This window comes from Anabrus simplex, chromosome 1, assembly GCF_040414725.1.
Source record: "Anabrus simplex isolate iqAnaSimp1 chromosome 1, ASM4041472v1, whole genome shotgun sequence".
Taxonomy (NCBI): Eukaryota; Metazoa; Arthropoda; class Insecta; order Orthoptera; family Tettigoniidae; genus Anabrus; species Anabrus simplex.
The window spans coordinates 1,474,104,656-1,474,248,834 of record NC_090265.1 but is presented as its reverse complement, the minus strand read 5'-3'; the positions used below and the strand labels follow the sequence as shown (position 1 = coordinate 1,474,248,834).

At 39.2% G+C, this 144,179-nt stretch overlaps 1 pseudogene; it reads left to right on the top strand.

Annotated features, from left to right (window-relative positions):
- The first annotated feature begins 28,084 nt into the window (after positions 1–28,084).
- On the top strand, positions 28,085–103,933 carry LOC137498492 (uncharacterized; annotated as a pseudogene).
- The last annotated feature ends 40,246 nt before the right edge of the window (positions 103,934–144,179 follow it).

The following is a 144,179-nucleotide window of genomic DNA, read 5'->3' as shown; positions in this document are numbered from 1 at the left end:
CAACAGTAAAGGGCGGTGGTGACGCATTTATCTTTATTCAATACCTATAGATAAGTAATTAAGCAAGCAAGCAAGTAAGTAAGTAAGTAAGTAAGTAAGTAAGTAAGTAAGTAAGTAAGTAAGTAAGTAAGTAAGTAAGTAAGTAAGTAAGTAAGTAAGTAAGTAAGTAAATACGACGGTCGCATAATATATCCTTCCCTTCTACGATTTCGCCGCCGTCTGCTCATCCTAGGGTCGAAAACGGGTGATCGCAGGTGATATGTCCGAATAAAAAGTAAATAAAAGACAACTAGCCTCATCTTAATTAAATAGAGTTAAAATGGTTTAAATAATGATTAAGAACTCTCTTTCAGTACTAAGTACTGAGACAAATTTAATGGAATCTAAATAATATTAAAAACACTAGGTTATTTTGATTAATTCAAAATGATAAGTGATCCTTTAGTTGGTTCCACAATTCAGAAATATAATCATTAATTCATTACTTAATCCATTACACAAAAGATAAATTCCTATCTCAATTAAGTGCACTTAAGTGACCTTTAATACCCTAGGCATCATTGTTATTGTTATATGGTCACGACCTTACATTAACTTGAATACCATACCGTATCTTTACAAATTTTTCTTTACGATTTCATAATTATACAATCACTACCTTTTAAATGACCTATGTTTAGTAACTTGATTCAGCAATAAAAACATTGTTTGCCGCACCATTTCATCCCACTGATTACCTAGAACTGGACCGTAATCAACCGAGAACTTCAAATATAAAATCTCTCCCATGAGCAAGCATCACTGAAAAATCATAACCAAAAAAAACGCCATTAACCAGATGCCATATTAATCATAAATTAAAAGAAATAAACAAACTACAATACCCAAATACTATTAAATATCAGTATATAAAATATTATAATGAAATACATTAATATTAATATTAAATATTAATAAACGCACGTACGTGGCGAAGATTCTTAACTTAAGTGAACGGCAACAGCAATGCAAAGGAACCCCCAAAACTTATATACTACACTGCTTCTACGGCTGTGGGGTTAGAACCCACGCCCCAAGTATTACCAGGTGGAAAAAAAATACACGAAAACAGACTGGAAATAAACTAGAATCACATATATGAATCGGTGTTGTTCAAAGATGAGTCAAAATGAAATACAATAACACACCGACATATGAAAATCCATTGCTGTTACAATTTTCCATGAGATAACCATATCCAGCGACGTGGGTGAGGATTGAACCGATGTCCTGCTGGACCGAAAAAAACGGCTTTTCTGAAATCCCTACCTTCCGGAATCTGCGATAAGTTGTTAACAACGCTTGACTAAACTTACTCAGTGCTGTGTACCTGCTCCATCGAATAGGTAATATTATTATCAAACTGTATAACGAACCTTCAATGATCATCATTTATCAGACGGATACGACTGTATGGTTCAAGCATTGGGGACTCTCTCTTATCACTAACACATAAACACTTGTGTAATTTCACTTTATTTCCACACGTAGTATTTCTATACTAGAGTACGGGACGACTCTGTATCTATCTGCAATTACTGTGTCGTATTCATCTTAATCGACCAATGACTCCCCATGCACACACCGTTCTACTGACTACTGGAAGACGAAATTCTATGCAGTGTCCCTACGTATGTATCTCACAGAAAAACAGACATACATTCCTAAAACTGCACTATTACCTGGCTTTAAATTAAAACTCAGCGTACTCATGGAATTATATATAAATATTTCCCCTGGCTGTGGGTGATTACTGGTTCAAAACCCGTCACGTTATATCACGGTTATCTTGTATACAATAATCAAAAGCTATAAACGACCATGTTCATGCAGCTCACTAACGTACGTAATGCTCCCGATTTTACACTCCATTCTTAGATAACATACGCTTCTCACACAATAAATGACACTATTCCAACACACGCAGGGAGTCACAGAATCATCACAAATCTAATTATTTGCAAAAAACTTTTCCCCCATTGGCATCCGTACAACATAACTAATTCCTAACATCCCTCGCTACGCAGAAAAAGATAAATTATGACATGGATTACATATCTACATTATCTAAAACACACAATAGTTGATGAGGTTTGCAGGTCATAATAAGATAAAAATACTCAGTACCGGGCGAGGTGGCCGTGCGGTTAGGGGTGCGCAGCTGTGGGCTTGAAAGCGGGAGAATGTGGGTTCGAACCTAACAGTCGGTAGCCCTGAAGATGGTTTTCTGTGGTTTCCCATTTTCACACCAGGCAAATACTGGGGCACCTTAATTAAGGCCACGGCCAGTTCCTTCCCAGGCCTAGAACTTTTCCATCCCAACATCGCCATAAGACCCATCTGTGTCGCTGCGACGTAAAGCAAGTTGAAAAAGAAAATACTCAGCCGATTCCGGTAACTTTCATTGTTCTGCTAAGGAATGTTGTTCTACCAATGAGCCTCCGGAAAAGGGCCCAGCTGCGATGAAACCTTCACCATCACGAAACTGCTCCAGTTACCGCTGGCAAACTCCTTCATCACTGGTCGCTATTGATGACAGCCACTGGTCAATGTCTCTCTTTGAGACGATTTCCTGGCACAGTTTATTAACCGCGACCTGATAAAGTTCACCGAGCAATAAGATAAGATATCAGATATTAATCAGCACCAACACAGTTTATACATCAGTAATCATGCTAAGTTTCTATTGAATGCTAATTGAATCATAGTTATGTTCTACATAAATATATCCTGCCTCACAGGATCTTCACAAACTTCTCCCTCCCACAGTTTAATTTCTGCATTGCAGACTATTTGGTTAAAGAATGCTATCACAATAGTGAAATGAAATGAAACTCTCCATGTATATCGTATTTTGTAATCCTAGTTTGTAGATATGTCGCACAGTTTCAAAGCAGTAACTCTCGAACACATCTTCTCGTATCTCCTATATTTATGGGTTAGATTGTGTTATAATCATTGAATGGGGTGAAAGTTTGTATAGTCTTCACAAACTACTTTTTATTTTTGATATTTATGTGGCAGCTAGAATCATACAATTTGACCATCACAAGGCCACTGCCCATCTCAATGCGCGTGCCGAATGTCACGATTCCATCCTTCCTATAAGTGTGCCAAATGATAACATATACGTGTAAAAGTACAAAATTAACTTGAAATCGAGAAATAAAGCTCTATTTAGCGTATAAGGGAAATAAATACGACAAAAAGTCATAGGACCAAAGTAGTAGATCTCTCCAAAATGAAAGGCTATTTTGCTTTTTGATTTGTGATACGACTTACCGATTAGCTACCAATTATTTTGAAACGAAGGTATGCACAGTCGTTAAAATTGCATCCATACTTCGATATTTTCGGGGCCAATATTTATACATATGTATAGCTTAGAATAATTCCTCAATGAAAAGAGTGTCTAGCTTTCGTAATTAGCACTCGCATACATACGGAGTAGTTAAGGAATAAATAATACAGTTAATAAAGTTGAAATTCATACGAAACTGATTATAACTGAGGACAGCGGCATGACGACAAATATGTAAATACCAAGTTAATGTGCTGGAAAATCAAATGCCTCTCCATAAATTATGCTGGAGTGACTTGTGGATATAAGAAAGTGGTAACAGTTGAGAAAGGCGCAGGGATTCTTAGGTAAACAGATAAGAAGGTGACTAACAGTGTTATTACTTAAGCTATTCGAGGACGGTTATAACCTCCAACGATATTCCGCCAATATTCCGCAGAATGGCCTAATGACACTTCTCTTGCTTTCTACGCAAGGAACAACCACGAATTTAAAGAATGATGAGGAAAATGGCAATACGTTACTTGCCTGCTGGCACGCAGTCAGACACGTTGTCATGGTAACCTGTAGGTTCGTTGTCGGTCTGTGGGTCAATGCAGAGCATGATACCCGCAGAAAACAGTAAATTTCTCCGTCATTTGAAGTGTAAGGTAAATTATGAACTTAACGAAAGTTGTTTCACGTTTCACATACGGTCCATGGATTTTACCGAAAATCAATAGTATGAGAAGGATTAAGGAAAATCTTTCTGGTTTTCCCATAAACCCCCGTTTATTCAATTATTTTAAAATTATATGCATATCGAAACCTTTCTCGGGATGAATATACTCTATATATGATATTTGTTTGAGATTTATTCAGCCGTTTCGCTGTGATTTTGGAATAAAGGGGCAAACAGATGGACACGAAAAATAGAAACCACCTATTTGGTCTTGAGTTGACCTAAAACGGATAAATAACTGAAAAATTGGCAAAACAATCTAAATTACAGACAGCGGACCCCCTACATCTTTATTTATACAGATTAGGCAAATATCGAACTTATGGATTGACCTGGTCCACCTACAGATTTAAGTTCCAATGAACGTGGTCGCGATAATGTGGTGTAACACATGTGGTCAATTTTTCCGCAATCCTATCAAAGAACATCAAACTTCGTTGTGATCTTATATCGTCCGTGCTGTGCAAAAACCGTGAATGTTACAATGCTCCTCTTATACATTATTTTCCTTAAGAACGATCACACCTCCCAGCCACGTATTGATATGCAATCCATCAGAACAAAAATATTTTAGTTCAGATCATTTTTCTACGGGCATGTGTGACGGAAATTGAAGCCTACTGCACCGTACTGTAGGAATGTATGATTTAGTGACATACATACCCAATCCTAGAGTACTATTCACTTTCCTTTACACACGCGCATAGGAAAGTGAACGCAACGAAAATTGTTCTGATGGACTGTGGCTGGGAGACGTGACCAGTCTTAAGAGAAATTTCGTAGAAGTGCTTTTCACTGGATTGTGAAATACACTTCTGTAATTATGCTACTTTACTTCTGAGTCATAAATGTGTTCCGCTGCAGCTCGGTTCTGTCGGGCAGTTTTGAGGATGTTCGATGTTTGTAGTTATTTTGAATTTTGATGTAACATGGATATTGGTACCAATATTTTATGTTCTCAGGCTTCCTGAATGTGCTTCCTTAGTTCAGTTCTATTTTCATGACTGTATATTTATATTGTTCGTAAGTGGCAAATGAACGTTTCCACTTGTTTGTACTATTCGTTTCCCGGTGAAAAATATTTTTCTGCTGTACACTACCAAGACACAAATTACTCGTGTGATATTTTACTCTTGTCCAAACGCACATCTCACGAAAAGGACAATGTAGTGACTGAACACTTCTGAATCATTCGGTGAATTTGAAAATTATCGACTACATAAGTTTTCAACTTCCCGTATATATAAGTAGTAATGTATCAACGTGCAGAAAATTTAACTCCTCGTGCATTGCAATACCAGCGAGAAAATGCGGTTCCTGGATATTTTTCACAGCCCACCTGTTCCAGAGTATGTGACATGCCTTGCTATACACTTGTTCACTGAAGTGAACCCAGCCACCGAATTCCCATTTGGTTATGGAGATCTTACATGGAACGCACCTGAGCTCCACTTTTCAACACATTTCTTTAATGAGATTCTCGCACGTAGCCCTCAGGAATGATTACAGCATGTTCGCTAAACCCGTACATTTCGATTACGAAATGTTATATTATTCTTATATTTAAAGATGACCAATGAAATGTTACGGGGTAGCGAGTGAACGTTATCAACGATGAGCTTCCAAACATGACTAAGGTCATCTTTCATTGCAGGAAAGTACCTCTAACGTTGCCGACAGATCGTTTGGAAAAACTGATACAATACACCAACCTTGAAGAATTTCTTATGTTCTGTGCGTTGCATAATAAGTAATACGTATATGGTCACCAAAATTTGGATCCTACTTACTCTACACTAATATTTAAACGGAGAATGTACCGTATTGTTTTTATTCCAGATGGTTTAAAAGCGGTTATTCTTTAATAATTTAAACGAGTGTATAACTGAAGTATTGTTCATTCAAAACCAATAATATTACCAGGGAACATTATTTTTTTACGTTTTTATTTATTTATTTATTTATATATTTATTTATTTAATTGCTGTATTATTCTTTCAAGTCCACCTGGCGGCCATGTTTGTCAAGGGGTCAAGTCCGTACGGTGTGACACCGTAGTTAGCCGGTTCGAGGCCCGTTGTTGGGAAAAATTATCACCATCAGAATGTTGGCCGGCAGTTAGGGAAGCTGATGGTATAATATTTATCATCCACCGATTGCGCGACAAAAGCCTGGATTAAATTCTAATCGCCGACGGATGGAGATGTTAACCATTGAGCATACCCCTTGGTGCTATTCGACATGAGTAGGCTATGTGCGGGCACCGAGCTTCAACCTCCTCTTTCCTATATTATATCACGTCATTCACTTCATCTCATGAACTCCTCCGATAACGTTGGCGTCAGGAAGGAGACCTGGTCGTAAAATCTCGCTACGAAGTTTCATCTCATTTCATACCGGACCTGCAGAGGTACGGGACAAGTTTAGGCTATACATACTGTATTATCCTACCCGACTTCTTAGCAAAATGGTCTGTGTAGTGACATTCTCTACATAGGGTCCTGCTTTCCATTCACGGCAGAGCCTGTGATTTCACCAGTGTTTGGTTGATTCTTTTACCTCAGTGGTCGTGTATGTGTGATGGACTTAATAAACATCTTCTTAAACATACATTATATCACACTACGAATCGTGGCAGAAACACGGAGTAATGAAACATGCCTCCACAAAGGATTAAAAAAGTCGTCCATAAAACTCTGCTTAATTTGCGTTAATGTAAACCCTCAAAAATTGGAAAATGGAGAGAAAAAAGGGCAATTATTAAATAGTTTAAGTAATTTAATAATATATTTAATATCTAACAAGAAGATATTAATAATTTACGCTGAACGGAAAAGTAATTTATCTCAATTTAATACTCAAAAACTGTTTATAATATACAGAACACGGTAATTTACTGATTCACTATTATGCTACATGAATTCTAATTCTTTCCCGTCATATGCATAAACACACCTTGCCAGTAGAGATGACCACCAACATAAATTTGTAAGTGGTATACAGAATGCTTAGGCCTACTTCTAAAGTAGATGTATGCTTCAGCAATATGGGAACATTACTCCATTGTATTTAACAACAGAGTGGACATTGTATTCAGCGAAAACAGCGCGAACTTTCTCCACTCACAGAAGTTTACATTTTCTTGACTGGGATTTCGTACTACACCCACCATATCGTGCTTGGAACTCGACATAAGAGATAAACGTGCTTGTATATCCCGTTACTTCTTCTTTCTTTCCTTCTTAATCTGTTTACCCTCCAGGGTTGGTTTTTCCCTCGGACACAGCGAGGGATCCCACCTCTACCGCCTCAAGGGTAGTGTCCTGGAGCGTAAGACATTGGGTCGGTGGATAAAACTGGAAGGAGGACCAGTACCACGCCCAGACGCCCTCACCTGTTTTGCTGAACAGGTGCCTTGGGGGGTGATGGGAAGATTTGAAGGGATAGACAAGGAAGCGGCCGTGGCCTTAAGTTAGGTACTATCCCGGCATTCGCTTGGAGGGAAAGTGGGAAACCACGGAAAACCACTTCCAGAGTGGCTGAGGTGGGAATCGAATCCACTTCTACTTAGTTGACCTCCCGAGACTGAGTGGACTCCGTTCCAGCCCTCGTACCACTTTCCAACTTTCGTGGCAGAGCTGGGACACGAACGCGGACCTCCAGGTGGCATCTAATCACACAAACCACTACGCCACAGAGGCGGACTGGTTACTTCTTTTGGTACATTATTTCGTAATTTTAACACAGTCTAGACTCTACAGGGACTTCCGATATTTATATTTAATCTTTACGTGATCTAAATGTTTTTATCATCTGAAATGTAGAATAAACTGTTGGAAATCACGTGATAATTGGCTGGGCAATGAGAATATTTTAAATGCATAAAATTTATTTTATCATACAAATAAAATTTGACATCCAACCTAGCAAAAGCCGCTTCAAAAGTCATTTCTTCGAATTTCATTTCTGAACAATATTTTGGTCCTTTGATCTACATAATCCTTTTGATATGTCTTTCTATAGTCAAACATATAAACCTAATGGTTTAGAGGATATGTCCGTTCGGATCTTACGATATTTTTATTTTAGGATTCTATAAATCCACAGGTTCCTTAAAATGACTACTATTAGTTAGATTTGAATTTTCTTTCACTTTGGTGTTAGTTAAGTAGAGTATGTGTTTTGCTAGTTTATTTATGGTATATACTTTATGTGTTACTTATGATCTTCGAAGATTGTCACTGTTATTATCATGCCATGATAATAATAATACGAATAATAATTAATTTAATTTCGTGTGGCTATTTCCAGCCGGGTGCAGCCCTTGTAAGGCAGACCCTACGATGTGGGTGGGCGGCATCTGCCATCTGTAAGTAACTGCGTGTTATTGTGATGGAGGAGGGTGTTATGTGTGGTGTGTGAGTTGCAGGGATGTTGGGGACAACGCATACACCCAGTCCCCGAGCCATTGGAATTAACCAATGAAGGTTAAAATCCCCGATTTTTCCGGAAATCGAACCCGGGACCCTCTGAACCGAAGGCCAGTACGCTGACCATTCAACCAGCGAGTCGGACTAGAATAATAATAATGACGAGGTATTTTATTAATAATAAGAATCATAGTAATGTGTTTAGTAGTCGCCATTAAAGCAATGATTTAAATTATAATATTTATAGAAATTGAGACGTACTCTGACTATTTAAAGCTGATCGTAAAAAGTATTCGTTCCAAGACAACTACGGGATATTTATTTCTTCGGAATATTTCATGTGATCGAGAATAATAATCATGGAAATAAAAGTACAGACTGTAGGACGAGATAATTAAGCATGTTGTTGAGATATATATTTTGTTGAAGTGATTGTAGAAAAGCCGAATGTGCGCAATTCAGCTGTGGTGATGTGGAATTGAATCTATACGGTGAATGTTGGGCACAGTGGCTAACTGTATTGAAATGGAGTGAATCATAACCACGTGGTGGCTACACGTTGCTCATTTGTGGTAATAATCATGTGATTAAATAAACTCAACAAGAAATTAAAGATGCGCTTGCTATGATATAGGATTTGGTTTCATGCGTTTGTGCATGTATTATCTGAATTTATCCTTGATTTTACGTGGCTGTGGTTGATCATGTTTGCCTAATCGTGATCATTTGTCGTCCCATTCTGTGTCTACATTCATTGCTATGAGTCGAGTGTGTCACCATTGTAGGGTCATCTTCAAAATCTGAGGGCACATGATATACAATAAATTAATAATAATAATGAAAAACCCATACGGCAATATTTTATTTCCGTAAATGTTGCGGTGATTGTGTGGTGATGATGTATATTTGGATCTGTGAACTTTGATTTTGCTTTTATTCATGACGATTTTCAGGGCTCTGTGCGTATTCGTGTAGCGAGAAATTCTGATTATTGTCGAATTCAGGACTTTTGTTTCTGATAGTATGTTCTATAGTTCCAACTAAGGATTTATTATTATACGTAAAATTTAATTGATGATGAATTAATTTAATACAATCGAGCGAAATATCAGGAAAAAAGGAATAAACGAAAGAATCTAAACAAAAATATGAATCTGGAAAAGAAATGTAAGAATGAAGTGTAAGGCTTGAGAGTTAATCTGCTGAGAAATATAATAAAATAATGGATAATTGATTCAAGTGTAAAGTGTTGCAAAGAAATTGAAGGTCTCGTAATTAAAATTGAATACCACAATGAGGGTAGGGTTAAGTTATGACATCAAATTGAGAATAGGAGTATGCTCTGCCCATAATTAGTTATGAACTAGAGATGGTAACGTATGACTTAAATGAAACATAATAAAGTGACTTATAAATTCTAAAGCATTTGAGTTATTGCAGATGCTAAATCTAGACGTTGTGTAAATATACAGTAGTCTAGATATGATTTAGGACATGAATTAAATAATATTTCTAATTTATGAATGGATATAAATAAAATGATTAATAATAATGAGGAGATTGATATGATACTCTACATGGTTAAATGAACTACTTTGAAGGTAGAGTGCTCGATTTCTCAGGAGGAATATATCATTGGAAATGAATGGATTTAATTTGAATGCAATATTGTTAATTGAATATTACGCACATTCACTAATGTTGAAATTTTGATTTTACAGCTATTTCGATTCATCATCGATACCTGAAGTGGAGTAACTCATGATAATAAAATGTAATTTTGATTAAAATATAAAATCCAGAAAAGGAATTTAAAGAAGCATCTACTTGTGAACCTAACATGCATTATACAATAGGATTGGGTAAATACGTAATGCAAGCATACATTCATATAGTACGGTACAGTAAGGTTAATTTTCCTTTACATATGGGCATAGGAAAATTAACACAACAAAATTTGTTCTGATGGACTGCATAACCATATGTGGCTGAGAGGCGTGACCAGTCTTAAGGAGAATAATCGATAGGAAGAGCTTTGTGAATTACAAACTTTTACCGCTGAAGCGACGATATTGTTTCTAATAAGTAACCCTGTAATAGGAACTAATGGTTTCCTCAATGAAATACTAATATCGATGGCTTCCTTTTAAAACCTCGTATGTCCAAATGTTCTTCCTACCCATTATATTCCTTAAGACTCTTCACGCCTCCCGGTCATATATTTGTGTGCAGTCCATCAGAATAATTTTCTCTGTGTTCATTTTCCTTTGCTAACGTCTAAAGGAAAATGGACCTTATCGTACCGTATTGTAGGGATGTTGATTGCATGGCAAATTTATACACTCCTACAGTATAATGTGTTTAAGGTTCATTTACCTTTACAAATTGGCAGCGGAAAATGACCATAACGAATATTATTCTTTTGGACTGCATATAAATATGAGACTGGGAGGCAGGACCAGTCTGAAGGAATATAATGGTTAGGAAGTGTATTCGGACTTACGAGGTTTTTAAAGAAAACCATCGATATACTGCAGATACTTTGGGTAGAAGAAATCATCTGCTACGAGATATTCCGTTGGGCTGGGATATCACACGAAGCTTTAACCCTCGCAAAACACAAGGAAGTCACCCATTTTGGTCACTTGGAAAATGCGACCATACAAATTTTTAGAGATATCAAAATAAAAGGGAAACATGAAATTACTCTGGACGAGGAACCTCCAATACTAGTTCAAAAGCCATGAGGCGGCAACTCTGATATGGTAATTGGGAACTCCATGCTTGTTACACACATTCTATTAGGAGAAATTATCAGAATATGAAGAATTAAAGTTGTTAGTTATTTCGTAGAGTTATGCAGTTCATTATATCGAAAGGAATAATAAACAAGTCTGCCGATATTATCATCACATGATATCAATTGCAAAATAGATGTGACGTGTTACCTTTGTTCAATCAATCAATCAATCAATCAATCAATCAATCAATCAATCAATCAATCAATCAATCAATCAATCAATCAATCAATCAATCAATCAATCAATCAATCAATCAATCAATCAATCAATCAATCAATCAATCAATCAATCAATCAATGTTTGAGCTGTATTTAGTGTTTTCATCAAGGTGGCAGATTCTCTGTCAAACCTAGTCTTATAGAGCGAGTTGGCTGTGCCATTAAGAGCGCGCTGCTCTGAGCTTGTTTTTAGGAGATAGTGGGCACGAATTCCCTGGTCTCCCATTTTCACACCAGGTGAATGCCGGGGCTGTACCTTAATTAACGCCACGGCCGCTTCCTTCCCACTCCTAGCCGTTTCCTATCCCATCGTCGACATATGACCTATCAGTGTCGGTGCGACGTAAAGCCAATTGTAAAAAATCTAAGCTTTTCCTAATTGATTTCAAAGAACCTAGAAATTTAGCAAACATTTCCCTTGATAAATTATTCCATTACATAATTCCTTTTAATATAAATGTCTACCCAATTGTCCTGTTCAATTTCAATTTTTTTCATATTATGACCATGATGATGCCGATGCTCGGCTTCATTCTAAGATATTCCCGTTCTTCGAATCGATCATTGCATTACCAATCCTGATCTTAGTGCCCTGGTCACTGTCTATAACGAAGACAACGTATCATACGCATTTATCCTAAATTTACCTGTAGCAGGGTGACCAGTTGTTATATGTTACTCTTTTACAGCTGAGAACACATTATCACATTCCCCAGTACTGAACTTCTGGGATATTTCTGGATCGAATGTTTGAACACACCTACATCATTTATGATTTATATGACATGCCTGCTATAGGAATGAATTTCTTGTCCATAAATTTCTACGCATAATATAATACAAAATTTTTGAGTATTATCTTCAATAATACCGACATAATAAAACCTTTACTGAGCTCGATAGCTGCAGTCGCTTAAGCGCGGCCAGTATCCAGTATTCGGGAGATAGTAGGTTCGAACCCCACTGTCGGCAGCCCTGAAAATGGTTTTCCGTGGTTTCCCATTTTCACACCAGGCAAATGCTGGGGCTGTACCTTAATAAAGGCCACGGCCGCTCCCTTCCCACTCCTAGCCCTTTCCTGTCCCATCATCGCCGTAAGACCTATCTGTGTCGGTGCGACGTAAAACAACTAGCAAAAAAAAAAAAAAAACTTTCTGATAATAATTGAATTGTAACAGATTATGTAGTAGTAGTAATCAAACTGTGATATATAAGAAAACGTTTCATTCAGGGAAACTTGTACAGTAAATCTGAATTAATTAAAAAAAGACATTTTCTACTTAATTGGGATATTGTTGTATGTTTGTATGATGTACAAAACAGCAACGCATTTATAACGTGACATCAGAAAGTTATATTGAATCATATATCTACAAAACCAGTAGACTGATTTATTGTATGAGCTCATAATCTTTTAACTAATCTATATTACTTTGTTTGAGTGAATCAGTGATTCATTATTTGTTGTAATATTGAAGGAAATACTATCAGTATTCGAATTTAATAATGTTCCATTTATACCATTTATATTCAGTTTTGGCCGCATTAATTACACCTAATGAGCAAAAATCAGTCACGAAATTACATTTTATATAGATACAAATCACCACTGTTGTGGTCTTGTCGGTACTGGATAATAGTAGCTCTTGTTGTGCCAGCCGCTTAGCTGCAGATTTGAGCACTGCCAATTCGTTCCATTATCCTGGAACGACAGCCTCAAGCCACTATCTATACAGTAAAATTAACCGCAAACCTCGGCATTACCACCACCGTGGCAAATTAGCTTTAGTAATTCCTTTTTTAGTCCATTGTTCGTAATTTTGAGGTAAGCGATTTGATCAACGATAAAATGAGCTTAGTTTATATTTTCCTAGTCCATCGTCGCGGAAATTAATCTCGTGGTTTCATTGATGAGGTTTTGTTTACACTGTAGTCAATTCCCTGGCTTTATAATGCCCGAAGGTCAGTATTTTGGTGGTAAACTGCAGCTCGCTGTTAAATATTTGAGGACATGCAACAAAACACACGTTCCACTATATTACAGTATAAACTAAATTGCCACAGTCAATGTCAGCTGGGGATAATCTTCGCAAAACCAGAGCCCTTTCTCAGGCACACATATCTTAACTATGGAAAGTTGAATGCAAGGTTTGTTTAACAGTACTAATGCAAGATTTCAAACATGGCAGAAGTAGCTGGATCTTTTAAGGTCTGGAAAGTGTCCGTTCGACATTCTATGTCGCATTATATCGGCATGTAAAAGGTGTTTGGTGACATATTTGATGTTTACCCAAAAATACCATTACAACTGAGCTGTAGACGCCCAAGAGAGGTTCGGTTTACTCTGCCATAGTAGGCTTAAAGTAAAACGGGCGTCGCAAATGATTAGCACGCAGCCAGATGGCGCCAAATTAAAATGTATGCACACGGTTGCCGAGGCCATGCGATTATTATTATTATTGGTTTAATGCAAATATAAAACATTGATAAAATACTTAGTGCTTTTGAAGTCTGGAACAATGGATTACAACATGTCCTGGAAGAATGAAAATCGACAGCCTGTTTCCAGTCATTCGACCGGATCAGGAATGGAATGAATGAAGCCCCCAATCTAGCGGCGAAGATAGGAAATGTGCTGGCTGCCGAAGCCTGTCGCACTTCTCTGGGGCAATGATTAAGGAATGACAGATGAAATGAAATGATATTAGAGAGTGTTGCTGGAATGAATATGACAGGGAAAACAGGAGTGCCCGGAGGAAAACCTGTCTTGCCTCTGCTTTGTCTTGCACAAATCTCACATGGAGTGACCGGGTATCCAACGGTGAGAGGCCAGCGCGCTGCCACTTGAGCTACGGACGCTTATCCTGGAAGAATATTCCTGTTAAACTGTACACAGATATGCCTGGTTAATTATATATTTCGATGGCTTTCTTTAAAACCTGGTAAATACGAATACTCTTCCTTCCTGTTCCTTAAGACTGTTCACGCCTCCCAGTCTCATATTTATATGCAGTCCAAAAGTGTAATTTTCGTTATGGTCATTTTCCTATGCCAACTTGTAAAGGAAAATTAATCTTAAATACATTATACTGTAGGAGTGTGTAAATTTGCCATGCAATCAACATCCCTACAATACGGTACGGTAAGGTCCATTTTTCTTTAGACTTCAGCAAAGGAAAACGAACACAGAGAAAATTATTCTGATGGACTGCAAACATATATATATAACCGGGAGGCATGACCAGTCTTAAGGAGTATAATGGGTAGGAAGAACATTTGGACATACGAGGTTTTAAAAGAAAGCCATCGATTCTTAAATATGACAGATCAAAGGTAGGGATCTATAAATTGGTAGTAACATATTGTTTATATCGAATATTAACTAAGAAATGATAAGCAAGATATATTGTTAAGAAGGAAGTCACATTTTCCATTGTCAACTTCCTACCGATAATGTAGCTTTAAAGCTTTCCAGTCAGTCAGGAAACACTAACTATAACACATATGACACTATCATATTCCTGTAAAAAAATTACGCACTAATAAATAAAGAAGTACATGTTTCTTTCTATAAGAACATATTCACACTTTATCAAATCACTTTAATTTATGCGCATATATGTGCAACTAGCAAATGTTCCCGTGCTTCGCTGTGGTATTCTCACTTGCCTACTGCTATTCAAAATCTAGATGGGAAGTATTCACTATTACGATGGCTTTCTTTAAAAACCTCGTAAGTCCGAATACTCTTCCTATCCATTATATTCCTTAAGACTGGTCACGCCTCCCAGTCCCATATTTATATGCAGTCCAAAAGTGTAATTTTCGTTATGGTCATGTTCCTCTGCCAATTTGTAAAGGAAAATGAACCTTAAATACATTATACTGTAGGAGTGTGTAAATTTGCCATGCAATCAACATCCCTACAATACGGTACGGTAAGGTCCATTTTCCTGTAGACTTTAGCAAAGGAAAATGAACACAGTGAACATTATTCTGATGGACTGCATACAAATATATGACAGGGAGGCGTGACCATTCTTAAGGAATATAATGGGTAGGAAGAACATTTGGACATACGAGGTTTTAAAAAAAAGCCATCGACAAAGACTGGCCTCTTTCACCAATGCCAGTAACATTCGAGTTGGGGAGATTGGACTGTAATGGAGAAATGCAGTTCTATCTAACGTGAAAGTGATGGAGATACGACAAAACATCATAGCACCAAAGTTGTAGATCTCTCTCAGTTGTGCAGCGATAGAGCTATCCGTTTTGTGATACGACGTAACGTTTAGCCAACAGTTACCCCGAAACGAAGGCCTGTACTGTCATTAAAATTGCCTCCATATTTCGATACTTTTCGGGGCCAAAATGTTATGCATTTGAACATCTTGGGATGTTTCATCAAATCCCCCTGTGGGTGGGGGCGGTAGAGTGACACATATGGTATCCCCTGCCTGCCGTGAGAGGCGACTAAAAGAGACCCCACGGCCTCTCAACTTGGGAGCGTGGGTTGGCGACCGCGGGGCCCTTGGCTGATTCCTGGCACTGCTTTCACTTACTTGTGCCAGGCTCCTCACTTTCTAGCTTATCCGACCTCACTTGTTCAGCTCTTGTTCATTTCGACCCCGACGGTATTAGTTTGCTATTCCTAGGGTGTCTGTCATCTTCACGCCCTTCGTGGCCCTTGTCTTCCTTTGGCCTATATCTTCATTTTTCGAAGTGTCGGATCCCTTCCATACTTTCACTCTGATTAGTGTTATACACAGGAGTGTTGCCTAGTTGTACTTCCTCTTAAAACAAAAATCACCGCCACCACCATCAATGTTTCCTCAAAGGAAAGTGTCCAGGTTTCCGGATTAGCACTCGCATATATGCAGAAAAATTAAGTATGAAAGTTGATATTAATTGAAGATGGGAAATAACTGAGGACAGCCGAATAGGAAAACTATGTAAAATACCAAGTGGATGTATTGGAAAATGAAATGTCTCTCGCTGAATTGTGACGATATGATTACGGATTTAAGAAAGCGGTAACACAGGAGATAATAAACGCAGGGATTCTTAGGTAAACAGATAAGAAGGTGACTTATGGTGTTATTACTTAAGCTTAAAGAGGCAAGGCAAATGCAAGAAATGAAAGAAGAAAACGGAAGTAGAAAGGAAATAGATGAAAATTATAACAAATACCACGAAACACTTTACGGCTTGAAATAGTAGCTGTGACAAGGCTTGCCGTTTTATTACGTTCAGGTTTTACAAAATCAAACTTAGAATGGACATCGATGACTGTGAGGTAACGTTTAACATCGCTCTTCCTTTTTGTGTAGATGATCTTCGCTACAAGATCTGCTTTATAAAGATCATCTTTTCTTCGCATGATGACTCGTCTGCGGCAATAGTTTCGACGAGCTGTCTTGTACAACTTCCGCGCAATGCCTTCTTTGACACGATGGGATGATGAATTCTTCTACGGAGGTATTACACGATAATGTTGTCGCTGCGTGGTTCCTCTTCTACAGGAATCTCACTTCATGCCCTGTGTGTTCAGCACTTCGAGATGCATAGGGCAACAGCAATCGCTCAACTAACGTTTGAGCATCGTTCCAATACGTACGGTCTATACGGGAGAATCGAAGCTTCGTTCCCAACGCACCAGTCGAAAAATGACGAACACTTTCCAGCGTGGGAAACAATTTAGGAATAACTTCTCGATACTTGTAACATTTGTTAGCATTCACAGTAGCTGAAGATTTGTTATTACATGTGTAGATATTTCTTGCACGTAGTATTGCTTTATTCTTCACAAGATATGTATGTATTTCAAAGTTAGGAAGATATAAAATGAATAGCATGACAAGACCTTAACTTACCGCGTAACTAAACCATTTTGAAATGATTGTTTAACAGTCGAGTGTCACTTCGGTGCTGCCAAAGTAAAAGAGAGCATTTTCGTCACGAAACCCGTACGGTCGATTGGATATTCCCGTAAATAATCTCTCAATATACATGGTCGTCGTTTGACCCTACATCTTCTGAAGGAAGCTCTTGTACTCAGGTGTAGAATCAACAGTAGACATGTCAAACCGTTGTGACGTAGTTGATGATTCTGTAATAAATGCCGTAGGAAGAAACTGAAGTGTCATTTGTGTTTTCGACTTGACTGAAGTACACAACTGATTATCTTCTTCTTCAACGGTCTGCGTTCCAAGTGACTGGTGAGACACATTTTTTCCTAGAGGAGTCCGAGTTAGAAGCACGGTTTGAAGTGGTTCAGCGGTAGGTTTCTGCAAGAGTAGCACATTAGCGTTCAAGTTCTCTATATTTTAGACGTGTAATGTTTCTCGCAGCGTTAAATGTCTGGACATGATGTCGGCAGCGATTGTAGTGAACGATCGTGAAGTTAAATAGTGATGAAGTGATCAAACATATAAGATACCGTCCCTTCCTTCCGAGATCAATATTTATCGATGTTAATAAATAAAATTAGCAGTGGAACATACATTAATCTGTATTAATATAATTTAAAAAATTGCGGGGATGGCGTTGGTGTTCTGTTTCCTTCTCAAAGTAAAGCGATACGTTAAATAGCACACCAAAGTAACTTCAGTACTGGCATGATATTTCGTGATTTCTACTTCGTTAAATTGATCATAGGTATACTCCTACTTTACGGAGGCAATAGTGATAGGATTATTTAGTTACTTGATATTCCATGCTTCTAAAATTATAGAACTCCTACCATTACAAATTCAGCAGAGAGTATTTTACTACGCATATGATTTTTAAAATAATAAATAACTTCCGTTCTAAATGTGGCGTCCCTTCCACTCCCCTGAGTGACTCCTAAACTCATAAAATTACAAGGTGTCTGAAGTTTTCGTTGCCAAAATAAACTCATACATAAAACATAGGAATTGTAGTTTTCGTGTACATAAAAATTGCGGATATTATGTTGTTACAAAAGCACTTGAGAAGATGTTTGGCTAAATAACCTGGAAGGGATGGAAAGTGGCATATACTCACACACACATACACCATTTTAACGTGTTTAAAAATACATGAAATTCCCAAGATAACGTTACAGTGTGTTAGGGCCTGCAGTATAAAACCATTGTTACTACCAGCGTGCAATGCTGGGCATATAATGTACACCTATGTATTATGACTGTTGAATTTGGCCAGGGGATTACTCGGTAATTCTAAAATATTGTAATTGCTTTGGGTAAAACTGGAGTGCGTAAAAACACGGGAAGGTTGTAATACAAGTCACAAAGGCAGCATATACAGAGCTTAGTATGGGCAGTGCATGGCAACAAACAGGTGGTCTTCAGCAAGATATTGCTTCCGAAACTGCGACCAAAGCAATAAGCCGGTATCGCGCTGGGTAGGGCATTAATGCGGTCCTCATTCCCCTCTGCTCCACCTCTGTTGTTTTTATAGCAGCAAACACGACGTGGGGGAATAAATTATGATACAAGTACGGCTTTATGTGAGAGGCACGTTACTGGTTTCGTGATATCTATTTTCAAAACATGTTCTTCCGCACCCTGCAGCTATATCGGTTGTCGAATTGCTTGGAACGCAGGGAAATACATTAAACTGCAAACTATTATTTTAAACTAATATTTTCAACTATTAAAGTACTCCCACAGAAACTGAAGGGATTTAACCCTGACAATTACACCATACTACTTTCTGACGTGTCATGCGAATGAACGCCATCTAGCGCGTTGTTTCTCGTTTGCCTATATCAAATTCAGACTTTTTATTGTAGTCACTTCTTACAATGAAAGTTTTTAAATTGTTCAATATCAAATGGTAATATAGACATGCAAGCTGAAACAATTCTTTTACATTTTTAGTCGTTCCATTTCCTTGTAAATTAAAATAATTGAATTCAATAAAACTTGCAGTTGGTGCGAACTATTTCTAGAGCATTACGCCTAACGAAACGTAACTTTAAATAATAGGCTTTGAGTGGCACGTCTTCGAGACGTGCGCTGTAACTAAAGCGATATTTATAGACGTGTTAGTGTCAGGGTTAAGATTGGATTTAAGATCTATAGTATTTTCTACATTCAGGTTCAAATAAGAACAGAGAAGAAAAGTACAGAAGTTAATCACTCATTAACACTGTTATGATCTGTACAAATAACATTAGTCGAAGGAGTATGATCATAATCAAACATGTACTCCGAGTGATATGTAATTTCAGTATATAACCAAATCATTCATTTCAAATTAATCCTAAACTGAGTAAAAGGATACAGAGTTGTACAGATTTCTAGTTTATATCTGAATATAGCGGTACTGAATGACAGCGTTTTAGCTTCTATTTCATTATTGATTTATTACATCCGCAATTTTCTTTTGGAAAATGCTAGAGAAAACGGTAGCTTAGACCGTATTCTCAGTCTCGTTTATGACTGTAGTAGAATGGATGTCACCGGGGTATGAGTGGTGCTGAGGAAAATAATTCAAACACGACTAGTGCGTCTGTATGTCGTTAAAGTTGCTACTCATGATGCCACTTGTGCTGCAATGACAAATTCTAGCCCAGTGAGGATAGCAATTTCAGAGTACCTCACTACTCGTCCTACCTAGTATGCCTCATTTTGGCACCACCATCTGCTTGTATGCTTTCTTCATAGCTGCAAAATTTTTGGTGGTGCTATCTCAGGAACCAATCAGTTTTCAGACTGAGAACTTAACTGTCAGACTGGGAAGTTAACACTTGATTATATTTGTCTCGTCCGTATGCTCATGTAACGTAATGTTTTGTACAATAAATAGTATTTCCCTAAAATCTCGAAAGATTATTACCAGTAGGTATGATTTATGTTAAACATCACAGAGTATCCTAATCTATTGTCTTCCTTCAAAGATGAATGTTGCATAGACACAGAGTCAAGAGGGCTCCGTGGTCCGTGTGTCACTTCTTTGCCATACTGCTTGCCAACACGTTTCCCTAAAATCTTGAAAGATTATTACCAGTAGGTGTGGTTTATGTTAAACATCACAGAGTATCCTAATCTATTGTCTTCCTTCAAAGATGAATGTTGCATAGACACAGAGTCAAGTGGGTTCCATGGTCCGTGTGTCACTTCTTTGCCATAGTGCTTGCCAACATGTTTCCCTAAAATCTCGAAAGATTATTACCAGTAGGTGTGGTTTATGTTAAACATCACAGAGTATCCTAATCTATTGTCTTCCTTCAAAGATGAATGTTGCATAGACACAGAGTCAAGTGGGGTCCGTGGTCCGTGTGTCACTTCTTTGCCATACTGCTTGCCAACACACTCACACTTGCATGAAGATCGTGCACTAACGATAACAAGACAGGTAAAACATAAATCTGCTAGCCAGCTACCTGAAAGCAAAATAAGCGAACATTCTCGTAATAAGATAATGAGAAATTTAGACTTAATTTGCCTCGTTGTTTTTATTTTTAATACAGTCCTTATTAACTACTATTGCCTGAAAGAACATTATCATAAATATGTCGCCTAAACTCAACCAAATCAAAAATTAATGTAATTGTGATTTGTGGTATATTGTGACGCGATAATACTGTTCTGAACATAAAATTGAGAAAAATAATTTCAAGTAGTAACGTAAGATATACAACCAAGTAATAACAGTAAATTCTCATTTAAGCCAATTTTACTTAAGGAGAAGAATTTACGTTGTAGAAATAACTGAACACATGAAAACAAATGAAAGCAGGTACGGTTATAGAATCGTGTCAAGCAGAATAGGTCCACATTAAACGCCATAATCTGGAAGTTTGTACGTTATTATTGAGTTCAGTTTCAAAACTCAGTTTCAGTTTTATCTCAGTGTCCTTCTTTGTCCACTACTTATTGATACTGTACACTGTAGGATTCCCTGTAGTGTTCTATTATTCCTACAATTATGTTGTTGTTTGGTGGGGACTGTTTGCTTTTACACACTGTTGAATGGTCATAGTATGCAATCTGTCTATGCTGACTATTGATTTCTGTCTAACTGCGTTGGTATCAATATTTAGAAGCGATCAGTAAATATTATTGTAATTCTAAGGTGATTTGTGAAAATAAGTTTTCGACAAAATATAAATATGTCTCTACATCATTCCTTTGGAAAATGTCATACACGAAGTAAAACACAATTTTTTACCGTAGTACTTAATGCCCTTTTAGTAAGGTAGTGGGTTCGTAATTGGTTCCTAGTTCAGGGCTTATAAGTTACAACTATGTATTACTTTATGTTTGTTATCATAATTAATTATCCGAGGATAAGGTAAAAATTTATTATTGCATCTCCTAATCTGGAATTTATAACCTTACATTCACTTACTTTCAAACTGTAGTCGCTCGAAGGTATTCCCTTGTTATTTCTAAATTAATGTATAAAACACATTTTAAATGAGACTCCTCGCTGAACATTTTGACTTACCTTGTTAGAGCATCATTGCCATTGGTTCTTGTACCTATAGACCGCTTTCAGCCTTATACTGAAACTGACAATAAATTTGTCCATACTTTCTTTGTGTGATACATATCTCGGCCTAGCCATTAGTAAAGCTGCGTCGATATCCTCCTAACGGGTGATGAATACTGCTACCGTCTACGTGTAATTGCTGCTACATATCACCCTTAAAAACCACCAGGATTATCTCAAATGAATTATTTGAATAAACGTTTAAAGTTGACCTACAGTATCCAGGGAATTTGAAGGCTGTTGAGACCAATAAATCATTAATATCACTGAACAAGTTTATATGTAATTCGGTACTGGTGTTGGTTTAATTCTCAAAGACATAACAATAATAGTGTGTGGCCTCTAAAGAGGCCTGGTGGTATTCATTCGTGTTGACGCTGTATAGGCAACCTGCAAGTCTATGTGCACGGGGCTCTATGAAGACGGCACATATACCCAGTCCCCATAAGGTGGTACGGAATGCCCTATGTTCACAATGATAAAATCGGCTGTTTATATTGTACATTTTCTCTGAAACCACTGAAGGTGGACACTTCAAATATTTGCAGCTTATATTTGAATATCTTGGTCTTCTACTGAAACAAGCATAAATTTTTTAAGGACCTACTTAAGGAAGATATTTTAATTTTGAAACTAGATATTTTTTGGCATTTTTAGAAGATATATTTGTTAATAACATTTTTAATACACAAGAAAATAAAAGAACTGTTGTTTCTGCAGTAGAAGGAAGTATTTATAGGTATGTCCTACAAATTTCAAGTTCATGTAATCAAAACTGGCGGAGAAAATGCAACTTAAGTATTAACAAAGTAAACTTACGGGAAATGGGCTTCAAAGTTAACAACATCAATGCATGCCAGGTCGGTAGCTTGGATTATCTGTATCCTCTTCAAATTCCTCTTGTAGTCTCTTCTTGGCACCTCTCCTGTCCTTTATGGCTTGTAGGTGTATTTTAATGGCATTTTCAGCAGACCTTAGTCTTACCAGGTCACTACGCAGCATTGCATCAATAGTACGGCACCCAACATTCAACGCTAACACTTGCAGAAATAAGCACTTTATGATGTTTCCCTGGTTAAAACTTAAAAGAGCATCACATACACCAAAATGAAGTGTGCTGAAACCCACAAACACTGTTTGGGATAGGCGGTTCCAGATTGCACTATTGACACATTCGTTTGGGTTTTGTGTCCTTCCGTGCAGGTATTTTTTCAGGAGATTATTTTCAAAAATGACCTTGAAAATTTGTTTGATTTCATCCATAATGGCTGGTAGCGAACTATGAGGATGGTTATATTTCTCCCTTGTTACTTTGCTCCTGTTATATTTGCACCAGCTGTCTGTCCCTGAAGAACACAAGCCATGCGCAGAACTTTCATTACTGGAATAAATGTGGAAATATGATGCTTTGACAGCTTTCCTCGTTGCTTCCGCACTATCAGTATTTTGTCTGATGGCCAGACCATAGTAATTCTGGAGATTTTCAATGACTGAATCAGTCAATATGTTCTTACACTCTAATGTTCACCACTAAGTTTCTTTCCGTTCATGCTTAACTTTCGTCGTCTCAATCTTGTTCCCATACGTTTCTGAACGTGACCAACACATTCCACTTTGGTTATATTTACATCCTTTCCATAGGGTTTAGATTCTTGAACCACTTTGAAAGCCTGAGTCACCATCCCCTAAGTAATATAAATACCTAGCATTGTACCACTGAATAGAACGTTGGTCAATTGACTTGTAAGAGACCGTCATGTTTACTCACGGCAGAAATCTAGCCTGCATCATCATATATATTATTTTAAAAAAGCACACTTCTAGTTATCATATAATCATAATTCATACACCATTTTAAAGATATTTGACATATTAAGAAATAACAATAATATAAGAATGACAAATTTTTGGCAAAATACCCATTACGTATCCTCATACATCGAAATTAACTAATGAAGATTAAAGTCCCCGATCCGGTCCGGAAAAAACTCGGGGCCAAAAACCAAACTCCATGGCACTACAGTCATTGAAGCGCCTTGGTCTACCAAGTGACCGCTGCTCAGCCCGAAGCCCTGCGGACCACTTGGAACAAAGGCCAGTTCGCTGACCATTTGAAAATAAAGGCGGACTCCTATGATATGCGATTAGAGCGATAGATCGAATATGTATGTCCAGAAAAATAACGAAGAAACATTCAATTAATGAGCATATAGTAATCTCGTCACCGAAATACTGTAGCATTACCGTGACATAATTCTTCACGAGCTTACTCCAAGGTACATATTTCTGAGATGAGTTAAGTTTCTTTAGCAGATTCAAGGCAGCATCTAATTTCCTGTCTCGAATGCGTATAAAGTTGAACCCCTTTCATCCGAAATAAAGGGGGCGGAGCCACAACGGTTGACGCGTTTTTTTCGGATGACACATGGTAAATAATTTCGGGTGTTCAATGTCGAAATAATAATGCACAAACTCTGTTACGCAAAGGTGAATACTGTATGTTAACATTAACATGTTTACATAATGTCACTCATTGTATAAAATCAGTGATTTTCTTCTTTTTTGGTGCAGCGCAGTCGTGCAGCTATGTCGCGCCACCGTTTAGTCAACAATACATAGGCTGGTGCAGATTCATCGCTCTGTTCGACCTGCGTGTCTGTAAGAACAGGCAACTTCGTAACATTATTTTTAATAATAAAGCGGGAACACACACCCAGCACCCGAGCCAATGAAATTTTAAATACCCGACCAGGCCGTACAATCGGACCCGGGACCCCATGGACCAAAGTCCTGCATGCAAACCATCTAGAAGTGGAGCCAGATATCCGGAAGGGATTTGGTTGCTGTATGGCGCGGGAGTATTTACCATTACATTTTTCCTCCATTTTTGGTTTAGATGAGAGCTGCCTCATTGTTTTGAAAATTCACTGCCGATTGTAAACCCACACTGATATGGAATTTGTAAAGATAAATATTAAATTGTCCCTCATTGAAGTCAGATGCACAGTAAAGGGAAAGGAAACTGAATTCATAGTTGAAAAGAACGTGAAAACTGCACTGCAGAAGGGGAACATCCACATTAAAAATCAGTTAAACGATCAATTTTATGCATATAGAATATAAAAATTACACTGCACGTTGCAAAACGGCCGATAATATGATGCCTATAGCGTTTAGCAAAATTTTCATAAAACACTAAGGGGTGAATGTCATCGTAAAAACATTGTAAGAAACGGTATATTATCTGATTTACACTGGCATCCCTCTTTCAATCAACAATATGTAATTTGCTATTAATTTCCGGTGCGTGTACTGATTGTGTGCAAGAAAATGCAAACTTTACAAAATAAGCACTAATGGTCTGTTTTATATCGTCCCTGTTCTGCCAAAACGGCGAATGTTACAATGCTCTTGCTACCCATTATTTCCCTTAAGACTGGTCACGCCTTCCAGCCACATATTGATATGCGGTCCATCAGAACAATTTCTGTTGAGTTTATTTTCCTATGCGGGTGTGTAAAGGAAAATGAACCTCACTGTACCTTACTGAAGGAATGTATATTTGGATGACATTTACCCACTCCTAGAGTGTGATGTATTTAGGTGCATTTTCCTTTACACACGCGCATAGGAAAATGAACTGAACGGATATTGTTCTGATGGACCGCATGTCAATATATGGCTGGAAGGCGTGACCAGTCTTAAGGGAAATAATGGATAGGAAGAGCATTGTAACATTCGCCGTTTTGGCAGAACAGGGACGATATTATTAGCCTATTTCATGGAAATAGTTTAAATATTTCCAGTGGCCGAAGGAGTTTATTTTGGTCTGCATAACCGAAGCCATAAAGGCGTGTTTGCCTCGCCAGAAAGGACATGGCTTCGATTCTCCATTAGAAAGTGAAAAAACATTTAGAGACGAGTTTTCAGTTTCTGCAGGGGCACATTAATTCTGAAGTTCTCTGAGCTTATATCAAAAATGAGCACTAGGGGAGTTAGGAGGGAGTGCAATTGAAACGGATCCAATATCCCAGTGCACGTCGGTCAATAATTGTAAGCAATAACAACCCCCCAAAAAAAAACAGGGTCAACAAAATGTAGTAGAAAAGAGCCGGAGTACAAGTATAGGACGACGGATTTCACCAAAAGAATCTCACTCATATCCAGAAGCCACTTCACATAAAGAAAACATGCCTGTTGGCGAACCGTATAAGGAATTGAACTTGGTCTCTCAGTTCAAAGCGATACAGTATTGCGGCTGGCCCAATACTCAGAACATGTAACCAAATCTTCTCCGAAAACATGAATATAACCTAAACGTAGCATCGCAGATATTATCATTTAACACATCAAATCAATATATAATCTCCTATAATTAGCATTGAAAAGTACCATAATAGCTTCAATCAAGATACGCGACAGAGAGATTTAAGAGAGCGGATCTATACGCCTAATGTGCAAAAATATAAAAAGCCCCCAGGCTCAAAGAATGAAATAAGACAAAAGCAAATGTTCCAGCAGAAAACAGTTCAGAAAATGTCGCTAGCTCAACGTAAAAGTACATATATAAATATAAATGAAACGAGGCTGTTAATTCAAATGGCTCCAATCAAAACATGTCTGACAAGCTTTGATCGGCATGCACAAAGCCCAAATGCGACGAGAAGAGCAAAATTAATCATGATATGTCTCTACTTATGAAACCAATATGATAAGGATACAGGAAACTGGCGATCGATAGTGAGCCGCCCCATAACTTAAAATTTGAAGAGAAAAAGTTAGTAGCACAAGAATTCGATGGAAGTGATCAGGCCCTCCATCTTGTCCTCAAGCAGGCTAGAATAGTATCCCCCAAACAATACAAAAATATTATATCGATAAAGAAAATATAATTATTCGCAAGATTGGAAACTTGCTGCCACCCGGTGGACGAGATGAGATATTCAAAACAAAGAACATGAATACGCCATGAGTAAGATTACCTAAATTGGACATTTCCATATGTCCCATTGAATTCGAGGCCAGAACACTAACAACATACATTGAGACAGGAATCTTGCACAGTTTTATGGGATTGCATGACTCATGCGGATATGGCTATGCTTTTCTAAAGCTGCTTGGTGGTCCAGCTGTAAGATAATATCACAAAAATACCAATTAAATACGGGATCTGAAGTGTGAACTGATATCACTGCTCTGTAACGGTTGCGACATTCCCCGTTCCTGTAAATTTCTTGCCCATGTGCACTATTTCTATTTGATTAATGGACATTTTGTTCTATTTAAAGATATATATTTCATTATTGGTTCCATATTGAATTAAGATTACATATAATTTACAACCTCCTCTATGAACCATGTGACCTTGCCGCGGTGGGGAGGCTTGCGTGTCCCAATGACGCAGATAGCCGAGCCGCAGGTGCAACCATATCGGTTGGGTATCTGTTGAGAGACCAGACCAACGAATGGTTCATAGATAGGGGGTAGCAGCCTTTCGGAAGTTGCAAGGGCGGCAGTCTAGATGACTGATTGATATGGCTTTATAATAATACTGAACATGGCTTAGCTGTGTTGATACTGCTACACGGCGGAAAGCAACGGGAAACTATAGCCGTAACTAACTCCCAAGACATGCAGCTCTCTCTCTGTATAAATGATGTACTGATAATGGCTTCCTCCCGGGTAAAATTTTCCGGAGGGAAACTAGTCCCCCCTTCGGATCTCCGGGTGGGGACTACTCGAGAGGGGGCGATCATCAGGAAGATGGATACTGAGATTCTGTGAGTCGGAGGGTGGATGTTAGAAGTTTGAATCGTTGTGGTAGGTTAGAGAATCTGAAAAGGGAGATGGATAGACTAAAGTTAGATGTAGTTGGTATAAGTGAAGTACGTTGGCAGGAAGAACAAGATTTTCGGTCAGGCGACTACCGAATTGTCAACACGAAATCAAACAGGGGAAATGCAGGAGTTGGTTTAATAATGAATAAGAAAATAGGGCAGCGGGTAAGCTACTACGACCAGCATAGTGAAAGACTTATATTCTTCAAGATAGACACCCAACCAATGCCCACAACAATAGTGCAGGTCTATATGCTTACTAGTTCAGCGGATGAGGAGGAAATCGAAAGAACATATGAAGAGGCAGGAGATTTAATACAATATGTAAAAGGTTACGAGAATATAATTGTGATGGGGGACTGGAATGCAGTGGTAGGCCAAGGTGGAGAAGGTAATACAGTAGGAGAATTAGGACTGGGACAAAGGAGCGAAAGAAGAAGTCGGTTGATCGAATTCTGTACTGATCATAATTTAGTCCTTGACAATACTTGGTTCAAACACCAAAAACGACGGCTGTATACGTGTACGAGACCTGAAGATACTGGAAGGTATCAAATAGACTTCATTATGATTAGGCAGAGATTCAGAAACCAGGTGTTGGATTGCAAAACTTTCCCAGGAGCAGACGTGGACTCTAACCACAACATGTTGGTCACGAAATGCACTCTGAAGTTGATGAAATTGAAGAAAGGAAAGAATGCAAGAAGATGGGATCTAGACAAGTTGAAAGAAAAGAGAGTGAGGGATTGTTTCAAGGAACATGTAGCAAAAGGGATAAATTAAAAGGCTGAAGGAAACACAATAGAGAAAGAGTGGATAATGATGAAAAATGAAGTCAGTAGGGCTGCTGAAGAAATGTTAGGAAGGAAGAAAAGATCGACTAAGAATCAGTGGATAACTCAGGAGATACTAGACCTGATTGATGAACGACGTAAATACAAGAACGCCAGAAATGAAGAGGGTAGAAAAGAAAACAGGCGATTACAGAATCAAGTGGATAGAAAGTGCAAGGTAGCTAAGGAAGATTGGCTGAAGGAGAAGTGCAAGGATGTCGAAGGTTGTATGGTCCTGGGAAAGGCAGATGCTGCATACAGGAAAATCAAGGAAACCTTTGGAGGAAGGAAATCTAGGTGTGTGAATATTAAGAGCTGAGATGGAAAGCCACTTCTAGGGAAAGAAGACAAAGCAGAAAGATGGCAAGAGCATATCCAACAGTTGTATCAAGTTAAAGATGTAGATAATTTGGTTCTGGAACAGGAAGGGGCTGTTGATGCTGATAAAATGGGAGACCCAGTTTTGAGCTCAGTTTTTGACAGAGCTGTGTGAGATCTAAATTGGAACAAGGCACCTGGAATTGATGACATTCCTTCTGAATTACTGACTGTCTTAGGAGAAATCAGCATGGCAATATTATTCCATTTAGTATGTAAGATGTATGAGACAGGAGAAATCCCAGCCGATTTTCAGTAGAATGTTGTCATACCTATTCCCAAGAAAGCCGGTGCTGACAGGTGTGAAAAGTGCTTTTGGTCGGTCGCTGCAGACATTTAATTTCTTTCAGGAATTATCTCCAAATGAAGTAATCCCATCAGACGCTATATTTTCGGATGTTATTAAGAATAAACTGTGTATTTATTAGTGGAAGGAAACAGTGTTAATTGCTTGTTTCGTGGGAAGACACCACGCAAGTGTAGGGATTCAAATTTGATTTTCCCTTTGTGTGTGAGCAAACAACCACAATCTTTTCACAGAAGTACATGCTATTTTTCTAAACTAACATTTTTGTTCTAAGTCAGAGCATAACCAATTATTAAGTATTACGTCACGATTACGAAGTGCTGTGATTTACGCGAAACCATTCCATTACTCGGACTGTCAAATGTGGACACTCGCGTGACATAATCTGTGAGTGGTTACCTCGAACCAGGACCTTCTAGAATCAACGACGACCAGCTTACAACGGATCGTGTTCCATGGTTCGGTTGCTGAACACGAAGGATCGTGTTTCCATGGTTTGATTGCTGCCTTTGAGGGATCATGTTCCCATGGTTGGGTCTCCGTTCCACAAGGAGTATCTATGGAGACAACTAGAAGTACTCATAACTACTACACTGAGGTGATGTGGGAATCTGACTGTATTTTCATGAATATTTTTTTAATAAACAATCAGTGTCCCATTATACTTATCTGACTTCCCTCTCCTCTGTAACCATTCAGATAGTGACCGGTCACCACCCGGGCCGAGTATTCTGTTCGAGCTAGCTACCAAAATAAACTTTTACGGTTACAATATATAAACATTGCAATTATGGCACAGTATTGACTAGGTGGGATACACTTTGTAAATTATATGTGACATTTTGTTATAAACTAAAAATTGAATTCCTACAAAATTAATTCTGACATACTGTACCACATCTTTGCAGTGGGCTCTTTTTATAAACATAGAGTTTGTTACAAGAGTGTTTATATATTTGGTAACAAAAGTTTATGTAAGCTTATTTATATTTGTAAGTTTACCACCACTCGTGTACCTCAAAACCTTCCTGTCTGTCACAAACTAATTATATTACCTACAACACAATAATATACCTGTAACGAAACACTATTAAACAGCGCACATCTTACTTAAATGAAAACCATCAGATTCTGTCAAATTAAACTTTTATTCTTAATTGATGAAAATAGTTTAAAAATGTAGGAATATTTAAATTCTAGGTGTACCCGTTAATACTTGAAAGCTAGACATATCTTCATGAAGTTCTCCGGTTTTGCGTCATCTGTCCTTGTTATTACAACAACGAGTTTTGTTCTAGGACGTCTATTACTTGAAAAGTTCACCCTCCCCACCACTAATTCACATCGAGGATAGTAGATGGCCGAGAGACTCCACGGATGTAAGTAAACTGAGGAAATTTTCCTCATGTTTCAGTGAATTTCGGAGTTTTGCACACTAAATTCTTAAAAAATTAACGACTCGTATTTAAAAATAGAAAAATAATAAAGATATAAGTGAAATAAAAATCATGTACATCATACGTTATATTTTCGCGAGCGAAAAGTTGCATGATTAAATGCAATTTTCTCGCACACTATTTCATTTCAATAGTTGCTTATGATGTTGTTTAGTTGCTGGTAAAAGTATCCCTGGCAGGTGATTCTGAACCGATGTAAACTGATCGTGATTTATGCCTAGATCCTGAATTCCTAAGTCTGCTGAAAAGATTTAAATAAATATAAGATTATTTAACTGTGCCGCGACGTTGTCGGGGAGGCGCGGCCACTTTAATTACAGCGTTCCACTGCTATCGGAATTTGTATCTGTCAAATATATTACATTCTATTCTGTCATGAGAGTAAATACAATAAAATTGAAACTGTAATTAATCTCTGAAACAGTAAATCCTCCAAACAGAGCCTTTATTTTGAGACTGTAGTGCAGTATGAAAGGTATTTCTACTCATAAATTGTAGTTTCGATTAAAATTAGGAGGTTATTGGTATTTACAGAAGGCTGTTAACGAGAAACGTAAATATTGGCAGTACGCTGAAAATATAATCCTAACATGACACGTAATTATTAATTAAACCAAATTCCTGAAATATTGTTGCTTTTTGCCTGGGATATTTTCATATACTGGTCTTTCACTGAACATCGTCCAAGAGACTAATCACCTTGAAGATACACTTGGCTTCCTAAGAAAAACTTGTCGCTCCCAATGCTCTTCATAGCCATTATTTCCCTGAAGACTGGTCATGCCTCGCAGCCATATATGGATACGCAGACCAACAGAACAATTTTCGTTGTATTCATTTTCCTATGCGAATGTGTAAAGAAAAATAAACCTTAAATACATTATAGCCTACCATGGGACTCCGTAAATACGTCCCGAAGCACACATACTTAGAGTGCGGTACGGCAAGGTTCATTTTCCTTTAGACGTTCGCATAGGAAGATGAACACAACGAAAATTGTTCTGATGGACTGCATATCCGTATCTGGCTAGGAGGCGTGAACAGTCTTAAGGGAAATAATAGCTAGGAAAAGCATTGGGAGTTACACGTTTTTTCTTAGTAAACCAATGGTATGTTGAAGAGTAACGAACCTTCGTTTTGGCACAGTTTGTGCCCTATATTCCAGGCTCGTACAGCTGTAGTACAAATTAAAGGAATATATTTTTGCAGGTATTTACCACAATATACATAACTCTCAAAAATATTTTGCACATGTTATTCACAGTGAACATCGATTATATAATACTTGATCTAAATATGTGTACTGAACTTTTTCTCGCTCGCTGCATAGTTTCATAACATTTTCCTTTCGAATGCATTACCACCGGTCCCTGTCGTTTTAGTACGATGCCTTCTTTCAGATAAATGCTAGCACCGTGGCTGAGTGATCAGCGTCATGAATTTCTGCTCATGATCCTCTGGGTTCGAATCCCGACTGGGTCATGGATTTTAATCCACATAGGCCGACTAGAATGTGTTGGGGAAAGGCCTGGGAAAAGAATAGAAGAAGAGACTAATTGTTATTATACCATCGCATGAAAGAACTGTAAATATATATACATTCACGTTCTGGTAAATGACTGACTTTTCTGCAGTGTCTTCTGCTAAAAATTACAGAAAATACAGTTTTACAAGAATACCATGCAAATACGAATTACATCCAAATTAACTAAAGAATAATTTTGAGGAAAATCTTCAATATCTGCATGTCCCCTTCCAACAGTTCATACGGCATTCTCGTCACTCTTAGGTTGGATACCACTGACACACTAACGTCTCACAACTGGCCTGATGTGATGCAACGAGCAGTGTGGGTGACGTAACGAGTGGTACAGTATTGTCTTCAACGAAGAATCACACTTCAGTTTCGGCGAAAAAAAATGCTCGCAAAGTGTAAACATATATGATAAATTTCACCATAACCTGACGTGCTGGTCATGGGTGCAATAATTGGGTGCGGTAGTATAAATCACTGCCAGCACAACGTTGCGATAAGCATCTACACCAGTCTTACTAAACGGCGAATGCAATTCTGAGGAGTGGAGAGAGCGGATGTGTGAGCATTTTATTGGAATTCAGTCTGTGGTGACCAGTTACTGTATCGTAACATTAAACTAACCATTTTGTAATGGATTAATTATTTATTTTCTTTTTCTAAATACTTACATCTGTTGTTAAGTGTTCACGTTGTAATTCAATTTGTTACATAGCTTGGCAGATAAATTACTATGTATAAAAACATTACTCCATGAACCCGGATTAGGATGACGTCCTTCCGGAAGGATGTGAGCAGAGGTGTGAACATATTAATTTATTGTATGTGTTTTTTAAATATTGACTGAATTCGCACATGTTTACCTTGTCTGCACAACACATTCTCGACTCGGCTTTTGCAGAAGTAAATTAAAAGGAACGGGTTAATAAAAATGGATGATTTGACACTCCTTGGCCGTAAATGGGTTAGTAGCTTTGCATAATGTTTGCATTGTTTTTGGAAATTTTCAGTGTAATGGCATCTGAGGAGGTTCCTTGCTATACATACGGGATTACACAAAGATATCCGATAGTATAAGTTTGATTGTTTGAACAATCAAAGATAAGGGTAGGGTTTTCCACCTGTTCAATACTATATACTTTTATAGCATTGAACAGGTGGAAAACCCTACCCTTATCTTTGACTCTAAATCTCATTTGAATACGGACCAATAATGAAACTTTTGACTTTAAATGGTTGTTTGTAATCATCCTTCCAGATGGACGTTAGCCGTTAACCACAAAATTTAGATTGCAAAGCTTCTGTGAGCATAATTTTCTTCTATTCTTTATGTGAGCGAAATATAGGCCTATCATCTATAGCGCAATTATTCCAATGTAAGTCAAGTTTATACCCCCTGGTGTGAGGGACATGCAACGGACATGTGTCTTGGTTAGAGCCTTATCAGGGAGTTTGAACACTTCCGCAAGGATGTAGGATGTAGGCATGTAGGCTACAGTGCTGTTTTAATTTATGAAGAGCAGATTGAGAAATTTCATAAAGAATCTGTTTCGGTAATTATAACTTCAGTATTCCTTCTGAAACACTTATGAGGAAAACATATACAGGCCACTGGTACGATAAAGACTGAATGAATCAGCAAGAACTGTGACATAATGAAACGAGACGACGTGAAAACGAAACCTTGAGGATTCTTAAATTTCAGATTCGATATTTGTAACTACAAAAAAATGATAACAGTGTGGTTACGATGGCCACTAATTTCGGCACTATCACATGAACTCGTAATGTGACACGTTATTCAGAGCAGCGGAAGAAATGGACATACACAATTAACGAGCACATCAGTTATCACTGATCAAGCAGATCAGAATATTTCTCCCGATTGGTTGTCGATCAGAGGAAAGAAATGGTACTTCACCATAATTGCATTTTGCATTGATGTAGCAGAACCCAATGCTTGCTAGCTTTACCCAGCTGATGGAGGTTGGATAGAGTCTGTATACACTCACGTCCAAAAAAACAACAATTTGAATTGAATTGAATTGAATTGAATTGAATTTATTGATCATGATTTACATGCCACTGAGACTGAAAAGCCCCTTTATGCAGCGTCTTCTTATAATACAATGCAGATTTATGAAAACAGTAACTACATTTATATAATATTAAAGTATTAAACTAAACAAGAAACTTAAAAAAAATGAAAATACAGATACCAAATCCAGTAAGGTTAAGACATACATTATATAATAAGTAAGAAAGTAAATCATTAAGCCCTTCTGTTATTCTGGACTACATGGGTTTAAAGAATATAAAGCTAAAGCAGAGAAACAATTTTCTTCGAAATATACATATTCCTGATTGTTCGACACAAGAATGCCTGATCTCAGCCTCTTGCGTACTCCTCAAGAAAGATAGATGTTAAGAACTGCTTTAGTTGGGTACAGTTAGTGTTACTTGCGAAACGGTGAAGATTAAAGACATTAAAGATACGTGATGCAGTGGAAACAAAGGATTTGTTAAATTTAGTGGTACGATGAAGGGGAATTTGAAGGGTGGTTTTTGTAAACCTATTATCTCTGTTATGTACCGACTCCATAGGTTTAAATGCATTATAAAGGAAGGATGGTGTCTTCAGTTTGAGAATTTTCTGCGTAGCAACAGCTACTGAGATTTCCCGACGTTCATGGAGTTTCAACCATTGTAGCTGTATATAATAGGGTGTTATGTGTTCATCACGCCTGGCATTTGTAACGTAACGAACACATGCGTTTTGTACCCTCTGTAGTTTTATGTTCAAAGTTTCAGATAAGTCGTTGTATACGACTGAACCATAGTCAATTATTGGAAATATAAGACTTTGAACAAGAAAGACTAGAGATAGGAAATTCGTATTCACAGGGCATGTGAACCAGTATGTTCTTTATATTAGGATTTGAATCATGTCGGCCACTGAGGTTCAAGGTCCACATCGATAAATCGGCACACCACCACCGACTGGTAAAATGTGCCTGCTGATCTCGTTGTCGCTATTAACCGAAGGCCATGGATCAGTGTGACTTGAGAAGACATTCACGATGCCTGGCAAACAAATGCAAGAATCGTACCGTCAAATGATTGAGTTTGAAAGAGGGCTTATTATTGGCATGAGAGAACGTGATGCATCCACCCGGGATATTGCTGCTCGTGTGGGGCGAAGTGTGTCGGTAGTGCAGCGGGTGTGTACAGAATGGTTTAGAGAAGGCTGTAGAACACGACAAGATGTGTCTGGTTACATCACACAGACCATCTCCCGAGAACAACGACACCTCATCCGAGTAGCATTGCAGGACAGATCTGCGTCTTTCTCAGCTCTGGCGCAACAGTGGAACAGTGTAACACATCGTACACTCTCAGGAGAGGCAGTCCGACGCCGTTTCTTACGGCCTGGGTTAGCGGTGTGTCGCCCATTTCTCAGCCCACCTTCCACTAATGTGCATAAGCGTGCTAGACTGCAGTGGTGTATGAAAATACGTCACTGGGGACAGGAATGGCAGAAGATAATATATTCAAACGAATACAGGTTCTGTTTGTTTGAAAACGATGGCAGCATTTTGGTTCACAGCAGACAGGTTGAGAGGCATCGCATTCGCACAAGACACACAGAGCCAACTCATGACCTTATGGTATGGGGTGCCATTGGGTACAATCACAAATCACAGTCGGTGCGTGTGCTGGGCACTGTGACCAGTTTGACCTACATGAATGACATCCTGCGATCCGTAGCCATGCCCTTTGTGCACGACACACTAGACGCCATATTTCAACAGGAAAATGCGACCACATTTTGCTACACGAAGCCTTCTTGTTGTCAAAAGATGTCAGACACTTACCCTGGCGGGCCCGATGACCGGACTTGTCATCAGTCAAAAATGTGTGTGATATGGTGAAATGACGGTGGGGCGCTGTGACCCAATACTAACCACCAAATATGAACTGTGTAACCAGGCGAATGCAGCATGAATGGCTATACCCCAGGACGCCATCCGCGCCTTATTAGGCTTCGATGCCATCAAGCATGGAACAAGTTTTCAGTACCCATGGAGGACCCAGTGCCTATTGGGCAACAGCATACATGCTGTATCTAGGTGACTGAAATGCTAATCGCTTCTGCAGAACATAAAGATGAACATGTCCTGTGAATTTGAACCTCTACAGTCTAATGTACCATTTTCTGGTCCTCATGATGATTTTATACCTTCCAATCGAGCTGACTAACATGTCCATGCCACCCATATGTCGGTTATAAACAGTCGTCAGGAATGGACATTGTACTCGTACAGTTTTATTGGTCTTCCTGAAATACCTTTCGACAAAAGCCAAAGGAAAACTTTCAAGATGTTCCGTTTTTTATGAACATGAGTGTAATTTCGCCGACGGATTACAACAGCTATCCTAGAATCAAACCGCCAGGTTGGTTCGACTAGAGGAGAAAAATCTAAAGAAGTGTCTCCAGGTGTGATATGATGGGACATTTTGACGGAGAATTGTCTACAAATGCAGTTACGGCGAAAAAAGGAAACAGCTTCTCTGCTATCACTGTATGGAAAAACGGACGAAAGTGTGTGAGACCTGAGGTACCTCACCATGTTTCAAGTTTCATTCAGTACAAGACTAGAACCTGAGTCAGAGGTCACTTCTAAATACACAATTGCTGTTCTGCCAACAAACAGCTCAGATCATGTGTATTCGGCTGACGTTCTTCCCAGAAGGATCAGCTGGATTTTTAAACCCTTAGGGCAGAAACATGTGAAACCAAGTTCACTGTGTTCTTTTGAATTTATTTAAGTATTTCATTTAAAAAATACGGCCTAGATGCTAACAAAAAATAATTCAGCTTTATCTTGGTTAATGAGACAATTATATATTTCGTTGGCCTTTGTTGGCGGGACCTAGTGTTTGCAGTGCACTAAGTCTTAGGTAGAGGCTAGAGATATTTTGTTACTTTCATTGAAAGTGACTGAGGTGTGAGCGATGCTAGCAGTGCCATTCCTTATGCAGCCAGTACCTGTTATGAATAGTGTGAAAATGGTGCTCATAGGGTAGGGCTGTGGGCTCGGCATAATGATATAAAATAGCAACTTTTGGCTCTTCATTTCAATATTACGCCTCTTCAGTGATGCCTAAGCAATTTTTGACAGCTGATGGCGGAGCTGTTGAGGATCCAACCAGCCTTCGTGCTGAGGACTCAACATACACATATATATTTCGTTTCATTAATGTTTACCATAAATTAACCAATTGCAGGATTAAAATATACCACATAGCAGTAACTTCAGACATATTACCATACAAAGAACATATGGTATTATTAACAGTTAAGTTTATGATATATCTTGGGTATAAAGACAGACAAATGAAGTTGTGTTTATGAGCTGGTCTTAGGATTCTGGCAACTTTTACTCTTTAAAATGTACCCAACATTGGGAAGAGTTAATTTTCCTGTCGAATGCTGCACAAGAGCAACGATAACTGCAAGTTCACAGAGCATCAGATGATCATCGCTACCGTAGCGAGTGCCACTTAAGTTAGTATTCTTAAGGGACCATGCTTAACAGGACAGCATACTGTAGTGGCATCACTGCCTCGGAGATCGTCCAGGTTGTCACTCAATGGAATTATCTGGGGCATTCTCAAACGATGATTGCAGTGTTACGATCGTCCACCAGCAAATCTTGATGAACTAAGTATTAGGGTTGGCTGTATCACAAGGAACCGTCCGAACTACCCAACAATGCTCACTTCTTTATATTATGCTTAATCATTTATTTTACACTGAAGAAATGGTTGATATACACTAAAAATACTTTGTACAAAAACACCAAAAATATTTGCAGCATACTGATTCAATGCACATCAGTGGCACTTTTCACACATTACCAACCAGTTCAGTTTTGAAGTCACTGGGGCCTAATAGCTGTTACAACAAATACATTTCTTAAAACAGTCTTTTGGTTGAGACATAGGTGAACGCACATTTGGAACATTTGATGAAGGAAAAGCTCTTGTAGTTCGGCATTTGAAACCTCTGGCGGGTGTATTCGCATGATGGCCAGTGGGCAACATTATCAGTTCTGGCATCAGATGGAGAAACATGTGCTGCTGGACCCATTCTATCCTTCTGTCCAATTTCCACCTAAACCAGGGAACGACGACCCCTCTTCTGTCCACTAGATTGCCCGTAGTTGCAAAGGCAGAATGTAATTTCATCTTTGAAGTCAGGCATACGCAGCACTTAAGAAATATTTATCTCCTTGCACATTATTTTGTACAGGAGCCAGACATTGACAACAGTAAGATCAATTAAGCGGTAGTACAGTCTAATGTACCATTTTCTGGTCCTCATGATGATTTTATACCTTCCAATCGAGCTGACTAACATGTCCATGCCAACCATATGTCGGTTATAAACAGTCGTCAGGAATGGACATTGTACTCGTACAGTTTTATTGGTCTTCCTGTCATATCTTTCGACAAAAGCCAAGGGAAAACTGCCGAAAAATATTGATAAGATTAACATAGATTTATTGTCCTTCGATATCACTGATGTGAGTACAATATTCTTGACTTTGTCACATATACAGTGCTGAATTCACGTTCAAGTTTGTTGAGTTCTTTGTCGGTAGTCTGCAGTTCGGAACTCTGTTTCGTCTTGCTGTGCCAAGAGAATGAATTTCCTTCTTTGCCAGAAACAAAATCAGTGCAATGCTGGTATAGTAATTTACAAAACAGATTCTGCAATTCCCATCTGGAGGAACATCTCGTTTTAGTCGGACTACGACATTTCAACTTGCTCCAAGATCTAGTTCGATTTTGCAGGCGAATCTTTCGTTATTTACCTGACCGGAAAAAGTCAAACATATAGCAGTAACCAGACACATCACTTAGAGTATACATCTTATTACCACACTTTCAATGGGAGTTACTGCTTAATTTAATTTCTGGCCTTTGTTGCACAGAGTTGTTCATCCACGCACAATTCTCCCTCGAATGGAACAGAATTGTTCAATAAAAGGTGTCAGTTTATGTAAACGATTACACTTTGGACCATTTCATCATTATTGTTGAAATGTATGTATCTGCGAATTTTCTCAAACTGTTTCGGGCTCATGCAATTGCTAATTCTCTCGACGCCTATACGGCTGTTCCATGTACAAGTGATGAGAACAGGCAAATTCCTATGAATTTCGTAATGTCGTCTTGAGTCCTATTAGCTGGTTTGATGGGATCTCTCTGCATAGAATACAAATTTGATTCTGAAATAATCATCTCCACGATATCGTCTGAAATAAACTACCTAAAATCTGAAGTTGGTGTTTCGAGATTCATGAATTCCGAAGGTAATGGTTTGGTCTGAAATTTCATTGTATCGCCATCAACTTGTAAACTACCTTTCCTCCACTACATCTTTGAACGGTCTATGTGTTTGGATTTCTTCTTACTTTGACGCGTGTCATCTGAAGTCTCCTAAGGAGCAAGGTTATGCTCAGTTGAGCAGTTTCCATCAGGCGTGAAACTTCAGTCACACTGATGCACTACAGATCCCGGGTCAATCCTATCTATTGTATTTTCTTCAAAATCCCATGCTAATTATTTCCCATCCTGCACATTTACTCTCCCGGAAATGAACCGCTAGATGAACATGGTAGACTGTCCTCATTCTTTGTTCCTGCATTTACCGATGGCATGTGTTGAATATCGAACATCAACCAATACTTTTCTCAGTCCTAAATAATAATATTCATGTTCAATGTGTGAATTATCTATACCATCTTCACTTTAATCCTAGTTTGTTGGCAAAGTCACTAACTCATCCTTACTATACGTGCGATCCGTGTTATAATCCATTGTCTTTCAAGAGCATTGCCATGCCCCAAGTCTCAGACGCAGACCAAAGTTTGGTTCCGTTGAGGATTTTAGCCTATCGACCGATTAGGTCTTGAGAGCTATCTCCTTAACTGAGTATTACTAGACTGAATGGAGGAGGGTGGAGGAGAATCCGTTTTCACGAATCATAATTGGTCAGAATATGACCTGGGCCGGTTGTTTAGGGGGCGACGCACTTTGGGGACTCTGGGTTGTACCAGGATTTCATGAGTTCGTTGATGATGATTGGTGATTTGTTCAGAACTAGGTTAGAGAAGTAAGCAGATGTGACGTGGGTCACCCATCCGGATGGACGCCACGCCCAATGTTGCTTAACTATCGGTGATGTTAAGTTGTTACGGTTCCGGAAGAAGGGAGTATGATAGTTATTTCTGGGAGGGGGATGATTAGGGCAATTTGTCAGGGGATAACCACGGGTACTTGGCGGGATTTTTGGTACGTGGGCTAATGAACGATTAGCTGTCTACTTGGCATGAAGGGAAGTACGTGATTGGCTTGGGGGGAGAGTATATTGATCAGTAGACGGAGGAGATTGATGGTTCCTTGGCTGGGCTGAGTGTGAGGGGGGAGGATGGTACCATGGTAGGAGGGAGGAGTTTGGAGGTTTAGGTGAGGCGGGTGTTTAGTAGTATTAATGTGGCGTGAGCGTTTGTGGTGCGCTTTAACTGCTCGTTTGATGTAGGGGCATCCAGGATATGAGGCGGTGTGACAGAGCATTGTAGCAGATCTGATACAAACAAGTAATATCAATACTTCGAGACACTATTAGGGTGCAACTGATCCCGTCTGCAAAAATATACTTAAGAAGCGTCTGAAATTAAAATACGCAATATAGTGTTGAGTAAAATAAATTATTCACAACACCATAATGTTACAATTCGCAGGAGCAAAGCAGATTTCATTGTTTCCTTGGCAACTAACCCGTGAAGACACATATTGTATTCGACCTGCATTCTAGTGACAAAAAGCATGAACTATGTTGACATGAAGAATGTATCAGAGAATATACAATGCGCATTAACAGCAATAAGCATCTTAGACATTTAATTCTACGCAGATAAGGGTATGTATCATATCTGACACTTGATGCATTGTAGGGTTAATTAGTCGATGCCTTGGTGCCTACAAAATTGATAGATATTATACCGGTACGTGTTATATTAACAAGCACCTGAATCACTAGGTTCGGACACTGTAGTTCTAATTATTATTTTAATATTTACTAATGTACACATCCTCCAAATGAACATTTCACAGCGGCGTACTGCAGGTGTCTTCCTTTACTTGAACACTCGTACAATTTCTTTGATTATAAACCTTTGCGAAAATTGTTCAGGAAGTAAGTGGACGTGAGTTTTCAGATCTCCATTAAGGAAATTAACGTCCTCTTTGCTTTTGTTGAGGATAGGTTTGCCCTAATTCAAAACAAAAATCGAGGAAATACGACAACTATTATTTATTTGAACTACGGTTACATAATTACGCCTCTATCTGTTGTATAATTCACATTTATCCAAATGATTTTCTTGTTCAATGCAGGGTGCCTAAAATACATTACGGAAATTGTAAGAGGGCATAGTGTTCTGAAACAAAGATCGATCTCTATCGGATGTTATTTTCCTCAAGGGAAAGCTCTCCAGAAAGTCGAAAAAGAAATGTAAGTTCAAACGTGAGCTACTTTTGTGTCAGCCTATGCCTCATGTGGCCGGCCATGCTCTCTTGCTTGGTTAACTCGGACGGTGTGGTACCGTAGTACACTGTCGTGTTGCTTGCTCACATGCAACCCTTCCAGTAAAGGCGGCGTATCACAGAACAGCATCTGATCGTAATGCCTGGATAACGTAGCGTCTTTGTTCTCATTACCATGCGCTAAGGTATCCTCAACCGAGTGGCGTGAAAACTTTAATACTAACAATAAAACTCCTCCCGATTTCGGGTGAGCACAATGCACTTATTTTATTAAGCATTTTGGTTAAAAAAAAGTACATTTCGTGCATGGCGAACTTTGCCACACTGCAAAATAATTGCTGAAATTACAGAACAATGTAACATAATTTATGTAATAAAGATGAACATTACAAGCACGCTCTATGGTATTAACAAGTATTGAAGACTGAGTTTAGAACAGTGTTCTATGATATATGCTTATAAAACTAAGTCCAAAGTAGTTCCGTACATTATTATCGTATTTTGATAGGTGTTCTTCAGAAATGTATACCACTATTAATGCCAAACGTTTTCCATAGGCTAGTTCGATTTCCTGACGTAACAGACCGGGCCTTCAGAACTCTATCCAAAGTTCTTAGTCCATTGTTAATATATGTTTTGTGCTAACTGATTTCTGTTAATTGCTAATATCGAAAGTACTGTGAACATTAACACTTTTATTTCATATTTGTAGTGTGTTTCACCCGGCGCAGGGCACAAGCGCGGAAACCTACAGGAAATAGTACTTTAAAATTCTCCTTCCCGATGCTACGCTCGTCCACTCCCCTCACCTGCATGTGTTGAGTCACGCAATGTATTCTACTGCATTGCTTGCCAACTGCACAGCACATGTAAAGAGTGATATCGTGCGGTCTTCAGTCTGTACTCTTTTCATATCAAATATTAGCAATTTTTGGTCTGTAGAATTTAATCATATAAATTTAACAATCATAAACTATTTGATCTTATTCGTTTCCCGAAACAATAGTATATACTTACGCCATTTAATAAAGTATGCATTAATTCGATGTTATTCAATGTAGTATATGTCACTCCATTTAACCCTCTTTAAAATGTATTTCTAGAATTAATGCTGTAATAATATCTTTGTAGTTTATTCAGTGTTTGAACTTAGGTTAAGTCCACCAAAATGTACACTGGCACTGTTCACACCAAATGCAATACAGATCTCAGACATATTGTTTATGTCAATGTGTAACTAACAATAGTGTCTAAGGTTTAATTTGGAAGTTCCTTCGTGTGAAAAAGTTTGCAATAGTATGCATGATCCCATGACTAGAGAGAAGAATTAACCAGTACAGCGGAAAGTTTGATATATCCATGGTTGCTTGCATCAGTACTGATACTAAGAAAATTAACTGATTCAATTGGGTTTTTAACCGTTCTTGGAAATCGAGAGCTATAACATTACTGATTAAAGCTATCATTTTGTTTTGGCACAAGGAAAGTTTTCTGCAAAATTGTAATCACTGAAGTCCTTTGGAATAATTTTGCTGGTATATCTATCATAAACTCTAAGACGATAATTGTATCGCTACTAATTCAGCCAGTCGATACTGAATGGCAGTAACAATTTCCCTCCGATATATGAAAGTTATATACAGTGGGCGGGGATTTCGTCCTATTTTTTAAGTATGCAAGCGGGCAGGTAAAAATTGGCATTGAAAACCACGTAATACCCAGCTAATACCGAGAGATATAACAGCCCTAATTGAAGGCGAAAACCACCCGTCATTCGGAAATGTTTAAAATACGACAATGGCTACACTCAACTTAAGAGCGCCTGTAAGAACGGGATCATTACCACCACTGTCCTTTTCAATGTTCCACTATTCTTTATCGTTTAGTTACATGGATTACCACAGCTTCGTTTATTTCAGTACTGCTTGTCGCGCAAAATAATATAATAGTACCGAGTTTGTGAAAACTCTTTTTAGAAACTGCATTCCCTTTCTTCAGCCATACTCGACATGTTCCTCGAAGTGACCAGCAAGCTCATTACCGCTGTGAGCACTAAACTAGTTGCTTTTCCTAATATCAGCATTAATCAAAATCTGTGACCAGCTGAATCCTATGACGAATTATTCGACACAGTTGTTAGGCAGGTTTAATCCAAAATGTGCAAGATGGAATTTGCTCACGAAATTTTTCGTATTAAATTCTCGTCCAACATATAATCTATTTAATTCGTTTGTTAAGCATGAATTTGTATTTAGAAAGAAAAAATACTACTTATAATTATTCGGCCGATACGCCCTGACCTATTATCTCTGAATAGATTAAGTACACCAATGTAATTAATTTAATGGTCCCAATTGCATCCTTTTACGATGTGTGGAAGTGTATATACATAAATTTCTACCTCGGTCACTCAGCAGGTTACTTATCCTTTATCTGTTCTTCAGGATTGCGGGATCAGATATGAATGACACGAACTGAAGTATATGGCCAGAGATGTATAGGTATATCGTGCAATGACATGTCTATAAGACCAATGTTGAATAAGGGCGACATTTTTTCAACGATGACGTAAAAACACTGTACTTATACTAAAAATGGCGATTGTTAATATACTTATTCATACCTGGACAACAAGGAAATATCGGCAGACAGATAGGCCGTTAACAATGATTACAATGAAACTCCACATACTGATCCCGGAATTGATTCAAGTTGTCGAACAATGAGACCTTATATGTCCTAATGCATGCAAGCTGCACTAACAATTGCCTTGGCTGTCGAAACGACTGACCTGCGTTCCAAATAACATGTTCAAATGAAAATATTTAACTGAATTACTTTAAAATGTCGCCAATAAGAGATCAATACAACAAATTTCAAACTGGTTTGACGCAGTGTCGATTTGTAATTCTCCTCATTTCTGAATTTGCGTGTGAAATGTTATCCTATGTTTTGTTACTTAGCTTCGGCTTTATAGTCTCAATGTAGGTTTCGGATGTCCATTAATTTTCTGTACTTACTCTTTACAAGTTAAATACATAGATTAATTAAGCGTAAACAAATGAAAACTATTCATTTAATAATCTGAAAGATTCAATTCATAATGTAAACCAATCGACACCATGAACGTCGACGACGAACAATAACAAAAAAATGTTGAGTCCCAATGAAATAAATCAACGCTGTCAAAAAAGAAAATATTGATCCGATAGATATAATGGAAGTAAAATCCACATAATGGAACAGGGAATGTGGTCAACAGCATCCAAATCTGAAAAGAATATACATAGGCGAGAAATACCCAGGCGTACGAAAACGGACAATGCAAACTACACATGCATTCTGATTTCGCATAGAAGATTCACTTTCCATATTATCATCACAGGCTAGGAAAGCAACAAATAGGGATTCTGCCACCTGGGCGACTGCCCTAAATGCTGATCAGTAGTGATTGATTGATAAGGTAGATAATTTGGATTTGAGCTCGTATATCCACGTTTAGAGATCTGTTCTCCACATACTGGTATTTCTAGCTTTGTTTCAACTCGCAGAAAAATATCTTCATTAAGACATCTAACTCATACATGCAAACAATCGTAGTTTAGGGAGCATTCTATCCTCTTTCGAAGTATGCACTTATGAAGACATTAAAAGACAATTCGTCGATATCAATCGTATTAGGCTTATATAATTCGAGGACGTATCGATAATAATGACCATCGCGGGTTACTACACGCAGCATCACACTATGTAGTTCATTTCCGAATGCCCTGTACTGATCACACTTGTGAACTCTGTTCAATATTCCTCTATTCACATTTCATCGCAGATTCCATTTCATATGATTGTTCATTCATATATCGTCGAGGATTCAGTTAATAGCCTCTCGTTGAAGGCTATATTAAACACAGCAGAGTAAATATAAATTCCCATACAATCACGTCGTACCATAACATTTAAAAACCACAAATAATTGTAGAAGAGCTGCGTCCCAAATATAGGCTTCTCAACGTGTACCTCTCAATCCTGTCGTATACACAATCTACCATAGCTTCGAGGTGGCAATCTTGCTAAGAATAGCTATAAATTTCATATTACCTCGTCGATAATAAATTATTTCCGTCACACTCGATTCTAAATATAGCATTCCTCTCATAACATACATCCGGAAATGATGTTAGAGCTTTAGTTACATCATAGCTATTCTAATCTACTCCAGCCTAAAACTGATACCATTCTACATTTTCCCAAATTAAGTATTGGCAATCATTGTTCCGATATTGTTCAGAAGATCTATTACTTTCCAAATTACTCCAATAAGAATGTTCAGATGAAATTCTTACCATCTCAAATAATTAATCTGCTTTTCGTTCGGAAAATCGCATTGTCTCCTACGTATTTCATAAAAAAGCTTCAACATTCTAGCTATGGTGACTTTAAAAATACACACAAAAATTCATACTCCTGAATGGGGAACTACAACAATATCTGCTTCAAGGTAATCTACATATTTAATTAAATAACGGAGTTATACGTTATATGATTTCGCCCCACTCCATCGTAAGTTGATGGTGTTAACATGGAATCATCTTAAAGTTAGCTCCATGAGGATTCAGAACTCCTATCATCCTTGATTCCTGGTCTTGCACATATTCTCCTTCCATTGCGTCTTAATGGCATTCAAACTATAAAGATACAACCTTGCTGCACCCACAAATAAATTAACACTCACATTTACATTAGAGTATATTCAGTTAATTCTCCAACTTTACAGTTGTTCCGCATATACAAAGTAACTTTCCTGTGGGTATATCAGCATTCAGTTCGAAATTAATTAGTAAAATCTTTCAATATCAGACCATTGCAATTAGCTTGCAAATACACAGCAATTGCTCTGTTTCAAAACGTATGGTTCATCATCGGATAGGCCTAATGAGCATCGGTTTTATCATGCAAAGAGCGAGAATGTTTTAACACCAAAACTATCAGAATCAGATAGACGAATGGTAGTCTCACAAGTTGAACTCTATACTAGATATACGTTCCACGACGCCATGGTCCACATCTTTCCTTAAGATTTCTTCTATCCGCAATAACATAGTGATAATCTCTTGTAACCACTTACTCCTCCCCAGCAAGTTTTAGGATTTCTTTATTATGTTCGCTACTTTGAAATAAACCGCCTCAGATGTCAGATAACCATTAACCTCATTTATCTGATGGGTAAATTATCATGCACTTCGGAAGTATGATTAACTAGGTTGCTATTTTTTGTGAACGGAAACTTGTTTCCCGTATTGTACATTTCATGCAACCTCGGTTTTCCAATTCTCTACAAATTGTGTTTTACGAATGTGTCATCATGATCATTATCAGCAAAAATATTCCGCTATTATTTTTACTATTGTTATATATAAACCACGTTTTTCATTGCCTTTATTGTATCAATACCTTTCTAATTAGCTTACTGCTGTTGGACGATACAAGTTACCTTTTGTACAGAGAAAGGTCATTCATTAACTATCGTAAACAATTTAAGTTTTGACCAAACCGAGTGGCTGAGAAAATAGATATCTTGCTGTCTACATCCACGTTAATGGGTTCGATTCTGGTTCAGTCCTATGATATTTGAATATACTACCAGTCTCGTGTAGGTAGTTATTGGGACGTGAATTATTATTATTATTATTATTATTATTATTATTATTATTATTATTATTATTATTATTATTATTATTATTATTATAAACGTTAATGAAGTGATGTGCTACTTCAGCCACTCTATAATCAAGACTATACTTCTCCAAACTGTATTATCGATATAATACTACAGGTTGCGTTATCTTGCCTTCGATTGTGTAGCGGATTGCTACAGTCACAGCAAACTCTCGCTTAGGAGTGTTACTCATAATTCAGCTAGACCAAGTCAAGGAATATAAGACAGTCGAAATGGGCTTCGTAATTCTGACCATAGAGAGAAAGGGAGTTTGCTGAAAATCAGACTAGCGAAGTAGTGAACAGGACAAATCGCCTAAAACTTGCACTCCAAATATTTCTGCTTTCCAGAAATAAAGTTTAAACAAGATGCCATATATATAGCCCATACGCAGATTTTATAATTATTAGAATGTGCACAGTATATCGCAACTGGCCACACGTAGGTCTTAAAATGTTTTTCTCTTAAACTGAGGGGCATGTTGGTTTAAGTTATCAGAGACTGATTTTACGAAATTTCCGTTTCTCCATGGCTATATTACTCCCAATTTCAGTTTTGTAACGATAATCTTCTGTCTGAATATATTAAAGCTATTTGAAGTGTTGTAACGGTCAAAAATAAGGTATTGAAAAGGAAACATCAAACATAATATGAAGTAGGGGCTTTAGACACATGTCGGCCTCAGCGGAGGTTCCATGGTCATAACATTAGGCTTTACATGTATACATTCTGTTATCTATGTATCATGTAACGTTAATGGCAAACCAAGTAAATAAATAAATAAATAAATAAAGTACTAACTTGAGTACTTGAGATTTATTGACCAACTGCATTCATTATAGCACAATTGAGTAATAACAATGTCTAAATAGATTGGTAGTTTATTATCAGTATTTCAGTATACAAGGAATTATGTAAAATTGATTCCCAGAAATCAATTACGAGACAAACATAATTTCTGCCAGCTTGAACAGCATGAGTGCAAATATTTGCAAATCAAACCGTATTTCAATCCAAATAGGAATAATAGAAGAGTACATGATTCACGAAACTTAAAATTTAATCCTTTAATTTAATTAATGTTATTTGCTTTACGTCCCACTAACTACTCTTTAACGGTTTTAGGAGACGCCGAGGTGCCGGACTTTAGTCCCGCAGGAGTTCTTTTACGTGCCCGTAAATCTACCGACAGGAGGCTGACGTATTTGAGCACCTTCAAATACCAGCGGACTGAGCCGGGATCGAACCTGCCAGGTTGGGGTCAGAAGGCCAGCGCCTCAACCGCCTGCATCAAGGACGAATAATACATTCGAACATGCCGCTATTTCACTTAAACTTAAACATATGCATTTAGAAAATATACTTCAAAATGTGCCAGTAGCGTTATTCTCGATGTGACAATATAAATGTTGGAAGTTTTTCAACTCTACCCAAACCAAGTAAATAAATAAATAAATAAATAAATAAATAAATAAATAAATAAATAAACTCTACCAATATGGGATAAGTACAAGATGTTGCAATGTCTAGCAGAGTCCCTTCACACTGAAACATCCAGCCCGTGAAAAGACGTAAATCACTGTACAGTTTAAAATATCTCATGACATGATCCCTTAATTGAACCTTAGGCATCAGGAGCCAACAGTCAGACAAGGAACCGAGCATTTACATGATATGTGAATGAATGTTAGTAATTGTGTGGCTCTGAGGCTTCCACCTCGATACTAATGCTACCGTTAATCATGAAACAACCGTCGATGGTAAAGAATAAGTAACAATGGTAAGTAAGAATGGTAACAACAAGCCTCCTGCAACCAACCCATCGGTCTGTCGGGTCGCACCGTTATGATAGCTGAATTTTCAGTCGGAGACAGACATAACATAATTTGAGTATGCATTTGCTCAAGTTTACAAGTATTCGTTCCGCGTCCAGCTCGTTGGCTGAGTTGTCAGAAGTGGCCTTTGATTCAGACGGCCACGACTTCAATTCTTGACGGAATAGGTGACTTCAAATAGATATGGTTAATTTCTACAGGTGTTTTTTTCTTGGTTCGTGTCAATACACATTTACATACAACACATCAAATTACAAACCATCACGGAGACACGCAATGGTGAATACATATCGTCTCATAGAGTTAGAGTCAGGAAAGTCATCTGGCCTAAAACTGACCTAAATACATAAAAAGTGCCAACCCCACGTAACTTGGAGAATGCCAGAAAAAAAGACTGATATTCACTCGATGCTAATAACTGGCCGTGTTTGAACAAGTAGACGGAACAGGCCTACAGGTCTAATCACTTCAAGTGTAAGATGGTGATTAAATAACTTAATATTGATATAAGTAGGAGTGTAAGACAAGTCTTGACTAGTTTACTACATTTTAAATATATCAATTTGATTGCTATGATTGAATGCACAATACAACGACTTCAAATAATCTCACAATAGAAATCCTGTGGGACATTCAGTTCAGCCCATGTACTGTATTCCCATGACAATATTGTTGCCACGCCAGATGACCTGCAGGTATTTGAGTGCTACGTCATCGGAGTAATGATATATTCAACGTTATCGCTTGAGTGTCATGACCGAATAAAGCAATCCACTGCAGGTATTTCCTAAACATTTTTCATTCACATTTTCTTGATTTTGAAACTTGGTGATGATGATGCATGTTGTTTCAAGGGGCTAACATCGAAGGTCATCGGCCCCAGAAACTTGGTGAAAGCCTCAAGGCATAGAAGGATGCAAATAATATACCCACAGCTTGTTTCTGTTCCTATAAATATCTATCCGGGAATCATATGTGTCGTAGTAATATTTCATTTATATACATTTCTAAGGAAATAAAGTTTATGAACACTGATTCTGTTCTCGCGATGTGGGAAGAAATTAAGAATATTTACCTCAGTTGCTTATGTCTATAATTTGCTACTTCACTACATGTATTTTAAAAGGTATTTGGTGAGTCATACACAAATTTAAAGGGAGCAAAATGCGGAAATTTGATAGAGAACAGGATAAGCTGAACGTGAAGTATTACGGATGATTGCAATAAATATTATTTCTCTCAGTTTTAAAATTATGCATTGATCTTATAATCAACGGTATATTAGTTTTATTTTAAGCCAGCTTATATCGTAATCTGAGGCCTGATGTTGCGTCTCACGCAGGAAGATCCGTAAATCTGTGTGCGATCCCTGCAGGCCAAGGAACTTGCTAGCGCGTCGCATTCATTAGTCGTCTTACGGAAACGTGCCTCTGGAGTTGCCGTCTTCATTACCGCACTGCAGCCTCTCGTCAGCTCCTTTCCTTGTCAATTCGTGCTCATTGGATCCCATGCCTTTCCTTCCTGTTCCACCAAAATTATACTCATTCGACACTACACTGTAAGTTTCCATTTCTCAATACAACCTTTGAATACCACACCGTGGTCTGAGGAAACATGTATGCGATTACCACGCAAAACTTGTTCCTGCACATGTCAAGTTCCAGCTTAAATTACGCTGTTCCTAACAACGATCACAGCCATCCATAAAAATCTAAATGATAAAACAGTATAACCAAGTAAATACGAATGCCACAGAGGAACAAGGGTGTAGGCCGGATAAATCGTACCTGTAGCAACAACCATATTTTCTAACTTCGCTACTTGCTTTGTTGCGAGTGATAAAATAATCGAAGAAAAAGGGTGTTCCAGAGGACGTAAAAATTCCAGATTTTCTAATTGGTGATTATTGTTTCCATATGAGATCCAACTGGGCAACTATCATCTCTTAAAATTCATCATATGATAAAAGAAAGCGACCTTATCATTCTAAAAAAATTGAGACAGAAACAGAGGGCCCACGAAGGATATATAATGAGAGAAGCTCTAGACTTCGCAAAAACGTAATTCCTTCAGTTCGGAAGAGAACATGAATTGACAAAGGGAAGTCGGTTTGGAGAAATGAAAGTGAGTACAAGGCATTCCATTCTCAGGTAGGGGTTTTGTGGTTGCCAGCTGACGGCCCCATGCCGTGAGCCACCGCGTCTCACGTTTAATCATCTGGTGAGTTGACCGCGCGGTTAGGGGCATGCAGCTGTGACTTCCATCTGGGAGATAATGGGTTCAAGCTCCAGTGTCGCCAGCCCTGAAGATGGTTTTCTGTGGTTTCCCATCTTCACACTAGACAAATGCTGGGGCTAGGCCTTTCCACTCCTGGTGTCGCCGTAAGACGTATCCATGTCAATGAGACATAAAAATTAGTAATCACTTTTATTCAACTTTTACGCCAGGCAGGGGACACTATGTATATATTCTACCATTTCCACCCTGATAGAGAACAATGGGGTTTCAACCATCGCAGATATTGTCTTTGCCATATCTTTTTCCTTAGCATTGGTACCTCAGGGTAAAAAAAAGTAGAAGTATGAAGTCGCAGGAACTCCTGTGAGTTTGTTAAAAGATACAAGTTATATCTTAACCTTAATCTCTATAAAGTTGGAGATTTAATATTATCATCGTTTACTTTTTGCGATATCGATGAAAGAGTATTTTCAAGAGAAGAAAATCTAATTTATGACAAGAAAAAGCAATGAAACTTGAAACAACAATGAAAAAAACGTCGTTTCCCAAATAGTTATTTATCGTGCTTTCTTCTGATACACTAATAAAATTCAAGACCAGGTCCAGAATAAGGAATTTCAGATGTTTGTCGTGTTATTCCACGAACTTCTTTTGAGTCCGTTCCTAGGTCGATCTAACGATTAAAGTTACTGGTTTCATATCCCAATAACAGATTTATGCTGGGAATGTAGACGCTAAGGTGCCAGAATTTAACAGTAAAGAAGAAACTTTACGTGCCAGAAAATCTATAGAGACGAGGGTGGCGTATTCGAGCAGCTTCCAATACCACCGGTCTGAGGTGGGAGCGAACTAGCCTAATGTGGTTCAAAGAGCCAGGACTATACCGTACGAACCCCTCAGTGTGGCCTGCGCCGATCTATCAAACATGCACGCATGAGAACAAACGCAGTTTATTTCCTGAGGAGGAAAACCGAATTGTTTGGTGATACAGCAAGGTTGTAAGCAGCAGTGATATCTGGCTGAAGGAAAAAGACGACAACGTTTACAACCCTACAGATATTAACTGGAAAAGGAAGTGTTTCGACGCCTTGAATATAAATAAAAGTCATGGGGAAACGTAATATATGTCGAATAATGAAACTCTCCCAGTCTTAATATCGTAGACCGTAAGGTGTAAGAATTCTTGAAACGTCAGTTATTCGCACACCAAGAGCACAGTGGAGGCAATATCTCTCACAGTCATGCATGTGTGTTTTCTACGCGAAACGATTTTTGCCTGCTTCCTGAGTGCAATGTCTTTTTTGCACATACACATAAACAGCCCACGAGAACACAGGATTAACACACGTTGCTATTCAAAATACAAGCATTCGGAGAAGTTGAAATGGCACATCAACGCTATTTTACCCTATTATAGAAATAGCTTTGAGTGAGGTGAGGTAAATCAGGGGGGTGTACGTTGACACTGAACAGATAAGGCAAACTGTATATAGCAAAGAAATTGTGAATTTATTTGAGATTCATATATTATACAGGATAGATGTTAAAACGATCAAACAGGACCCAATTCAGGATTTATAATTTGGAAAAAGTAGTGGGGATAAGCATAACAGAGTGATTAGTAGGAGCGGAGTTTTATGGAATTACGTAACTTTTACGTAGGTTTTAACACAATTTAAACGTTTGTTATTCCTATTGCGTATCCCTAACCATTAAAACCTCCACTTATTTAATCTAAAACACATATTTTCACAATTCTTTTATGTAAATTCTTCTTCTTCTTCTTTTCTCGCGCTTTTTCCACATCTATGGGGTCGCGGGTGCGAACGGCGACGCACATGTTGATTTGGTCCTGTTTTACTGCCGGATGCCCTTCCTGACGCCAACCCTATATGGAGGGATGCAATCACTATTGCGTGTTTCTGTGATGGTTGGTAGTGTAGTGTGTTGTGTGAATGCGAAGAGGAGAGTGTTGTTACGGACATAAACACCCAGTCCCCGAGCCAGAAGAATTGATCAGAAATGATTAACATCCCCGACCCGGCAAGGAATCGTACCCGGGACCCTCTGAACCGAAGTGCAGTACGCTGACCATTCAGCCAACGCGTCGTACTCTTTTATGTTAATGCATATTTTAAGAAAATTGATAATAAGCACGTAAATCGGCGATATTTGTTACTCAGTAAAATTCAAAATGCTACTTTGTTATAAAATGGTGCTCATATTCTCATTTTATGATTACGATCTTGTTTTTCACAGTGTATCTTACGTCATATTCCTGATTGTGTAGCTATTCATGGTCTTCACCCGGAAGTTCGAAGACTTGCTGGTCACTGTCGAAATATACCTTAGGTGGCATTCTAACTCGCTCATATTGGTCAGCCAGCTCTGGTTTTGTTTATAGAATGTGAGCGAAAGACAATGACAGAGATAAGGTGAGGGGGAATACCGTAAATTAAACTGCGCACCGGGGACTGGGACGATGTTCTCAGTGGGATTCTGTCACTCCTAAGAGTAAGGTTATCGGTAGTTGTTCGCGTCCGTATATCATTCCTGTAGTCGTGTGACTTTTTCTGAATTTCTAAGAGAGAAAAGGTATGTATTTCAGTGTCTGCTGCTATTAATTTTATCGAAGCAGTGAATCACCGTAAATACGTGCGTAACCTACAAATCAATGCCGAAAGTGAAGCCGAGTTCAAGATCTCGCCTTCAACAATACGTAGAGGAATTTTAAAACATTTCCTGTGCCGATGGAAAAGTATTGTTTTGCCAACCATTTGACAAAATAGTAAGTGCAGATCAACGTTCTCAAGTAACCCAGCAATTGTCTGGAAATAAGCACATTGCGGCTGCTTCGCGTATGCGTTCGAGACAATTACTAATACAGGAACCAGCTACTTCAAATGTAGGCCCATCCAAATATTCCCAGTATTATCTAGATTTATGCAGAGCATTTGTTTGCGCCAACATTCCTATTGGCAAAATAAATAATCCGGGACTGACAAATTATCTAACAAATTATATTAATTTTGAGCCTCCAAACGAACCTACATTAACGAAAAAAATATCTTCCAAAATGTTACGTGGAAACGTTACAAAGTATTCGTGCAATATGTGATAGCGAGAAACTGTAGGTGAACATTGATTCAAGTGGCAGAAAAGTAGGAAATATTGTGGGTGGTGTGTTGAAGAACGACAAAACTGCTTGTGAACATTCGTATTTGCTAGCGAACAGGGTGGCGTGCCAGATGCGACCGTGTCGCATGCGACCCGTGCCACTAGCGACCGCATAATCTGTAACTGTGCCGGATGCGTCCGGCGTTGACAAGCAAATTGCCATTTGATAAGTAGTGTCATCACCCAAGATAAGGTAAGCTAAACGAAGTGCAATGCCATTTCAATAAGTCATATAAGCAGATACTGCCCCTACTTTACATAACACTTCTGGGGAAACTCGTTTTACAACACGAAACATGGTGATGCGTTTACGTCTTTTCCCACCGGGAGAGTTGGCCATGCGGTTACAGGCGCGCGGCTCTAACTTGCATCCGGGAGATATTGGGTTCGAATCCCACTGTCAGCAGCACTGAAAATGGTTTTCCGTGGTTTCCACTTTCAAACCAGGCAAGTGCTGGGGCTGTACTTTAATTGAGACCAGGGCCGCTTCCTTCCCATTCCTAGCCCTTTCCTATCCCATCGTCGCCTTAAGACCTGTCTGTGTCGGTGCGACGTAATGCCACTAGCAAAAAAAAAAAAAAAAACTGATCCTAATTCTCTGAAAGTATTTACGACTTAGGCCTACTTACTTATCGTGTCCTATTAGTACCTTTTTCTTGCTAGTTGCTTTACGTCCCACCGACACAGATAGGTCTTATGGCGACGATGGGACAGGAGAGGGCTAGGAGTGGGAAGGAAGAGTCCGTGGCCTTAATTAAGGTACAGCCCCAGCATTTGCCTGGTGTGAAAATGGGAAACCACAGAAAACCATCTTCAGGGCTGCCGACAATGGGGTTCGAACTCACTGTCTCCCGAATACTGGATACTGGCCACACTTAAGCGACTGCAGCTATCGAGCTCGGTCCTATTAGTACCAGGAGCATCGGAGGACGTGTTGGGCTTGCCTGGTGCAGGTCTTTCTACCTGACTCCCGTGGGCAGCCTGCGCGTCTGGATGTGAGATTATGATAATGAAGTAGGGAGAGATGAAACCCGGTTTCGGCACGTAGCCTACTCCTCTCGAATAATACCAGGGGTCTGCTCAATGCTTTACGTCGCTATCCAATGGCCGAATCACCATCAACAGCATCATGCCCCCTCACTCCATTTGAACACTGCGAACAGGTTTGGATTTGAATCCAGGCTTTTGGCATGCAATCTAGTGATTAGAAACTGTCAACCACCAACTTTCCTACCCTGCCAGCCAACATTCTGATGGTGATTTTCTTTTCATCCAGGCTAAGTGGCTCAGACTGCTCAGACGGTTGAGATGCTGGTCTTCCGACTCCAACTTTGCAGGTTCGATCCTGGCTCAGTCCGGTGGTATTTGAACGTGCTCAAATACGTCAGCTTTGTGTCGGTGGATTTATTGGCACGTAAAATAAGTCCTGCAGGACTAAATTCCGGCACCTCGGCGTCTCCTTAAACCATAAAAGTAGTTACTGGTACGTAAAGCCAGCAGCTTTATTATATTTTTCTTTCGACCAACGGCACTCGAACCTGCTAACCACAGTGTCAGACCTTTATTTTAGAAAAGACCAAGTTAGCTGCTTATAAGCAATCTACCACTTGGTTACAGCCCTTAATGCAGATCAATTGTAAGTGATTGATGGGTCGCATGCGGCACGATGCTTATCCGCTCGGTCGCTATTGGCATAATAATGGCCTGGTCGCATCCGGCACGGTCGCATCTGGCACGTTACCGCGAACAGGGTGCCTGCTGCCATTTCTTGATGGATACAGTACTTTTGTATCCATCTCTTGGCACAGGCCAGAGTAAAATGTAGCTTCCACCGAAGTCCCAGTCTCATCCATGGCTGTGACAATATGGAAGCTGCTGGGGTATGGGTGGTGCTGAGTAATGACGTTCAGAGCACGACTAGTGCATCTGAGTGCTATGAAAGGTGTTGCTCATAGGGTCAGTCGTGCTGCAATAGCACTTGCTGACCCAGTGAGGAAAGCAATGGCAAACTACCTCACTCCTCGTCTTGCCTAGTACGCCTCATTTTGGTGCTGCCATTGGTTTTTGCGGTTTCCTTATAACCGCATAACCTTTGGTGGTGCTATTTGAGGATCCAACCAGCCTCTGGGCTGATGACCTAACAGACAGACAGACACCGCGAACAGAGACAGCCCGCCTCAACAGTACCTTCCTGTTTCCCCCTCCATCTCCAGCCACTCACTTCACAGCCTTCGTGCAGTCACTTCGTACAGTCACACTACACTCTCAGCTGCTCAGGGCGTGATGCACGACAAGCTAAGTTACCTATAAAATACTGGAGTAACTTGTTTTCTGATGAAATGCGTCAGAGCATTGTTGAGCACACGGATCAGTATATTTGTTCGGAATGCATTGTCTGCTACAAATCGCGGAAATCCAGACTGACCAAGACTATGTGTAAGTCCTGAAAACGGTATGTCTGCTGGGAACATACGACAGCAGCATGCACAAACTGATACTCTGGATTTCAAAACACGCAGGACTGCTTGAGAGAAGAGTGCAACAAACAGAATAGGCAAATTCAGCAAATACTGTACCAACTGGACTGAATACACAAAAAATTTAATCTCTTTGCAGCATTATTTTGATGTATGGGGTTTACTCCAAATTCAATGTATGATTTAGTTGTGTTGGAGATTTAGTCTGTAGTTACGTTTTTTCGTTACTTGTGATTATTTTTTACTCTCATTGTATGAAGTTTACAGAAAACTGTGTTTTAGAAATAAATAATTAATTACATTGAAGTAGGCCTATACGGAAAATAAACTACAATAACAGAAATGAAAATGCATATAGTGGGTTCAACTACCCTATTACAAAACCTGTATATCAGACTGATTTATTGCGACCGATGCCGTCACTCAACCTTTCACAAAATGTGTTATGATAATGTGTATTATACAAGTCCAAATTAACAGGTAGTATCACTGAGCGAGTTGGCCGTGCGGTTAGAGGCGCGCAGCTGTCAGCTTGCATCCGGGAGATAGTGGGTTCGAGCCCCACTGTCGGCAGCCCTGAAGATGTTTTCCCGTGATTTCCCATTTTCTCACCAGGTAAATGCTAGGGCTGTACCTTAATTAAGGCCACGGTCACTTCCTTCTCTCTCCTAGGCCTTTCCTATCCCATTGTCGCCATAAGACCTGTCTGTGCCAGTGCGATTTAAATCAAATTGTACAAGTTGTATCGATATGTAGTGGGTAAGTGAAAGGACGCATGATATGCCATATCTCCAGAATAGCTGCCACAAGAAGATGAAAGTGCTTAAGCCGTAGCTGGGATTCATGATTGAATGTATAATTCTGATACACTTGGACCGTTTCGTGAAACATTAACGTTGCGACTGATGGAAGGTTAAAGACCAAATATCAAAAATTTGTTCTGTAAACCAGAGGGTTGAACAATGTGGGAAGTTGCTCACGTATTGGTGTGTGCTCATTTTGGTGAAATTGTAGGTGTTATTGTTGGTGACATTCCTCTCTTTACCTATGCACGTCTGACATCTTGTGTTGTGGAGCGATCCTTTTCGCAGTATAAATCGTTATTCAGAGATAATCGGCATGTATTTGTGATGGTTAATTTGGTGATTGTTGTTAATTCTGAGATTACTTCTAGAAACTAATATTCCAGCGTGTCATTGGAGAGTACGAATTGGTACAAAGATTTTAAAAAAATGTTTTTGCTATATGTATACAAAACATTACCGGTTTTGAAAATACCGTAATATCTAATTGGGCACATCAAGAGATAATATACCGTATGGTACTTTTCCACATATAGACATCCATTTGCCTCGAGGAGCAAGTTTGGTAGTGGCATATTTTATTATAAAACTTTATATTTATTTACCTCTTGAACGCGAGTGGTTGTGTGTTATTTAAAGCAGAATATTTTTTAATGTTTTTCAAATATGTTTAATTTTTAACACATAAAACTAAATATTTTTCACTTTTTTATCGCATAACATTATGCTCCCTAGTGATGAATTAAAGAAAGTGAACTGTAGCACTTCCTTGGAAGGGAGATATCGATGGCTTTCTTTAAAAACCTCGTAAGTCCGAATACTCTTGTAAAGGAAAATGAACCTTAAATACATTATACTGTAGGAGTGTGTAAATTTGCCATGCAATCAACGTCCCTACAATACGGTACGGTAAGGTCCATTTTCCTTTAGACGTTAGGAGAGGAAAATGAACAAAGCGAAAATTATTCTGATGGACTGCATACAAATATATGACCGGGAGGCGTGACCAGTCTTAAGGAATATAATGGGTAGGAAAAACATTTGGACATACGAGGTTTTAAAAGAAAGCCATCGATATGTCATTACATTAATCCTTCTGGAACCAGTACGATATTAAGACATCTTGCAGAGCAGGATATCATTTTACTGTACCGAGTCGTATAGTTTATGACAGAGCAATAGTACTCCCTATAGCCTACACGGAATGTTTTCAATTCTATGTAGGTCATATTCATAAACAAGCAAAAGCGACCGCTGCATATCCCGAAGGACGGTAGACTACGAGGTGATATGTCGTAAGCCAATTCGTTTGGCCGTTATTCTTGATTTTCTAGGCCGGGAACGCTAACTAAACGTCAGATAGCTCCACTATTATTCTCAAATAGGTTGAGCAAACCTCGAACTAGCCCTCAAATCTAAGTAAGAAAATGATTGACATGGCCAGAAATTGAGCAAGGGTCATCTACGTAATGGGTAGGCTCACTACCAATAGACTCTAGGGAGGGCTTGCTTGCTAGGTCATGTCCACAGAGTTACTTTAACCAGATTGTAAAGCTTGGCATTGTTGTGCCACTAACAATCAGTAGGAAATTAAATAAGGTTCCTGTCCGGTGCACATACATAAACAGTTAATAAACCATCTGCATTTATATTTTAAAATGTTTTATACTTTTTCACAACATAGTGTTGCGTTTCTTTCAGCTCTCCAATCCTGTCCTATTTGTATGCATATTTAGGCCACGTAAAATGTAGAAGTAACCATGTAGTTTTACGTAACTGATGATATTATGAAAATAGACATATATTGCTATGTATGTGTCTTTTACTTTCATAGAGCTTGGCGTGATGATTTTCGAATATTTGGCCGATGACGTGTTGTACGGATTTCTATATAAATAACAGTACGCGCAGTGAGTAAGGTTATATTAAATTGCATGTCTCTTTGCCCTATCCGAGAAACCAAACAGGGAGGACGCCATACGTTGTTTCCGATGTATGGTGCGCACTGGGTAGTTTTGATGATAATGGCATGCAACATTTCCTACTGCCATTAAAAATCGAGTTCGGGAGTTCCTACTATAACGGCAGGCTCACTTGCAAACTGTCATTCACAATAGAGATAGGGAGTTTTCGTTACAAATTGAGAACCCCTTTCCTAATGCCAGTCACAATCGAGTTGGAGAGATGTCGTTATAATCGGGCAATGCATCTCCATATAACGTTAAGGAATCGAAAATACAACCAAAGGTCATAGGAAGAAGTTTGTAGATCTCTCCAAATTCAGTGTCAGTTGTATAATCTGTTCTGTGATGTGACTTACCGCTTAGCCAGCAGTTACCCTGAATCGAAGGTCTGCACAGTCATTAAAATTCCCACCATTTTCGATATTTTTCCGGGGAAAAAGCCTATACATATTAAAATCTTGGAATGTTATCACAGGGAAGAGTGTCCATGTTTCGGTATCAGCATTCACATATATTCGGGAAAATAAGGAATAAAGTAATAAATACACTTAAGAATGTTGTCGTAAATAGAAATAGGATTATAACTGACGACAAACCGATTGCTCAAATATGCAAAAACCAAGTGGATATATTGAAAAATGAAATGTCCCTCACTAAATTATGATGATATTAGCTACGGATTTAAGATAGACGTAGCAGAGGATAAATCTAGTCCCACGGAACATACGGTAAACAGATGAAAAGATGCCTTTTGGTGTTATTACTTAATCCAAATGAGGAGGGACAGAGGCAAGACATTATAACAGAAAACCGAAATAGAATAGAAATACAGTAAAAATTATGGCAAATGCCATAAAACACCTTACGATGTGAAATAATGGGCTAAAAACCGTGGTACTGTTGAAATATTAACAGCCCCCCTCCCCCCAACAGTGCTATTCGAAGACGATTTTAACCTCCAACGGTATTAAGCAAATATCCTGCAGAGCGGCATCCCTAGCCTCTTTCAGGACTGCAGGAATGATTATGAAACCGGCATTACATTATTTCTCTGCTGACATGTAGCCAGAGACGTTGCCACGGTAACCGATAGGTTCGTTGTCTGTCTGTCTTTCACTCAATGCAGAGCATGAAAGCCGAGGAAGATCAATTATCTCCGTCATTTGAAGTGCAAGAGAAATTATGTTGGCCTTACGTAACAAAAGTTGTTTAAATTGAAGGAACGTTTCACATGTATAGTCCATAAGTAGTATAAGAGAAAATTGACAAAAATGTTCTTATTTTCCTATAAAAGACCAGTCTATTCACAGATTGTAAATCATTTACATATCTTATTTTACAAGCTGCTTTATGGTGCATCGTCACCGATGGGTCTTATGGTGACGATGGGATAGGAAAGGGCTAGGAATGGGAAGAAAACGGCAGTAGCAATAATTACGGAACAGCCCCAGAATTTGTCTGGTGTGAAAATGGGAAACCACGGGAAAATATATTCAGGGCTGCCGACAGTGGGGTTCGAACCCATGACGTATTTACGGACTCATGTAGTGTAATGTATTCATGGTTAATTTCCCTTTACATATTACCATAAGAAAATGAACCCAACGAAAACTGTACTAATGGACTGCATATTCATATGTGGCTGGGAGGCGTGATCAGCCTTAGAGAGAATAATGGATAGCAAGTGCATTGTCAGATACGAGGTATTGCATCGACGCCGTCCATATGGTTTATTGATTTCTGCAAAATGTTTGGCCTAAGACACACTTTGATTGATGAAGTGAAAGGTTTTATAAGTATGCTTATGCAACTTTAATGCAATTAAGGTAGTCGACAAACGGTATTTAAAGGAATTCATTGGAGTTTTAATATGATTTTGGTATCACATAAATTTATCTATCTAAATTTATCTATATACTGTAATAACGCTACCAATACTGTCGGGGCGACTACATGATTAAATTTATATTTTGATATACCATAATGAAATAAAATATACCATAATTGATAGGACAACGTTAGGTGATCAAACGTGCTTAATAAAATATAATAAGAAGTAGGCTATGATGAGGAAAATCGCGCAGTAGGAAGGAACTAGGCCCAAAAGAAGATGACCAGAATAACGGTGCAAAATATTATATAAATGTATTTTAACAACCAGATAAAAATTTGAAAATGGAAGAAAAATCTAAAAAAAAAGGATTTGCCACATTTACAAAAGTATACAATAAGCATCAAAACCAGAACCCTGAAAAGAAAAGGTACGCATGGGAAGGGAAAGGGGACTAGGATGAGAATGGATCTTCTTCACCGGGTAATTGAATTGTTAGCAGTAGCAATAGATCATAAATGAGAACTGATGAAGCTTTCATTTTGCAAATAGTCCGTAGCGCAGTTCATAAGTAGAAAAAGTCTATGTGAAAGTTTTTAAAGCGAAGCATAGCCACTCGACTGAATAAAGTATTTGTAAAAGGCAAATGCCAGAATGAAGGTAAAGTCCAAATGTAAACAAATGCGTTATAAGCCTTGCTCACCGAGTTGCAGCAGATAATGTCCAGCTGAAGTTGACATAATAACACAGCACAGTTGTTAGCGTGTGTAATCCACCACTCCGCCACTAAGCCCGACTCAAGGATGGATGGGCGGAGAGGGCAATATAAAGAGGAAAGGAACTTTCCAGAAACGAAGCGAAGGCATACACACTAGCGAGTTCTAGAAAGAACAAAGTCACGTGGTGCACAGTAGACAAGCACGGCAAAGTGTAGCACAGCTGACGTAATCAGTCGAGTTGACAGTAGATGAGCAGTGTACATCATGCGGCGAGCGTGGAATAGAAGCAAGCAGCGCCAGGCAAGGTAGGGAAACGTAGAGTATATACGGAGATCGTAATAATATTCCCCACATGCCGGCGAAAGCGAAGCGTCGAAAGATGAAGAAGCGTGCAGATGAAGTAGGGAGAGTAGCAGAGCATCCAAGAAGCAAACGGAGCATGCAGATGAAGTAGCAGCGTGTAGGTGACGGAGCGACGAAAGCGTAGCGGTCTTCGCGAGTGGCGCCAACTCGAAAGAGCGAAGTTCGTACGCTAGAAGCAGAAAGCAGACGGCGAAAGACAGAGTAACCAATGAAGAAAAGAGGCAATGGAAAAAGAAACTGGAAGAGATGGGAAGGACTAGAACAAAGGATGATGGCGGGGAGGATGGAGAGGGAGATGAGGATGAGAAAAATGAATACGAGGATGACAAGAAACTGGACCGGTCCAAAAAAGGGTTAGTAAGTTAACACAGTTTTTAGATATAGATACACATATTACAAAAAGGTACAATATAAAAAATACAGCAAATATATATATAAATATGTATATATGTGGCACAAAGATATATAACAATTTAGTGGCAAATACATGAAAGGAATTCCATGAGAGCAAAAAAAGAAAAAGTTTATCAAACCTCTCATGGGGAGTGCGGGTCGTGACGGAGTGACGGACCACAGCATCGAGGAGCAAGAATATAACAAAAAGAAAAAAAAGGTCAAAATTCAAAGGACCCAAAAATAATATATTAACTGAACAGCGCTAGGAAAGAGAGACCCGAACAAAGATTGGTATAAAACAAGAAGTATCAATCCGGGAAGAAAATCAATTCCCAAGAAAGGGAAAAGGCAAAAGGGTGGGGAAAGAAAGAAAAAGGAGAAAACTTATCGGAAAAACAAGCCATCATAAAAAGACGCAAAAGGCAAAGAAAAAGAAAAGACAGGAATCGAACCCGAGTTGATCTGCTACCAATACTGTAATAACGTTACCAATACTGTCGGGGCGACGACATGATTAAATTTATATTTTGATATACCATAATGAAATAAAATATACCATAATTGATAAGACAACGTTAGATGATCAAACGTGCTTAATAAAATATAATAAGAAGTAGGCTATGATGAGGAAAATCGCGCAGTAAGGAAGGAACTAGGCCCAAAAGAAGATGAGCAGAATATCGGTGGGACTAGGATGAGAATGGATCTTCTTCACCAGGTAATTGAATTGTTAGCAGTAGCAGTAGCAATAGATCATAAATGAGAACTGAAGAAGCTTTCATTTTGCAAATAGTCCGTAGCGCAGTTCATAAGTAGAAAAAGTCTATGTGAAAGTTTTTAAAGCGAAGCATAGCCACTCGACTGAATAAAGTATTTGTAACAGGCAAATGCCAGAATGAAGGTAAAGTCCAAATGTAAACAAATGCGTTATAAGCCTTGCTCACCGAGTTGCAGCAGATAATGTCCAGCTGAAGTTGACATAATAGCACAGCACAGTTACACGTTGGCAGAGGAAAATGACCATAACGAAAATTATTCTTTTGGACTGAATATAAATATGAAACTGGGAGGCGTGACCAGTCTTAAAGAATGTACTGGATAGGAAGAGTATACGGACATACGAGGTTTTTAAAGAAAACCATCGATATATATCATATATCAATTTTATTGTGAGATCTGTCAACCTATAATTACCTTGAAATCAAAATGAAGCTTATTCAACAAAGCATACTGCAATTTTCAGCTCTCATTTAGAAAGATACAGTGTTAAAATCAATCAGTCACAGCCTCATTAGTACAGCCCCTCAAAATCAGTTTGCTATGCCATGCAAATGAGTGGCAAGAACAGCGAATAGAACTACTTGACCAATGTCAAGGATAGCTCCTCACCATTACACATTCTCTTCAGATGGAAGTTTGGTAATTTTGATGTTTGTTGTAGTCCGTTACCAAAAGAAGAACAAAAACCCCTAATAATACAATTTTCATCCAGAATTTGAGAAATGACAGGGGTCTATAAACTACTTGTTTATTTATGATACTGTACATGTCTTGTATTCAAAAGTGTTATTCAGTTATCTACATGCTTCCAGGTAGTAGGTAGAATAGAGGCTGCTGTTTGTATAAAAGCTCTCTTTCATTAAATCCCTATTTCTGGAAAATAGTTTTTTACATTGTTATATATATATTTGAATTCTTCGCTCGCAGGTTGTGAATTCTGCTCTTCTGGCTAATTTTCACCCGCAGAAATGGACGGTCCACAGGAAAACCGTTCATGTCCACCAGTCCCATCGCATGTTTTATCTATCACTTTTATTATGGCTACTTCGATTCACAATCCATTTCTCCTTTTCAGTATTAATTTATCAGGCATTAATAAACTCATCAGGTAAAATTTCATAGATATTTACAATCGTCATCTGTTCCCAGTGTTAATGACGTTTTCTGGAGCTAGTTTTCTTCTTTAACGTCGCATTATTGCCACTTGAGTAACCGACAGTAATGCCATACGTTATGACTCCTGGAACTATTTGGTTAAAAAAGAATGAATGAATGAATGAATGAATTAATACTCTTCACTCCCAGTCACGGATGAGCAACAATAGAGGAGAGAGTACTCGTTTATTGTAATCGAAACTATTACGTGGTGTTATATTTTTATAATGCTAAAAATAGCAAAGTTATTCCAGTTAGAGAAATGTTAAAAGAAATGTTTAAAAGATATCACAAGTACCCAATAAATATTATTTTGATAAAAAATGCTATTTGTTCAGGGCGTCGACCTCTAGAGATCATTTGCCACTACTTGCACCATATGACATGAACCTGCATGTAATTGGAATTGCGGAAGTGTAGAGTGTTGAATGTGAGGAAAGGAACGTTAAGGACCACACAAACACCCAGTCTACAGACCTGGGATCATAATCATTTACAATTAAAACACTCTGACACAGCCGGGAATTGAACCCGGAGCCGTCGTGTGACAGGTGGACGTGTTGCCCCCTACACCGGGGGGCCAGACACCCAATAAATATTAGTTAGACTTATGTTAAAAGTTAGAAAATTAGACAATATTAGCCTCCTTAGTTATTTCTTAGAATCTAACCATGTTATAAAGTCCAGGATACTTCCTCCTGAATGTTCAAACTGCATATGAATGTACGAAGACAATTAAGCCAGTCTGTTTTACATTTGACTCTGTAAATTATTTCTTTCCCTGGTCCCTATTAGTAACCTAATATTGTTGGTTTGAAACATACGTAACTTTCCTAAAGTAAAGTATCTATGTTCCTTTTGTTAAATATGTCACATCCACCTCACCAGAAGGTAACAAATATCTATCTCGCTGTTATTATATCTTACTCCTTTATTGGATATGGATGGTTTTCTTTAAAAACCTCGTAAGTACAAATACTCTTCCTATCCATTATATTCCTTAAGACTGGTCACGCCTCCCAGTCTCATATTTATATGCAGTCCAAAAGAATAATTTTCGTTATGCTTATTTTCCTCTGCCGAATTGTAAAGTAAAATGAAACTTAAACACATTATACTGTAAGAGTGTGTAAATTTGCCATGCAATCAACATCCCTACAATACGGTATGGTAAGGTACATTTTCCTTTAGACGTTAGCAAAGGAAAATGAACACAGCGAAAATTATTCTGATAGACTGCATACAAATATATGACCGGGAGGTGTGACCAGTCTTAAGGAATACAATGGGTAGGAAGAACATTTGGGCATACGAGGTTTTAAAAGAAAGCCATCGATATCTTTTTCGTCTTCTCTGGTTTTCTGTACACGTCCTGAATGAGGAAAATGGAGGCTTCAATTTATCGAGTAGCATTTGTGTGCTATTATCAAACGTTTTCACGTTTCAGCTCCTTGTAAAAGATGGTGGCACACTAATGGTACCTTGTAATCTTTCTTTAGATATAGATTTATTTATCATGAACAGGTTATTTACTCATTTATATATGATTCAATAAAGTATTATGTGCAACACATACACTTTAAATAAATACACCTTTCTAAAATAATTACCAAGTTTGAAATAAATATAAGATACGTATTTAAATACGACACCTTAAATAAATAAGAACGAATATCCTAAAATACTTGCTGTGGTAAAAACAAATCTAAAGACATTTATATACACAGTTTTACATATGTATACAGCGAGATCTTACATTTCTGAGGTCGTTTTGGCTCGTTCAATTTTGGATGGGGATGAGGGTAAATGCTCCACTGATTCACCCACCTCATTCAATGATTTTAGTGCCCTGAGCAGCCATGAGTTTGCCCGAACCACATTTCTCACTTTAGGCAGATGGAAAATATACCTTTGCCTAGTATTGCGGCGAAGAACAAGTAATGGAATAAAACCCAACACTGTTGAGCAATCCACCCTATTCGTCAGACACTTATAAGGAAAGAGGTCATTGGCACATCTGTGGCGCGAGTGCATTGTCCTCACACTCATAGACTCAAGAAAAGACTCGTGATCGAACAATGGTAGAGAAAGACCCAAACCGTTTCAGCGAATCCATTTCATGAACGTTATTTGGACTCATTCCATGTTTTGTATTAAATACTGCTGAGATGGTACCACATCTTGCAACAGTAATGTAACGCATATGCTGATTAGAGTGCTAAACAAAGTTTTCAGAGTTCTAGGAGAAACAAATTCCGTACGGTTTCTTTTCAGAAAGCCAAGTAATTTAACATTCCTAGAAAACTTGTCTAAATGTTTCTCAAAGAAAAGACCGTAACAGTTTGAAAGTGTCACACGAAGATAATTAATTTTATTCACACTTGCTATTTGAAAATTGCATAAATGATAAGAGTAATTTATGAGGTTCCAATTAGCGCAAAAATGTAATTACATCGCATTTTGAAGTATTCAAATTAAGTAGCCACTTTTGACACTAGTTACTTAGCAGTTCTAAGTCAGACTGTAGCAACTTAGAGTCCAACTTACTATTTACCACCTTAAAGATGTTCAGATCTTCAGCATTGAGGAAGAAATTAGTAGAAACATCCGTGGGGTAAACGACCAAATATGTTTGCGTTTGAGAATATCTGTCAAGCTGCGTTAATATTGGTAAGTCGAAATCCATAATTATAGTTCCAGGGAGCTGTATTCACAACACGTTCATACATCAGTCGCTACCTCTTCTCTTGTTTCCGTGGAGTGGTGGGTATAAGAATGGAAGGATATGTCCTCGGAGAATACAATGTGAGAAAAATAGTTGCCCAAATTGATTTGGTGCCATTTAAAATGTCTGAGATTCTCCGTTATTTCAAAAATAAGATACCTTCCCTCATCTTCAGGATAGGAATCGTGCAAAAGAAACTATTCTTCAGCGCAGGTAAGACAATCTTAATGGAAAATGTCAATCTTTTCCAAGTAAGCGGAGTTGGTTGATCGTTCTTTGTTTTGATTCCGATTGAGCTGTCCTTGAGGTCTTTGGGTGATATTAAAGAAATCACGCGACAATATATGGAAGACCTGGTAGAGTACTTTGACAAGATATACTTTGGAGGAAGAGCCAGAAACGTAAGGTCGTCTCCCGAAATGTGGATCGTCTATGACCTCGTGGTTAGTGGCCAGCATTCAACAAACATTGTAGTGGAGGAATGGCATAATAAATTCCAGAAGTGTTGGCAATCCCCCTTCCCCAAGCGGAGGTACTTAGACGTAATGACAGATGAACAGGAGCAAAATGAACCAGATATCATCACGGTTCTAGGAAAACACACTAACAAAGACCATCAGCGAATTAAGCATATCTGTTAAACCAAACACACAACGCTGAAACAGTGCAATGATATCAAGAATGTAAGGACGATCTACGCATTAAGGTTTACCTTATAGACTGAAAATAAATCTTGCCACGACATAGATTAGAATGTCTAACATTTATAGCAAAAATTATAAAATAAGGTATAATTATTGTTTCAAGCGGTACATTTAATGGCATTTATATGTGGAATATCTAATAGACATCACGGTTTATTGACATCCAAAGCGGACATGTAGTCGACGACACCTGTACTGGAGGTATGTCCAATGGATATGAATGTATTGTGGACAAACGTATAGTGAATATTGGTCATCAAGTGGATATCACGATAAGTTGACGTTTCGGAGTAGACTGCACGCCCTGAAATCTGTTTTTGGTAACTTACTCTGTTAAAAGATACTTACAGTAAGCTACATTTAGTCACACTAATCTTGAATTACCAAATTACTATGTATGGGTGATCGGTGTTTAATGAAATTTAAGCGACACTGGGTTTAGTGCTCACATCCATTGCCTTCTTCATAGTGGTTAGAATAATAGACATTTCAAGAAGCTTTAAGAAGTTGTTTTCCAAAACAGATTCTCTTAATTCTGCGAACACTTCTGGAATTTATTATGCCATTCCTCCACGACAATGTTTGTTGAATGCTGGCCACTAACCACGAGGTCATAGACGATCCACATTTCGGGAGAAGACCTTACGTTTCTGGCTCTTCCTCGTTGTAACGATTCCTCAAAATATGTAAAAATAACGTATAATGCCACTAAAAAGCGCTCGTTGCCGCAGGAACTTTTTAATAAGCACTGATATATCATCACTCTTAACATCTAACCACAAGAATTCGAGTGAGTGCTGCTGCCTATTAGACACTGAACTGTGCGTCCTATCATTGTTTATCTTATGAAAACCGATGAACAGGATACGAATGGATAGGATAATGTTTACTATTGCATTATAAATACAGATTGATTGGATAAGTTAATATTAATAATAATGTTACTGGTTTTTACGTCCCACTAACTACTTATAAGGTTTTTGGAGACGCAGAAATTTAGTCCCGCTGGAGTTCATTCATGTGCCAGTAAATCTACCGACCCGAGGCTGACGTATTTGAGCACTTTCGAACGCCACCGGACTAAGTCTGGATCGAACCTTCCAAGTTGGGTCCAATCAATCAATAAATCAGTCAATACTGATCTGCCTTTAGCACAGTCGCCCAGGTGACAGATTCCCTATATGTTGTTTTCCCAGCCTTCCTTTAAATGATTTCAAAGAAATTGAAAATTTATTGAAATCTCCGTTGGTAATTTATTCCAACCCCTAACTCCCCTTCCTATAAACGCATATTTGTCCCAATTTGTATTATTGAATTCCAACTTTATCTTCATATTTTGATCTTTTGTACTTTTAAAGACACCACTCTAACTTATTCCTTTACTAATGTCATTCCACGCCATCTCTCTGCTGACAGCTCTGAACATAGCACATAGTCGAGCAGCTCGTCCTCTTTGTTCCAAGTCTTCCCAGCTCAGAATTCTTCCCAGAAGGCCAGCGCCTCCACCGTCTTCGCCACTCAGCCCGGGATGTTAATATTATTGTAGATTTTGGAGATTGTATTTTTATTTGTGGGTTAAGAATTTCTTTCAACCCTCCATCCTTTAGCGTAAATTAAAAAAGTGTGAGTAGAATTATTTTCGTCCTTATCTTTAAGTATCATGAAATTATTAGTCGTTTTACGGTAATGCTGTGGCAGAAGGAATGAAAGGCAAACATTAAACCGAGCGCATTACTTGTTGACATACCTGATATGAAAACAAGTCTCTCTCTTCCTGGTACTTTTCCAAAATTAGTTGAGATGAGCACTTGATGTAAATTTTGCTTAATTTTACAGCTAGATGCCCTTGCTGACACAAGCAAATTTTTGAGGGATGTATTTCATTATTGCGTGTTTCTATTGTGGTGTGTTGTATGTAAATGTAGAGAAGTGTATTAACACAAACACCCATTTTTCAATCCAGAAGAATCAACAACACGCAGTTAAAATCTCCGGCCTGGACTGAATTGAAACCGGCATCCTCTGAACTGAAGAGCAATACGCCGACCATTCGGCCCAGGAGCTGGACGAGATATGAAAACATTAAAAATGTACAGAGGGGAAGGATGATTACATAATATACACTTTATATGTGTGTGTACACGATATTAACAGTACGCACATATATGTGGTGGAGCGCTGGATGTCTTATCCCAATTTTGCGGGCTCGATCCCTGTTCAGTCTGGTGATATTTGAAGTGTTCAAATAATTCTACCTCATGTCCGACTCGTTGTCTGAACGGTTAGCGTACTGGCCTTCGGTTCAGAGGGTCCCGGGTTCGATTCCCGGCCGGGTCGGGGAATTTAACCTTAATTGGTTAATTCCTACGGCACGGGGGCTGGGTGTATGTCTTGTCTTCATCACCATTTCATCCTCATCACGACGCGCAGGTCGCCTGCGGAAGTCAAATAGAAAACCTGCACCTGGCGAGCCGAACCGTCCTGGGATATCCCGGCACTAAAAGCCATACGACATTTCATTTCATTCTACCTCATGTCAGTAGATTTACCAGCATGCAAAATAACACCTATGAGACAAAATTCTGATATCTCGGTGTGTCTTAAAACTGCTGAATCAATATCTAGGTAGTAACATTAATGATATATTTTATCTGTTTAGTAACAGTCAATTAAAGACTCCGTTATGCGTGATGATTTAAGAGTTTGACTTCCAGGTATTCACAATACGCAACTAAAATTAGTTGTATTTCTCATACAGCACATGTACATGTTTATCACGGTGTTAACGCTGTAGTTCCAAGTTATGACACGGTGAAAGAATATCCCCTCCTAGAAGTGAACAACGCAGTTCTGCAGGAGTAATTCGTACCCACGCACGAGGTATATATTGTATGTAAGCCCCTGGGTAATGTGAGTGTTGTACATAAAACACGTTGTGTGTCACGGGGAGACGCGTCCCACTCCCATTCATTTCTCAGCGGGATCGTGTTATACTAAACCCTTGTTAAGGAACGCAGTGAGATTAGTACACTGCCAAGCTGCACTGCGGAGTGCAGGATGATGCGTACATGTCACTGTATTTTCATTAACACTGATTTACGGCACATGATCAACATTCATTCTAAGCGGGGAGAAATCATTGTTTCTTCTTAGGTCAGCACTGTACTTGTGAGCACAACGTGGTAAATATATGTTGCCTTACATGTGATGATATTATGCCAGACATTTGAGCCCATGAATCAGTGACCAGTTTGGTGTAAGTATGTGAGGAATTTCAACGGATAACAAGTGCCTATCACCACATTTTTATTGTTTTCGTATTATCAGTTACGTGCACTTGTGTTTGTATGTTCCCTACGGCATCGGATATGAAGTGAGATGAAACTTCGTAGCGGGTTTCTATGACCGGATGTCATTCGTGACGACAACCTCATCGAAGGAGTTAATGAAATGAAATGAATGACGTGATATTATATAATAATAGGGAGGGAGGGCGTGAAATCCGGTGACGGAACATAGCCTACTCCTGATGAATAGCACTAAGGGATGTGATCATGGCTTAAGTCTCCATCCGACGGACGAATCACCATCAACAGTGCCATGTACTCTTTTATTTATTTATTTATTTATTTATTTATTTATTTATTTATTTATTTATTTATTTATTTATTTATTTATTTATTTATTTATTTATTTATTTATTTATTTATCTTATGGTAAATTACACAATATATATATAAAACATAAAGTAACAGTTTGGGTTGTGACAATCTATAAAGAATAACAATTAACTGGGCACCAGAAATATTCAAAGTTTTATATGTAAATTGTCCAGCCACTCTGTAGCCATTCTAAAGGCTTGAGCAAAATCTTCCAGCGAAATCAATTACGCCATGTTACGACACTCGGTAACAATATTTAACCCTTGAACTTACCGTTCCATCGTTGCTCGTCTGCCTCGGCTGCTTCAGTAAAGCAATACCGTACTCTTGAATCTTGGGATCTTCGCGAGATGTTTTTCTGTCACTTCATGGACCAAACGATAAGGTTCAGAGGAGAGCATAACTACTTCAAATGAGGAGCAAGAATGTGCTTACTAAAATATTTATTCAATGTAAATCACGATTATTTGTTTAGTAAATATGCAAGAAAAGTCAGTAACATTTTTTACAACATGTTATAATGCAGTCACAATGCATAACGTGAGTGGTAAAGTTATAGTGAAATTGTTTTTAATTATCCTCCAAAGAATGGAAACGCAATGAAAAATTCTTGTACAGCAAAAACTAGAAAAATAATAGAAAACATGAAAATAGGGCAACATTGATCCAAGCGTTAACGGAAATTAAACCCACACGATCCGTGGAAAATTCTGACGTTCAAAAAGTAGAATTCCATTTAAATATTTAAATAAGGTTATCCACCAGTCGACTATCCTATCGGATATTGGAATATCCCACGAATGGATCCTTAATCGAACCAAATAGGCTATCAGTTGCTTTGGATAGGTTGCGAAATATTATTTGAAACATGGTTTTCATTACAAGTTAACAGCAAGTGTCACAATCAAAAGTGAATTCCCACCTTGTATTGTCATCTCGTGACATCCTTAAGTTACAGAGGAACCTGGATGCTGAAACATGCATCAACACAAACAGATGTTCACAAGGAACCAACAACATTTGATCATACGGGATCTTACGTTACATTGTTTTGAAGGAATAAAACTGTGAAATGCAGGAAAACATTAATTCATTATACAGATAGAAGAAACGCCAAACACTGAAGTTAATGAAAAGTGATAATTCACTTGAAAATGTTCTTACTAATCCAACTTTCAGGTTATGAAACAGTTACGCCGTTAAATTCGTTAAAATAAAAGTCCACAAATAAAGCGAACAACAAGAAGTGTTTCAAATTCTATATGACTACGACTACAATTAAAAAAATCTGTCTACCTATACTTGTCCCATTAAACCAAACTACAAGTGAGCGGCAGATCAACATCTCACATAAATAACGTGAATGAAGAAAAATGAAAATAAAATATATTTACAGTTGAGGAATCGAAACCGTATTCGTAGAGTAAATGCCACATAAATCAGCTGTCAACACACGGCACTATCATAAATACCGGATGCTCGAACAATAAATCTTAAAATAAGAAAAGAAACATCTATAAGGGAAAGTCAATCGAACTTGAACATACGCGGCTAAGCAGTAGTGATCAGTTTCTATTAGCCAGGGTTCCACGTGGGACAATCCTTAGATTGATGCCGCTACTGATGCAACGCTACTTTGGGGCACCTTGCAGCTAGTAAGAATTACGCCGAAACATGGCCTAAATTGTACCTGCTAATATATTTCACACTCGTATCCACTACTGCAAGCACTAACATCGTTCAAGTCGATTCACGAAAATGCCTAACCTATGACCTGGCTATGTACAGACGACGTCATAATCCTGTCGTTGAGTCAATGTTACAATGTCTATTTATCCTTAAGTTATATATTCTACTCGCGCCATCCTAAAACTACCGTTGAGCCAACGTTACGGTATCTACGTATCATTCATACTGCCAGGCGAAATCCGAAATTTAACACAAGGTCCGGATGTTTAAATCGCCACAAAAATGAACTCAGACCTGGAAATATTACTGTTTCTATTTCCTACAATAAAAAGTGAAATCGAAATTAAACATCATGTTCGAATAGTTTAATCTATTCCTTATTGCAATATGAACACATGCGGCGAAGTTCTCTAGATAAATATAAACTAAAATCTAGTTTCATGTTGCGTAACATCACTGAAAACTATAACCGCTACCATCATGATATTCACGGCATAACTCCAGTGTGAGGCTCCAGCTGACCTGCCATGTCAACACTCCAAACAGGTATCACCGTGAACTGTCCGATGAAATAACTTGTCATCAACCTAAGCAACCTAAACTCTCATTGCATTAAAATTCATTTTTACACCCGCATGTTTTCCAGTCAGGGATATTTTCGTCTAGCTAAGATACAGAATGAAATTCAATTTACGATAATTAAGTATTATCTTAAACATGTGTCATAATGTATTATGTTAATGAGGTTGTTATCACGCAATGCACTTCGAACCGTAACTTATACTTAACTGCCGTTACCTACGGTCTTACATAAAATAGTGATCATAGAAGAACATCAATTTGTACTTAAAATAGGCGTTAACAAGCGTTCATTTGGGTTTGGCAACCCTTCCATTCTTCAATCGTTCCGGATATCTACAGGACAATGCTCCTGTTATACAGCCTGTCTCTGAAATATTACACTTCAACCTACACACCATGTCACAGAAGTTCCTCTCCCTCGAACCAGAGGGCCTCTTGTCCTCGGTGCCCTGCTTATTATACATCACTCATAAAATGCAGGCTTACTCTGCCTTTAACATCTTCATAATTGTCCTCATAATGCTTAATTTCCATTGCAATCCATTTTTTCTTGCTTCAAAGTTTTAAACAAGCGATCCCATGACCAAAACAACTTTATGATGACCTGACAATTACCTTCTGGAAATTTTTCCAGACCTTAGCTGCAAAATAGCATGCCATGATTTTCTATGCCATAAATACACGGTGAAACAAAATTTAAATTTCCCATAAATGACAAATATTATCATACTTCACTGGATTTCGATATAAACTGCAAATCTCGTTTACCTAACTGCTGAACGCATTATTATCTCAATTTTTATCCTGACGTGGATATTATTATTGTTATTATAATTTTGGGATATGTCGTTATTTGACTTCATCACACTCAAAACGGTTACTTTATCGTTATTATTATTGTAACTTTTACCGAACCGAGCATTAATTCATTGATTTTTATTGCAATATTTTACTCACTTTCGTTTTAATTTATTTTTTAAGAAATATAAACACAGTTTAAATTCACGCGCGCTGACCTAAATAACCTAAATAACAATGGAATAACGACAAGACACATCATCATTATCGCACCATACTTAACTTTACACACGCCAGATATACAACGCAATGTTGTAATTTATTAATCAATTAATTTAAAAGGACAAGCATTTACATCTCTAACTACAAGAACATGGTATTTAATTTAGACCGACCTGTAATTATGCCGTTTGGCGTGGCATTATCTCGGCTTCATCTTACCCCATCCACCTCTGGTCTTAGCCCCTCATAATTGCAGGACACATTCTTCGCTTAAATACTACCCTATAAATACTGTGATTCTGCACTCGTCTTGAAGCAACACACATTAAGTTTTATGAGACTTTACAACAAATTTTATTCTGTAAACGTATACAACAATTAAACCGCCCAGCCTCGTGTCGAGAATTCAACTGATGCAGGTAGCGGAAATTTCCAACTGCTTTCCTCCAGGTGTTTCACAGATGTGAATGATCGTGAATGAAAAGCTCATCTCTGCCAGACTACAACAATCCTCCCATACCGATTGTCAAAATGTCCATTTCCGCAATCATTCAAAGAACTATCTATGAAGCTGCTCACTCTTCCTATGCAGAAGTTCAAGAATCCTACAATTATTTAACTTGTGATTTTTTCTCCGACCGGGATAGATGTCGTAACTACAATGTTTCAATATCTATGTTGGTTTCGCTCACCATTACCACTAAACAGCCGTTCATTACCAAGCAACATATCCACGGAAAACCTCAACGGTTCGGCCATAAACTGTGGCCAACTGCTACGCGATTTGGTTACCTCTAGCCTTTGAGTCTTGCCAAGGATCTAAATTAGGACATCAACTGGACGATCCGAATATTCGTTAGGGGCGGAAGTAATGCTCGCACATGAAAGTAGACTACCAGAAAGCTGCAAACTGTAACTATACTGACCGATGTCACCTACAGGTGACACCTCTGTATATTGTTTGCGGAACACGTTTTCTGTAGATTTTTAGTTTTGCATTGTTTCTCATAATGTACCTAACATAATCTGAAAGGAAAGATATAGGTTTATTTCGTACGGGATAATGTCGCCTTGCCTAGGTTCACCTTCTTGGAACATAGAATTATGCATTGTCTATGGACACATTGATTAGCATTATCGACTGTAGTGCAATCATTCCATTTGGTGACGTCTGGACCAATTTATTTGAGACTCACCGCAGAGATTCCCCGTATTTTTCAAGTCATGATGGTGTCGTTCGCTGATTTTTACTGTTTCCTTAACGGACGTAATTAATTAATTTCGTGCATGAGGTTTCCCACGCATTTTGACTGTATGTCCTTGACACCTGTCTTCCACTCTGCTAGGATGGATGCTACCTTCTCTCCAAGCCTAATTAAATTACACTTCCATCCTGTGGACTTAGCTCATCATATTTTCCCAATATTCTTAATTACTTATTTCTTTGTTAATGACAGTGCCAAAATATCTCATAATGAGGGTTATTAACCATAATTTCATTATTAATTACTCGAGGTCTTCGAAATGTTCCCACCACGTTCGATGATTTGTTTGGTCGCCTCCCACTGTGAGTTGACATGCCACGGAACAGAAGATGAACTTTCAATAAAAATATGAATGTATTCAATCTTCTAGCTGCCATATCAGCAATGTAGTATTATGGGAGCAATATGCCGGATACTCTGTTTTTCCGCACAACAGTCACAGTTATCTGAAATTCTCATGCCTCACTTATACAGCAGCAAGCCGTATCTCTCTTGGTTTGTCCCAACCCTGTTAAGGGCAACCCACGTTTTACGTGGAGGATCGAAACCTGCTGGTGAATGTTGGGCACTAAACAGAGACTGCCACCTCTTCAATGCTACATATTTCCATTCCTGTCTCCATTCTACTGAAGCTTTTTGATCAGTTCTTTCGTTTTGGGTATAGGACGGGAACATGATTTCAAATGGCCAAAACTATGAAGCATGTCTTCATGTATGGGAAGACTGACGTTCGCTGATATTCTTCTAAACTCAAGGATCAGTTTATTAAATCTCCTTATGCTTGGAGAGTCGATATGGTTCGATACGCGTAACCAGAAGAGAGGAATAGACTTAACTGTACCACTAATGATGGTCATTGTTTGGTACAGAACTGTGTCGATCTGCGTAACATGTGGACTGTTCAGCCATACACAAGAACAGTACTAGGATGTCGAGTAGACTAAATCCACTGCTGATAATCGAAGAGTGAACCCAGCAGCTCCCCATGTTGAAACCGCAAGTCTCTGGATGATGTTATTCCTTACCCTAAGTTTAGCAGCACTCATAGTCAAGTGTGTCCTGAAGGGCTATGTGCAGTCCAAAGTAACTCCAAGATACTTTGGGTTTGGGTTGTCTGATAGAGGCACGCCATTGAGTGAGACGTTCAAAGCAACATTGACTTGTCTGTTGTTGTGGTGGAAGAAGCAGATTTCTGTTTTGATGATGCTTGTTATCAGACACCACTTTTGGAAGTATCCACACAAATTATTAAGGTCTGCATTTAGGATTAGTTTTATGACATTCATAGTGGAGCGATAAATAATAATAGTAAGGTCATCAGCATAAGGAAATTAACGAGAGGTAGTAGAAGGGATATCGGCAATATACAGGTTGAATAACAAAGGAGAAAGCCCAGATCCGTGAGGCAGCCTATTAATGAGCACTTCAAGTTTACTATGCTTATTATCCATCACAACCTGGATCACCCTGTTCGATAGCATGTTGTTTATGAGCTCCGAGATTGCTTTACAGTATGTATGTTTGATGAACTTGTACATTACACTTTCTCTCCGCACTGTATCGTATGCAGCTGTGTGGTCTATAAACACAGCTCCACTCTTCAATTTATTTTCAAAAACTGCCTCATTATGGTTTGTTAAAGCAAGAACCTTAGTTTCACAACTATGCTTGGGCCTAAAATATGCATGGTCGACTGGATAGATGCCTAAAATCTGAGGGGTAATCCTGTTGTATATAAGCCTCTCCGGGAGTTTATAGCGAACACTCATCAAAACAAACGGACGATAGCTTTCAGGACAACCTGCCTCTTTCCCTGGTTTTATTGTGGCTACGGTCTTAGTCGCTTTGAACACCGACGTAAGCTTTCCAGTGTGCAAGACATTTGTGGAAAACTGCTACAAACATTTCCTCACATTTTTACCAAAGTTTGAGGAATTCAGGATGGATACCATCAAAACCAGGAGCTTTCCTGTTCTTCATCTCTTTCAGGGCTGTCACTAGCTCCTCCTCAGTAAAAGTCAGAGATATCTGATTAAGCACCAAACTATCTTTTCTCATGGGTTAATTGTTCTTTTAATAACCTCTTATGATCTTTGTCAGGTTCGATTTTTGACAAACTAGCAATGCGGCTCACAGCTTGATTGGGTTTCACAACTGATTTAAGTTGAGGTGTGCCAGATGTTCTCGCTCCATATGAATACTGTGTACTGGTTAGAAATTTATTTCAGCCTTTATGGCACCCAGTCTAGTGATACACTCGTCAACCCTGCCGGCCAGCATACTGGAGGTGAAAAGTTTTTCGACCAGCGAGACCCGAACAGGCTAACCATGGTGTCAAACCGTATAGACTTCAACGCCTCAACGATCATGGCCACGAGGCAGGCTTAGTTACATACACTTGTATTTATGTAAATTCATCAGAACAGCCCTGTTAAACATCTTCATGGCTTCACTGAGTCCGGCTGCGGCACACAGGGCTTAAAAGGGAAAATAAAATCATTACTTTCCCGCGCTGAAAGTTTTTTCCCTGTGCAGGGTACAAATAGAAAATGGCATAACAATATCAAATACCTACGCATTTAATTCATTTGGTATATTTTCAGTATGATTATCATTAATTGTTTGTAGTTCGTTCGTAATCTGTTTACCCTCCAGGGTCGGTTTTTCCCTCGGACTCAGCGAGGGATCCCACCTCTACCGCCTCAAGGGCAGTGTCCTAGAGCTTCAGACCCTGGGTCAGGGGATACAACTGGGAGGATGACCAGTACCTCTCCCACGCGGCCTGACCTGCTATGCTGAACAGGGGCCTTGTGGAGGGGATGGGAAGTTTGGAAGGGATTAACAAGGATGAGGGAAGGAAGCTGCCGTGGCCTTAAGTTAGGTACCATCCCGGCATTTGCCTGGAGGAGAAGTGGGAAACCACGGAAAACCACTTCCAGGATGGCTGACGAGGGAATCGAACACCCCTCTACTCAGTTGACCTCCTGAGGCTGAGTGGACCCCGTTCCAGCCCTCGTACCACTTTTCAAATTTCGTGGCAGTGCCGGGAATCGAAGCCGGGCCACTCGGAGTGGCAGCTAATCATACTAACCACTACACCGCAGAGGCGGACTAGGATATACATTCTTTATTTTATAATTTGTGTTACGTCATTCCGACACATATAGGACTTTTGGCGACTATGGGTTAGCAGAAGGAAGGGAGCGACCATGGCCTAAATTAAGGTACAGCCCCAGCATTTGCCTGGTGTGAAAATGGGAAACCACGGAAAACCATTTTCAGGACTGCCGATAGTGGGATTCGAACCTACTATCTCCCGGATGCAAGCTCACAGCCGCGCGCCTCTAACCGCACGGCCAACTCGCCCGGTCCATTAAGGATCAAAGCAGCCTTCGGGCTGAGTCTCAACATATATTACCTCCCCAGCATTTTCCGCGTGTGAAAATGGAAGGCCACTGAAAACCAACTTCAGGGCTGCCGACAGTGTGGTTCGAACCCACTATATCCCGAATGCAAGATGATAGTTACGTGACCCAAACCGGTATTTGACAATCTGAAAGTAACTGACTGAGTTATGAGCGATACTAGTGATGTGCTTCCTTATGAAACTAGGCCCTGTGATGAACGGTGTGAAAACCTTGCTCATTGAACCAGTTGGTACATAAGCCCTACATTTCAGTGGACTTGTTTGTTTGATACTTAATAAAAATTTCCAGCTTAGTGAAGAAAGCAATGAGAAACCATATCACTACTCAAGTCCTTTGTACGCCACATCAGTTGCACCTAGGTCATCTCTAAGCCATGGTGGTGGTGCCATTAAGGATTTTTTTATGCTAGGGGCTTTACGTCGCACCGACACAGATAGGTCTTATGGCGACGATGGGATAGGAAAGGCCTAGGAGTTGGAAGGAAGTGGCCGTGGCCTTAATTAAGGTACAGCCCCAGCATTTGCCTGGTGTGAAAATGGGAAACCACGGAAAACCATTTTCAGGACTGCCGATAGTGGGATTCGAACCTACTATCTCCCGGATGCAAGCTCACAGCCGCGCGCCTCTAACCGCACGGCCAACTCGCCCGGTCCATTAAGGATCAAAGCAGCCTTCGGGCTGAGTCTCAACATATATTACCCTTCTTTCTTTCTTGTCCCGTTTATGTTACTCTCCAGGGTTGGTCATTCCCTCGGTCTCAGCGAGGGGTCCCACCTCTACCGTCTCAAGTGCAGTGTCCTGAAGCGTGACACATTGGGTCGTGGATACAACTGGATAGGAAGACAAGTACTTCGCACAGGTGGCCTCACCTCCTGTGTTGGAGAAAGACCATGAGGGAGATGGTAAGATTGGAAGTGATACACAAGGAATAGGGAAAGAAATGGCCGTAGCCTTAATAAAGTAGCAGGCAGAGCATTGAACTGGTGTGAAAATGGGAAACAAGTGAAAACCATTTTCAGGGCTGCCACCAACCAGGCTGGAATCCACCGTCTCCAGAATTCAAATTAACTCGGAAGGAAAGAAGAATTGACCGAGGAAGAACGAATAGAAAACATGAAAGAGGAAAACCTGGCGGAAGAATGGTGATGCAATGTAAGATTTGGCTGCGAACCTGAGGTCACCATTCAATGCTCCCAAATCGAACACCTAGGGATGGTTTAGGGACGAATTTATGAAGTTTTCTCTACATACCATTTCAATATTCACGTTGAGCACATACTCTTTAAATCAGTGTAGAGGCTTCCTAGCCAAAGAGGTAAGAGGTGCGCGGTTTACCCGGAAAGATGTAGGTTCGATTCCCGGTCAAGAAGCCAAAATATTTCGAAACGTGATTTCGACTTCCGGAGAGGTATAGGTACTTGAGATTCACTCATCCCACTACAATAATGAGTGCCAGATTAATTTCTGTGACAAAAGGTGACCAGGTATGCCTCTTAATACCGATTGTTGAGATAGTTGAAGCATTTGTCTTCCGCTCCCCCAAGGGTCTTAATTGTCTGTTTGGAAATTGTGTTGCTTTGTTTAATTCTGTGAACTATAATTCTCATAGGTTTCCGGATTCTATCTTCTATCGTCTACCCTTAACCAGGCCGTTCATTATCCATCGCGAAGTATCCTCTCTCACATCGGGAATCAAATGCCTCTGCTGAACGTAACGTCCATTCTTGTCAGTATAGGAAGCCTGTAAAGTTTCCATATTGTGACGTGTTGGCGGGTTAAATAAATGAATAAATGAGTACAGCACCTGGTAGCGTACTAGTTCTAAGATTTATTAACTAAGCACTACAACTACAGATTTACACACATACAGACGATAGCCGAGCTTACAACTTACACACGTACACGGCCACACACTTACAGACGGTTCGCGCGCTCTCTCTCTTAGTTTCTCTTATGTTCCTTCTACAATGACACACACACATACACACAGAGTCATCGATTATTTGCAGTACAGACTCTCAGCTACTCAGTCACACTCGTTAGCGCTGTCACGGTCCACAGCCTACACGTCAGCCTAGCAGGTCGGGAGAGTATCCGCTGTTCACTGTCCGTCGAACCCCGTTCGCAGTCTACACACGTCGTCTCCTAGTGTTCCCTTCGCGCTACTCCAGAACACTCCAGGTTCTCCTCCAGCAGCCAGCCTCAAGGGACACACACACACACACACGACGTCAGGGGAACAAGCACGAGTCCTCGGCTCCAACAGGCTGACATCTCAGCACAGGCTACCTCTGACTGAGCTCTCCGCTCACTCACTCTCTAACTCTCACTCACCAATTCTCACTGACTCCCACTGCAGGCAATTAACGTCTCTTAATTACCTGCGCCAGCCCTTCTGGAATAGTCCGGATGTTCGATGGATCGAGGAACCTCGCGAAATAGAAGACTCCAGATTAATCTTCCAGTCGTTTCCGTAGTCCTCTGCGGCGCGACCACGGGTAGAAGTGAGAAGGGCCGGCCCAGCGCTTGAGTGTTGCTCGCGGATTGGCGGGCTCGAGCGTAAGGGGGATGGGGCGATGGGTGACGCCCCCGGCGCGTAGCAAGTTAACATAGCGGACACTACAACCATTACAATATACACTTATGACCAGCGCATTCGCGTATATATAATGCTTAAACGTAGATAACCGGGCGAGTTGGCCGTGCGCGTAGAGGCGCGCGGATGTGAGCTTGCATCCTGGAGATAGTAGGTTCGAATCCCACTATCGGCAGCCCTGAAAATGGTTTTCCGTGGTTTCCCATTTTCACTCCAGGCAAAAGCTGGAGCTGTACCTTAATTAAGGCCACGGCCGCTTCCATACAACTCCCAGGCCTTTCCTATCCCATCGTCGCCATAAGACCTATCTGTGTCGGAGCGACGTAAAGTCCCTAGCAAAGAAAACTTAGATACGAATAAATTAATATAGGTCTCGTTGACCATCAAATTGTGGTACAAATGAGACGTTGCAATTGGCTCATTTGTTAATGGGAACGATATTAACTTAATGAGGCATCACAAGTCGCTCATGTGGATTGTGTCTCGGAGGCATGCGGGATATAGCAGGTGACGTAGTAATTGGTCTCAATGCTCGCTAATGGTTCTCTCCAGTACCAGCCATGAGATTACAGGTTCCATTGTAACATGCTCACAATAACGCTGGAACAAAGTTGAATACAATGGTGATTTGCAAACCCAAACGTGTGCTCTACTTGACCTTTTGTTTCCTCTTCTGTGCGGATTTTGAACTCCCTCGTCGTATTAGGTCTTTAATTACACACTTCTGTTATACGATATCTCAAATCTATGATTTCCCATACGAAATCAATTTTAGGCCTCGATATGGTTATATCACTTTAGAAATGTATTTTAGTAGCTGGATTCGTAGACAATTTATTCGATATCAACTTAATCTGATCCCGATAAAACTTCTTAAGCTCTCAGTAATGATTTAGTTTGTACGATTCATAATTCAGAATCACAAATATAACCCACATGAAACACGCTCAGTAATTTCTATGATCAATTCAAAGAAATTAACTCTTCTTCATTTTGACTCCACAGTTAACTCTAAATTATTGTTCTTTGCTTGGTCGAAAGCTTTCTTCTCCAACCGAAACCAGTTCCACAGGGACACATCTTTTTTGCTGTTTAGTAAGAAATAGCGAGTTGACACATATATTTCTTTCCACAGCAGGTATTAATAGTCCAAAGTCAACACTAGCAAACGCCGCAAGAAGGGAAGTTATTCTAAATTCCTTCATAACTTTATAAATGTTTATTCCACTCGGATTATGACACCTCACTCATTTCATTCGCTTCATCCTACGCTGTTACATCCCAAATATCTGCTCCATATTGCCTACGTTCAACACGCACTAGTACAGTTATCTGGAAACATTAGTACCCCAACACTCATCATCATTGCCAGTGCATTTAACATCGTTCAAAAAGGTAAGGTAAGGGTTATTCTGCCCGAAGGCAGGTCCGAACCTCCGCAGAGGCGTTCCTGAGCCGGAGTTTACGTGCGGTAGGGTGGCCAGTTCCTTTCCGCTCCTCCATTCCCTTACCCCCCACCAACAGCGCGTGGCAACCCATCCAACTCCTGACCACGCCCAATGTCGCTTAACGTCGGAGATATCACGGGATCCGGTGTTTCAACACGGCTACGGCCGTTGGTTAGGTCAAAAAAATAATGAATAAATATTGAAGTGTTAACGTATTTATTGCACTTTGTTACTTTAAAGTACGAAACCGCCGTCTTGATGACTTCCAGCTCAATTACCGGCACTGACATTACTACGGCTAACAGTTTGGTCTGTTCTTAATTTGAAATGTTTATCAGAGAGTTGTTTTGTTTCGTCATCAATTTTTCAATATCCGTTGGCTCGTGTGTTTGCACGATAATTGTTATTGTAATCCTGGTTTGTTACCAAGTAGTTTTCACATGTTTATTACCACCCAACACCACCCTATGGCACTGCAGCCCTTGATGGGCCTTGGACTACCAAGCGACCGCTGCTCAGCTCGAAGGCCTGCAGATTACGAGGTGTCGTGAGGTCAGCACGACGAATCCTCTCGGCCGTTATTCTTGGCTTTCTAGACCGGGGCCGCTATCTCACCGTCAGATAGCTTCTCAATTCTAATCACGTAGGCTGAGTGGACCTGGAACCAACCCTCAGGTCCAGGTAAAAATCCCTGGCCTGGCCTGGCCGGGAATCGAACCCGTGGCCTCCGGATAAGAGGCAAGTACGCTACCCCTACACCACGGACATATTAATTACTGAAGTTTTATTAGATCACCTTACCTGAGTCCATTACTTTCGTAAGTAACCTATCGACCTTATTTGTGGCATAATCCGTCCATAAACATAGCTTCATCTTATCGTGTTCACTTTTCACGACTAGCACATCTGTCCACTTTTAATGAAAATAATTATCTATATTTGCTTATCTGTTATTTCTAGCTTATGCGAAAGCATAAGATGTCATGATTTCACATTATTTTCTATTTGCTCACCGCAAAGTCATTATTAGAACAGTACGTTTCAGGATTGCATCTCCCATTCATCCTCCGAACTCGCATGGTCACATTGAAACAGTGTTGGAATCTTTATACAGTTACGATGTTACATCGCCTACAGAAACTCAATACCACAGTATAACTTCTCTGAATTTCATTACGTCATGACAACTTCAACCAACCCACAAAACAGATTCCTATCTCGCTCCGTGTTTGGTACACCGATTCAGTGATCGTCAGTCTACAGTATAAGTAATTTGCTGCCTCCGCAAGCCACACTAGGAATTCCCACGGGGTTGAAATTAGGAGCATGTCAAATATACTGAATTTCAGACGCATTGCCGAAACTTTGTGTTGGAAAATTTCGTGACTAGAAATGTAATAGGTGTGTAGTAACAATTAAGTAGTCAAAAAAGGAATCGTTATTTTAAAATCTACCCGATATCCTCAGTTAAAATCAATTAGTTATGAGGTCACTATATGTTATAAATCCTAGCTCTAAAGTTTAATTTTAAGTTATATAATAGTAGCATGTTGTAAACACAAGAAATATAATGTTAAATAAAATATCAATATCCATAGCCTGACAACCACCATGAAAACTCATCATGAATAATTAAGAATATTCCACCCGCGGATTCACTTACTTCACTGGAAATACCGATGATACAACTGTCAGCTCCATATTGAATCTTATCCTTGCCTTCATTTAATTTATATCACTATGATACTCTCCCCAAGTGCATATATTCCGATTACTCGAAACGATCCAACCGCTCTAATTTCGTAGGTACTTTTAAAAACTGGAATTCGATTTTCTTAAATAACGAAAAACAAAACAAAAAGCCATGGCACTACAGTCCCGAAGGGCCATATCCTACCAAGAAACCGCTGCTCATCCCAAAGGCATGCAGGTGCCGTGTGGTCACCACGACGAAACCTCTCGGCAGCTTTTCTTAGCTTTCTAGACCGGGACCGCCATGTCATCATGAAATAGCTCCTCAATTGTAATCACGTAGGCTGAGTGGACCTCGAGAATTCCCTCACATCAAGGTAAAAATCCTTGACCTGGCCGGGAATCGAACCCGGGTCCTTCGGATAAGGGGCAGGCATGCTATCCTTACACCATGCGGCCGGCTCCTAAATATTTAACCGATCTATTTTTTAAATGCTATTTATTCGGGGCGTCGACCTAAGAAGATATTTTGCTCCTAGTTTGCAACATATGCTATGAACCTACGTGCATTTGTAAATTGCGGAAGTGTTAAGTGTTGGATGTGAGGAAAGGAACATTAAGGACGACATAAACACCCAGTCCCCAGGCCAGGGATATTAATCATGTATAATTAAAATCCCCTGGCACGGCCGTAAATCGAACCCGGGCCCGCGGGGTGACAGGCGGACGCGTTTTACCCTACACAGCAGGGCTGGACAAATATATACACAATCTATTTTATAATTATAGGTGTGCATGCCGTTCTCAAGGTATTCATTCGGAAGTTGTACGGTATATATTGCACTGAAAATTACCAACATCATCCGTCATTGCGTATAAGATTTAACCGTTATCCAAAATAACCGACATGCTTAATGCATGTCCTAACCAGATGAACGCCTAAGTACACAAGGATCGCTAGGGAAGTAATAATACACCATTATACAATTCCTACAATTGCCTTGAGTACCTGTTGCAACAATTAACATCAAATCTCATGCAGGCACATGATACAATTCCGAGAGTGTAATTTATGTTCGTCTTCAACCTAGGAACGAATGAATATTTAAGTAAATTTTCATATGTGGCAGGTAATGTACCTAAGGCTATCCTTTTAACATGGCTGAATACTCAGTGCGTACAGCATTTGCATGTTACTTATGTGTCTTTGAAAATCTATATAAATGAAGTTGTAGCGTGTCCGCTGTATGTTTGCTTTGCCAATTTTTCAGATATTTATTCTTTTCAAGTCAGCTCAAGACCGTATCTGTTGTTTTAATGTTTCGTTTCTGCTTGTCTGTTCCACCATAACGGTGAGACGCCTGGAACAGTTTTCTTCCAGTTTCTATTATACTATTGATTTTCTGTAATAACCATGGACTATATGCGAAACGTCCCTTCAGTATAAACGACTTTTGTTACGTATATCATTTCGCTTACTCTTCAAATAACTGATAAAATTACTATTAACTGCGGGTCTCATGCTCTGCTTTGAGTGACCGACAGACCGACAACGATCCTGCAGGTTACCATGACAACGTCTCTGCTTGCCAGCAAGGAAGTAACGTATTGCCATTTTCGTCAGCATTCCTGCAAACTCGTGGTTGTTCCATTGGTAGATAGCAAGAGAGACATCAATCGGCAATTCTGCGGGATATTGGCGGAATACGTTGAAGGTTACAATCGTCCTCAAATAGCACTAAGGGGCGTTGGTAATATTTGAACAGTAACGCGGAGTGTAGCTTATTATTTCACACCGTAAGGTGTTTTTGTTTTCTGGCATTAGCTAAAATTGTTACTGTGTTTCTATTCTACTTCTGTTTTCCGATTTAATTTCTTGCTCCTGCCTTGCCTCTTTAGGCTTAAATAATAATACCAGCAAGATTTTCTTACCTGTTTAGCTAAGGATCCCCGCGCCTAAATTTCTCCTCTCTTACCGCCTTCTTATATCTGTAACTCATATCATCTCAATTTATTGAGGGACATCTTATTTTCCAATAGATCCACTTGGTATTTACATATCTGTACTATACGGCTGTCCTCAATTATAATCCTATTTTCTATTAATTTCAGCTTCCTTAACTGTATTACTTTCTTCCTTAATTACACCGCATGTATGCCAATGCTAATTCTGAAACATGGATATTCTTTCCTTTGAGAAAAAATTCCAAGCTGTTCAAAGGTATAACATTTGGCCCCGGAAAATATCGAAATATGTATGCAATTTTAATGATGGTGCATGCCTTCCTTTTGGGATAATTTGTGGCTAAAGGGTAAGTCGCATCACAACAATTGCCGTTCAATTTGTAGAGATCTACATCTTTTGTCCAATAACTTGTTATCATGTCTCGATTATTGATACGATAGATAGCGCTGCATTTCTCGAATATATTCAAGTCTCTCCAGCTCGATTTTGACTGGCATTAGGAAATAGGGTCTGTTTTTATAATGAAAACTCTCCATCTCTAATGTTAATTTCAGTTGCCAAGTGAACCTGCCGTTATAGCGGAAACTCCGGAACTCGATTATGTTTGGCAGTAGGAAATGTGGCCTGCCATTGTCAACAAAACTTCCGCATGGGCCTACCTTACATCGGAAACAAAGTATGGTATCTCCCCTGCTTTGCATCTCGGATAGCGCTAAGATAAATGCAATTTAATATAATCTTACTCACTGCCTTCACAGTAATTTACGGAGGAATCCGTATACAATGTAGAATACCGTAGCGAAGCACTGGTAAGTTTGCTAGTACAATAATATTTTCACTTTGCAGGTACAATTCCATCATAATTGTTAACACTCTGTTAATTGGAACAACACAATACATACATGCACTTCCTCTTATTACCAAATAACATAATTATTAACGCTATACCTTTTATTATTTTCTATTTTCAGTGTTTTTCCTGGTACTCATCTTGACTCTTTAGCCATTTAGCAATCCTCAATGTTCACGTAGAATGGAGATATCCCACTTGTAGGATATGTAGCTATAAAACCGGATTACTATTTTGTGGTTGCTGAAAAAAGCAGCAGAGAGGCTTTATGTCATCAATAATTACTATTGCCATCCTTTTGCGGATAGCCTTTACTCAATATTTCTTTTATTCCACGGAATTACATTTAGGAAGCAGGTTATTTAATGTATGTAGGCAATTGGTCCTCCAGTGAACACACGATCTTCTAGGAGCTGTAGGTATGATGTATAGTCAGATTATTGTTATATCACATACAGAGTAATGCCTTCTTTGTTACTACAGTCTGCGTCATTTCGACGCAGATATTAAACACACTGTTTTAGTGGCGGATTATTTGTCTGCCTGTCCAAGGGAATGAGAAGATATTTGCTTCATCTCGAATGGAGTCGAATTAAATTCCTCGTCGGGAACTCGACCTATTCAAGTACGGGACTTGAAATCAAGGAAACGTGCTGAATGACCAGATAGTAGATTGTTGGGTTTCGAATTACAAGCTAGCATGATCGATTCGGCTCAGTTTGGTGGTATTTGAAGGTTTTCAAATACTTCAGCGTCGTCTTGGTAGATTTATCGGTGGATATAAGAACCCCCGTGGGAAAGCATTCCGGGACTTTCACGTCTCCGAACACTTTGGAATTAGTTACTGGGACGTAAACTAATAACATCATAATTATTTAAATTCTGAAGAAACACATGGAACTGGTTTCCCTCATCCAGGTATGGAAGTGAATACCAAGTTGACTTCTGAGGACAAAACCGGCCAATTTTACACATATCACAGAGGTTGCAGAAAACACAATACTGCCCCTTTTAATTCGCCAGTGGTCTGCATGGCTGTGACATTAAAATTTCACACTAATCTCGTAAGTGGCTTCACCTACGCTGAATATGTCAGCATTCTAATATACGAAATACGATTTTATATAAGTCTTCTTCGTCTTTTGAAATATTTCCGTCGGGCTGTGGAGTCAACTCTCCTGCATCTAATCATGCATTTCACCAGATCTGCAGAGTGGGAAGGTGGAGTCTAGCGTGTAACCTCTCCGACGATCCATTCTCTTTTTCCTTGGTCGTCCTCTTGGTTGTCGCCGGTACGAACGACTTTCCAGATTCTAGGTAGACTCTCCATCAGCTCTGAATACATGTTCATAGAAGTGCAGCATGAACTGGTATTAGGCTAAACTTAAGGATCTCTCTAACGTTTTCATTCCCAACATGACCTATCCCCGTGACATTCATCTTTAACCATCTTTTTCGTTTCTCAACTTCTGACTTCAACAAGGGAAATCTATTTCTGGATGAATAAATCTGGGATGAACATTACTGTCGTGTCTGTTAGTAAGAATTTTACTATAGATTATCGTGTCTCTAATCTAGCTGCAAACTCTTGATTGGATATGTTTTATTTTGTTATGAAAATATATTATTCCACTTTCTTCATAATTTTTTGCCTAGATTGATATCGGCTACAATAAAATTGTTTTAAGATACGCAGTTTTATTGGAAATATAGAGCTGAAATAGTAAAGCAGTTGCAAAAAACTATAACAAGCTTAAACATCAGATTGGAGACCCCAAAATTAGGCTTATATTAAAACTAAAAAGAGTTCTAATGAGCTCCCTTTGAGAATATAATTTTCATGATTTACGTATCAGCGATATAGATGGATCCTCCGTAACAAAGTACCGTACATCTTACAGATAGTATATAAAATGTAAAATATAGCCTAATTTAAATAAAACCCATTCAGTGAGTGTTAGTTTTACCTATAAACAATATGTTGTTATTTATTCGTCGGATGTAACGTGATACACAGTATTTTCATTCGTAGTTATTCAAAGGGACCTGTAGATCAGGCATGCTCGTTTGCGGATTTTGGTCCTCAGCCATCCCCAATTTCTTACGCTGGTCTATAAGGACTGTTAATTTATTTGCTCGGGTAAACACCAAATGTTTTCACATTACAAACAACCGGTTAATACGTTATAATGAATACATCCCTCGACATGGGGATGACATCATAAATCTGGCCATAAATCTGGTCTAATTCCATACAAAGATGCTAATTCCAGCTAATTGGTAAAATACCAAGAAGCAAAAAAGAGATTATTGAGAAGATTAACTGAATGTGTCGCAATATATATTTTACATGCCGACATCTTACCACATTATGTACAGAACTTTCTTCCACCCTTCACAAATTCGACAATGCCTGGTTTCAACCGTTATCTGCGGATGCAGAGGATGACTAGACCATTGACCCACAGAAGGGGTGAGGGTTGATAATCCTTGTGCACAATCATTTTTAGTAAAACATACAAATCATAACTGGACCATTAGACGGCTTTTGGAATCTAAATACAATAACAATAAGGATGGGGTAGTACACAGTATTTCTCTGATAAATGTTATCGTCAATACACATTTGGCTGCGAAAGCAATTTGAAATTGAATCTGAATGAATACATCATTTGTAAATCGACGATTTCCTGTTGTAGTACTTTGTTATGCTTTATGAGAAAGCTCGTGGGGATCCGACAAAAAACACGGCTATGAGAAGTAACAACACGACAATAACAAGGTATTTACAGCATTTGAACTAATGAGAATGTATGTTTTCAATGGACACTGAAGTCATAATCTGTTTGGTTGTTCGCTTACAACGTGGTGAAGTGGTTCGTCCCGATCGCTATTACGATAAACTGATTATTCGTTAAATGGATTATTTGATCAATTCATTTATTGCAGATTACTTCCACTCGCTTGTTGATCTCATTAACATTGACAATATCTTCCTCTAAATACTCTGCTTAATGGATTCGTGGTCCACAACGACTGCTGCATCCAGTTTCCTCACATTTCACAGACTATGCTGAAAATAAAGGAGAGAGGGACTCACACTTCGGTTTTTCCACACACCGATGACAAAGAGTGAATCAAAACTTAATTTTTCGATATATACTTCCACTTGACTATCAAAAAATCAAAGGCTTTATACTGCCACAATTTTGTCCCTTCCCTGTTATCAATGCCATGTTATCCCATCTACCTAAAATACCTTCAATAATACATTTAACCATACAATCCAAAATAAATAGGTCGTAACTATGTTATTATTGATGAAGCCGGCTGCCTACATATTGAAAGACTTCAAAACAAAACCGTATATCAGCACCGAACGTTTTGTTGGTTTTGTTCTCTGTATAAGATATGAAAACTTATGAATTTTGTTTTATTGCATTTAAGCAGTTTTATCATAATTAAATTATTTAAAAATAAACTGTAACTATCCACTAAGTAAATAATCAAAGTAAATACGCATTACTACTTGTGCTCCAGATTCCCTGCAGATAAATTCAGTCGGAACTATCAATGTAATGTGGAGCATTCGTCATACTACTAGAGTATATTCACTCCTAGTTTTACAGTTTATATCTAGAAAATTCGGTCATTCTACGCGTTATATTTCAGCGTTCCTAACTTAATGTGGTATATCTACACTCTGTGTTCTCTTTATTCTTCCGTGTTTCCCTCCGATAATTTCTTCGTTCTACTCTTAGACAAAACAAGCAGTTTACAATGTCCATTATTACTACGTAATGTTTTGTCAAAAGTTGAGAATAAATCTTTGTAGTAATATTAATTTTTCGTTACAATTTACAACTTTACATGTAGTTTAATAAAAGATGCGTAGTAACGTATACAACAACAAAGGAATAAAAACGTGGTAATGTGTTCCAATATTAGTTTATGTGTTGCAAGGCTTTACGATTGTGTGGTGCATTCAAAATAGGAATAAGATATCGAAGGTTTACGAGTAAAATATATTGTCAGATTTGAGTTTCTGACATTTTCTAACATATTTTCTTGTCAATTCTCAAGTGGGAAAGAGAGCGGATATTCGCTATGAAATACTGCAACCTTTCCCCGTAGGCTGAGTGGACCTTGAACCAGCCCTAAGGTCGAGAGAAAAATCCCTGACCTGGCCGTGAATCGAAGCCGGAGCCTCCGGGCGAGAGGCAGGCACGCTATTCTTACACCACGGGGCCGGCTAATAGTAATAATCCCCCAACCCCATGGCACTACAACCCTTGAACGGTCTTGGCCTACAAAGCGACCGCTGCTCAGCCCGAAGGCCTGCAGAATACGAGGTGTCGTGTGGTCAGCACGACGACTCCTCTAGGCCGTTATTCTTGGCTTTCTAGACCGTAATAATAATAATAATAATAATAATAATAATAATAATAATAATAATAATAATATATAATTCGCTGGGACCATCAAGGACCACGTTAAGTCTTGTTGCATTTGACACTGAACTTGGCCTTCTTTAGAGCCCAAATTTCCCTCATTCTTTGGGAGTAGACCTGCTTACGCTCCTCTGTCCAAGGGGCACCGTGTCTTCTCTTCGGTTGCTCGTCTCGATTTAGCCCGTTCGTCAATATTTTCTTGCGGAAGAGATCTCTGTTAAGGGCGTCTTCAGCTGAGATATGTAGCATTTGAAGGTCTTCATTGGTATTTCTAAACCAGGGAATTGTGGTTTTGGGGTTTGAATCAAAAAGTGAATGATTTCTTTAGTTAACTTTCTTCCGTCCATTCTTTTCAGATGACCGTAAAATTGTGCCCGTCTTTTTCTGATTGTGTCGGTAATTTTCTCTATTTTGCTGTAGACTTCCTTGTTGGATCTCTTTTGATGGATTCCATTTCTGTACTTTGATCCCAAGATTCCTCTCACAATTTTGCGTTTTTTCTCCAGTTTTTCAAGGAGTCCTTTGTTGGCATTTAGAGACAGGGTTTCGGCTGCATATAGAACAACTGGCTACAGAAATGTTTCATAGTGACGTATCTTGGTGTTTTGGGAAAGGCATTTTTTGTTGTAGATTGTGCGGGATGTATGGTAGGCTATTTCCAGTTTTCGTACTCGCTCCTGAAGTGCTTCTTTGTCCAGTCCATTTTTCATGATGATCTCACCCAGGTATTTGAATTTGTCTACACGGGTGATGTCCCCGTATTTTGTATGGAGTTTTGGTGGAGCGTCTTTGATGTTAGTCATTACTTCTGTTTTCTCAAACGATATCTGCAAACCAGTTTGTTCGGCAATTTCCTTTGAAATTTCACCTAGCGGTTTCTATGTCGTTTGAGAGAACAGCAATATCATCGGCAAATGCTAAGCAGTCTGTTGCGATCCCCTTGGATTTGGTTCCTATTCTCAATGGACTGTAGTTGGTTTCCTGTAATCTCAGCCGCCAGGTTCTGATGATCTTTTCAAGAACACAGTTGAAGAGTATCGGTGATAGCCCATCATCTTGTCGGACACCTGTTTTGATGTCAAAGGAATGCGAGAGACATCCGTGGAACTTCACCTTGGATTTTGTATCGGTCAGGGTGGCTCTAATTAATGCCAGCAGTTTCAAATCAACTCCAAACTCATTTAAGATGTTTAGCAGGACTTCCCGGTCAATGGAGTCGTACGCTTTCTTAAAGTCCACAAAGGCAGACACATATTGCTTGGAACTTAGTGTACAATATCTGATGATCGTTTTGAGATTTTGGATCTGTTCAGCTGTTGAGCGACCTTTTCTGAACCCTCCTTGGTATTCACCTATTTGATGTTCGACTTTTGCTTCCAAACGCTCCAGGATGGCAAGTGATAGAATTTTGTAAGTCACGGGTAGCAAAGATATTCCTCTGTAGTTGTTGGTGTTCTTCATGCTGCCTTTTTTGTGTAATGGATGAATCAAAGCTATTTTCCAATCTTCGGGTAGGGTCTCCTTGTTCCAAATTTCTTCTCTTTGCTTTCGCAAGATATCAAGTGATTCCTCTGGGGCATATTTCCGTAGATCCGCTACTACTGAGTCTTCCCCCTGCGCTTTGTTATTTTTGAGACGGGCAATGTGGCGCTTGATTTCATCTCTGTCGGATGGTCTGGAATCTGGGTACCTGAGTAAGGGTTCCTTGGTCACAATGGCGCTTTGCGGTTTAGAGCAATTAAGTAAATTCTTGAAGTAATCTGCCAGAATGGTGCAATTTTCTTCATTTGACGTCGCCAGTGTGCCGTCCTTTCGCTCAAAGCATAGAGATGGTGGTTTATAGCCAGTGAGTTTGCGTTTGAAGGCTCTGTAGTACTCTATGCTTCCATTCTTCCTAAAGATTGTTCTATCTTTTCAATGAGAGATTTTTCGTATTTACCTTTCTCAGTTCTGAACACCCTAGCTGCTTGGGCACGTTGGGTTTTGTAGGTTTCACAATCATTTTCTGATTTCGTAGAGTAGTACTGTTTCCACGCATTGAGTCTTTCTTGGAGGACTGATTCGCAGGTACTATTCCACCAGGCATGATTTTTGCTTCTCTTGATTTCTGCAACGTCTTTGGCGGCCTCAACAAGGAGACTTTTGGCGTTGGTAAAGTCACAGTCATCTGGTCTAGCCTTCTCCTGGGACTCCTCGACCCTTTGCCGAAGTTCATCATTGTCGAAGCGTGTGATCTGTTTGGTTGTCTTTCTTGTGTTTGCGGGAATTGGTTTGAATTTGATAAGAGACATATAATGATCTGAGGCCACATTGATGCCTTTCTTTACCTTGACATTCATAATCTCAGGGCTGTTTCTCCTGGAGATTGCAACATGACAAATTTGGAACTCTCCGAGAGTTTGGACGGGAGAACGCCAAGTCATTTGCTTTCTGGGTAGAAGGCGAAAGTGGGTCGACATGACCTGCAGGTTGTGATTTTCGCAAATGGACACCAGTCTTTTGCCGTTGGGATTGGTTCTTTTGTGAGCAGGGTAATTTCCTATAACTTTCTTGTACTTCTGTTCACGACCTAGTTGGGCATTGAAGTCACCCAAAAGAAGCTTGACATGGTGTTTGGGGATTTTGTTTAATTTTTCATCCAGTAGGTCCCAGAAATTATCAACTTCATCTGGATCAGACTTGTTGTTATCGTTTGTAGGAGAATGTGTTTTAACTAGGGCGTAGGTTTTGTTCGCGCATTTAATTGTGAGTATAGACAATCTGTCATTAACAGGTTCGAAATTTGCAACCGATTTAAGGATCGTGGTTCTAACAGCAAACGCGGTTCCAAGCATCACAGCTCCATTGAGGATTCCTCTTTGCGCTTTGCTCTTGAAAAATCGGTAGCCTTCGGATTCAAAAATCTCTTCATGTGGGTACCTTGTTTCCTGTAGTGCCATTATGGATATCTGATTTTCGTGAAGAGCTTTGGTGAGGGTTTCCGGCTTGCCAGTTTGTGTAAGTGAATTTATGTTGAAAGTTGCTAGAAAAGTTTTAGATTTTGGCCTGAGTATTTGACTCTTCGGGGTACACAGAGACGCTCCGAGTCGTCTCTTGCATGATGTCGAGTCTCCCCGAGAATCCGAACGAGACTCGTGCGCCGTGGCGTTCACGACGAGGGATTTATCCGAAGATTTACGCCCTGGGATATGTTTCTTGAAATGTTGTGCCATCATGCTTCTTGACTTGACTTTGCTGTGGACGGGTACCCATAATAATAATAATAATAATAATAATAATAATAATAATAATAATAATAATAATAATAATAATAATAATAATAATAATAATAATAATAATAATAATAATATTAATAATAATAATAACAATAATAATAATCGTCCACCTCTGTGGTATAGTGTATTTTCTTTTAACGAGAAATGCATTTCTGTCTGACTCTGTTGTATTTTACCAATAGAATGTTGGGCGGCAGCGTAGGAGAGGTGGTGATATACAATTTCTAAACATTTAAGGGCTTCTAAAACTCGGAAACAGAGAAATATGCCAAAGGACACTGTCGATATTCAACAAAACCGGATTTCAAAAAATAATCTGCATTTTCACTTGGTTCTCCTTTTCATCCAAGTGACAATGTTTTCTAAAGTACCAGTTTGCCCAAGAAATAGACAAGTTAATGTTAACAACCAATAGGTTCTGTATAGTTTGAAACGTAGCCAAATAACGCACTTCAGCATTGACTTCACAGTGTGAGATGATGTTAATGAGTATAATAACGCTGTTTTATGCAATGGAACGAGATTGAATCTACGGAAGCTAGACAAAAATATATTTCATGCAGAAGTACAGACGGGCTCAACTTCAGGAAGAAAGTGTTTTATTTCATGAATAGATTTAGCACTTATGAATCCGGCTGTACTATTCGTTCTTAAATGTTGGCAATATCCTCTAAATTTAGCCTTCTCTGTCACAAAGAATAAGACACAAAAACAAACTTTAAAGTTGGGATGAATCTCCCCACTACGGTGATTTAGACTGTTGTACGTAGCATACTAGAATACCACTTTTGATTTCATTCAACTGTCCTATAAAACCGGGAAAAAGTAATTTTTATTCATAAGATATAACTTGTTAATGACCGCTTCTGTGATATAGTGGTTAGTGTGATTAAATGCCACTTCCGGTGTCCCGGGTTCAATTCCCGGCTCTGCCACTGAGTTTAGGGGATTCCGATTCCCATCTCAGACTTCTTCGAATTTGTTGCGGGGTTTCCCACTTCGCCAGGCAAATGCCGTGATGGTACCTAACTTAAAGACACAGCCGCTAGTTTCCATCTTCCTTGCCTATCCCTTCCAATCTTCCCATTCCCCCACAAGGCCCCTGTTCAGCCTAGCAGCTGAGACCACCTGAGTTTTTTGCCGGGCGAGTTGGCCGTGCGGTTAGGAGCGCGCAGCTGTGAGCTCGCATCCGGGAGATAGTGGGTTCGAACCCCACTGTCGGCAGCCCTGAAAATGGTTTTCCGTTGTTTTCCATTTTCACACCAGGCAAATGCTGGGGCTGTACATTAATTAAGGACACGGCCGCTTCCTTCCCATTCCTAGGCCTTTCCTGTCCTATCGTCGCCGCAAAACCAATCTGTGTCGGTGCGAAGTAAAGAAAAAAACAAGAGTCCACCTGAGTGAGGTACTGGTCGTTCTTTCCAGTTGTAACCTACCGACTCAAAGTCTCACGCTCCAGGACGCTTCCCTTGAGGTGGTAGAGGTAGGATTTATCGCTGATTGCGTGGGAAAAACGAGCCCTGAAGGGTAAACGGATTAAGAAGGGAAGAAATAGAGATATATTAATAGTATATTTAGAAATTTTAATTGCTTTGTAGGTAGTAATTTTAGGCTGTCGAAGACAGGCTTTCGTACTAATGATAAAAAAGATAATCGTATGAGGTGATTAAATCCCGAGTATTCCCCTGGAGTTTCAATGTCCCATTTGCTGTATTGCAGGATTAACCGGAGCTTCCTCGGGAGATGCATGGATGAAGTTTAATTTATTTTATCCGTTAAATACCAAATGTGTCCCCACATACAATTTTCATGCCATATCCTACGACATTGATGTGTCGGATGGACTTCTTTCCGCTCTTTGAATATCCGACTACATCTGCTGGATCTGCACCCGAGTCTGGAGGCCGATAATCTACAACTGATTCATAGAGAGGTCCATTACCTATCTAAGATGCATGATAAATATAAACGTCTCATTCATCAAAGTGTGGTCGAGAATTGAAAATCACTTGTTTGACTTCAGAATTCGACCATAGTGACTAAACCTCTTCTATGAACAGTGTGATGTAAATAACAATAACTAATAGATGCTTGAAAGTTTTCATACATTATATCATTCCTAAGGTAAATCTATTAGCCCGTATTTGGTTGGTCATGGAAGGTATTCTAAAGTAATGCTATTTTATACTGCACATATCAATTTTTTGAGTTCTTTACAAACTATTCCCTTTATAATTAACATTCACTCTATTGTGTATTTTTTGTCTTCAGGCAGCGTTTAGGTGGAGGCCTGAAGTACATTCACCAACTAACGACAGAGTTACATTTTCGTACCATTTATCACAGATCTTGACTGAATAGGGAATATTATTATCGGTATCGCCTGTTCTCCTTCAGTGTCATTTGATAATCTTGCTGTCCACAGTCTACTACTCCACCAAATGGGTCCAGAATGCATGTGATAATCAGAAGATTGGAGCAACGATCCTCCTTATAACACTATCAGAGAGAAAATACGGAAGGGATCCGACATTTTGATGATATAGGCCAAATAAAGACAAGGGCCACGAAGGGCGTGAAAATGAAAGACTCCCCAGACCTCACAAACTAATACCGTCGCGATCGGGAAAGAACAAGAATTGACCAAGGGAGGCAGAATAGGATAGATGAAATTGCTAGCGGCTAGGTCTTATGGCGACGATAGGATAGGAAAGGGCTAGGAGCTGGAAGGAGGCGGCCGTGATCTTAATTAAGGTACAGCCCCAGCATTTGCCTGGTGTGAAAATGAGAAACCACGGAAAACCATCTTCAGGGCTGCCGACAGTGTGATTCGAACCCACTATCTCCCAGACACAAGCTCACAGCTGCGCGCTGCTAACCGCACGGCCAACTCGCCCGGTGGATGAAACTGAAGAGCGTGACACAGTAAGTGGAAAAATGCCAGGAAACGGCTAACGGCCCGGTGGTCGCCAACCAACGCTCCACAGATGAGACACCCTGTGGCTCATTTTACTCATCTCTAATGACAAGCAGGGGATACCTTGGCGTTATTCTACCGTCGCCACTCACAAGGAGAATAATTAGAAGATTTTCCATGCCTGTTGTAATCTTTCATGGAACGTAATCATATTTGCAGTTTGTAGTAATGCCATGGCTAGCTCATCATCACAGAGGACGTTAAGCTCTACCGGTAACCTATTCATTTTTTAAGTTTTTAAAGTTCCTAAGCTGTGCCTCTGAGGCTGAATATATAACATGAATTATATCTAGCAGTTTCTCTTACTACACAGTGTTGACAGGGAGTCGCCCCCTAAAACACGGTACATCATTAAAGATATTTATCTTTAATCCCGGTCCACAGAGTAACAACCGCTCTAATCTACTGTCAGCTCTATTATTCCCCAGAGCCAATAAAGAGACTCTACTCGCAAAGCAGGGCAAGTTCATTTTTAAACAAGGCTCCTTATAACCGACAAACATCAGTAAAGTTGGAATAAATGTTTGATCACTGTGTCATTTTAAACTTATTTAGAAGTTCTTCAATAATATAAATCTGTACTTCTTTGTCGAGTCTCTGACCAAATACTTCTGCAATTATATCTTGAATGTTTTCATTACAACATCTTAAGCTTCCACGTCTGGCGCCACAATGAATATAAAACATTTTTCTATGCTTGTAGTCCGTCTTCTATTTGGTCTATAACCAAGCTCGATAGCTGCAATAGCTTAAGTGCGGCCAGTTTCCAGTAATCGGGAGATAGTGAGTTTGGACCGCATTTTTGGCAGCTCTGACAATGGTTTTCCGTGGTTTCCCACTTTCACACCAGGAATTTCCTGGGACTGCATCTTAATTAAAGCCATGGCCGCTTCCTCGGCACTCCTAGCTCGTTTCCGTCCCATCATCACCATAAGACCTATCTGTGTCGGTGGGACGTAAAGAAACATGCAAGAAAGGAAAAATGTATATACCGTATTTCTCCCTAAGTAACAGAGAGAAATATATTAACAGGAATTTAACAATTTATCGACTTATTATTCGGGTTTAATGTTTGTTTAGTCTGTGACTTTTTTAATGATAAACCATAATTAAGAAAAAAATATTAATGGGAGATGGGCAGGATTGGTTTCATAAACCTACTGAACCACGACCTACGGGTCCTGAGTTGGAATGTGTAATATGAATTATATCCATGTTGTCAAAGAAATCTTGGGTGTTTCCAAGGAGAAGTAAAGGGAAATAGAAGATGAGTAATATATGTTTCCTTTTCGCTCGAGATGAAGACCTAGCCTGCGATACTTTCACATCATTTAAAACGGGAACCAGCTGTGTTTGAAGTGGTGTTTCCAACAACGTTCATGCCTCACGCACTTCAATATTGTTGAAGCCAAGACTGAGACAGTTTGAATGAATAACAAGGTCGTTTTAGCTCATTCAAGGAGGTATTATTGAAGATTATATACGTGGACGTAAGTAAATAAACTACTCACGATAATCTCTCTGTTCAATAATCAGTCCGGAATATGGTGGGTTCCTCAACAATTCCGCTACCAGGTGTCATAGATATAACTGAAGGGGTTTAGTCTAGTACGAAACCCAGGAATTAGGAGCTGCCTCGTAGTTCTCACAGATTCAGAAGATCCTATTTTATATAACCGTAGCAAAACTAACAAAATGTATACGTCAACTGACTATGTAAGTCAGGCACTATCTCACCAGTTATCATATGGATAGGCTGGCACTAACAGTGTCACTGATACTGCATAATTTTCATATAAATCAATTTGAAGCTGTGAAAGACATAACTACGAACGTTGTGACTTGCCCCTTTTAGTAGAACAATAATTGAACGAGAAATGCTACTATGCAAGCTAAGGGCGCCAATCTTTAAGTTGATGACTTAAAGAAAAAAATTTATAATAAAGCTTGGACGGACTCTCATCACAGGGATGGGGTGATTGTGCACTAATCATTAAGCAGGAGAATTAGAAATCAAAAGGCTAATTAAGGCAGATTGATTAAAGTGAACTAGGAAAATACTATTTATTATATTGAATATAAATGACGACGGTTTAACGAGAACTGAATTTAAAATAGGAAATGAATTTAACAAAAAAAAATTGAATGACTCTACTTCGCGAAAACTTGCTCTTGTTCTGCTGGTGCTTGGAAAGCTTCCATCCTTGTAGCTGGAACATCACCGGTCGTCTTTGAGATATCTTCATCTGCAGCTAAGTACCATTCCTGCCTTGCAAATTGCATCTACCACTAATTGGATGATGGCTTTGAAACTATCACACTAGTCCACTATGGTACAACAACCATAAGACAAGTTATCAGACCTAAAGCGAAATACAAGATAGAAGAAGAATAATCATGCCAAGAGCTCCAACACGCCCTTTTATAACCTTCTCTGGCTCTAATTACAGGTCGCTACACGTGGTCCAATCAGTTGACACGTCTCTCCCCACTCCAGATATTAAAGTTGATGGGTCCCAACCATGATATCAACTGTTCTTCTATTAGTCCTTTCACTCAGTATCCATGGCAACATGACGCTCCTTTGAAAATATAGGTGGTGATCAGTTTGAATTATTCTGGTCGAAATACAGTAGCTGTCGTTACAACGCTTGAACACGTGCTCGCTTTTCCCAGAATTTGATGTCTAAATTTGTCCTTCCTTCTTCCTCGGTGATGTGGCAAGATAGAGGAAAATCTACTGCAAGCTAAATTTAAACGAATGTCGCAAGAATCTAAGTTAATATTAGGATATTCAGCCCTCGTTTACAAGTCGTAGTTACAAAGTAATGAAATGATAGTGAGCAAATGATCAAACATGAATTATAATAAAATTACATACCAAGATAAATATCATGACGTTAAATTCCTGAATTGATTACACATAATAAAATTAACATAATTACACTGTGACGTCTGGAACGTTACAGCGTAACGAACGTGTCCTTTTAAGAGGATATAGGGTAATGCAAACACTACGTTTTGCCCGAGATCGATCTGAAATCTATTTCTGCTTACATCAAGTGAGACTGGGAGACATTTCTTAAGAAAATGCATGGCCATTTTCCATGACTAAAATAAATAACTTAAGTGAATGAGGAGTTAGTTATCAATTCTTGCAAGAATAAGTGAAGAACAAGAAGAGGAACAGCTTGGATTCCTAGGGAAATGAGATTTGCACAGGTATAGTTGGGACGTTTATATGTAACACACTTCATGATAAAGAGCAAAGTGGCGATCCATCAAGACCAGACGAAATTGATGTCATTAATGGACTTCCTTGCAGCAGACGATTTTCCAGGTGCGACTTGAAAGATGACGTGTTTTGCTATTTTGCTTTACGTCGCACCGACACAGATAGGTCTTACGGCGACGATGGGATAGGGAAGGCCAAGGAAGTGGAAGGAAGCAGCCGTGGTCTTAGTTAAGGTACAGCCCCAGCATTTGCTTGGTGCGAAAATGGGAAACCACGTAAATCTTCAGGGCTGCCGACAGTGGGGCTCGAACCCACTATCTCCCGATTGAAAGATGACTTGTTGAAATGATTTAACGTGCACGATATCGCTTTATATCGTATAAGAATGGACAAACTTATTTTTCACTGTGACTAATGCTCATGTAACTTTGGTGATAAGTTCGAAGAAGGAATGCTCCCAGAATAAAAGTGCTCTCTAACTTGATTACCTGCATGTATTTGACCATAAAGAATTAGTAAAACTTAGATATGACTTTCTGTCGTGCAAATCCCATCATCTATACGACCAGAGATGAACAACGTACAGTAATACCACGGTGACAGGCAAAGTCACATTTATCACATATGTTTTCTTAGTGCTTCTTAAATGCATTCAGCCTTAGTAATATTACAAAATATTGTAGATATCTGACTTCTAGCAGAGGAATATTACTATATCATATCTTTGAATTTTACTCGTGTTGTGAAGTAAGATGAAGTGTACGTTTTTATTTGTCTGCAAATGGATGACCTATTATGCAAATAGTGGGTTATGAACCAAGCCAAGAGTAGATATCAAGTTTTCGGTATAATGATTTTTTCTGTGTTTGTGTTCACAGACATAACATTTTCATTAGACAGCCTCGTCGAGCTCCAAGCTTCAAATGGTGAAATTCTCATTGGTAAAACTTCCTAATAGATTACTATGTAGACTACAAATGCAGTGTCGTTTCGCATGGAAACCTATTATATAATAACATCCAAATACCGTCCACTGATCACTATAACTCCAGGTTCAAAAGACCTAGAAAGCTGAAATTAGGATCATAGATGCAGGTGCACTAAGAAGGAAGTTTTCAAACTATTGCTTCTGTCTTAGACTTCTACCCTTTGTCCAACAGCACAGGCTAATATAGGCAAATATCGATACAAAGCTTATTTTAAGTCTTAGGATTCGAGAGAAAATTCTACTTCGGACACCGAAAACCACGTTTTAAGGCCCTAAAACCAACCGTTTTCGTGATATTGCCACCACACTGCCACCGTTCGAAGTGCTGGAAGGACGTACGAACGAGACAATCGGAAATATTACAACTTCAGCCTGGGCATTTGCTTAAGACATGCAAGAAGGTTACAGAAAGAAGAACTGTGAGAGAATTCAGCGATCCCATTGGCAGCGATGTGCTCAGATGTGCTTCAGCGTGCTGCAGTCTCATGAACAGCTATAGGCCTACGATCAGAAATAATTCTGCGTTCTATCACAGAGCTTTTAATCGTCATGCACATATTCGTTTACTTTATATCTATATCTTATTCTTAATACTCTTCTCACCGTGGGTGGGGATGGCAGATTAACATCCACGGTGTCCCCTGCCTATCTTAGGAAGTGGCTTAAAGGTGTCCCAGAGACTGTTAACCCTCTACTGCATACTGTTGCCATTAGGCAACAAATAACTTTTCACCTGTGTAAATGGATAAATATTATGGACAGAGGTAGTTTTACGGCACACCTTCAACTGTACAGTCAATTAAACACATATCCGGGTGATGCCTTGTTTTACGTAACATAAGACAAAACAGCCCTACAACCAAAGGTACTCCTTCCACCCCGTCAACATCCACGCGAAACAACCACCGTTTATTTTACGTGGCCCTCCCCATCATATTAACACAGGCTTCAGGAGTACCTCTGGCTCAACCTCAAAGACATTACCAACCTACGGTCGTGCAAGTATACTTGCGCCCTGCAATACGTACCCATGGCCAGTAGGTAGTAATGTACGGTCTTTGAATGTTAAAAGCTTAGCGTAAAATCGTGAAGTTTCGAATATATATTCCAATATGGCAATCCACATCACATACGAGTGTTAAGCTATTAGCCCCAGTTAGGAATTGCTGGTACATATAAAACACTGAACGTATGTTGAACATTAAAGCTTGAAATTTTCTTCACCAAACGGAAATGAAGAATAACTCATGCAGTAGAGGGTTAACATGGAAGCGGTGATTGGCAAACTTTTTTGAAGTGTCGGAACCCTTCCATCTTTTCCCTTCTCTTCTTTCCTTTCTAACACTCTTTCCCACACCTGTGCGGTCGCGGGTGCGCACTCCGTCACACATGTGGACTTGGCTCTGTTTCTCGGCTGGATGCCCTTCCTGACGCCAACCTTTAACGGAGGGATGTAATCACTATTGCGAATTTCTGTGGTGGTTCGTAGTGCGGTGTTTGAACGTGAAGAGTAGAGTGTTTGAACATACACTAACACCCAGTCTCCGAGCCAGAAATATTAATCGGAAGCGATTAAAATCCCCGACCTGGCCGGGAATCGAACCTGGGACACTCTGAACCGAAGGTAAGTAGGCTGACAATTCATCCAACGAGTCGGACTACATGTTTTCACTCTCGTTTATACTAATAGAGGATGTTTACAAGCTGAACTTTCTGTTAAAATAGTAATCCTCACCACTACCACCTCATAATACTTTCCAGCTTTTCAATCTAATTTTGGTCACAACGCCATAGTTGTTCCATCAGGCTTTTCTAGAGATCCTGTATGCTGCAGTTTCTGTTTCTGTATACTTTGGATTCTGTTTTTCACAGCTGACTCTATTTTCCTTTTCTTTTCCATATGCATCTTTTACCTAGAGAAGCACAAACGATTCTGCTTGCAGCTGTCTCATTTACAGCAGTACGGTCAGGCATGCTTCTGCATGCTGTCATACAGATTGATACTTTTATTCGTGATACACATGATATCATACTTTCATTTATTACTTTCCACTTCTTCACACTCATTTTGGTCACAGGGATATAGTTGTTCTATCAGATTTTCCTTTCTATTTATCTATAGCTCCTGTAAACTATATTTCCTGTTTTTCATAGCTGACACCGCGATATAATTCGTTAGGCATGCAGCTCGTTTCTATAGGCGGCGTAATGGTACCTCACCGTGTGATACCTACGAAGGGAGACTGGTCCTGGTTTTCCTATTCTCTATCTTACCTAATGTACAGGACTGAATCGCTGGCACCTCATGTGTGGGTTAGTGTCGTACAACACATTTGTAACAACGGGCAATGGTTTCAAGTTTTTACTACGATACCGTTTGGAAAAAAGTACTGAACCATGGTTGAGTATCAGGTTTATATGCCCTTTCCAAACTCATACTCCAATCACTGTGGAGATGTGACTGATGACTGATGTTGAAATATACCCGCAACATATGATGGTGTATCGTGAAGAGAATGTGATGACACACCCTGAAAAGCCTGCTGAGGGAAGGGCTATTACGTTTTCAGAGTTCTGGTCCCTTAATGGCATCGTTTTTAAACCACTCGTACCTTATTCTGTCCCTACTGCTGTCTCTAACCCTGTTCCCACATCACTTAATCATAAGGTGCAACAGAAAGACACTTGTTTCATTGCCAGTTTTGTCATTGTCAGGGCACTGGACAAGAAAACGTGCAGTACTCCCACCACCAGCGCTAAGGTGTGACCAAAATGAGTGTGAAGAAGTGGAAAGTAATAAATGAAAGTATGATATCATGTGTATGCTAAGGTTCATATTTTACAGTCTCTCCTGTATGCAGTCTGACGTTGTCGTGGAGAAGAATGGCATTATTGGGAAGATCTGGGCATTTGTCCCTAATGGCGTGACATAACTGTCTCTGCAGGAAGATTCTACAGTACATTGTTCTTCTCGCTGCGCCATGTAGAACGAAGTGGCTTTCATTAAGGTACGGACCCAGAATTTGCCTCGTATGGAGATGGGAATCTAACGAATACATCTTCAGGGCTTGCATTTTTCTAATGCAAGCTCATAGCTACGTGATTCAAACCGCGCATCTAAGTCGCTCCATCGACAAAGTTTTCATCGCTCGCTTTATCATCAGTTGGTGATATATTCTGTACAACTAAGGGACGATTATATAAACCGTTTCATCATAGGTTACAGACGAAATTGATCTCGGTTCACGCAAAACTCGGACATTTGTATTGTATAAACGTTAATCCGAGATTAATTCGCACTGAGCTAAGATCAACTTTGACTGGATAAATTTCTCCGATCAGACCCGTTGATCTCAGATCAAGGAGTTGTTTTCTATTTGAGATAAAAGAGCAACAGATTGTTAACAATATGTTACCTGTGTTGTTAACGATAAATGGTAAGAAAGGTACACTGAAATCTAACCTCATACATTGGTAGCTATAGTTGTTGTCCGTATATATGCAATGTTACGCTCCCTACTGCAATGCAATGTAATAATTCTATAGCATAACCTCGATATATTGCTTACGTTATTACCTTATCTCGTTCATATTTTACAGATATCTGATTAGTCTGACTTCTCGGATATATCTTCAGATGATAAAAATGATGAATTACGTCGGGCTCCCCGTGTGTTCTGTGAAAAAGTTCCAATGGCGAATTGAATGATAATAAGTTAAACTGAGAGATAGCTTGGGGAAAGGTACAGTAGAACAGCTAGAACTCAGGTTACGTGATATTCTAGTTAAACCTACCAAGAGAAACAACTCTTTGTCTCCAATGCACGTGTTGTTACCAACTTTGAGATTCTTCCCCACGGGAAGTTTTCAATTAGTCGTTCATGATTTACTGCATGTAGACGCAGCAACAGCCTGCAGAGAAGTTCATCGTGTATCTAACCTTATTGCCGCACTGAAACACGGGTTTACGAAAATGCCTTCCGAACAAATTGACGTGAGGAAAATCATTCGAGATTTTTTCAATGTAAACACTTCCCTGGTGTTCTAGGCACAACTTTAATGTTTGCCACGATCGATTAAGCCGATTTATATTACTGGAATTGAAGTCTGAGGCAACATTTTTCCACGCATATTGCTTTTGCGCGGATGTTATCACCTCCGTAATTTTAGACTCTATACTTTCCTTATAATTTCCCAAGACAATTTCGAATTTTATTTTTAGTTTTAGAATGGGCTTTATGTCGCACCGACACAGATAGCAGGTCTTATGCCGACGATGGGATTGGAAAGGCCTAGGAGAGAATAGGAAGTGGCCATGGCCTTATGAAGTTACAGCCCCAGCATTTGCCTGGTGTGAAAATGGGAAACCACGGAAAAAAAGTCTTCTGCGCTGCCGACAGTGTGGCTCGAACCCACTATCTCCCAGATGCAAACTCACAGCTCCACGCCCCTAACCGCACGCCAACTCGCCCGGTGCGATTTCAACTAGAGCATCCTTATCCTTACAGGAAAAATGAGGAAAACGGTCCATTTTCTGCTTCATTTCAGTCGATTTTTCTTTCTTTCATTCTTTCTTTCATTCATTCTTTCTTTCTTTCTTTCTTTCTTTCTTTCTTTCTTTCTTTCTTTCTTTCGGCACAAAGAACTCGAAGGGAAAGAGATTCACACTGCTCAACGCGACTCGCGATACTCAGCTGTCTCTGCGCTTTTGGCAAGCGCTCACATATGAACTTGGATCAAAATTGAACTTCTATTAGTTGACTTTAGATCAGTGGTATACAATACGACATCTCAGATCATTTTCTGAATTTAGATTAAAACTGAGCTCCAGACATTGATGTTTATACAATCGGCTCTAAGTCGTCCTATTTTACCAACCTCCCGATGTGGATGTCTCAGAAGCGATTTCATTACCGTTATCGCTCTGAACTGTTAGTTAGGAAATACTTTATCCATAAACGGCAATTACTTCATAACCAGTTGCACATAACTCCTAATAATATTATGAATAATGCAGTATAATTTCGAAAGGACTTGTAAAATCTACGGTTAATTGGTATGTGTAAACCAGTTTCTACTGTGTATGATCTTAGATGCATGACGGGAAAGTAAATAATTCATAATAGAAGTATGCAGGACTGGAACGTCCCCATGTCTGTAAATTTATAAAATGAAAAAAAAATCATTTTCTGTAAAGGTAATAATATTGATAATACCTCGTAAAAGTTAACGTTTATGCTTCCAGACAAGGCCTTCAGCCAGTAAATTGAAAATCTGGTAAGAATATTTCAAAACCACACTCTTGGAAATATTGGAAAATAACGCCAGACTTGATTATTAATTTAGAGTGTTATATTTGTCACCTGATGAAATTGTTATTCCTCTAGAGGAAGAGACAGGTATTCGTGTAGAGACAAATTTTTCCGTAATTCCAATCTACAAACCGAATATTAAAATGCAAACAGCAGTGTTTCATAATTCGAAACGTAATGGGAAATCTCCAGGGATTGTGTGAAGCATGTACAGGAAATACAGCTTTACCCCTCTGCTGCATTTTCTATTTATTTCAGATACATACGTGTGATATTTATTAAGCCATTTACTTACATGCTCCATTCTATCTCCCTCTGTAAATTTAACAATGCAAGTGTAACAAGTTTCGGCTGTACCAAGAATTTAACCCGGGCCCCCGAGGATGGCAGCCACTAACATTAACCGTTAGGCTACGGAGGCGGACCAGGCAATGTTACCTAGCAACCGTGAAGGCTGGTCTTATGGCTGGTGGTCATCTGAAAGCAGCCGTTGATTGACGGTCATGGCCGGGAGATATAGAGTATATGATCACTCGATATTCGCGAAGGGAAAATTGGATTAATTTTCATTCCAACTTCCTTGCTTTCTTCCTTAATCTGTTTACCCTCCAGGGTTGGTTTTTCATTCGGACTCAGCGGGGGATCCTGGAGTGTAAGACTTTGGGTCGGGGAATACAACTGGGGACAATGACCAGTACCTCGCCCAGGCGGCCTCACGTGCAATGCTGAACCGGGGTCTTTTCGGGAGATGGGACGACGGGAACGGATAGACAAGGAAGAGGGAAGGAAGTAGCCGTGGCCTTAAGTTAGGTACCACCCCGGCATTTACCTGGAGGAGAAGTGGGTAACCACGGAAAACCACTTCGAGGATGGCTGAGCAGGGAATCGAACCCCCGTCTACTCAGTTGTTATCCTGAGGCTGAGTGGACCTCGTTCCAGCCCTCGTACCGCTTTTCAAATTTCGTGGCAGAGCCGGGAAACGAACTCGGGCCTAATCACACTAACCACTACACCGCAGAGGCGGACAGTTCTCATACTACTGGTAATAATTTCAGTAGTTTTTTATTAAAATTTCTGCCTTAACTCTTTTCACCACCAATCAATTTAATTGCGTTAGTTGTACTGCCAATTAATCCAGAGACTTAGCTTCCAAGAACGACCATGCAGCAAACTTGCGTCAAGTTACAAGGCGTCTGCAACTCTGGTGACAATGACAGGAGGAGGGTAGGGGCCGACCCGCCCATCTGACACGCGAAGGCCTTCGCTCGATATTGGATTCCGAGAAACGCCTCCTTACCATATCCGTCTCGCTCTTAACAGAGGAGGAATGATACAAGGACAAATAGTCGAGGAATGGAATGTTTCCACCAGCTACTTTCTAGATTCGTATGGAAATAACGACATAAATATTACAAAAATGTACTCTATTCCAGAATGCCGTCTTGTCGGTAGCACTTATCTTTGTCTCTTCTTTCCCATCTTAAAAGAGTTAACGAGTTTTGCCACAATAACCATATAGAACCTGTGTCACGATTGGTCTGAAACGGCTGAAAATTTCTTAGGTACAAGGTAGTACACTTTAGGCTATAACATTTTATTAATGCTGAGTACAATGATAGTTCAGCGGAAGGCCAAAATTTTTGTGGTCCTTTTGGAGAATAAAATACTGTTTAAAGTAAGATGAAAAACAGTATCACTATAAATTTGAACCACGGCATTAATATGATGAGTGCCATCATCCAAAAATAAAATAAAATAACTCCAGGCTTAATTCATTTCAGTATAATCTGTCTGTCTGTTAGGTCATCAGTCCAGAGGCTGGTTCGATCCTCAAATAGCACCACCAAAGGCTATGCAGTTATAGGGAAACAGCAAAAATCAATACAGAGTCCAAATGAGGGGTACTAGGCAAGATGAGGAGTGAGGAAGTTTGCCATTGCTTTCCTCACTTTGCCAGAATGTGCCGCTGCAGCACGACTGACCCTATGAGCAACACCTTTCATAACACTCAGAAACTAGTTGTGCTCCGAATGTCATTACTCAGTACCACCCATACCTCAGCAACTTCCATATTGTCACAGCCATAGATGAGACTGGGACTTCAGTGGAAGCTACACTTTACTCTGGACTGTGCCGTGAGACGGATATAAAAGTACTGCATCCATCAAGAAATGCAAACAGGCGGACAGTATAACCTAACTTGTGTAATTTATGAGAAATGGTTAAACTAGAAATCCGATGGTTAGGTAATTAACACTGAAACAAACCTATATTATTGGTAACTGTTCAATACGGTTTGCTTAAAAAAGAAATACAGCATAAGGATCAATCTGATCCATGGCACAGCAGAACATGTTTAACAAAGGGAAAACATTACTGTCAATTCAGTCCATGGCATAGATTGACTTGTTTAACAGAGGAAAACGTCACGACGATCACTACGATCCAGGGTATAGCATGATATGTGATTATTTGAACATAAGAACATAATAACAGTCAAACAGTGCCAGATTGAAATTCTGAGATGATGCCCTTGCATTCCAATAAATGGATTATCAATAAGTGGATCACCACAATAAATCGTTACAAGCTGACGTACACAAAGTAATCCAACTGAAGGGAAATAAAAATAATTCACAACTAAACTTGATTTTGTAACAGTATCACAACCGAATAAAACGGAATACATTCCCTACATTTAGAACATCTACTAAATTTATTTTGATGAACATATAGTCTCCCACTTGTTTAATTTAAATACCTGAGATAATAAGTGAAAACTCTGTGATAGGATGGGATTCCCTCCACCATGATAACTCTGTATTGGTTCCTAAAACTCTCATTGGACCTTTATCAAAAATGATTAAAAAGTCTCTTAACAAAATAAGGTTTATTCCGCACTTGATATCGTGTAAAGACAAAGTGGTTCACACAGCAACAGAGCTTCTTACAAAGTCTCCGCTTCCGCGGTGACTAACAGGGAAGCAAAACGTTACCTCAAATGAAAGTCACAAATCCCAGATAAATGTTCCTCCACAAGTCAAGTTAGCCATTACAAGCAATAGTCAGCATAGAAAACTTCCCGCTTCATGTAGAGTAAGAAATAAATCAAGAGAAATAGAACACACACACATAACTTACATTAGGAGTAAAAATTGCAAGACTATTTTGTTCACAACACCATACAAAAAACCTTACTTACCAAACTTTTACCGGAACTTTGGTAGAATAGCTCCAGACGAAAAGAGTGTTAATTTCAACTTCGACTTTGGACATGATTTAACAACAAAATTGGATGACCAAATAACCGAATTCGGACACTACTGGACATTGAAAAGTAAATAGCAATCCACACATCGCAACATACCAATAGAAAATGTCGTGGTATTTAAATTTACCACCTATACCAAACGAGTACAGTAGTCTTTACATTAATAAAATAAACATTTTATTAAACTTGAAATTAAAGGTAATTTCTACAAACCATACACTAGAGACATTTAAGCGCTATTCTCATCCAGCCAGCAACCTGTATATCTAACCAGCTATACTTCTAAACGTAATTAATGCAGTTTGATTCAGTCTGTATGGTTTGTTAGCACTTTTAACACATTAAAATCTCTCATGAAATCCACTGATCACTTAGAAATATTCAACAATGTGAATTTTACTAACAAAATAACAAATATGCTCTTCTAATTAACATGATAACGAACTTGAGACATCAACACGTTGCTTCCGTCGTTCATATCTCCCACGACGTCCAACTTCCACGTATCAGCAGACAAAACATAGCTTCGCCCAGCTGTTCTACAAGAGACAAGGACTCTCCCCGCCAAACAACAGATGTCCAGGTTCGTGTTGCGAAAATATTGTTTCGATCTCGCATTAAAATTATGGTCAGTTTATACGGTAACCGAACTCCTTCAAGCGTATCCTATTGTTTCTTAAACCAGCGATGATGGAAAGTCTGCTAAATGCAAGCTCACTAATATGTGACCAAAACAGCATAGTCAAATCAAAATGGAAAATTCTAAATTCCCATGGAGGGAATTAGATATTTTTCACCAAGCCAAAAAGGCCGCAGGAGGAGTGGAAGACAAAGAACTGGAAAATTTATTGACTTCCTGATGGGAATCGAGCTTACGTCTATCTCGGTAAAACGAGCACTCCTTTGATGATTCTCCTAGACACCTATTGTTGTCATTATTAACGAGAATGATATTCCAGGGTCACTTAGAAGGTACGAAGTATGGTTACCTTAAACATATTCAGGTAATGTGTGCGTTGAACCACAAGTTAATACGAGGTTAAAACTAGTTCCGTCGGAAGTTTTACCTAATTACCTGTTGAATTTAGCTAAATGGAGCGCACAGAATGGTTTCAATGTATGTCACAGCCGGACAACACCCACACAACATTAGCCAGCCAGTTCTACCATGCAATGATTATGACGGTGCATTACGTCATCACAGTAGGTGAATAAGCCTGCGGTGCAGATTAAGTACATAGCTGGTAGCAAGCCATGGAATTATTTAAAAAATTTATACATACCTTTATTATCCGACTCAATGGCTGAATGGTCATCGTTGAGGCCTTCAGTTCAGAGGGTTCCGGGTTCGATTACCGGCTGGGTTGGTGAATTTATTCTTCTGGCCCGGATACTGGGTGTTTGTGTTTGTCCCAACACTTTCCTCTTCATATTCAGATAACACACTACACTACCAACCACCACAGAAACACGCAATAGTGATTACACTCCTCCATATAGGGTTGCGTCAGGAAGGGCATCCGGCCGTAAAACAGGGCCTAATCCATATGTGCGACACAGTTCATACCCGCGACCTCACAGTTGTGAGAAAAGCGGCAAAAAATAATAAGAATATAAATATATACGTTTATTTATTATAAACACTGAAACACAAGTCCGGCAACTTACCAGCCTTCCGTTCAGAGTGCCCTGGGTTCTATTTCTTAACAGCTTGCTTGCCGTAAATCACCTAGAGTAACTCATCCTGCTTTCCATTGGATCTTTTCCACTTCTCGAACCAGGTAATCTTTGTGAGGGTCCCATATATTGCAACATTGGAACCGTACTCTAAATGTGGTCATAGCAGCGAATTCTATGCCCTATCCCTTACAGTCTTACTACAACACTGTATCCCTTGTTTAAAACCACTAATGTGTTTACCTCAATTAAGATCTGCACTTATATGAATATCTAAGTACTTATAACAGTCCCCATGAGATACACTCACTCAATCAACATAGTACCGTTGGTGAAAATTACGAACTGATTTTAACCCAGAGTGCTGTCTACCTTACAACATTGTCCAGGTCATTTGGCATTTACTTACAATCCTGTAACAATTATTACTCTATATATAATCATCCGCAAAAAGCAAAATATGTGATTCTAATTCTATATACATATAAATGATATATGTATGACAACTTACACATTCAATAATACTGCCTTGCATAATCCCCTTGTTAGTCATTACTAGATCAGATAAAGTATCATATACTCCACTTCTCCGTGTTCCATTTTCTACAAATATATCTACCCTTTCAACCACTCTTTTGTCTAGTCCAATATCCCTCATTTTCAGCAGTAGTCTAACATGGTCTACCTTAGCAAATGCATTGGATATGTCAATAGCGACGCAGTTCTTTTGACCCCCCTAAATTTAATATATAAACCACATATTGTTGGAATCTTTAAAGTTTAGCCACATTAGAATAACTCTAACTGCCTTGTTTCACAACAGCTAGTAATTTCGCTACTTATTAATTAATTAATTAATTAATTAGTTAACACTTCCATAAATTATTGAGGTTGCCAAAGTGTCAAAGAAGACGCATTTAGTAATCTAATTACGTACAATAAACGATAAACAATTATTCTGATGATAATGTACAGGAAACAATCCTTAGCACAAATACATATAGAATAAAAATGATTTTGTTGAGTTAATTAAGAGGTTAGAGCTTGGACGTGATGCAACAAGATCGATATCAGGGATTTCAATGTATGTCCAAGCCCACAAAAGTCTCATTCGGCACACCAAAGCATCGTAAGTAGGTGACCAATGGTTTGGGAATGGTGGCCTTTGCACCCAGCAAGAGCCTCACGACCTCTAAGTTCTTTATTTATTGAGGTTCTGGTGGAAGTTTTACCGAATTACCTCTTGAATTATATAAATCAGGGGTTTCCAAATGGCGGCCCGAAGGCCGTATGTGGCCCGCGAATACATTTTTGCGGCCCGCGAGCGCACCATGAGAAATAATGTGAAGAAAAGTCACAAGAATATTTATTAGCTCGTTCAAAAAGGTACCGGTATTAATTTTTACACACCTTATAGACCCAAGCCAGAACAAATTACTCTTTAACACTAGTTCCTCTCTTCAAGTATTCACTTGTTTTCAACAGATTATTTATTGTTAAAACATTTAAAATCCAAATGTCAAGTAATAATGTTATTATTTTTGCGTCCACTGACTACTTATGATGGTTCTCGGAGACGCCGAGGTGTCTAAATTTTGTCCCACAGGAGTTATTTTACATGACGGTAAATCTACAGACATGAGGCTGACGTACTTGAGCACGTTCAAGTACCACCGGACTAAGCCAGAATCTAACTTGGCAACCTGGGGTAAGAAGGCCAGCGCCTCAACCCTCTGTCATTCAACCCGGCTCCAAATTTCACTCTTTTTGAAATTTTAAAGGAATGTTTTGAGCAATTAAAATGAAGAAACCCTCATTTCAATTGAACTATGCACATTATTTCATAATGGTGCTTCTGTACTATTTGCAGTATTTTACGAAAGTTGACCTATTCAAGTGAGGCCCGTAAACATTAATTTGGTTTCCAAAATGGCCCTCGAGCCCTTACAAATTGAAAACCACTGATCCAAATGGAGCGTACAGAATGGTTTCAATGCATGTCACTCGCCATATAACAGCTCGTTATATTAACATGTGAATCAACGCACATCTAAAACCCAAACTCCATGGCATTAAAGCCCTTGAAGGGCCTTGGAATACCAATCGACCGCTGCTCATCCCGAAGGCCTGCAGATTACGGGATGTCGTGTGGTCAGCACGATGAATCCTCTCGGCCGTTATTCTTGGCTTTCTAGACCGGGGCCGCTATCTCACCGTCAGATAGCTCCTCAATTCTAATCACGTAGGCTGAGTGGACCTCGATCCAGCCCACAGGTCCAGGTAAAAATCCCTGGCCTGGCCGGGAATTGAACCCGGGGCCTCCGGGTAAGAGGCAGACACGCTACCCCAACACCACGAGGCCAACCAATGCACATCTATTTTATATGAAATAAAAGTTTTGTCTGTACATTGCTCAGAATTTAAAAGAATAGTATTTCTGAATCAGCCGTGTCCACAGTGACAAGGAAATGCACTTTTTACTTTTACGGTTTTTTTGTCGGTTCGTATGCATGTATGCACACACATCACGGGCAAACGATGAAGAGAATTTAATGGAAATTGGTATGTAAAGTCGTAGAATGAGCCACTACAGTCTAGGTTATATACCATTGCATTCACGCTGAGCGAAATGGTAATTTAGGGGAAGGCCTAAAATTTAATTCTCAACTATTTACGTTATTAGTGGTCCTATCGATAAATAGGCTACTGCATAACTAAAGTTATATACAAAAAATTTTCGATCATTTATGTCTTGTATATTTTTACCATACCTGCTATTATAACAGATATATTCATAAATTTGTATTTTTGTGGCTAAGTCCATATCAATGCCGAGCCACGAAAAAATGGATGAACAGAATTTAATGAAAATAAGTATATAGAGACGGGAAAGAAGAAACTACAGTCTAAGCTATAAACAATTTTCTCCACGTTGGATGAAATGGTAGTTTATGGGAAGGCGCCTAAAATTTAATTCTTAAATACCTATGTTATTGGCCCTATCGAAATGTACTACATAACATAATTTGCAGAGAAAACAATTTCCTATCATTTATGTTTTGTACAGTTTTAGTGTACAGACAAAGTGGCATTTGAGAGTCGGAAGAAAACTAAATGTGAAGGCCTACAATATAGAAAGCTCGTAAAATAGATCAACAGAATCATTACGTTGACCAATGTTTGTTTTGATGTTCTTTGTCTCTTACGCTGACACTCATCTCCAATGCATGGGAATACGGCTGCGTACCGAATATAACAGCCTGCCTGAATATTGGCGGGAAATAGTAGGGGTGTTAGATAACTTTTTTATCTAGCATACCATTCCTCTGGTTCATACATTTTCTAATATTGTTGGTACTTAAGACGCTGGTTCATCCAAGTATTCCAGCTATTCGATCCTAATCTGACGTGCTGATTCGATTGATCAGTGTGCACAGTTAACAGAATAACGGCAGAGGCTCACTTATGATCTGGCCTAGAATTACAATTTCGGCCCATTCCAAGTTATACCACCACAATTCTCTAAATAACTTCAAAATTCAACCCTGAAATCATCAGATATGTAAGAAAAGCTTCTTCCTATTCACTTTTATTAAATTTACATTTATTTCATGCCAAGTTAGCTGCCAAAAGGGGTTTCTCCTCTGGCTTGAAGGAAGAATTTGCCTCCAAGTCAGATTTTCCCCCGCCAATGTTGTGTATTGTGATTTTCCAACTCGTCGGCTACTCCTAGGAAACAGAGAGTAAAATGTCATAGTTTTTGTTCTGGGACTCTCCACCCTTCTATCTCCCAACCCCCTCTCCAGACCAAAAACAAAAGAATATTCACGGCTTACGGCTGTCTGCGGACTGGTCATTCCAGCTCTGACACTTTGGACTATTAGATCAGCAGCGTAGTACTGTTCGTTAAAAGTGAGAAAATGTGTGGTTTTTTTCATGTGATCGAGTATTTCATATGAGAGCATTGCTTTTAATCGGGACATTTTTACTGGCGTCATTGTAATGACCTATGTTGACTTCAGTTAGGAAAACCACTAAGGCAACCTTTCTGAGGATGTGAAAAGGCAGCCATTACAATGAAAATTCCCGAACTTGATTGTGACTGATGGTAGGCAAGAGAGCCTACCATTACAATGGACATTCCCTAACCCAGTCTTCACTTTCCCGTCACGTTTCTGTGGTAACGTTAAGAGATATTAAATTTATTACAATCTTACTCACAACGTGTACACTACCTAACCTAGAATTCTGTATACAATGTAGAATTTCGTAGCGAAGCACGGCTACATATTACCTGAATATGTTTAAGGTAGCCCCACTTCGTGCGTTTTAAGTGTTCCTGTAATATCAATCTCGTTAATAATGACATCAAGAGGTGTCTAGGGGAATCAGTAAAAGCGTTCTCTTGGTGAATATATCCACTTTCATTCCTCGTCGACTTCAACGGGCTGTTTCGCGTGTGATTCTAATCTGATTGTTGGATCGAGAATGAAACACATGTTCCCAATATAATCGGAAAGAGTGCTCTTACAGGGCTAACATGCAACACATTTCAAGCTGACTAGCTTTTAATTGTCAGCTTTATATTTATTGTTCTTTCTTCTGTGCACTATACCTGCTATACCAACTCTACAATCATTTGGTAAGGCGTCCTGCAAAGAGTAATCAAACAAATACTTGGGATGTGGTACTATATCCAAACCCATTATCTTTAGTATATTCCAACATATATTACGATTCTAGCTACATTTCTAGATTGAAAATTTTGTAAATTTTCAAAAATATATTTACTATCGGTAAATTTCCGTATTTCGCTGCTATTAATTACCTGTACTTCCACAATATGTAGGACATTGCTGGAAAGCAGAAAGAACTATTATAACACTCCCTTCTACTCACTTGTATGAGGCTGAGTACAACATTTTGACGTTCCTCAGATTTTGATCACGAGTAAAAATGTTGATAAATATGGATTTTAAAATAATTCTGAAATATATATAAAGCATAGAGCATCCTGTCCTTTATTCGTAGTTGTTATTGTTTCCAACATAGTATATTCGTAAGCATTGAATTGCACCATCGGGATTCTTCAACAATAAAAGAAAGCGAACACTGTTCAATTGCTGGAAAAGTTATAGGTACCGCCTCAAAGGTGCAGAAGGGAGAATGGTTATTGAATTTCATGAACATGGAAAAACCATAAACGTTCAGCTTTACACAGAAACGCTCCACAAACTCTGTTGTGCAGTGTGTGATAAGCACCCTCGAATAAACAGCATTCGGTAAAACAACCCTTGTTTGAAACCTCGTTAGAGCACTCGCTCCTCTTATTTCAGCAGAGAATAAGTAGGGAAAATGTGGTAAATGCTTCCGCACCCTGTCTAAAATCCCAAGATGGCACCATCTGACTGTCGTCCTTTCGATTTTTGAAGAAACAGGTGCGAGGCCAACGCTACAATACAACGTAAGACATACAAAAAACAGTGCGTTAATGTCTGCAGGCTCCTCGAACGGAGTTGTACTGAACAGCCGTTTTCAAGCTATATAATGATGGGGAAAATGTGCGCAAGGAAATTATGATGATACTGAGAAGTAAAAAGTGTCTGTAAATTAAGATGCTGTCAAATTGAAACATTAAAAATGTAATAAAATTTCGAATTGTCGCACAACGGTTTTGTTCACTCAAATTACTGTTAAAAAACTTTAATAGATATCCTTTAGATGGCAGCACCGTGCAGACAAGTAAGGAAATTCAAATTACGAGTTGACCCTCTTCAGACGTTCACTAAAGAAGAAAAATGGTTCGTTATTCGGTATTTGCGTAAAAACCTAAAATCCATCGACGAATGACGATTCAGTGGGGTGATGTATGATTTTCTCAGGAGTAGTATGACAATGCTCGGCCACATACATCCCGAACAACAAATAGTTGCGTCAATAATAATGGCAAATGACCTCCGATGTGATCTGGTGCAGGTCATTCAAGTTGATGCCTATAGATGACCTGCGGGTTTGTGAGGATAGGTCCCAACTTGTCATGGATTCTAAAGATGAAAACAGCATACATACGTAGCCCCGGTTCAATCGAAGTTAACCACACGGCCGGGAGTAGAAACCGCAATCCCTTGAACGTAAGCCAGTACTCTAACCACACAGTCATGAAGCCGAACAGTTGTGATCATCCACATGTGCCTTCCACATCCACCAGCAGAAATCCAGACACTTTGTAAGAGCTGGAGGACTTGTGTAGAATGTAACGGAGACTACGTAGATATATGACACAATTCTGTACCACTTCCTTTCATTAAATTAAATTTTATATATGTACATATATATATATATATACTCTATACGTTGTATTTACAATGTGTTTAACGTCATTCTGACGTCTTATAGTGACAATTGGATAGGAAGGAGCTGGTAGTGAGAAGGAAGCGACCGTGGCCTTAATTAAAGAGACACCTAGCTTTTTCCTAGTGTGAAAATTGGAAATCACGGAAAAGCCTTTTCAAAGCTCCGCCGTGGGGCTCGAACCCCGCTATCTCCCACATGCAAGCTAATAACTACGTGAGCCAAACCACACGGCCACTTGCTTGGTGAAAAATAATTAAGGTTTTAATTAGGATCGCCCCTGTAAAAATGTTGGTTTTTGAGGATAGGCCTATATAAGCTATTAGCTTCAGTAAACTCCATATTACTTTAACGGTGTTACTTTTCAGAAGCAGCTTGCTGTACTTCAACTGTTCGGTGATGAAAATTATATTATGAATAAATATTATTTTCAGCATCTATATAGTACGTTGCTGTAATTTGAGATGAGAGTTCTTGGAAATATTTGCCAAAGTCGTCACTTAAATAATTATTTCTCATAATGTATATATTGGGCACGTAGTGAATATAATTGTATGTGACATGTATGAATTGCTGAGGAATAACGCGTACGCCTATGTCATGAAATGCCAACAGTAATGATTTCGTATTCTATTTACATTTGGTTTTATTTCCTTCTCAGTACAGGCCACGAAGGCCTTTGGAAGAGTGGAAGGCATCCACTAATCTCAACCTCGCCACTAAGTGGGATTGAGTGGTTAGCTCAATGCACTGCCACCTTTGCCTCTTTAACCTGCTACTCATATTTTGTGCAGGCTGAGTGAACCTCAGGTCGATGTGCTTCTCCAGAAGTAGACACTTCGTGTCTTAAATTTTTCGATTTCGTAAAGTGGAATCAAACTCACGTACTTCTGAGTTATCAGAGCACGCCATAACCACCTTGGCTATGAAGCACCTTAAAACTGGTTTACCATTTTTGTATTCAGTATACTTTCTTTCTTTCTTTCCTTCTTTCGTTGTTTCTTTCTTTCTTTCTTCCTTCCATTTTTGGTCAGATTACCGCGAAGGGTTGGTTTTCCCCTTGGACTCAGCGAGGGATCCCACCTCTACCGTTTCAAAAGCAGTGTGCTGGAGCGTGGGATACAACTGGGAACGGGGACCAGTACCTGACCCAGGGGGGCCTCATCCGACATGCCGAACAGGGGTCTGGTGGGGGATGGGAAAATTTGAAGGCATAGGCAAGGAAGATGAAATGAAGCGGCCGTGGTTTTAATTTAGGTGCCATCCGGCATTTTCCTGGAGAGGAAGTGGAAAACCACGGAAAACCACTTAGTGGACGGCTGAGGAGGGAATCGAACCCCGTCTACTCAGCAGACTTCCCAAGGCTGAGTGGACTGTTCCCGTCTTCCTACCACTATTTTCTCAAATTTTATGGCAGAGCCTGGAATCGTTTCGTTTCTCCATTTTTCTCATTCATTATCTTCAAATTCAAAATCAACAAGACCATATTATATTAAGATTTTTTTAGACAATTATATGTATATTACAAAATGTTTTTCGTTCTCCCCTGATTCAGTAAATATACATTTTATCATATCGTGATCCACAAGAAAAATAATATCCTGGTTTGAAAAGACAACAGAGAAAGTTTTTAATGTCTAAATGGAGAAATCTTTACGATGTGTGACAGTTATCATGCTACGCAATCAATTTCTTACTCTGATTACCTAGTGTACTGGACTGGGATTGGTATTTTGGATGAGATCCTCGGGTGACTACGGAACACATAACATTATTTAATACGTGATTTTGAAATAAGGTAAGGACATTGAACTTTGACTTATGTTTTGTAATTTGACCACTAGTTCAAAAAAGCAATAACTGAACTGTAATGGCATACTGTCCACACATGTGGTAAAGAAATGAAAGGGAAGAAGCCAAATATTTTGCGAAGGCGATATGAATACCAAAATGTTTTCTAAAATTTGGTTTACGCCGCATCGACGTGATAAATCTTAATCGTGACGCTGGGAGAGGAGATGGATATAAGTGGGAAGGAAGCGGCCGTGGCCTTAATTAAGATACAGCTCCAGCATTTCTCTGGTGTGAAAGTGGGAAACCACGGAATGAATTAGAGCACATCCATGTATTAATAATATGAGTGTTTTGTCTGCACTTCTGTCAGAATGTTCAAATATTGGTATTACTTTGTTGGACATGCTAAGAACCTCCATCACGTATGTATGCACATCGTGGAAAAGCGATTCAACGGGATTTAATCAAAATCGGTATTGAATAACGAAGGAGTAGACAATACATACTACGCTACAAATAATTTTATCCACGCTGGGTAAAATAGCAAATTAGGGGAAGGTATGGAAATATATTTTCTCTCCATTAATCATGGCATTAACAATAGATGCCACATAAAGAACGCCATTGAAAATAAAATTAACCCTCTAAGGTGCGGCACAAATTTATCTTATGACAAATGGTGAGCGAAAGATTTAGATTTTAGATTTACATTATTTCCTAGATCCCATCGTTGTAAATGCTAATACACTTTCTTTATCCTCTTACACGCAAGGGTTGGCTTTTCCCACTGACTCAGCACGGGATACCATCTCCATTGCCTCAACGGCAGTGTCCTGGAGCGTGAGACATAGGGTCGAGGGATACAACACGAGTGGATGACCAGTACCTCGCGCAGGTGGCCTCACCTGCTATGCTGAACAGGGGCCTTATTGAGGGATGGGAAGTTTGGAACTGATAGACAAGGAAGAGGGAAAGAAGTGGCCGTGGCCTTAAATTAGGAACCATCCCGGTATTTGCATGGAGGAGAAGTGGGAAACAAATGAAAACCACTTCTGGATGGCTGAGGTTATGAAATTATTGCTAAAAGCGATGTCATACTGATAGAAAATGTGCGAGTTTTTGAACCGGGGCGTAGTTTTATACCAAATAAGCTTTCTGATAAACTTAAGGCAACAGTCACCGTGGTGTAGTGGACTAACCACAGACGTGTTGACGCATGTTGTGATGGTAGGTGGATTCGGATCCCACGATCGATAAACATTTTTATTCAAATTTTAAACTTCTAGGATCAAATAAGCGGCCGTACGTGCCACATTCGACCAATAGCATGCATGTTGAATGTGTAGTGGCCTGACACTTGGTGAAGCCTAGCAGTCCTGGTCATTTCTTTGCTATGTATTCAACAGATGAGTATGTTTTCATTCACCCCATCTACGGTGAAACACGACAGTACGTACTGGAAACACATGGACAACAACCAAACGCAAATATGTTTAGGAGGGTGAAGCGACATTTGCGTATAACTTCGTCATTTTCCCGAACAGGTCCTGTGAGAGGGGAACCAGTTACGTCCGGTTAAACTGCTGAGATGGTTTTGGACACTTTCCGTGAGAATCCTCATACGAGTACTCCGGCAGTAGCACACAAGGCCAACATCAGCCAGTCATCTGTTGTAAGGATATTGCATTCCAGTTTGTTTTCGCCCGTATCACCTGCAACTGCATCAAGAACTCTGCGGACGAGATTTCGAACCTCGTGTTGATTTTTGTGTGTGGATACTTACGCAAGTGAGAAATGATCCAGCGTTTGTATATCACATTTTATTTTCGGACGAGGCACGATTTCATAATTCCTCTGTGAATCGCCATAATATGCACTACTGGAGTGTTGAAAATCCCCACTGGGTAAGGCAGGCAGCATTTCAGACATGATGGGAGTAAATGTCTGGTGTGGTATACTGGGTGAATACCTAATTGGACCATATATATTTCAGGATCATTTGACAGGAGCCCGTTACCTGCAGTTTATTCAAGACCAACTACCATTGCTTCGAGATGATGTACCCCTGGGTGAGCGTGTAACCATGTGGTATCAACACGACGGAGCTCCCCCTCACATGTCAGTACATGTTCGCAACTATCTGAACATCAAACATCCCGGTCGATGGATAGGAAGGGGAGGACCTGTCTCCTGGCGTGATAGATCGCCCGATTTTAGGCTACAGGACTTCTTCCTGTGGAGCCATTGGAAGGATGTAGTGATAACTCGGCAGCCGGAAAATCCTGAATGCCTTCGAAACCTTATTATGGAAGCCTACGGATCCGTAACACCTAAAATGCTACAAAGAGCCCGAATGGCAGTGCAACGGCGTGCTGAAATGTGCATTACTGCATAAGGCCTTCTATTCGAACACTTAATGCTCTAACAGGCTGTTGCTCAATCAAGAGGATTCAACCCCCCATCCATTATATCCTCGTCCATCCCTGCTTATAAAACATCCACATAGACAACCCTAATGGCCTAGAACAGTGTCAAAATAAATTAATTAATTAAATAACTCACAACGTGAGGGCATTCGGATACATTGGATCTGTGGATGATTCTCGAAGTACAAAATGAGAATAAAATTTACTGGCTCAAGTGGTATTCGAACCCACCTACTAAACGCAGCAGTATTAACAGCACCACACTTAAACTATGACACTTTCAAGAAAGCCTACTAGATGGACTTCTACTTCCGCTTTACAAATGCACACACGTTTTCTATCAGTATTCCATCGCTTTTAGCGTTCATTTCTTATCCTACTGAAAGCTCATAACTGACACGTACTTTATGAATGACCGTATGGCAGTTTGATGCATTGTGTAAATGCCTGTCGCATACGGTACATATTTTTGCAAAGGTAATGGTGCAATAAGTGATTAAAAGCGATTTTTGCTTAACATACGGCAAAGAAGAATAGACTATAAGGACACCAGTGACGTTTGGTGGGATGCCTAGAAACATAAAATGTCAGGCGCGGCTGATTCACCCGGTACACATCTGGGGGAGGTACCTAGCGAAGTAGAACACGCTGTCTGAATATTTTCGGTGAGTTTCGTAACTTAAATTTTTTCTCTTTCTTCTGGATATTAATATTTTGATAACTACTGGTACTTGGCACACTGGTCCACATTAGGATTCGGAATATTATGTTTAAATTTCCTGTAGATTCTGACAGTAGGGAAACGCCTGTGAGTTTTATTTCAAGAATCAGCGGAATGGCTTAGGTTATAAGATAATGAATTCGATAGTTTGGGATAAAGGCACCATGCGAAACAAGGAATTGGTGGAAACAAGAGATCGGACACAAAAGGTTCTTACGGAATTCACAGATGGTTAAGCGGCGTAACGATGCTATTCGCAGGAGATTTCCGTCAGACACTGCCTGTTGTAGCAGGTGGTACGAGGGGGGACGAAGTGTATGTTTCATTGAAGAAAGCATATGTCTCATGGCCGTTAGTTGAGAGGCTTTAGATCACAACCAACTTACGTGTACTTTTCTGTGAACCACCTACATGTGGAACAATGAAGCCAACTACAACTGTAGTTTGCTGTAAAAAACATGAAGTGTTAAAAACTTTTAAAATTAATTAGTTAATTCTTATCAAAATAACTCCTTACAAGTAACTGATATAGATAAAAATGAACTGTATATAACGTTATTTTCCTCTAAATTTTTCGGATATCGTAATTTTAATTCTTTTCGCATACTCCATTCTGAAATATGACAATGTATATGACCTGCTTCAGGACAAATGAGTAGATCGGGAGCCAGCGCGTGAGTTATCAGCGGCTTCTGCCAGCATTCGCTCAACATGCTACGATACAATAAAATAGTTTTCCAGTGGGTTTTCGTTATCTATATAAAACATATAACCCGTAATTCCCAGACGGATATCGAATATACGCCATAGAGAATTGCAATCTAAAAAGTGTATTTTTCATGTAACATTGAAACTGAACTACAGAGGGATTCTTGATTGCCAAAGGACAGCGAAATCATTTCTACACGTAAACAAAAGAAGTCATCTTTCTCCAAAATTACTGCCCAGTTTAAAGTATATTATTCAATATACGCAACAATTGATAGTGAAGAAGATGTTCATTACCGTACAAAATCTTTCCGATTTTCCACCACACAAGCTGATTTCGAAAATAGGATTGCCTATTGTTGTGTAATCTACACCCGCCAAAGTTATGGAATGGGACGTGATTGACAGTGAACATTTTGAAAGACTATTTGACTGAAGCTACTAACTGAACTGGCTCTGCCAAAGGAGAAACCGTCTTAGTACTAACATTCCTTACGATTCCTTAAAATTTGCCTTTTGATTTCAAAAAGATCCAATTCACGTTAAGAGCCTGATTTGACAGGATGAACAATGCACAGTGTCAATCACTTGGCGTAGCTGGAGTTGATCTGACCGGAGAATGATTTTTCATGGACTGCTTTACGTGTCCCTGTCGTGCGTTACATCAAAACAAGATATGTTTGTGTTAATTACTGTATAAAAACGATTAACCCTACACTGCTAAGTATAGCGTTTTTTCTACATAATTTTCTTTTTCTTGTAGTTCAGTAACATGCCAAAAACGGAACTACGTACATAATAACTTTGGCATCTGTACTTCCAGAAATGATGCTACAGGGGACTAACCGCAATAACTTTCTCCATCTATGTGATATATTGTCTTTAACTGAGGCAGTTGAACATGGGTCATGGCAGCTGTACATTTATGAGCAGCAGTGAATTATAATCCCAGGTGATTCACAGATCATTTAAGTTTAACAAAAATGCAAACCTGTCCACAACATATTTACCTTTTAGTATAAAAAATTAATAATGTTCAATTTACGATATTTGTTACTAAAAACTAATGAAATACGAACGTAGCGTTTTTGCTACATCATACAGCTAAGGCATTTCTTTTCAGATTCATGAAGGTTATGGGCAGCAATGACTTGAAGTACTTCTTGATAACGTTCCGTTTGATGATTATTTCATTATTTATGCAAGACTTAAGGAGGGAGACCTAGCTTAACAAAGGGAAAGAATAGGTTAATATTCATTCGATTGTTAAATATGCCACAATTGTCGTTGACAATTGCTGCACATATCCCAGTATTGGCATGCTTCCTGGCAACCAGAAGCAACTTCAATAATGTCAGAATTTTAATGACTAGGCCATCTATGACGGCTGATGGCGGAGCTATTGAGGATCCAAACAGCCTTCGGGCTGAGGACTAAACATACATACAATATTTTAAAATAAAATGTTTAAAATTTCCCGCCTTTTAACAATACATCACTGTTTCCCTTATAAATTCCAAGTTTATAAGAACATTCGTACTTTTCCTTTTTTAAAGTGTGTATCAAACCCCCAGCTACAAACTGAACGTCAATCATTAACATAGACTGTGATTTGGATTCATTGCCGGGGTTTTATTCCGAGCACCAGACAATATTAATATTTTTGTAAATAAATATGTTATATAAAATCTAATTCAAATCCTATTGATCTGAATGAGGAACAGATTGTAGTAAAACACTATGGGAGAAAACTCTGAAAAAAATCATAATTATCCGTGAAACAGTAAGAGAATTATGAAGGAAACCGTGATATATTGTTAAAAAGGCGGGTAAGTTTGAACATTTCATTTTAAAGTGTTATAATTAGAATTTTGACATTATTAAATTTGCTCCTGATTGCTCTGAAGTATGCCAATACTGAGATATGTGCAGCATTTGTCAACAACGTTTGTAGCATATATAACAATCGAATGAATATTGGTCTGTTTTCCCCGTGTTAAGCTAGGTCTCCCCCATTAACTCATATAAAAATAATATAATTTGTTACGGAGCTCTGTGGAACGCAGAGTTTAAGAAAGTGCTGGCCTGAATGGATGGACAGAGAAAAGATGAGAGCAAAATTTAAAAATACTAATAATTTAAATTTTATTCCTTTCCTTCCTTTTTTTCCAATTTTAAATTTTGATGAACAACACCAAATAATAGTTGAATAGACAAATGGTGAGCTTATCAGGTCTGATCACAGTATTGGCTCACAGTGCAACATTTAATTACAAAATGTGTTTGTAGTTCGAAGTTATCCCATTTTCAAAGAGCACATCTGCTTCACTCAATTTACACTCTAGGAGACTGAGCTCCAAACCTTACTAAAATCTAGACTCTCCAAGGCACCATTTTCTTATCCAAACACTAGATACACTGAGAAAACAGAGTTCACTGTCAGAGTTTCTGCTCGACAGTCTGATCCACAGTATACTATGAGTAGGTAGAAATTAAACAGAGGCAAAATGTTCCCATTCTAAATGGCCTCACTGGCCAAAAGAAAAGGTTTTAGAAACAGGCCATAAACAAAATGCTAGAAGGAGAAACACTTACACCCGTTCTGAAATATACCTTGGAGCACTTAAGATCTTATCTGAGCTTATGGTCCTAAGTTACAGACCCTAAGCCCATGCTACAGAGGTTGACTAAGTTGTGAAAAAAATATTCTGTTCCAAAATAAAGTTAAAGTTTCAGAAAATCATAGTCACCCCCTAGCAAGTTGAATGTGAATTCAAAGGGAATGAACTCTCTTTATTTCCTAATTTATATTTATCGCAGCTGGGATTTGAGTAAAGTCCTTGGACTTGCTTAAAATTTTCATTTAAAAGATGGTATTAAATGTTAGAAATGTGCATTAAGAAGGAATTTTGAAACCTTCCCATCAAGTCAGCTATCTGGAGCTATCACATATTAAAAACATGTCTGCCATCACCTTGAAGTCGTGAGCCTTCCGGCGGCTGGTAAGGCTTACCCCTGTCTCAACTAACGTTTACACTCTAGACTAGAGCGAAGAAGTAGAAAACATGACCTAAAAGCTCCCAGCATTTTTTAGCAGAGGTTAAAGTTCCAGAACTCTCTGGACCAATGGCCTGTACACATTCTCAATTTTGATTATCTAACAAAATAAATACCAAACTTTCTGATTGGCTAATATTTTCACGAAGAAGGAAAAGATAGAATTGCTAGTAACCTTAGAAGACAAAGAATCAATCTACAAACACTTAAGTTTTGAAAACATAGAGGTACCAAAATTCCTCCCAAAATTAATTGCCCGTCCTCCCACCAGAGGGGGCACATAAGTCGACAGTAGAGATATTTGAAGATCCAATCCACAGTTCAGGCTTTACATCACAGATGGCCTTCCAAAATGCGCTCAGTTCAAATGCACGGGGAAAGCGTACCTGCCGTACAGACCTCCACCCCCTAAAGTTCTACTACGGTTGTTCAGTTTCTAAATTTCGAATTTAAGAAATTCTAGAAAATTTGAAATTAGAGATCAAAGTTAGAAAATTTCTTGATGGAGATCTCATTCACAAGGTATTTTGAAGAAAATAATTCTTGAAGTATTTATGAAGGCGTAGAAGTCCAGTCAGTTACGCCCAAGGTTGACGGCAAGAGCGGTCGCCGCTGCCGATGCCAGGGTGGGGTCCCTCGGAACCCGCAGATACACTCAGATACCTCTCTTCCGCTACATTGAGAGGGTTAGACATGATGATGGTCACTACGGACCACGTATCATAAGTCTGCCCAATGATGGATTTGCCGGTTGGGGATCAGCATCCAAGCCATTACCACTGATGATGGTGCCCAAGTTGGCCGCTGAGAAGGAGACTCGGCCGGAACGAGGTGGGCCATTACCGCGCACCGGCACCTCTCGCCATTTATTACAACATGGCATCATATGAAATCAGTGCACTGCAACAATTATTTCCTGAGCAAAGTAACCGATTTTAATGACGTATCTTTTGTTGATGATGCAGTTAAGGATGGTGGCATGTAGGATGAGTGCACGGATTCTGGCTCAGGCTTGGAGGCAGAGGAAAGGTAATGACAGACAGGAAAAGAAATTACTGAAGGGAAGGTTTTTACAAGAGAAAAAGGTACATTTTGAACCAAACATAAATACTTGCACATTTTCACGATTAACAAGGCAGAAGGCTTTCTTTTTTAAACTTATCTGTGAAACATTATGATTCTAAGCTGCTAAGGAGGAAATATAATTAAATTGGCAATGCCACTGGGTGGTCTATACTGAAAATCATGGAGATTTATACAAGTTTTACTTGGGACAGATGAACCCTAAAAATCCTCTCTGTGTCTGGATTACACACCAAGAGGGTGACCGGCGTAAAAAATCAAGAATTATGCACTGCCTATGAAATCTTGGGGCAATATCGCCCACAGGAATACATTTTTTACCATAACTTGATCTCCGACCTTCAAATCGGTGAGTTTCCATTCACAAAATTATCACTCTTTCACTTTCTCATGTGAGGCATTAAGGTAACTTTTAGCCTTTCTCCACAGGTCCCTGATATTATCTGTGTCTATTGTCTCGGGTAAAATCTCATTGATTGGCCACAAATTGGACAACGGGTTGTTAGGAACGAACTTAAACATAGGAGATAGGGAGAAAACTTGCGTGACACGTAAACCGCCGAATGGTATGCAAAAAATAGCCAATGCAGTGAAGTGTCCCACCGAGAATAATCTTCCAGATGAAAGGCAATCAAGGCAGATCGTAGATTACGTTTGACCCCTTCAGCTAGAGATGGTTGCGGGTTACATGTGAGATGGATAGATCAAAACTAACTTGCGAAATAAATTAAAGGCGAATGCCCTGGCTTTATCAGAGACTGTACAGTATATTGGCAAGGAACAAAAGAAGCATAGTATTAAAGCAAGAAATATTAGACTGAGCGGTGGGAAGCCTAGTCGTGAACAGTCATGAAAACCGTGTGAAACCATCTACTCACACAGGAACTAATTTGTTTCCGTATACCTTAGACTGAGGGAGAGGCCCGACGTAATCTATGTATAATTGCTCCATAGGGCGAGACGCATGATGAGATGACAATATCCCTATCTATGTAGACAACGTGGGATTACTAAGCGAAGAAGATTTACAAGTTTTAACTATCTTCCTATTCTCACTGTCCGTACTCTTCTAGATAAACATTTCTCTAATCTTCACTCTAGTTTTGTAAACAACAAAAAATATCCCCTTAATGGGTTATCATGGCAATACTTGAATATCATAGGCACAGGAACGGCTGGAACTACAATTTTCATCTTTTGATCGTTGCCTCGAAGTGCATTCCTCAGAACATAAGGGACAACATGTTCCCCAGAAGAAAGGTTTGCCATAATAGGAGCCAGCACTGATTATTTACGTTGGTATCTGATATATCATGAAATAGCATAGGGATATTAGTCAAAATGGCACTAACGCTACTAGGTATAGATGTAGAAAGAGAAGAGCTTTCCTACGGATAAACAGAATTGACATCGAGAGAAAACATACGGCTTAACCCATCGGCGACCGAATTCTCTGATCCCCGAATATGTCGCATTTCAAACTGAAACGCCGAAACTCAGAGCTTGATTGTCGGTCTCTAGCTCGAATATATAAAGGAAGAATGTTTCCAAGTCAAACAGGACAGTCAGTCCTTGTAACTCGTATATGGAGTACTTGGCTTCTTGAGCCATTCATGTCATAGACGCATAGGCAATTGGCCGCCTTCCGAGTTCAGATTCCTGCAGATGATGAGGCGTCTGTCTAAACGATGAATATCTTAGAGAAATCTGGCATTGCTAAGACTGGGGCGTTGCGGATAGCTAACTTCAAGACTTCGAATGCAGCGTGTTGCGATGGCCCCCGTTCAAACTCGACACTTTTCTTTCGGAGGAGGTTTAGGGCCGCCGCTCTATTACCAAAGTAGGAAATTAATTTATTAAAGAAATTCACAATGCCGATGAATCTAGAAATCCTGCATTTGGAATGACCGATTGAAACGCCATCATGTGATACAAAATGCGATAAGGAGTTAGATGACTTAGCAAAAGGAAAGTTAGATAACGTGACTGTCAATCATGCCTCTTGAAGGCGATTTAGGACTTCCTATAGATGAGCTAAGAGTTCTTCAAATGTTTCAGAGAAAATCACATAATCTAGGTAATGTTACAGATATTCAGATTTGATTTCGGTGAAGGCCCTATCTTCCAGTCTAGTGAGAACAGCCGCGACCGGCGGCAGCGCCAAAGGCACGCGATTGTGTTCGTAGAGGTTCCAGTCGATAGCGAAAAATCAGATGTTTCGGTTGTTCCGCCAGATGTTGTTTATGATCTAAGATGGTGAAGAACTTAGCCTTACAAGCAGGAAGAGCATGAATGCAAATCAGGAATGGGTGCTAAATGCAATACAACCTTACGGTTTAGCGCACTGTAATCAATAACTGGCCTGAAGCCGCCTTGAAATTTCGGTACAAGAAAGGTGGGCGATGAATATGCCAACTTTGAAAGGCGAGTATTACCATCCTTCAATATTTGATCAATAATCTCCTTAAGGGCTTTCACTTTAGGTGGAGGTAGCTTATATGGAAGTAACCTTACAGAGACAGAATCCGTTGCCTCGATCTTATATTCGATTAAATCAGTGACACCAGGAGTTTCCGAAAATATATCTGGAAATGACTGACGTGACTTACGAATGCCATTAGCCTGATCCTCAGGTAGATCCTCATTCTGGGTAGGCGAAATCACAAACAATGATGCGGAGTTACATTTTAATCTGAATTTGCAGCATTTAGTTCGAAGATCGAGTACGATACCAGAATATGACATTAAGTCTGCACTTAATATCACTGGGCTTGACAAATGTTTGGCAACAACAATTTAAATTTCCATGTATTTTTAGAAATTCGAATTTTAGCTTGAATAAATCCTAAGATTTCTAAGGGGAAAGAGTTCACCGAAACACATTTAACGGAAGAAAATGTATAATCTGGAAATTTACAACAAATTTGAGTTTGGAATACCAATCATCATAAGTAATGGAGCTAACACTTCCTGAGTCTAACAGTGCCGTGTCTGGATCATTATTTATTTCAATTTTGAGAAAGGAGACAAATCCAGGAGTCTCAGAGGCGATTTTGAGACATTTTCTCGGACCTTGTAAAGATGTATTAAAGGGTTTTCCCTAGTCGGAAAATTCTATGCCAGAACTGACCTGGCCTGAGCTTCTAGAAGCTGAATGTGGTGACTCAGCTGGGCACGCTAGTCACTTCTGTCGCCTACATTAGCGGAGGCAGCACCAGAAGTAGAACAAGCAGGTGTACTGTTAGCTAAAATCATCCTTGAGAAGAGCCTGCTACATTCATTGGTCCATTATATTCTACGAGAGTACACCTATTCCTAAGGTGGTCCGCTGATCCACACGCATAACATTTGCAGGGAGAGAAGTTTCGGCGAGGTAGTGGCCGATAACTATTAGACGATGGTGGAGGTTCCCTAGCGACTCGAAGTGTGTCTGCGTGTCTGACTTCCTCCGCGGATACTGCAGCAAACTCCATTGTAAGAAAATTGAGGTCCTGGATAAAATCTGTTGTCTAGCCTTTGTACTCGGAAGTAGTAATTTTGCACTAATGATATCATGGTTATTGCAGGGATGAAATTTGCTAAGAGATGAGCATTAAAGATTCCTATAGAGCACCAGTGACACCAGGAGTTTCCGAAAGTACATCCGGAAATGACTGACATGACTTACGAATACTACAGTACCATTAGCCTGATCCTCAGATAGATCCTCATTCTGGGTAGACGAAATCACAGAAAATGATGCGGAGTTACACTGCCATAGCCTCGAGTTCTGAAAAGGTTTGGGGCCGAGAAGCGAAATACAAATAAGACCTGTAAGATGGAGATTTTTAAGAGCACCTATCCGCAATGGCCTTTACACTTTTTTAGGAAAGGACACCAACATAGTATGGGTGAATGATCTGTAAACTTTGGGAATACGAGAGAGCAATCATTTATGCATGACCATGAAATTAAACAAGAAATTCAATAAAAACAATTATGTCGTTAGTCGAATTGACTGATAATTTTGAAATGTACGTAAGGCGACACTGCACAGTACAAATCGATGTTTTGGTCATTTTGGTGATTTTTTATGACTGAAAATGAAAGAATTGAGTTTCTTTTTCCTTGTCACGATGTTATTCCGCTGAATTCAAACAATTTATCACTGTAGTAATGCTTTGTTATCCAATTGTAATTTTACTTTTAAATCCCATTCCTCTCCCATAATATTCTGCCATATGTAGCAAAATTTGCATGGTATACGTGTCACAGATACATTAATAAACATGCGTATGGAGTTGTTGATTGCAGAATTTTTCGATTAGTGGGGATTTTTAAGTCCAAAATTTTGGAACGTAAAAATTACACAGACTTTAGTACGATATATCTCCTTATATACATTATGTACAGAAAAATCGATAAGTAGTGCTTTTAAAAGAAGTATTATACTCCTAATTACTAATTTATATTAATATGTTAATTAAATTTCATAAAAGTGGAATTTAAAATTTCAAAAGAATATGCTCGAAAAACTATTAACTGTATATGAAAGAAATATTCGTGATATCTCTACTATTATATATGTGAAATTTCCAGAAACTTTCACGAAAATCCACCCAATAGGCATAATATATAATTTAATTCTTATCTCCGGAGTGTAGCCTTAAGCATCATGGCTAAGGGGTGGGGTAAACTACTAAAACCTGGTGATGTCACCGGGGAGGGCATTGGAGGTTGAGGGGGTTCGAAAGTTGCGTTACTGATGAAGAAGTGTGGAAGTTGTAGTGGATGACTATCATTTTGTACAGATAGAGCAGAAGCTTTTATGGGTCGACATATACTCTCAGAAGATTTTTTAGAGTCCTCTTCAGTTTTTACATTTAATGTGGTAAGATATTCACTCTTTGCACTAGGGCCTTCGAATAACAATTGATTAACCTTATTCGACAAACAGAAATATGTTCCACCAGAGTGTTAGCCATACTAGATTGATCCTCATTAACTTTCAGAGACAACAGGTCCCTAGATCTATTGTAGAAAAGGAATAACCTAGTTTGAATACGCTTAAGCTGATTTATGGAGGGTTCACCTGCTTCCAAGAAAGCTGAAAACAGAGGCAAGTTCAGTAATGTTGGCAGTGATGGTGGTTAGAGCATCAACAATTTCTTTCTCCCCATACACCGGAATACTGATTGGGAATTCTAAAGAATCTTTAAATCTATGTGCGTCAATTGCAACAGCCGGATCTTTATAATAGGGAGTTCGTAAATTAGTTCTTCCTTGCGCAGATACCACAGAACAAGGACTTCTCTAATACCAGACATAATGAAGGAAAATGTGAATTTTTGGGAGGTAAGTCCGGAAACATAAATTTTTTAGAGTTCGATTCCAAATTCTAGGAAAAGCCGTCAACAGGAGCTTTGTCCAGATCCATTCAACCACGCTCTGCTACAACTTTTTACGGAGTTTCTGTGCAACTCAGAGCTGAAAGAAGGTGCGGACTCGAATGGGTAGACCGAAAAAGGATGAGAGCACAATTTAAAACACTAAAATTTGAAATTCTATTTCTTTCCTTTCTATTTTCCTGATTTTAAAACTCGGTGAACAACACCAAATAACGGTAGAATAGACAATTTGTGAGCTCGACGGCTTTGATCACAACATTGAATCACAGTCCAAAATTGAATTACAAAATGAGCTTGTTACTGAAAGTTACAGAATTTTCAAGAAGAGCACATCTGCTACATTCTAGGAGACTGAGTTCCAAAACTTACCGTACTACAATCTAACCTGTCCAAGCACAAATTTCTTATCCAAACACTAGATAAACCTAAAAAACTGATTTCACCGTCTGTTCTGCTCGATGATCTTGATCTACAATATACTATGAGTAAATAGAAATTAAACAGAGGCAAAAAGTGCCCATTCTAAATGGCCTTACTGGTCAAATGAAAAGAGGAAATGGTCACAAACAAAATGCGAGGAGGGGAAACACTTGCACTCTTTTTGAAATATACCTTCAAACACTTAAGATCCTATCTTGCGCTTATGGTCCGAAGTTACAGTGTCTGAACCTATACTACAGAGGGTGAGTAGGTGGTGAAAGAATACTGAGTTCCAAAATAAAGTTAAGAACATAAGTTTTTCAAAATCATAGTCACCCCCATACCAAGTTGAATATGAATTAAAAGAGGGTGAACACTCATTATTTCCTCTTTTGCATCTTTCCCAGCAGGGATCTGAACAATCTCTTTAGACTTGCTTAATAATTTTCATTTAAAATATTGTATTAAACTTTAGAAATTTACATTATGAAGGTATTTTGAAACCTCCCCCTGAAGTCAGCTATCCAGGGCAATCACATATTAAAGCATGTCTGCAAGGCTTGTCCCTTCCTCCACTAACGTTTGCACTCTAGACTGGAGCGATGAAGAAGGCAACATGGCCCGAAAGCCCCAGCTTTTATAGCAGAGTAGAAGTTCCAGACCTCTCTAGGCTAATGGACTGTAAACACCCTCAATTGTGATTGCTAACAAAATAAACACGAAAAGATCTGATTGGCTAATAATTTAAGGAAGAAGGACGAGGTAGAAGTGCTAGTAACCTTAGAAAACAGAAAACAAAAACCCACAAACACTTAAGTTTCAAAAACATAAAAATACCAAAATTCACTTGAAAATTAATTGTCCTTCGTCCCACCAGAGGGAGCACCTAAGTCGACAGTAGAGATATCTGAAGATTACATTTCAAAACTTCTCCCAATACTCAGTTCACGGTTTATATAACAGATGGGCTCCTAATAGACGATCGGTTCAAATGCACGGGGAAATTAATATATTATTCTTCTTCTTCTTTCGATTATTTTATAATTGGCTTTACGACGCACCGACACAGATATGTCTTATGGTGACGATGGGACAGGAGAGGGCCAGTTGTGTGAGGAAAGCGACCATCGTATTATTCAAGGTGCAACCCCAGAATTTGCCGTGTGTGAAATTTGGATACCACGGAAAACCATTTTCAGCGCTGCTGGCAGTGAGGGTCGAACCCAATATCTCCTGAATTCTGGATACTGGCCGCACTTAAGCGACTGCAGCTATCGAGTTCAGTACTGGTATTTATAGGTATTATTACTATGATTATTATTTGCATTGTATTGTAATATGCATTGTGTTTCCTCAAGGATATGTTGTTCACCTTTAGCAAATAATATTCGTAATTCCTAAATAACTCTCATGGCTGAGGATCATCTGAAAATATGCATCATGGAAGTCAGCTTGACAGAAGTGTAACCCCAGCAAAAGTGCACGCTGTGATGTAATGTATGAATGGATGGCCAGACAATGTTACCTAGTAATCGTGTAGGCTGTGATGTAAAGTATTGATGGATGGCCAGACAATATCCCCTACCAACCGTGTAGGCCGTGATGTGAAGTATGAATGGATGGCCAAACAATATTTATCTAGCAACCGTGCAATCTATGTCTTATGGTTTATGGGCATTTGAAATTAGCAGCCGTTGATATATGACCATGAGTGAGCAGCACTGTGTTTCGAAAGGAATGCAGATTGTTTCGAAGGCTATCACAGCAGTTGAACTGTGGACACGACCTATCATTTTGAGCAGGCTATTATTTTCCAATTCCATCAGTTTATTAAACATCTTTTAATTGTTTAAATATCAGTTTTTTCTATGTTCTTGGGAGCAATAAACAATGCCAGCTCTCATATACTGTATCTGGGTACCATTTGTACATAAGTAGCCTACAATGCATGATGTAACCTTTTTATGCACACTCCTGAATTTCTTCCGTTTTGCACACCAGTATTATCAAATACATCAAAAATCTGTTGTCAATGTGTTGTTACAAATCTAATCTCCTTCTAATATTTCTTTCGCGTCAGAGTTATAGGTATAAATAAATTCATGCACTGGATGGTTAACATCGTATACCAGGGAATCATATTAAGTCCTCGGTTAAAAGTAGCCTATCGCCTTAAATTTATAACTGCTCCCGTGGGAAGCCGGGGCTTGTAGCTAGTATGAAGATAAAAGCAAATATCTCCTGTTGTATGCACAATTATAACGAAAACAATATGAGATAATATCTATCTGTTCGAAGTTATATATGGATAAATTTCACGTTAAATACGAATATACAACTAGAAAATTTACATTGTTAATGACAACCCACGTAAAGGAATCATTTTTATAACTCCTTAGTGGAATGTTCTTCGTACTGGGCTCTGGTTCAGACGGCCTCCAACTCGATTCCCGCCCCGGCAGGGAATGTAAATATGTGTAATTTTTCTACTTTAGAATGCTGAAGTTTCCAGCAAGAAAACTTTAGCTCGAGCTTTATATTCATTAGACATTAGGAGTAAATAAAATTAATCAATCTATTGTTATGTTGATTACAGCAACGGTACCACCAATATTACCTGGTTTCCTGCCCACTTGAACGTGTTAATTTCAACAATTGGAGCTGCATTTGCCAGGATATGACACGTACGTCATTAAGAATATTCCTGTCATCTGGATTTAACTGGCGTAATGATGTAATGGCCATGACGGAACATATTGAACCATGATTTAATCGGCACCATAGCCGAGGGAACGTGAGAACGAGTTATCGTGAGAACGAGTTATATATTATCGGATATAAGCACATCCATATATAATCTAACCAACGAACGTAACCCCAGACAAGGTATTTATCCGATGCTATGCAGTTGGTTATTATAAATATGACAAAAACATTTCCAATCTGTGTTGGTATAAGTTTGTTTGACATAGTATACATACCAAGTGATATGTTTTGTCCGAATAAAATATCAAATCAGCAGTCTATATATTTCACATTTTGTTCTTGACATTTTATTTCTTTATTCACAAAACAATTACTCATCTTCCAGATAATGTCGCCCATACCAGGTTGGTCGGCATCTTGATCCAACTGTTCTAAATTATTTTCCACCTCAAGGGAAATGGACATGCTAGAACGACGAAAGCCGCCTCACGACTTTCGTTCGCCTTAACCTTGAGACACTCTAGATAATCGTTTTGACGCTCATCTTTTGTGATTTTGGAATTTCTGTATTTCTTCAAACTCGTATATCCTCTCGAATGCGTCTCTGATGGTTTTGAAACATTTTATTGTCCACGTATTTTGACAATTTGCAAAATACATATATAAAATTTTCGCAAATTTTTGACCACATTTTTCTCAGATGTTGATCATTTGAGATTTTTCCACACTCAAATTGTCAATCTCAACGATAAAACTAAAGAACACCTCACGTGAAGTGCCACCGCACAGGAATCCTGAGCTACATTCATTGCTAATAGCGCAGTGTGGTAATTAGGCTATAGTATCTCAAGGTGACAGCGGTTTTGTGTCATCTGATGGCGTCTTACCGATGTCTATCTTTGGTTACTAGGTACATTGATTTTCCTCTTTACAGTGAGGTACTGAACGCTGTCGTCTATCATGTTGTCTAGAAATTATGTACAGTTTTAAAATGTTAATGATTTTGTGATGCTTATTGACCCATGTACTTCTACTGTTCCCAAAGTGTAGGCATATTCTACATCAGAATGGTTATTATCAGTAGGTGTTTTCCGAGACTGCTTAATTATAATCTTCGCATTTCTGCTACGCCTAGGTTCCGATAAACGCATCACGTATAGTTAACCAGCTATAGTAAAAGTAATTGGTGGAAGTTTTCTCACAGCTGAGGTCATTCACTATATACGAAAGTGCTACTATATTCCATGGTGGATTCAATAATTTGTTTGGGATCTACAGGTAAATTTATGTACTGGTATTTTTACGAATTCTTGGCTGCAAAGATGGACTCATTCGGAATATTGTAGTCTAAAAATGTTCCCTTTGATTTTCATTACTGGAACATACCTTACGAATTTCCCCACCTCATCTATCCTCGAAAATGTTTTCCGTGGTTTGCTACTTCCCCTTCAGGGAAATGCCGGGATGGTACCTAATGTAAGGACATGGCCCTTCCTTCCCTCTTGCATGTCTAGCCCTTCTAAACTCCCCATCCCCTCACAAAGGAGCCGTTCATCACAGCAAGTGAGGCGACCTGTGCGAGGTAGTGTTCCTCCTACCCAGTTGTATCTCCCGACCCAATGTCTCACCCTCCAGGACACTACCCTTGAGGCGGTATAGGTGGAATCCCTCGCTGAGTCCGAGCGAAAATCAATCCTAGAGAGTAAACAGATAAAGAAAGAACGAACATTACGAATTTCAAAATGCATGTTAAGATTAGCATTTCGATGACCTAGATGGAATACCTCGTATCTCACAAAGTTCTTCCTATCCATTACTTCCCTTAAGACTGGTCACGCCTTCCAGCCACATTTGGGTATGCAGTCCATCAGAAACAATGTTCGTTGGGTTCGTTTTCCTATGCTTACCAGTAAAGGAAAGTGAACCTTATAAAAATTATACTCTAAGAGTTAGTAAATATGTTACGCAAACATACTTTCCTATAGTACGGTACGGTAAGGTTCATTTTCCTTCACACAACGGCATAGGAAAAAGATCACAACGAACATTGTTCTGATGGACTGCGTATTCATGTGTGGCTGGGAGGCGTAACCTGTCTTTAGAGAAATAATGGATAGGAAGAACTTTGTGAGATACGAGGTATTCAATCTAGGCCATCGATTTGTACATTAGAATTAAGTCTGAGTACGTTAATACCAGACAATGGTCATTCTCCAGCAAACAGAGGATTCTTGTCTTTAGGTAAGTGATCTCCCAAGATTATTATACACCAGAGGATATTTCATTCAAGGTGTGGAAAAGGATGACAGTGGGAGGCAATACATGAGTGAAGGAAGTGAATTAACAGCGAATGAGTTATTATCTTGTATTCTGGATATGGTGGTTTTAGAACCCTTTAGTCTGCAGCACTGAAAAGTGTATCACGCGGTTACTAATTTATATAGAAAGTAAGTACTGGGAATTAAGGTCATGTTCGCTTCCCTTTCGGTCCTATCCCTTCGTCACTGAAACCAATAGCGAAAGAAGCGAATTATTATTGAATTGGTCATATGATTTTAGTGTATAGCGGCAAATCATGGATGACTTTAAGATGGCATTTTAGTAATCGTGAGGTAATGGACTTGAATGCGGAGTGAATGGTTGATCGCACGCATATATATGAACTATGGCAGGTCATGGACACATACGGAGTGATTTAGCTATGAAGACGTTGAATGAAGATATGTAAGAATCAGTCACTGCAGACAAGACTTCAGTCCATGATATTAGGTATACAGGGTATAACAAAAATGCACGTCACAAGTTTCAGAACACATTCCTCACAGATAGACGAAGACATTATGTTATATGAACATGGGTCCGGAAACGCTTTGTTTCCATGTTACACCTCATTGGCTCCAACTCATTAAACGCACAAGGACAGAACGTACCAGCATACCACATGCAACTCTTTCTTACAGAAGATATTCAATATGCCCTCTGTGAGCTTCGATACATGCTTGCCAAGGTCGTACTCATCACTCGAACAGTTGATGTTACCTGTAAACAAGTAATGAAGTAAGTCCCATGCAGCAGGGATTTTAAAACAAAACAAAACACTGGCGATGCACCTAAAATAATGGCACCGTAACAAGATGTAACGAAGAGTGCATGTTCCCCATGATTCTAACATTCTGCTCTTCTGTGTTTCCTGAACAAAGTACTACTGAACCCTTGTTTATTTGATTTAATTAGTTACAAAATAGGGAGTAATACCAGACATTTTACAGTGTGTTACATATGTTTTAAATTACTCAAACTGCTCCTAGTTCGTCAAAGCAAAGCATCTTTGCTTTAGAGCGTAGGCCCTTTGTGGGCAGCATAGGAATAACACCAGTTAAAATCATTCAAAACGGTGTCCTAAAGCTATTAGAGTATTTTCCAAAATTTTGTACAACAAATCTTTGTCTTTTTCCTGCCTCACTTATATCCTTTCGGTTACCTGATTCTGCTGCACAATTACCTATAGCCGAATTTAGTATCTTCCGATAGAATCCTTCTTCTACTTCTATATCTGTTTACCCGCCAGGGATCCCACCTCTACCGCCTCAAGGGTAGTGTCCTGGAGCGTCAGACCCTGAGTCGCGGGATACAACTGGGGAGGATGACCACACTCTAATCGAAATGGACTTTCTACCTATTAGGTCGTGTTATTCGTACATAGCACGTGTCGAAGAGATGTTAAGTGGAGAAAATAAAAATGGCCAACTGGATACCAGTAGGATCAGAACCCCACGAACTCTTCTTCACCACGTACTATGTATTATTAGCACACTTTTTAGTGATAGATGGACTGTCACACAGATGCCCGAAGAAACGCCTTCGTCAAGAACATAAATGGGCTCGAAAAATAAGAAAGCTGAAAGTAAACGCAGGACAGTTAATAACATACAAAAGTGATTCCCATAGGAAGGAGAGAACATTAAAGAAAAGGTGGCAAGGAAACTCAAAATTGAAATGTTCACTTTAAGGGGAGGATAGGGTTTCAAATCTTTAGAGCTTCTACGAAATTGGAGATCTGAATAAGCACCAACAATTTATTAGTCACAACTTGACGCAAGTAAAGCCTAATTATCGAAGAATCACTCCTCTAAATGAAAGGTCATGCAACATGAAGAACAGTTTCAGAGGGGATAAATTAAAGGTTTGCAAGAAGATGTTCGCGGATGCTCATGGCGTGAGGAACGCCATTTCCAAAATTAAGGATGGTTTCATTGAAGAAGAAGAAGAAGAAGAGTGGGGAAGCATCGAAAGCAAAAGAAGCAACCCCTAATGCTAAGGGATGATAGAGTACTAAAAATGTTACTAGTTTGTCTAGTTTGTGAGAAACTACAAAAAGACTTCGACAATGATGTGATATGGACAGCAGTCAATAGTATGATGGAAAACAGGGTGAAAAGTCATGTTGCGTGGTTCACTAATAGAAAAAGTGCTGTCTGTTTTAATTCCTGCGCTAATGGGTTGAAAGTTCCTTCTGAGAATCCCTGTAAGTACCTAGGTGTTGATATAAGGAAATCTGCTCATGGTTTTCGGGTTATTTAGGGGTTGTAGTAAGGATATTAAGGAAAGGGCATGTAATTCTCTGGTAAGAGCCCAACTGCAGTAGAGTACGGTTTCCGTTTACGTGACTTTCACCAGGACTTGATTCAAGAACTAGAAACAATACTAACAAAAAGCAGCTCGAATTGTCTAGGGTGATTTCCGACAAAATAGTAGAGTAGCATTAGGGAAATTTTGAAAAGTTTGGGCTGGGAAGACTTGGGAGAAAGCACACGAGCGCTCGACTAATTTTTATGTTCCGAACTCTTAGTGGAGAGATGGCGTGGAATGATATTAGTAGACGAAAAACTTTGAGTGGTGCTTTTTAAAAGTAGGAAATAACAGAATATGAAGATAAAGATGGAATTCAAGTGGACAAATTGGATCAAATATTTGTTTATGAGAAGATTAATTAGGAATTGGAATAATTTACCAAGGGAGATATTCAATACATTTCCAAACTCTTTACAATTATTTCAGAAAAGACTAGGTGATCAACAGATATGGAATCCGCCATTTGGATGACTGTCCTAAATGCCGATCAGTGGTGATTGATGATGACTTAATAAACATATACGTTGACACGTTTCATTTAAATCAAACACATTATAGTATTATAAATAAAGCTAACTGTGGAACACAATGGTGTCCTGTGCATGTACTCGCATTAAGATAATGCGTGCGTGTACTGGATGTTTTGTATTTTTGTTATTAAAGCCGAA